The sequence below is a fragment of the Spea bombifrons genome, chromosome 2 (genome assembly GCF_027358695.1).
Source record: "Spea bombifrons isolate aSpeBom1 chromosome 2, aSpeBom1.2.pri, whole genome shotgun sequence".
NCBI lineage: Eukaryota > Metazoa > Chordata > Amphibia > Anura > Pelobatidae > Spea > Spea bombifrons.
Window position 1 is genome coordinate 80,539,111 of NC_071088.1, and position 142,553 is coordinate 80,681,663.

At 38.6% G+C, this 142,553-nt stretch overlaps 3 protein-coding genes and 1 non-coding gene across 5 annotated transcripts; 2 read left to right on the forward strand and 2 right to left on the reverse strand.

Annotated features, from left to right (window-relative positions):
- The first annotated feature begins 3,741 nt into the window (after positions 1-3,741).
- On the forward strand, positions 3,742-88,748 carry CASTOR2 (cytosolic arginine sensor for mTORC1 subunit 2). Its single transcript, XM_053454926.1, has 9 exons — positions 3,742-4,187; positions 42,641-42,711; positions 76,648-76,841; positions 82,903-83,035; positions 84,710-84,833; positions 85,724-85,834; positions 87,341-87,423; positions 87,551-87,645; positions 88,421-88,748. The coding sequence occupies exons 1-9, from the start codon at positions 4,075-4,077 to the stop codon at positions 88,484-88,486; spliced, it is 990 nt and encodes a 329-aa protein (XP_053310901.1). The 5' UTR covers positions 3,742-4,074; the 3' UTR covers positions 88,487-88,748.
- Positions 88,749-109,959: 21,211 nt separating this feature from the next.
- On the reverse strand, positions 109,960-122,141 carry RCC1L (RCC1 like). Of its 2 annotated transcripts, none has more exons than XM_053454924.1 (12): positions 122,066-122,141; positions 121,107-121,395; positions 120,130-120,259; positions 119,554-119,682; positions 118,728-118,794; positions 117,759-117,810; positions 117,339-117,423; positions 115,285-115,466; positions 114,721-114,808; positions 113,820-113,993; positions 111,814-111,899; positions 109,960-110,322 (listed from the first exon to the last, which is right to left on the reverse strand). In XM_053454924.1, exons 2-12 carry the CDS (start codon positions 121,389-121,391, stop codon positions 110,245-110,247), a joined length of 1,356 nt encoding a protein of 451 aa, XP_053310899.1. In that variant the 5' UTR covers positions 121,392-121,395; positions 122,066-122,141; the 3' UTR covers positions 109,960-110,244. The 2 variants fall into 2 exon arrangements, with proteins under 2 accessions (XP_053310899.1, XP_053310898.1); XM_053454923.1 differs by having other exon boundaries at positions 121,994-122,141.
- Positions 122,142-125,464: 3,323 nt separating this feature from the next.
- On the forward strand, positions 125,465-125,679 carry LOC128481138 (small nucleolar RNA U3). The gene has a single exon (XR_008350896.1). It is a non-coding gene; the product is annotated as a small nucleolar RNA U3 (small nucleolar RNA).
- Positions 125,680-126,623: 944 nt separating this feature from the next.
- NCF1 (neutrophil cytosolic factor 1) lies at positions 126,624-139,647 on the reverse strand. Its single transcript, XM_053454925.1, has 11 exons — positions 139,526-139,647; positions 135,168-135,248; positions 134,676-134,751; positions 132,911-133,076; positions 131,840-131,901; positions 130,336-130,458; positions 129,582-129,689; positions 128,947-129,064; positions 128,701-128,808; positions 127,841-127,977; positions 126,624-127,176 (listed from the first exon to the last, which is right to left on the reverse strand). The coding sequence occupies exons 1-11, from the start codon at positions 139,595-139,597 to the stop codon at positions 127,052-127,054; spliced, it is 1,176 nt and encodes a 391-aa protein (XP_053310900.1). The 5' UTR covers positions 139,598-139,647; the 3' UTR covers positions 126,624-127,051.
- Between the last annotated feature and the right edge of the window lie 2,906 nt (positions 139,648-142,553).

The window sequence follows — 142,553 nt, forward strand, 5'->3', positions numbered from 1 at the left end:
CCTAGCCATCGCAGCCCCCTTAAATGGTGGAGCCTGAGGTTATGCCATCATATCCTTGAGTTCAGCACAGAGGATACACGTGAGGTAGAGGAACATATTTTAGGTTGTGACAACGTTCCAAGTTTACACACACCACTGGCCTAACAATGTTACAAGAAAGCATCATCAAAGCAGTAGCGTACCGCATGGGGGGCAGTCCGCCAGCAGCCCTCCAGAGACGGACGAACAGTAATGTCCACCGCTAGAGTAGCAGGCTTGGTTGGGGAGATCAATGATCTCCCTCTAACTGGCATAAAGTCAATCAAGGGAGCGGGAGGTCTGTTAATGCAGACCTCCAAACCTGCTCCCTTGCGATGCACGCAGCAACTGATGCGGATTTGTCATAACCTGGCGCACAACACTAAAGCCGTGCCCACCGCCTTCCACGCTCACTGCACCGGAAGGACACAGTGAATGAATGTTTGGGAAAGAATGTGTGTGTGATAGCATGGATGTGTAAGTGTGTGCGGGGGGGGGATAGCATGGCATAGGGAGGCTGTAATCACACTCCTATCATGCCCAGGTTCCAGCATGTACTGGCTGCCAGGGCAATGTTTGGAGCAAGCAATTGCATAGGGGCACACAGCAACATTTTACCATACAGTTACCATGTGCATTAAAGTGCACACCATCATTCAAGTGTCCTATAAGAGAAAAGAAAAAAAACTTGAACAAGAGGTATAAGAATTAGGTAAGGGATAATCTGTGATAGTTTACCTTTAAATTGCAATTTTAGTTGCATAAGGGACGTAGTGTTGCAGAGCAAAACCCCACCCACCCTTTTGTCACACCATGGATTAAGCTATTGTAGTTCATTATGGTATTCAGGGGAGCTACTGTTGTTATGTATAATACACATGCAGGGAGCTGATGAATAATAATATAAGAACTACTGCAAAACTGGTTGAGTCATAATAATCTAAAAAAAAATCTAAAATCCCATAGCATGATTAGTCATGATAATAGAATTATTAGTATGACCAAACACTGGGTATACAAAAAATGATGTGTGTGTATAAAAACAAAACAAAAAAACAGCCTTTGATCCATATTGCAAAAGTAAATCAGTGATTCTGAAACCAAACCTCAGTGAGACCCAACTAGACAGTGACATCTATTTTTTGAGCTTGTACCTAAAAGACTACAGCGCTCTAAGGACAACTCTACATATGCAGAACACCTCTGTATTAGGACTGGTAAATGCTTAAAGAACCACCTCATACTACCTCATCAAAGCATCATTATCCAGGAAGACCCAGGACTTCCTCAACAAACAAGGACACAAAACTAACCTCGATCAGGCAAAAAATCTCCACCAGGCCTACTACAAGAAAACACACTACAGACTGAAAGTAAGGAACTCGGAATAGGTCAAGATAGCATCTACATATATCACAAAAACTACTAAAATCCATGAAAAAAACCCTCACGACAATCATGTGTCATGTATACACAACCACTTCTCATCATCTGAGACATCTGTACTGGCTAAAAAATATCATTCTGTCCCATATAGAATTTGGATATAAATGAACTTTGTGGTGAACAAGAAAGTTAGTTTAGGAGAAAGTGGGCATCACTCCATGGATGCAACACAAGCCTTGAGACAGAAGTAACACATCCTAGGAAACGTTTAAAGAGAAAACTACCTCACCCCTGGGAAAAGAATGCTATGTCTCAGGTACAATCATAGCATCACAATAAGGCCAGGCAGATGCAAAGGAGTCATGAACACAGATGACTATATTCAGGAAGAATACAGATTAAATAAATGATCTAGCAGAACAGACAGGCATAAACCACAAAAACAAAGCAAGAATTCACTACATAGCATTCAAAAACAACCACCTAAGGCATACATTTTTGGGATCCCGTCAAACTATAAGGCCATATATTGCTTGGGCCACCACTACATCAAAGTACCCCAAAGCTTGTCAAGTCCTAATTTTTCATGGATATATTGCTTACCAAGAAGCTTAACCAGTGGGACTTCACTGTATTTTAACCCAAATGAGACTCTGAACAGGGCCGGCCCTATAATGGAGCAGACTGGGGCAATTGCCCCAGGCGGCACTTTTGAAGGGGCGGCACTTTGCCGCCCCAAGTGCCGCTTTTTTGTCATCCGATGCGGCTACCGCCGCCGTTTAATTATGGAAAAGCTTGCCTGCATGCCGATCGGTTCAGCTCTTCGTTCCACCCCCTTGAAGATGCGCCGTAACGCTCAAGGGGGCGGGCTCACGCAGAGCAGTTGCCCGTCACCGCGTGACAAGGAGAAGATCTCGAGGGAGAAGAGCACGTCAGTGGAAGAAGAAAAAGTAAGTATTTAAAAAAAAATAACAAACTGAGGTGATAGACGGACGGATGGAGTCATGGAGAGACATATTCATGCCCCTGAAGCCGGCGCCGAGACCGAACAGGGAGACTCGCCGCAGGACTGCTGAAAGGTAAGTACAAGGGGGGGGTAAGGGTAGATAATAGGGAGGGAGAGGAAGGGTAGATAATAGGGAGGGAGAGGAAGGGACGGAGGGAGAGGAAGGGTAGATAAGGGGGGGACATCATTTTAAAATTCGCCCCAGGCAGCATTTTGCCATGGGCCGGCCCTGACTCTGAAGCAATTTAAAGCCCACCTAGGACAACATAAATAAGGTACATGTGTGGCAGGTGGGGCTGCACAACCTTAACGTTTGGTCAGAACCTGTAAATATGCACAGCAAAAAAACCAAACTAAAGGAGGTCACAACCTAAAAAGCATTAAAAGGCAAAGAAATTCAGATTCCTTGGTTGCTGCTAGAATAATAATGACCGATAAATACACAAAACAAAACGAGAATTAACCACATACCTCGCAGATGCCATTCAAAAAATACCTGTCTATAGTATAAATATTGGGGAATCCATCACACTATATGGTCATACATTGCTTAGTCCGGCACTACGTCAAAGTACCCCAAATTTGGATCCTCTTGGTCCCACCTGGCAAGAGAAAAAGACCACTTGAAATGGTGTTTGAGAGTGGGGTCCACTGGATCCCCCAACACCGATCTTTGGGGGATCCATTTCCACTGCGGCCATTTTCATTGATTTAAAAATTCAATTTACAGAGCCGGAAATCTGATCAAAATATGTAAATATACTATTTACGGCATTCTCGAACAGAAAAAAAGCCAGTCGTATAGTAATTACTTTTAAAAGATCTTCTGCTTTGAATAAATCCACAATAACAACTTAACAAAAACACAACATAAAATGCTTGTGTTGTGACAAATGAATTAGTTACAGTAACTCCATACCTTATAAGCAAACATTTTTTTTATTGAATTACCAGACTTCCTCTTTAACCATTTAAGTTCCCTTTGGAATGTACGGCCCTTAAAAAAAATGAACATCCTGACAGCAGTCAACGCACCAACGTAAAAGGCACATAGTTCGAGTCTAAATTTAGCCCTGCTCTCTGTGTTTATTATAAGCAATATTCACTGAAAATAAACAAACACGTACGTTTAAACACATACACAAGGAGAGTAAAAAATGTAGTCGGTTTTTTTGGAAATCCTAAAGAAAGCCTAGGATACTGGTCCTATTACAATCATAATGTAAGCCTTTTTTTAAAATATCAATCACGTTTTCAAATGAATGAGATCATTGGAAGTGAATGTGACAAACAAACAGTTTTTTTCCTCTAATCCCCGTTGGACTACATTTCCCAGCATGCCTTGACCTAGTGCGCATGTGCAGTGAGGCGCGGCTTGAGTGGCAAGTTGTTTGTTACTGTGTAGCACCAGCTGCCTTTTTTGCACTCTGGAGCCGCTGCTGTTCGAGTCTTCCTGAACTCATTCAGCTTCCCTTGACTGCTTTTCTTTCAAATCCCCCTCCTCTCTCTCTCTCTTTTTTTTTTCCTCCCCATTTTCTGCTGCTTTCACACCCACCTTTTTACCCATTGCAAAAAAAAAAAAGGGGGAAAAAAAGTCTGCAATCAACATAAAGAACAAAAACATTATTTTCCATAGATGATCTACAAATGAGAAGAAGAAAAAGATGGAACTGCACATTTTAGAACACAGGCTAAAAGTAGCAAGCATAGCCAAGGAAAACATCCAGTTGTTTACCTATGGATTAATCAAACTTGCCTTCTTATCGTCCAAAACCAGGTAAGAGATCGCATACATAATCATGCCATCAGAGGAGCCCTGATGCAATTTAATGGGGTCAGTTGCACTGGTTGATTCCTCTGCTCAGTATGATCACTCCCATCCAAAAAAAAACAACTTCTTCATGTCATTGAATCCTCCAAAGAGTGATCGTGTGTTCTGAATGTGCTTGTCACAGGGTGAAAGGGTTCAGGGACATTGTGCAGACGCTAAATGAATGGAACAGGTGTTTTTGCCTTAAAAAATAAACTGTGCATATGAAATATGAAGTCCTGGATTAGAGTGATGAGCCCTCTACAGTTATTATATGCTGATTTCAAGGTCTGGCATTATTATGAGTTTCCAGGCATCCCTTTTTTTTTTTTGCAGATTGTAGATTTCAATGCATTTTGCTTAGGTGGCTGGCTAGAGGTGATGGGATTGGGAGCAGTGGGGGCTATCGGTGCATTTTTGATGTTTTTAGAGGCCTGAGGTTTTGCATTCTTTGGGTTATGACATGGGGAGAAATGATAGCAGGGTTGAGAGGGGGGGGGTCACTAAATATTTAACCCCCCCAATAAAGTAACTCTTTATTGGTTTTTGTCTCATTTGATGGCTGCTGGTGACAAGGGGCTGCATTGAATTAGAAGTCAAAGCAAACACATGGATAAAGTTTGCATATAGGATAACTGGTCCCATTGAAACAATGGCTTGCTTTTCATAAGGGGGAGTGGCAGCCTATCCTGGGCTGTTGAAATGTGCAGAGATGTTATTTGGATCTTTTGTCTCCCCAGTGGTTCAGCACTGCCATTGTTTGCAAAGTAATTTATTCCAGACCCTTGTTTACTTTATCCCCTGTGCACCGGAGATGCCACAGTGTAAATCCCATGTGTAAAAAAAAAATACCAAACAAACCCAAAAACATAAAAAAACAGCTATCTGATTGCCCGCAGCGCCTCTAAATGACTCTGAGAGTCATGAAATAGTTAATTCAATTATTCAATAATACCTGCTAAACCCATTTCACGGCGGTGCCCTCCAGGGCTCTGAATGAAGCGAGTGCGTCTAAAATGTGTAATTAGTCTGATTTGTTGTTTTAAATAAATGAAGCCACGTAATTCTGCGTGCGTTCGGTGCCCACGAATGCCAAAATGTACCACAACAGATGCAAAGGCTGCACGTTCCTTTTGTTTCATCCAGTCGCTGTGTGTTTAGGTGTTATGCTTTATCGTGTTTTATTTTCTTTAAAAAAAAACAAAAAAACACAAAGGTATGATTTATCCTGAGGCCTAAGGATGTATATCATGTATATATACATATGCAGTTCTCCTTTTTTTATTGCGAAAAGGGCACTTTCTGGACCATCTATAATCAGGGCCTTGCAGTTTGGAGAATGTCAAAGTAGATGAAGATAGTACAAATATAAATGAGATGGGATAGAATTATACCTATATATATAAATATATATATATTTCCCCTAGAAATCATGGTGCTTTTTTTCCCTTGCTTGTGTTTTGCAACTCTGAGAGTTGATAAACAATGCCAGGCGTTGGAACGATCTGCCTGGAGGACAGGTCATTGATCAAGCTCCTTAGCATTTGCTATCACTGTAGTCCTTGGATAAGATTACTTTGTGTGCGTGGTCTCCCATTTGCAGTATATGATATCTGTGTGCATTGCCTTACCTTTCATTTATACATGCATTCAATCCTTGGGGGGGGGTTTGATCCTTGGAACTTGCGCAATTCTCAGGATCTGTATTTGTAAAGAGCTATTCTATTGCAAAATGCTGTCCAGCCAACGTGAATATGTTTCTGATTTTCATGGTGGTCCCTCCGCCGGTATGGCCCAATAGTTCATTTATGAGCAAATCCAGAAGATGATTCAAACGAATGGCAGATACATAATAGCCAGCTTTTAGCTATTTGATAAACAAAAGTGAAGGATACAGTTATCATTAATCGTGATGTTCTGGCAATATTTTCATACATCCTCAGCTTTATTATCAATAGACAGTATTTGCAGTCCAGTATGTGACTTCTAAAAACCATCAAATGGGCCAAGAAAAGTTCATAAGCATCAAGAGTTTTTTTTTTTTTAGAACAATAATGTTGATGACTCTGATGTTTGTCTTCACTGACATTGTTCTCTTCATGAACTCTGAAGAAGGGATCATAGTATCCTGAAAGTGTGCAGTTAGCTCAACAAAGTTTTCACGTTGGCTATTTCTTTATACTACATTGCATTTATTTATGAAGTGCCAGTAGATTCCATAGCACTAACACACAGTGTAAGTACCTACCTGCTCGCTAGGAATTGGCCAAAGTGGGTCAATACTAGCCCTCGGGGGCCACTAACGGGCAAGGAATGCTAGTAGTTTTAATGAATTTTATATAGAGATCCATGTGCTCAAACTGGGATATCCAAAACGTGTTGCCTGCATGCGGCCCCTGGGGGCTGGGCTTGTGCAGTCCTGGTCTATGCTCTTACTGGGTGTTCTTTTGAGCTACATGGCAACCTGTGCAATCAAAACGCAGGTATAAAATACCCCATTGTGCAGTCTCTTCCATTAAACACATGATTCTGTTAATTCTGAGTTTCAAATCACTGGGGCACTGTATGCTACGAGTAGGCTAACACATACTTCTTTTATTAGGCCATAGCTGGAAGCTCATGCCTCCTGTAAGGATCCTGGTGTTCACAAACAAGCGGCAAAAATGTAGCAGTCAGGGCAACTTTCCAAGATTTACCATAATATTACATCAGTGTTTATCCATCTGTATATAAAGGGTAGTTTTTTTATTATATACAAATGGACAAATACTGGCTTATTTTGTATGAAAATTTATTAAAAAAAATTATATATATATGTATATATATATATTTTAGTTAAACTAGTAGAAAAATATGTATAACATTAATATTTATAATAAGTACATATATATATATATATATATATATATATATATATATGTCTTATTGTGTCCAAAGATAACCAAAAGGTTGTTATGGAAACAATAATACTATGATGGTCTCTTAAAGGGGTACTCCAGTGTCCCATACAACCCTGTCAATGAAGAATGTGTATTAATACACTTTGTAAGCAAAAAGCTTTTTAAGCTTTAGGTGAAGCTGCAGATCCAGAACTGCAGCACGACATGGTCCTGTTTTTTTGTGCCAGTAGTTGCCGCCTTACTAATTGGTGGCAGGAAAACACTTCCACTGAAATCAATGGGAATCAACTGGAGCTGATTGGCGATGAGTATATCACGTGGGTGCACCAAGGAAGTGGGGAGAGAGACGATTGCATATGGGGTGGGGGAGTCTGCTGATTTACTCCATGAATTTGCAAAGGGGATTACATAAAAATTTAAAGGGGCCACTCAGCTATCATATGTACAAAATGACAGCTGCAGTGTACCTTTAATATGTGCTTCTGGACCAGATCGCCTTTTAATATTCTGTTTCGGGCCAATTAGACTTTTTAACAATGTAGATGCCAAAAAAATTTGCCCGTAAAATCCAGTCCTTAGTCTCGATATAGGTTGTTTGTTTACATTAAAAAGGTTTTCTAGGTTTTCTTAAACTGATTGAGCTTATTCAAAGACAGGACATACATATCTTCATACATAAGGCATCATAAAAAAATTGTACACAGACATCACGTTTATACTCATTGAGAAATGGCTGAATCTGCTGTAGCAATTATAATGCGTTGTGTTTAGTGATACTAGGAGTGTAATAGATGACACCCATACCCTCTTGTTCAAATTCTGTGGTCTTTTTCTGGGACCTTCTGGATTTCTCTACAAATGCCATAGGCCAGACTTTGAGTAGAACCACTACCGAAATGGAGTAGTTTTGATTGATGCTGCCGAGGCTTGACGAAACCCAAGAGTCAGGGAACTGTGGGTCCTGGATATTTAGATCAGACTCATAACTCTTCTGGCATTTTATATATCTTATTTCTACAGATGTGCCACTTCCAGGTGCCCCAAAATTATCAATCTGGCTCCCAAATTCTACACAAAATTTTCGGCAGAGCACTGTATGTGTTAATTTAAATGACTTTTATATTGTATGTAGCACTTGCTTTCCTACCAGCCTTACGTATGTGTACTCCATCTCTTGGGAGACGCAATCTTTCAATAATTGCTAGTCTATACATCTTCTAAAAGTACTTTATCAACTGCTTGTAATGAGAACTCTTATAGACCACAAAGTGTTTGAGTAAACACTGAGAATGGTCACCTTGGTTCAAGTTTGAAGTGCCTTCAATGAAATTCATAACGGCGTCCCCCAGCTGTAAGGAAAGGACCCTTCAGAGATTTCTGCAAAATGCCAATTTTTAAGACCCCGACTTCGTATATTTGTTTGACTTTCTATACGATTATGATACATATTAAAGCTGAGTAAGTGAAATGGAGAAGAGCCTTAATCTTCAGTTCAGTAAGAATATCCTGTAAACACGGGGGAGGAACTGTTTACATGCTAGATCTTGTCTCTGTTTTCTTATGTAGCTGGACTGATGCATGTTACGAGAGTTCAGATGATTTATTAGGTATACGTTTTGAAGTTTGCAAGGGACTGTCCCATTTTGCTCTGTAGCAAGCATGCATAGGCATAAACAAGCAGTGTCAAAGGGAATCTATCAAGCTATCAAAGCTTCGGTGTTATTAAATATGTTGTAGCAGTGTACATCCACTGTCATTGCACATTTTGGGTGAATTTGGCAAATTTCATTCTCTTGACACTGTAAGTGCTTGTCTGTGCCTATGCCCTTTATTAATTTATATAGTGCTATCATATTCCGCAATGCTGTAAATTGGGTAAACAGGACATAACAAGCAGCGCATAAGCAACAGAAACAAAACAAGCTCAAATGCGCTTACTATTCCTAGCATGGCCCTTAGCCATTTTACATACTTGCTTTAAAAAGTAATAATTTCATCTTTTTGAGTATCTGATTGGTTTCTGATGTACATTCTCATCGCTTCCACAACGGGACCATAAGCAATAGTAGCTTAGCCTTTCAGCAGGCCATATGACATGTGCAAGACCATATAAGATGTAGTTTGATGTTGAGTGTAAAGTGAGATATTGTGTTAGTGTCTGGATCCTTCTAAATATACACGTTACTATAGTTAACGTGTTCAGAAATAGATATTGGTGTTCCAGAATGATCATTCCTAGAAGCCATATCTCTTGGAATACATAGACTTAATTTAGCTCTGCTGTCCACCTGTAACTGTTATACTGTAAACCACTGGGGAGGAGGTTGAGGTTTTTAAATAAGAACTTCATCCAATTCTGGATTTCTGCCGTGTCAGTAACCTGTTTAGTAACTCAGATATGAGTTACGAGAGACCAGCTTTAAGGTATTTTGCTTCCTTGGAAAGACAGGTGATATTTCTGTCTGTGAGAATACAAAAATGCATCTTTTTCCAGATTATCTAGAGAGGTTGACTGAAAGCAGACTTCTGTTTACCTTTGTGTGATTTTATTAGATTCTTAGTCTCTAGATCAGGGGTGGGCAATTAATTTTCCCATGGGGCCACATGAGAAATTGGAATGGTTTTAGAGGGCCAGACCTCTACAAACTACAAACTCCGAAGCCTTGTCCATTTTGTTAACTTATGTGCTGTTTAATAAAGTTATTCAAGCCTACGTCATTGGTAGAGGTGCTTGAATAAGTAAGGCCTGAATAACTATTAGCACAGCACAGAAGTGAACAAAATGAACAAGGCTTCGGAGTGCATACCGTATTTTTCGCTCTATAAGACGCACCTGCTGATAAGACGCACCTAGATTTTAGAGGAGAAAAAAAAGGAAAAAATATTTTGAGCTAAAAAATGGGCTAAAATATTTATTACAATAACTGAATAAGCTATGAACACAGTAAGACACACACAGACACAGTAAGACACACACAGACACAGTGAGACACACACAGACACAGTAAGACACACACAGACACAGTAAGACACACACAGACACAGTGAGACACACACAGACACAGTAAGACACACACAGACACAGTAAGACACACACAGACACAGTGAGACACACACAGACACAGTGAGACACACACAGACACAGTAAGACACACACAGACACAGTAAGACACACACAGACACAGTAAGACACACACAGACACAGTGAGACACACACAGACACAGTAAGACACACACAGACACAGTGAGATACACACACACACAGTAAGACACACACACACAAACACAGTAAGACACACACACACAGTAAGACCTCCCTCCCTAACCCCCCCTTCTCAGTATCTCCCCTCTAACTCCCTAACCCCCCCTTCTCAGTATCTCCCCTCTAACTCCCTAACCCCCCCTTCTCAGGATCTCCCCCCCCGCCCCGGTCACTTACCTTAAACTCCTGTGTTGGAAGCGTGAGGCGTTTGTCTCGGGTGCCGGCGCTTCACTGCTGATCGCCGGCGTCTGACGTCATATGCCGGCGCCCAGCGTAAAGCGCCGGCACCCGAGACAAACGCTTCCAACACAGGAGTTTAAGGTAAGTGACCGGGGCGGGGGGGGGACACCGGACTCATTGGTGAGTCACCAGGACACTCTTTGCGGGCCGGTCCGAGCTATTCAGCGGGCCGGATGTGGCCCGCGGGCCGTGCTTTGCCCAGGTCTGCTCTAGATGAAAAGTACGCCCAGCTGCATTAGTATCTGAACAATATGTTGTAGTGCCTTTGACAGTAACACTGTGGTCCACTAAAGCTAATGTTCCAAACAGTTGCGAGAACTACTTTAAAGGATGTTGGTGCCCTCATCCCTACAAAGTGACCTAGTACAAGAAGAGCAAGGATTACCTGTATGCCCATAGTAGAGTGTTTATGGTGGAGAAACTAAACCTTCAGGAAGAAGGTCAAGACCACAAAAAAGATTGACCTGAAGTCGGCTCAGACTTCAGGTCAAAGGGAATGTTGGCAACCGAGGTGTAAACATTCTGCATTCGGGGGTGATAAAACAAGAAAGGGATTCTAAGGTCCGAAAATTGTTGGCACGCAAAAAAAAAAAAGGCAATGGTCATTTCTGACTTCTTAACAAAGGCTTACCCTGATGGGGATGGATATAGGCTTGCCCTCACATGGCTGAAGATACAAATTCTGATGTTGTAATTGTGACCCACAGCAGCATAGTTCATGGGCCTTATTGTTAGAGTTATTGGAACTTATAAATTATTGATTTTTAAGATAGGAAAACAGGTTAAAGTAAATTGATTTTCTACTTCAGTGGAGGTGGGGCAAATACCTTAAAGTATTAAGACTTGCTCTCTTGATATTCTAAATTGCATCATTTCATAAACCATTCTTTGAGTACACCGGATGTAATGAACAAAGGATAACATTATTAAGGATTAGTACATTTGTGGACCATCTCTTCCCCTTTCATTTTTTTCCATTCTTCATGCAAGTTGTGCATGGCAGAGATGTTGCATGATTTGTATTGGCTCAGCAGCCTCAAGTGATGATAATTTGTACATTCGATGTCCTATTCTTTATGCGAAACACTGTTAAAGTACTTACTCTTGCTAGTCTAGTTAAAGGGCCATGTGTGAATGCACCTGCAATCACAATCATCCTACACAGTGATGGCGTGGGTGAAGCATTAAACTCAAGCCAATGGCTGGAAAGCATGCAAAGTTGGTTTGGTGTTCTCGCTGCTTAAGAGAACACAGCAACGGTGTATATCTTGTTTCATAGAAGTTGGAATTATGCAAGTCAAAGCCTTTGTGTGTATATTTAATGTAATCTCTGTTAAAATGTTATCCAACTGTACTGAAAGCTTGTTGCCAATGAGAATTGCTTTGATTTTAAATATAAAATAATTGGCTCCTGGTGGAAGCAATCATTTTCTCCTTGATCATAAAATACAGTTATGTAGGGGTAACATTGACAAACCCCTATTTTCAGGGTTTTGTTACAATAAATATCTTTGATCTGCAAACCTGAAGGCTACCATTGTTGCCACTATTGATACTTTTGGTGGCATTCTCTGCACAGTCGCCACACAGAGCAATGTTCATAAAGTCCGTTCCATCATTTGAAGTGTCTGAGTGATTAACGCGGAACCATTCTATTGTTTACCACGGCCAATTTGATTGAGTCAGTGGTTTGAAGTAGGATAACACAGCTAAAACACATACACATGGCTAACAATCAGCTGTCTGAAAATATTACGCTATGTTATTACAATATTTTTTAAACATTTTTTTTAATCTGATTTAGTGATGGGGGGGGCAGTATAAAATAATGTAACTGCAGCAAAGGCTTTATGTGGCAGGAGGAAAACATAGATTTATAGATAGGGTAAGTCTCTCCCCGGGCAGAATAGATGATCCATTTAGCATTCATAAGGTTCAAATAAACCTTTTATTATCGTTAGCATTTTTATTTGTATTTATTTAAACTGCTTGTGATTTATAGATTTGGTCTGATTTTATCTTCACAGAGTTATGTTCTCTGGCAACCAGGGCGAAATCTGCATGGCCACTATCTTGTACTAAGTTCACCTGTCCTCTCCTTATCACTCATAACCCTGCCAAAACCGACCCACTGTAACCAAAGGGGAGAAACAATAAGGAGGAATAATCTACCTAATCCTATTAAAGTAATTAAAGTAGCATAGTTGTTCCATGGTCAGGACATTCCCGACACCAGAACTCTTAACTCCTCTTGTTTACAATTCTGATCATTGTTCCATCAATTACTGAATGTGAAATTGGTTTTGGGTGAAACCGAGACTTTCCGGATGTGTAATGTGGGTGGGAAATGGTGTCATGCCATAGCCACGTAAAGTGACCAAAGCGTGCAAAGCTCCAATGTCCAACTTTAGTTCTACAGTTTGTCATGGCACCTAAGCAAGAGTTTGGAAATCAATCTTTGGCGCTCTTGATGGTACACAGATAATGTGGACCTTTAATGAAAATAAAGGTTATAGAGTATGATCGTATCTTACATTTTCGTACACTTAACAGGGATAGATTACTCTTAAACTCCACATTTACTGTTCAATACACAAGCCTGTATACCAGTGTTGACAGGCACATGCCTTATGAGTATACCATGGGAGCAGCCATTTCTTTTTATCCTCAGCATCTGTCTAATTATTCATTCACATTAAACTATCCCACACAGTTAGTTCCTTTGCTCATATCTCAGCTTCCCCTAGATAGCAGGGCATTTTAAACGAAATATTTTAAAAGGAATTACACTGAAAAAAAAGAAAAGGCTCAAATTATTGGTTGATAAATGTACTTCTACTAAAAGCTGATGTAGATGATGGCTTCTGTAGCCACCATTAAGCAGGTTTATTAAGGATACAGACCTGTAGATTTCGCTCGAAAAAGTGACTAATCATTGTGAAATGTCTGGGGCGCCAGGTACCTGGCAGTCTTGGAGTTAAAGTACTATGCTGGTAAGGTCAGCATGTTGTAAAGTTGGTTTATTCATTGGTTACTAGGCAAAGCATGATGAAAATGACTTTGCTTTGCATGCTGTGTATACAAAGCGTTAGGGAATAGGAAGAACTGTTTGCATACACTTTATTTGTTGTGACATTTTGATAATCATAAGGATAACCAAGGACTAGGAAAACAGGGCATGGGAAGTGAAAATAGCTTTGTTTCAGCCCATGGAGTACCAAGTTTTATGATAACAATTAGACCTTTTTCTTGTTTGTTTTGTGTAAATGCTGCATTCACGTTATTGCAGCAATATTGAGGTCTGCACTTGTGTCTAAGGAAAACTCTAGCTGTCACGGCTTCAGAATAAGTACATTAATTAATTCAAATAACCTATAGCTTGGATATTTCAACCTGTTTCCTTAGAAAAGGAAGTAAAAAGGTACATTTGCCATGGGATACACATAAGATAGGATATTTAGAAAGTTATTTGTAAACACAGTTACATTAAATACATGGATATATTCATATTCTGGATTTAGGTCTGAATTCTGATGTATGTGCAGTAGAGAACCTTGGCTAGAACCATATTCATGGCCAGTATATGCTGTGTATGTTGTTTCAGAGCATTCAGATACTTTTGTTGCTAATAAACTCTAGAATAAATGGGCCTGGCAAACTAATATATTAGTTTTCTAAATGGTGACTTGAACTCACAAAGGTACTCTCTTGATCTCAGAAACATTGGGTTGGAGTCAGTGCCAAAATAAGTCTTCTTGAGTAATGAATAGTTTTGTTTTTTTTGGGGTCTGAGAATTGTTACTCAAATGCTTGTGATAGGTTTGCCCCTAGCATTAAATCAAGCCCATTATAAGCCAAATGGTAGCTTACTACCTATAACATCTTGACTATAACCCCCACTCGGTGCTCACATCTCACCCCTTACCTATCCCTTCTTGTATAATTTATATTTTTAGGAGAGAGAGAGAGAGAGAGAGAGAGAGAGAGAGAGAGAGAGAGAGAGAGAGAGAGAGAGAGAGAGAGAGAGAGAGAGAGAGAGAGAGAGAGAGAGAGAGAGAGAGAGAGAGAGAGAGAGAGAGAGAGAGAGAGAGAGAGAGAGAGAGAGAGAGAGAGAGAGAGAGAGAGAGAGAGAGAGAGAGAGAGAGAGAGAGAGAGAGAGAGAGAGAGAATGAATATGATTGCCGGGTGGGAAACTGATGGGGCAGAGTGTGGGTGGGGGCAGGGCAGGATGTGGGTGCAGGGCATTTCATTAAATTATTAAATATTGTTTTTTTTTTATCCGATTAATCGAAAAAATAATCGGCCAACTAATCGATTATTAAAATAATCGTTAGTTGCAGCCCTAATTTTTAGGCTGACTGTTCTGGATATTAGACAAGGTTTCCAGGTATGGCATAAGCTATATGTACATTGATGTCTTAGGCAGAGGCATTGTGCCACCGAGTTCCTTATAAATCACAACAAAATAAAAATGATATTTTACAAGAATACTTGTATTAACAAAGGACCAACTACTTGCTATACATTTTTAATAATAAAGTTACACGGTATGGCAAATGCACAGAGAATTAGAGTGGGTAATTTACATGTTCATGGGTCATGTATCTGTAGAAAAATTAAAGGGACTTGAGTAGACCTGAAACAACGAATCGATAAAATCGATAATAATCGATAACGGTAATCGTTGTCGACGATTTCCGTTATCGATTAATCGAGTCGTCGTTGGAGCGCTCGGCTCCTTTCACTTACCTCCGCCGGCGTTCCCCCGTTTCTGCTGCAGAGCTCTGCAGTGTCCGTCTGCTTGAAGTTACGTAATGACGGATGTGACGCGCGTGTACGATGAAGATTTGAATAAAGTTTTGCGGTTGCACGTTGTAAGTGGAAGGATTCGGTAGCGGAGGTACGTATGGAGAGAGAGAGAGAGAGAGAGAGAGAGAGAGAGAGAGAGAGAGAGAGAGAATATGAATGAATGAATATGATTGCCGGGTGGGAAACTGATGGGGCAGAGTGTGTGTGGGTGCAGGGCATTTTATTAAATATTTTTTTTATCCGATTAATCGATTAATCGAAAAAATAATCGGCCGATTAATCGATTATTAAAATAATCGTTAGTTGCAGCCCTAGACTTGAGCTCAAGTTGGCTGTCTGAATATTTATGCAATATATGCCTCCAAAGACATGTTGAACAAGGAGGGAAGTCCTGCTGAGATGAAATGATACTATAAAGTATAGATGATAGAGTATGTTTATTAAAATATAACATGAACAGCATAACTAGGATGGCAATGACTATTGCTTTATTGGTCCCTGGGAAATCATTTCAAAGAGGTTTGAGATGCATTTTAGTGGACCAATGTTCACACGCTCAGGAGCTTTTTAATTCTGTTTTGTAGCCCAGTGTTCATACTCTAGTATATGGAAAAAAATGTCATTGAAGATCCACGTGGTCCAATGTACTGACTATACAATTATTGTTTTACCTCCTCTTATTCTGGCTAGAACTCAAGGCAAAAAGCAGAGATCTTTGGCAACCCTTCACCTTGAGGGCATAGTATGCCAAAAATTCCTCTCTTCCCCATCCATAAGATCCAGCAGGAGGATCAGTTCTTCAGATTTTTTTTGGGTTGGCCAGAAAGCTAGCACCCCTGCCAAAAGTCTTATTTGGACTTTCATTGTGGTACCCAGACCAACTGCAAATTGGCATTGAATAACATAAAAAAAAAAATCCAAGCATGACAAAAGTGAATATTATGCATGGCTTAATTATCTCAGAGGTACCCTTTTCAGATGATGGAATAAAACGTCTCATAATTATTCATTTAATAGGAACAGATTTTCCCTATTGGCTTTTTCTGTTAACCGTATGACAAAGCGCTTAAAAGAAAACAATATTGTTATGTACACACTAATTTACGGTCAAATCACCTTTTCACTGTTCTTGGATTAAACAAAAAAAAAATGCTTATTTTTATAGTCTGGAGTATTTGCAGCAAAAAACTATTGTTATGTTTCTAATGAACGTAATATAGGGATCTTGGGCATTAGTGATAGGCCAAGTAATTCCTGGGTTTACATTCCAGTACTTTTTAATTAGCTTAAAGATTTCTCGAGCTACATGTCTGGATAAGGATTTCTTTCATTGAGACCAACCACTTTTGAGAGTTGGTTTTTAATTCTAAAAGATTAACGTTATTAAGGTTTTCAGCATCATTTCGTTTCCAGAACATGCATGTACATGCAATATTAGCACAACTAATGGTTGAGTCTGTGTTGGAATCGCCACATGGCGCACTTCGATAGTTACAGAGCTCTTTGTGAAATATACACGTAAAAACCAAATTGGCTGTATCTGCAATTATGTCAATTAAATGATCCGCCACATAAATTTCACGTAACGCTAAATATATAAAAAATTCAACAAAATACTTAGATACTGTAATTAAACTCAACAGTGTAGTGTAGTGCTTAAGGTTATCACTGCATGCAGTTTAATATGTCCACTGGGCATTTACCCATTACAGGCCTCTTTCGCCCCAAAGAGTAAAACCTGAATGGCATCTGCCTCCTTTAAATTGTGTGCTTACGGACACCCAGTGAGTGCCTTGCCGACCGTTGATGCTCTGTACATTGTAAAATTTTACACCATCAATTATAAAATGTGTGTTTTTTATTAACACCTGGATGTTTTATTCCTCCTTTTTTAAAATTGTTATATATCTGTTGTCCCCGGATGTTAATCAGAAACCTTTTAAAATATTGTTAGCAAATATTATATGTAAATTAATACAGATTTAAAAACATTTTAAAAATATACATTAAAAAACAAAACTAAAGTTGTATTTTCTTCAGGTAGAACCGATTTACCCCACTGTACTTTTTTGTTTGGTTACTGGTTTTTTTTTCTCTTCTCTAAGATTAATGCTTGAGTTTTTGTAAAGAAAAACTCAGCAGCTGATAAGTTAATATAAAATGCAAAACATTGTATGGCTGGCTACGTTCTGACAATAGACTGTTCTCTCAGTCTCGTGGAATGAGCTGGTCATGTGTATCAGATAACCCAAATTAGAGCTTCAGTAAGACGCCAAGCAGAGGGTTTAGCCATAGTGCAAAAGAAACAAACAACCGCAGTAAAAATTATTTGCTTTTAATTGGAATGCTCTCATGAGCTCCATTGTTTACATCATGTGAACATGGTACAATGATATACTTGTGATTTGAGGTTGTGCACTTTTCCAGAACACATAAGTAGTCCATTTAACGGACTTAACTTGGGCATACAGGCTGCTTACAGAGATTTGTTAATAAGGAAAGCAATACATCAGACAGGGCAGTAATGGTTAAACACAGCCGTGTACTGGACAATTTTTATAATAATCCTGTAAAAGGTCAAATTTGGTCACCATAATTCATTCACTTTATCCATGAACACCTGGATGGTTCCCCTCTCTTGTTTAGTTAAATGAAGTATGTACTACCCACTATAAAGTTGGTTTATATATCACTAACACGTGATATTAAAAGGGGTGCTGTCATTTTCTGTTTCTACCAAAAGATAGGAATAATTTGATGTGAATGAATGAAAACTAAAGATGAATCCACCCAGTTTGTAATTAAGATAGCTGCAGCTATGCTCTCTCTGTACTCCCTCTGCTCCATGTTCATGGTCTCTGTGGCTCACACACGAATCACCACTTTACGTGACAGAGCCTTGAAATATAAACTTTTCCGCATGAATCAGAATTCATGAGCTGATATATTAAAAAATTTAGTGTCTTCTCTCACGTAAAATTGGTTTGAGGCAAATTGCAGTAAATTAGAAGCATGAAGTCTCATAACTTGTTTACCTCCCCAGTGGAACAGCCTGTGCTAAAGTGTTTTAATAAATAAGGTTTCTGTATACAAATCGTTCTTTGTTGCTAAGGTATTGACATAAAGCTCTGTACCAAATTTGGCAAATATATGACTCGTACTATAATATAGTATAAGACTCTACCATACCACTAATAAACTCTGTACACATACCCACAAACAATATCAAAGCCACTTAAACTTAAGACATACATTGTAATAATCTTATAGGCCATTTCACATTTTGAAACATATGGATTATATGTAATATAAAGTAACAGTATTGGTTAACAGTGATTTTTTTTAAATGCACATTTTATGTAAAAAATGAACAATACAGGTAATCCAAGAGTACTGTTAAATGACTGTATTTGTCAACTTGACTATTAATTGAATGCTTTCAACACAAAGTTCAAGGTTCAGTACAGGTTTCTCTCTTTTCAATACTCTTGGCTTTAAACACAAGATCTTGAGATTGGGAAATAAGCAAGGGTTTAGTGCTATTGACTCATGGAAATGTCTGAAAGTCTGGCTCTTTGTAAGCCAACAAACGTTTTGCCGTTTCCTCTCTAGCGTTTAAAGTAAAAATGTTTGTGGATGCGGTGCATCCTATTCCAGTTTCAGCTGTTTCCTGAGATGCACACTGAATGGGACATCCTGTCAGCGGCATGCTGAGACCAGTCCGTGAGAATTTTAGACGGACAACCTGGGCATTGGGCTCATGGTCATAATGTGCAGAAATGATAGTGCCAACATATTACTAATTCAAAAATAAAGAATGATGTACTTAGCAGGCTACAGCTAATTGTTGTCTATAGTAAAATGTTAATTATGAACATTAAGTATCAGTAAAGCTCTTTGTAAGCCTTCTACAATACACTGCAGCTCTACTCTTGTATAACTCTTCATCATTCTCAGTCACTCTTTATGTGGTGTTCTATCTATGAAACAAGAGAAAGTTGAAGTCATTGCTATAATCCTTTCCTATGATTAACAAGATATCCTAAGGTATGTTGCACCACTGGTACTGCTCTTCATGAGACATTTGGGCAAAGTTTGTGTAGTTCAAGGGTTAAGTTGACCTTCATGGAAGTAGAAACATAAGAGGAAACTCACACATTTCTGTGTGATAGGTGGCTTTACACATAGGGTGATAGAAATCCCTTTCACAAGCCAACCATGACCACATTATGTTCAAGGGCATCTCGAACACTACATTCTTCAAGGACCTGGGAGTGGTCTACCATAACGCTTCACAAAACATCAATTATAAGCTTAGTAGCATTTTATGTCACGTTAGAGGATTGATTAATACAATTCGGCTTATTTTGTTTTCTTAACCTAAATGGACATGGTGTGCAGTAACTGCAACTTTATTATAGCATTAAGCAATTTATATGTTGACGGTTTCTATCCTTGTTAAATTGGCAAAGTCAAGGGCACAAGTAGAATGTATGTATGCAATCGCTAAAGACAAAAACAAGAAAATCTGCAGGGAAATTAAGATTGTTTCTTGTTATAATAACAAACAGTGTAGCTTCTAACCATTAGCATTTTTAGTCTGTTGGATGTGAGCTGTTTTAATTCCACTACAGAGCGCAGGCTCTAGAAAGCATCTATTAGCATCCTGCCAGTGCTCACAGCGGTGCCTCTTAAAGCAAAAAACTAAATATCTAAAACACTTTGATCATATCTGGTCTGTTTTCCCACATGTATTCAAAGCTAGTTGGGAATGTGAATAGGTACAGCTATAAGTATTCAAGTCAATGGATTTGTGGAAGTAACCTATCCACGGTTTACACCCTCATGGACCCTTCTCTTATTTCCAAACGTAAATGGAACAAGCCAGCAAGTAATTGACACTCTGGGCCTTCTATCTTGGGACAAAAGTGGTCAACTTTATTATGTTGACTGATGATTTGGCCAATAAATCGGGTATTTTGCAATACGTGTTGCAAAATGTGTCTGTTTCTTATTTCAGTCTACGGTTAGCTACAAGCTCCTTTTATGTGCTTGAAAACAATGGGTGCCTCTGATCTATTAACAGCCTTTCCAGTACCATGTTAGATTGTTTATATGTTTTAATTCAGTCTGTACACTGCGTGTGATGCAGTGGCGTACTTAGGGGTGGTGTCATAACAAGTATTGTTGTCAATGTTTTTGCCAGTTGAACTCTTGCTGTATCACACGTGTCTTTTGAAATGTTAATGAGGGCACCATCTCCAGTGATTTCACAAGCAATTCCATATGCCTGTTGAATGCAAAATCTTAATTCAGTCATTCCTGGGGCAATCTGTGTTGTGCTGGGTCATGTTGGGCCTTTTGGCTGCAGGTTAGCCTTGGAAAGTTTTGCGTTGTTTGTTGGGCTGTCACTCATTTATTGTATGTTACTGGGTTTTTTGTCTCATTGAATATCTGTTAAAGTAGACAAACCTTTGTGAGATATTTTTATATTTGGTTTAACACCAAAACCTTTGGCGACCACAAATATCAGACTTCTACAACAGATATTTGTGAGGCCAGTGGCATTTATAGTGCACAGCGCAACTGCAGTGCAGCATTATCACAAGACAGGGGTGAAATTACTGACTTGAATATATATTGTGCATTATTTTGTTGTTTAAAGAAATTTTGTAAAAGAGGACACAGCATAGTCTGCTTTAGTACAAATAATACCTGTGTTAGTAATTGTTAAGTCAACACAGGTGGAGGTCCACCCCTGGGCCAGTCCAAAATTGTTCACAAAGAGCTGGTCTGACCCTTAATGACTCCACATGCCCCATATCTCTGCCCTTCAATCCAAAAACACCCCTAACCGCCCTCTTTGTGTGTGTGAGAGTGTGTGAGCATTGGATGTGCATGTATAAGTGTGTGAGCATTGGATGTGCATGAGTTTATTTTGTATGTTTCCACATGCATAAACTACTTGTTCTGTAGGCATCAATTTAATTATTCTGTCATTCTTTGCTTTAGAATGTAAGAAAAGCTTAAAGGGTTGAGCATAAGCTTCCATGTACTCCTTTATTGGTTTATTGTTTGTGGTTCCTTTAACCGTTTGACATGCAAGCCTTGGTTAAAGATATTAAACCACAAGTGATATTACATTCTTTCTACCATAGTTAATTGTTTTTTTTAAGTAGATGCTTGGAGTGCTTGTTTCCAAGAGACCTAATTCTTGTAGACTACTATAATTCACCAAATAAAGATTATTTGTTGAGTGTGTCTTTGTTGTTAGGCTTTTTTTCAGCCGTGAATGTGATCAATGATCATAGAAGCATTTTAAAAGTAAGTGGTATTAAAACTATTTTTCACCTAAGATTTAAGGCACTACAAATGTACATGTTTACTTTATGATCTGCTGTGACAATAAACAATACATGAGAGTAAAAGCTTTCAATTTTTTTTTTTTTTTCGGGGGAGTTTGATAAAAATGTCTGGCTTTATTTTTATTAATAAGCTATACGTTCAAAGTTGCTAATGCCTGCGCTGGTTGTGTCTCAGGAGTAATTGGGTGCATTTAGTCCCACTTTGTCATGCCATGCAGAGGCATTCCTTGCTGAAAGTAATTTTTTCTGTATGAAGCTATTACAGTATATATTACTTGGGGGGCTGTTATACTACATTGAAGTAAGGTGACCAGGTTTTTAAAATGAAATCCGGGGACATTTTTTTAAATTGGCAAATGGTAAAACAAAACATATATATGTAGTGTATTCGGTATGCGTTTATGAAGTGATTGTATAATATATACGCTATTTCTCACATTTTGTCCATGAGATAAAAAAAGCGCTTCTTAGAATCTTTTGGGCATGACCAGACTAAGAGCATCATAGGCCTGGTGCTGAGCATTTTGGTGGCCTTTTTATGAATATAAATAAAATACACAGAATCTTAACTCCTCGGCATCCACGTGTACTGGATAAAGATGACATCAGTGCTCGGAAGATAATATAGGACAGAATGTGATGGGATTGGGAGGACATCAGTACACTAAAAAAAAAAAAACAGTAACCCTACATGGGATGCCTGTAGTCACAATTTAGTGCTATTAATCCTTTATAACAAGATATGGATATTAAAAAAGTGTAAATAACATAAAACATTTACTTTTGCTCTCACTGATTTCTAGGCCAAGAAAATGTTGTCCTCTGAAGTGACTACAAATTCAGGAGGGTGTTTTATCTCTGGATGAGTAAAAATTAAATAGTTACATTTACTCCTACAGTAAGCAAAGTGCCAGGAAACAGATGACCAAACACACACACCAGGACAGGCTCTGCCACACCGACACCCAAAACACAGACACTAGGGATGCACCGAAATGAAAATTCTGGACCAAAACCGAAAAATTCAGGATTCACTTGGCCGAAACCGAAAATCACCCGCGCCTTTAAAAAATAATAATAATAATAATAAAAATAAATAACCACACTTTTATTAAAAGTAACATACCAACATTGGACAAAAAATTCAATAACAATATTAAGATATATATATATATATATATATATATATATATAATTGTTAACAGCAATCACACTCCTGTCATGCACAAGCAGCCAATACATGCTGAAATCTGTCTCGCTGCATCACTTACAGTCTCTCCCCCACTTACAATTCCATGCTATCACACACATATTCATTCATTTACTCATTCATTCACAGATATTCATTCCCTCAATCATGCATACTTGTTCATACAAATTTGCTGCTTTGTCAACTGCTTTGCTGTAGAATAATTTTTAAATTGAGCAATTCAGTACAGAAACTGTTAAGGAATAGAAAGGCTGGCTGTACTGCCTATAAGAAAAACTGGTAATAAATAAGTACAAGCCTGTATTTTGCATTTTTCACCCGTCCAGTTTAAACATTTCTTGCTTGATTCTCTAAAAAGATAGCATTCCATGACTTAAGTTACCAGTGTGCCTCAATACACTAACATAGCTTACACACGACAGGCAAGACATATATATATATATATATATATATATATATATAATATATATATACATACATACACACACACACACACACACACACACACACACACACACACACACACACACACACACTATAAAAATTCCAAGGAAACAACCACAGAATAGAAGTCTTGAAGGCTGAATAGCTTGTTTTGTTCTGTGTCTTGCCCAGAAGTAAGGAAGAAAGTAAAGCAAGCTTCTAGTGTTTAGTCACTTGACATGACCATATTAATTTTGTTATAAACCTTCTAAAGAAACCAGGACTCAATACTACAGTGATTTAGAAAGTTCTAATTTTATCCAGTTTTAAATGATTAGGCTACTGTAAATCTAACTTGGACACATTTGGACCATTTAGGAATCACCTATACATATTTTAGAAACTGTGGTATAATGTATTTATAATCTTACACCCTTCTTTAAAGGACTTGTGGTCTAGTGAACTTTTTAATACCTCCTAAACTTCCCATGTTTTTTGCAGGGTAGTCCTGCCTGAGTCTCTGTACTGTGGGGCTTTTACGGACAGTGGTAATTAATGGGACAGTTGGAGAGTTCAGCGGATCTCTCCAGACAGACCCACCAACTATTCTGGTCTGTGCTATTGTAGCTTGTGTTTTAACAGTTAAGGCAGCTCACAATGAGATGATTATTTTCACTAAAGTGCGGATATTAAAAACGAAGAAAAAAAATCAACAAAAACAGGAATTGCAATTGCACAAAAATATCTTCTACTTTTTTTTTAGAAACTATGGGAAAAAGGAATTGCAGCTATGCTGAAATAGTCAAACAGTCTACTGTTCAGAAATAATGTTAAAATAGGATTTGGCATGTCTTGCTCTTTAGTGTGTCCTTTTTATAATTTAAATTTATCAGAATTAAGTATTCTAAAATTATTAAAGTGAATAAATCTTTAATTTTTCACATATCCCTTGAAGCCCCCAAACTATTGTATTGTATGTCTCCAATCCACCCCATTCCTGGTAAAGAAGGCATAAGATATTTTTAAGTAAAATGCAATAAAACATCCGCAACCTCATATGATGTCTGTACTTGTACAGTTGCTAATTTGCCTAGCTCACACATAAATATATTTTTAAAGGGCATAATTAAGATGGTGGCAAACATATGTTTCTAGTATTCACATTGCATCGTTTTTTCTAGTGTATAAGCACTATGTTTCTTGGGAAAAAATAATTGAACAATGAAACTGATACTTGTCACGCAATGTGACTGGGAGAAAAATAATCAAAACAGCAAAGTATATTTATTTTTAAAAGATTAACTTTCATGGTCTTAGCTCTTTTGGGACAAGATGTCTACTGGGTTTGGCTCAGAAAAGGTGCAGGAAATAAAAATACAAACAGACCAAATATTACTCTTATAAAGAAAACTCTGCAAGGACTCCTCCAATCCCAACAATGTATACAACCAATCTCATGATAATATAGTAATAGAACTTGATGTCTCCTCAGAGACCTGAGTGTTCTCCTCAGAGACCTGAGTGTTCATGAAAGAAAGAAGAAGGTATGTAGTACAACACTGTTTTATATTAAAATAAATAAAAAAATATTTCAATACACGCCAGCTCAAGTGCAAAATGATGTGGGCACCAGTGCACAGCTACTTTTAGAAGGTTTCACAGCAAATTGGCAGAAGATCCAAGATAGCAGCAATGGCAATCGGTGGAAACGTAGATGTAGCATGCAACCTGCGGTCTAGCCACCGGAACACCCATACAAAGTGCCAAATAAATAATCTATCTGAACTTTTAAAAACCCTATGTGTTTCAGCAGATATACCTCAGACTTCCTCAGGCGCTAACAAAAAGAAAAAGGTAAACAACTACTTTTTTTTTGCATAATATATATAGTTCATGTTTTTGGGTTCAAATTAATCCATAAAATCAATAAATTATAAATTACATGTGTGTAAATCAAGTTGCATGCACTAGGTTGTAGATCTTAATTCCCCAGCACAACCATTTCTGCTCCTTAATACTCCCTTCACTATCTGTGTATTACAGATAAACCAGAGAATTAGTGAAAGTTCAGGTGGTTTCTTGACGGCATTCCAAGAATTCTAACATGCTCTTAAGTGTCTGATATGTTAAGTTGGGTGGCAGAGGGAGACTTAACTGATGTCCTGGGCTCGTTCGTAAAGCATGTTTACTCAAAATAAATTCTCTATGTGGTTTTTAAAATTCATCCGTTACACTCAGTCTGGTATTACATTTCTACTAGTGCTTACTGTAATTGGCCAAGAAGGAAAAGGATCAGTAACAGGACTTGGTAACTTCTAGTAATGCTTTCATTGGAGAGCAGTAGATGAACTCTGGGTCGGAATGAATAAAAAGACAAAACTGTAATGTCTCAGATTGCTTTCAGCATAAGCCTGCCAGTATTTCAAGCTATCTGTTGCTGCCTATTAAACATGAGCTGCACTTGGAATGATTTTTTAGCAGGCGTTCTTGAAGACACAAGAAATACAATACTACTACATAATTTGTAGTACAACTTCAACAACGATGTGGGCTTTTTAGAATGTTAGACGTGCATTAAATGTTTGAAAAAATGTCAGAAAAAGGAAGAGGATTGTTGCCTTTTTGTTTTAGCCAGTCCATAAAAAAAAAAAAAAAAAAACACAAAAAAACATAAACTTAATTTCTGTAGTCCATAATAAGCAACTATCAGTTTAGCGAAACAAAACTTGTGACTCATAAAAAGCCGTACCACAAATTTATCCCAAATCAAGAAAGTTTAATAAACTATAGCAAGCTTGGGGGGGGGGAGCTGTAAGCCACTGTTTCTTTCTTAACTGTGTGAGATCTGCCTAAAAAGTATGGTAAATATAATGATAAAAAAAAAAATTAAAAAAACTAAATACTACCATATTGTCCTTATTTTTAAGTTTAGCCCCATCTAGACTTGGAGGTCATGATGTCTGTGCCGTTTGTTTTTTAGTGTCCGAATAGAATATGCAACTGATCATGTGCCTCTGTTTTTTCATTCAACCTTGGTGTACTGAATTCACCAACCTCTGGAGAGATATGTCTGGAATGATAACCCATAAACTACCAGAATATTCTATGATTGTGTCCAACAACTTCAAAGCCACATGAGGTTGAGGCCATGTCAGGGGATATCAGCTTCCATAGGACAATTATTTGTTCATGTTCTGGAGTTGTTTCCCTCTAGTAAAACGTACCCTTTAGCTATAAAAGTCCCTTTCCAGTTGTATATGAATAAGAGTGATTTTTTATTTGGGATCTGCAAATTTAAAACGTATGTCCCAAGTGTCCTTCTTTAAAAGGGACAATCCCTATTGGGCACAATGATGCTGTTTGTACAGAACCCTGTTGACAATTCATTTTATATTGAAGAAATTGGGCCCTGCTCCCTTCTTCATTCACACAATAATTTATTCACTCACTCATTCACACAAATCATTTACACATATTCATTTATGCATTCTTACAAATTCCTTAATTCATACTCTCACTCATTTAGACAATTCATCCACGCATTATTTCATTTTCTTACTCATTCACACAATGCATTTACACATTCATTCATTCTCACTCTTTATTTCAATATTCTTACCACCTTCTTTCTCACTATCTACCCCCTCTGTCCCACGTCTCACTATCTACCCCCTCTGTGCCACGTCTCACTATCTACCCCCTCTGTCCCACGTCTTACTATCTACCCCCTCTGTCCCACTTCTCACTATCTACCCCCTCTGTCCCACTTATCTAAATAACTATATTAAAGGCACGCATTAAAGTGCCAGAGTGTCCATTTAATATACTATTTTCTCCACTTTTTCTCAAATCTGTTAGCTTTCCTTAAAGGTAAAGTTGTCAATCATTTTTAAACCAATATCTCCTGAACAATTGCACTGATTAAACTGAATTAATTCACTTTAAAAAAAAAAAAAAAAAAAAAAAGCTGTGGAGTTGTTGGTTCTCCTTTACATTTTTCTTTATCGATTCATGCATGTTAAATAGACTTTGCATGAGCTGTTACCTGCTACCTTATGTGGAAGCATGAATTGCTTAAAATGGCACTGGGTCACTAATGTTTATTGATGATGTGACGTAAAACAGCACGATGACTTCTAAAGTGTATAGGGCAATATATAATTCAGAAATGTTAGTTGGACGAGGCTTCACTTTACAAATGGCTAATGACCCAAAACATATTGCAAGGTCCGTGAAATAAGGGGACTGTGTATCAAAATGGTTGCAATTCCTAAATGTTTCATACAATGTTTTTGTTCAACCCCTTGAATTAAACCTCAAAGTCTACACTTCAATTGCATCTCAGTTGTTTCATTTAAGATACATTGTGGTGGCGTATAGAGCAAAAATTATGCAAATTGTGTCAGTGTCCATATATTTCCGGACCTAACTGTAATTAAAAGTATTTTCTTTGAAAGACCACATTAAGCCATTTTTTTACTATCAAAATCAAACAGATCCATGATCTCCCCAAGCGGCCCTGCTTCTCCAGCAGCAGGTCAGCAATGCAGTTGTCTCCCGACTGCTTTGGGTTTCCATGCGTTGTGCGCCCCCTCACAACTGCACCTGAGGCGAGTGCCTCACCCTTCCTACGGCTCTGTGAGTGAGTCACTGCACAAATTTGATAGGCACGTTAAAATAGGTCTGGCTTGATGGGGTCATTGGATTCTCAAACAGTGGTTAAAGTATTCATCACTGTGCAGCTGGTATCTACAAAATACCAGTGCCAACGGCGTGCAGCACTCATTAAAATCTTCTGTAGGTATGAGGAAGTGGTCAGGTGGTGACATACATCAGCAGTATTTGCATTGTAAATGCAGCTCCGTAACAATCTAGCTACAGGAACTCTACTCTAAAACATGTGGCTGTTTACATGTTTTGCCATATTTATTTAAATAGCGTTTGTTTTTAGTATCAGGAAATGGAAATATTTCTGTTCGTCATTTAGAAAGATGTTAAGCCATTAATCCATCTGTGCACTTCGTGTGTTCTAACCACAAATATACAGAGGTCATTGGCCTTAATCTGTTTGTTAAAGTGGGCCTTTGCCTTAGAGCTGAACATTTCAACTCCCTGATAGTACTATACATGGTAAAGTAAGAAGCCCCAGTGAGTTTCTTCTACAAGAAGAGCATGTATTATATCTGTGTAATGCTACTTCCTTGTTGTAAACCATAGAATGGCTCAGTCTTAATTACTCAGCCTGACACTCTGACTAATGATAGTCTATGGAGGAAGGGATTTAATAAAATGAGCAGGACTTCATTAGTAATGCCATAAAGAATCAGTGGGGTGTTTCAGCAGAGAAAGTCATTCTTAACAGCATCTTCTGCAGATAAAGGAAGTTTGTTGGAGAAAAATGAAATAGACCCAAGTTTCTTCAGGGCTAAAGTACATTACTGTGCACAGCACTGACATATAATAGCATGTTAGTTTTATTTTACTTTTTTTTAAAGCAAAACAAATGCAGAATCCAGAATAAACACGTCATGGAACTTGTGACATTTCAACATCATAAGAATCAAGCTGAACAGTGTGGTGGTTTGGGTGGATTTCATCCTCTGATGATTTATAATAGATGGATAAACAGTGGCTAGCTAACCCTTCCAATGTATCTGTATTATCCAATAAAATTGATAATAGTAATAATGATTTCTCTGAAAGATTACGATTTCTGTAGGTATGTATTATTAGGATTAGGATTTTACAGGGAGCGAGTATTGGGCAAAACTGATCAAACCCCACAACCACACCCAACAAATGAAGCGTTGCCCAGGAGTTGCATCATTGGTAGCTGGTAGCTTATCACGGTAAAAGTATAGTATGTGGATACCTGCCTTTGATATGTTGGCTGCTGGCCTTTAAGTACCAAGGGCCATTTTACTTTTCTAGAAGGTGAGAGCTAACACCTATAGCCCTCACCCCGCAGTTGCAGCAAATTTGTGGAAATGCAGCATCATGGGGTATTGTAAGCTTGTTTGAGCAGGACGCTCCTCGTCTTTGTTTCTGTTAGTCCACAATTGTTATGTCAAACACCATTTTATTATTTTGTGTTACTGATTTAAATCGCTCCATCAAGTTCTGCAGCACTGTACAACAGGTAAACAGGTCATCATTTTTATGGTGCCAAGTAACAATTTATACTTGTAGAAGGCGATGGGGGGGGGTATATTACACAAGAGGTGTCCACTACTTCTTGTGTCCTGTTTACCCTTTGTACAGCACTGTGTGATGTGGTGGTGTTATTCAAATGAATAATAAACCTATTTGAAGTCTCAGTTTTGAAGAACTGAATGTTGTAATCTTGACCCCATAACCTTTCGTATTTGAAGGGCTAAAAAGAAGGGCTTGGTAAAACAAACAGAACTTTCCAAGGCACTTGCTCACAGCTGGTCTATTAGAGACAGTTGCTTACCCATATCAATGTGATATTAGGCAACACCAGGGTGTGTTGTGTCCACACAATTTAAGGAATTTCTTTTTCTGTTCTTTATGGAAGGTGTGGTCAGTTTGAAATGCGGAGCCTGTATGACTATTAGGCCAGTTCTGTTGTGCTGGGGATTGTATTATTTGTATGTGACATATTTAACATATCAGAGTATTGTGACTGCAATAGCTCACTTCCATGTTCTTCTGAGATTTACTATAATTTTAGACATGGAATGCTAACAGAAATAGCAGGTTGCTTAAATAACAATAGGATTATGTGGAAAATGTGTCCCAAAACATGGGTGTCTTTTATTTTACCATTTTGTTGGAGAAATAGTACTACCGTAATTTAAAGTGTTCTTTTGTGTTCTGGGAAGGAAGCAAATTAATATATTCAAAGACATCTTTACATATGTTGTAAACAAAACTGCTGAAAATGAGTAATTTAAAAAAATAGCCATAAACTCAGCTGAGCCAAGAATTACCAGGTGATCCTCTTCAAAGGGACCACTCTGTGTCTGGAACCCATATCACAGTCTCCCCTCGCCCCCAGCACCACCTCCAATCTCTCTGTTTAAGATCTCAAGAGCTAGTAGACACACATTTACTACAGACTTCTACAGCCCTGAAAGTCACACCAATATAGAAACAGCATTAAATGCATTGATAAATTGTGGAAACAAAATATATTAACTTTCTTTTGAATGCTGTTGTTACATGAACAGTTATAAGGCAGTCACAAAGTTGCAAGGCAAAGCCCAGCTTCTGTCCCAGAAAGAGCTTGGTCGGCCCTGTATGTAGTTAAATCATTGAGTTCGCCTCAAAGGTCTCCTCGCCCATTGAATTATACTCAATCCTGGTCCAGCTCACCTCTTTGGAGAAACTTGCTAGTGTTGTTTCTTCACAGTGAAGTGAAGTAGTTGAAACCAAAACTCTTTCAGTTATGTTTTGCTTTGTTCTCAAATATAGTATTAAAAATTAAAAAATAAGATGTTTATTTCCCCAAGTTATCTCACTTCTACATTTCCATTGTTCTAAAAGGATGTCTATTTTTTTAGTCTACTGTTCAGACTGCTGAGGGACATCATGATGCGATAAAACAACTCCCCACCCTGATATTGTTATCTTTTGTGCTTTTACCTAAAATATCTAACGTCTCCTTCATTCTCTTTATTTGGTCCAGAACAACAAGCGCCTTTATTCACTTGTTCCCTGTCTTGCAAACTGAGCTCAGTGGGTCTGCTAAGCTCAATTATTTAGTCTCTGCTACCCAATGTAAGGGTGTGGTGGTGTGCTATTATGTGGAGGGGGAGTGTGTAGTTAATGCCCCTTAATATTCCAAAATGTTAACATGCACAATGTGTATAAAATTAGTAAAATAGACTGAATGCATAAAAAATATTGACACATTGTAAATTCAAGTTAAATAGACAAATGAGTAATAACATAGCATTTGTGGATGGTTGGAAGAATGGTACTATTTTTTAACTATACATTATAAAGAGACAAATGCTCTACATAACGCAATGTTAAGCCAATCTAAACCCATTTCACATGTAACTTCATTTTGAAAAATATCAATCGGGACAGAGGTAACAACTAAAATTTTAGCTTCCCTTTTGCATGTAATTAGGTATATATTATTTCCATTTGAAAACCTGATCTCAAGTAGAACAAGCTCCAGCTGCCCTGTCATATAACCGATATCTGTACTGATAAGTTTAATGGCATTTGTAATGAGCTGACTTGTAATGAGACAGTAATCTTGTTGAGCTCATGCATAATATTTGCTTTCTTAGTACAAAGGATAATTGAGCAAGAAACTGCAGTAACTAATGCTTCTAGTGTTATTTAGCCCACTCTTTTGAAATGATAGGCTGAAGAGCTAGGCTTGTGTCTTGTGATGCAGTACATTTTGGGAATATGAAATATGTTTACTGTAAGTTTTTTTTCCCCTCTAAATCTCAGGTGCAGGAAGATATGGTTTATTTTCATAAACTCAACCATTTTTTGTAGTCCTGTCCAAGACTCACCTTTTTAGTTGTATGTTCCTATATTATACACTTTATATGTGTGTGTATATTTATAATTTTGTTATATAAATATTTTAGATATATTTTGTTGTTTTTATTGTGACAGATGTTAAATATGGTGTGGTAGCGTAGCTGTTTATCACAAAAGTAAATAAGATGTTTGGTGGTACTTTGAAAGTAGTGAGATAAGGATTAGTATTTTGGTAAAATTACAGATGCAAATAGAACTAGAAATTTTCAGCATCAAAAAAACACCTCCTAAGAAATCTGCAAAGTTGCCTTTCCCTGGAGCCTTATTTTAGCTACTTGCATTTCAGTAATAAAATCCCACTTTTTTTTGTTTTGAACATCGATAAATGTTAATTTCATTATTTAAGTTTCCACAAATAATTTCTTGCAATAGTTTGAGGATTCAATACCATTAGGAATGATGTTTCCAATGCTACATGTTACAAAAGTGTTACATTCAGCAGACTTTAAAATTGAATTCTCAACAAACCAAGTCAACTGCCTAATGTGTTTTGTTAAGGGCGTTTGTGATTTGCTATGAACTGCCTGATCCAGTGGGGAACAGGTCACTGTCCGAGACACAGGCCGATCCTTAGTTTGCTTAAGGACTACTTGACAGTCTTGAGGTGGGAGACAAACCTCCACGATATCTCATCTGATCCATTCAACCAAGTGGACTCCACAATACCACAATTCCATAATGCCACAATGTTTGTGCTCCTGGAACTGTTTACATTTTCTTACTGGTTTGATGACTGTTGCTTCTTATATACCCTACACACTAATGGATATATAATTGTTGGTGCTGGGCTGCAACAGAGTAGAGTACTTATAGCTGGATGAGTGTTTTGATGACTAAGGTATGACATTATTGGCTATATGTGCTTGGTGATGCTTGTGCCCTGCGATATGTTGTAGCCTTGTATATGAAATGTATGTTTTGTCTATGAATAAACTCAATTGAGCCAGTTGGCTAAGCGAAAAGTCAACATATTTCCTGGTAGCATCAGATTTATTTCCAATTATATATAAACTACCAATGAAATCATTGCCTTTCCTACCATATACCATTCATTTCTGAAATTGATCGTGTCCAGCATATTTGTAAATAGGAATCCTGGTGAAAATATCATACTTTTCCTGAAACAAATGAATCTCCGATAAAGCAGACGTGACACATAAGAATCATTTGTCACAATGTAACAATGACTGGCAGCTTTATCAACTGTGCGGGATTTGTGCGTTTACATTTTAACACAGCCCATTCTGGAAAGGTCAAGCTAAATTGCCCTTTCTGATTCACAAAACATGTAGACCTGGAGATTTTCTTGCCTCCTAAAACAACTGGTCTGTTTCGACAAGAATACTAAACAATCCCACGCAAGCAAAAAAGACTGGTTTATTTTTCCAGAAAACTGTGTTTGGCCATTAAGCATGAACTAATCCATTTGACTTGAAACCAAAAATGAAATTATGTATGGATTTGACTAATTTGCATAATGTTGAAGCCAAATGGGGTATATTTGCATGTGAAAGGGGAAGATTTGCATAGCGGTTGGTTTCCTAGGAAACATGACTTTTTTTGTGGCCTCTAATTTTAATTAGGCCCCCCTACTGCCAAGCATTTGAAATTGAAGTAGGAGTGCCGGTTTTTGATAAGAAGTTGCTACACTGGAGTAGTTTGACTTGTGTGAGGTTGAATACTTCAACCAATTGGGATGTTGCCGCTATGAAAATTAGATTTTAGTTCTAAATACGAGAAACAGGTTTATTTAATTGTACTTAGAAGGTGAACTCACCCTCACTCCCTTTAGATGATGCATTTAATGCTGCATGTTTGCTTTTAGATGGGAATTAAAAGTGAATGTAATTGCTACAGTTATCTCAACTGATTTTTTTTTTGGGGGGGGCATCCTGTTTTGGATGAATAATGAACTAAATGAATAAGTGCAGTATCTGTTTGTGATAGTGGGGTAGTTCGGAGGGACACATACTTGGTAAACTTACAGAATGCTGATGTTATTGGCTACTGATAATGGTTTTTCACTTCACTGGCTTCACGTTGGCTGCATTTCACATAACTGTCATTGTGGAAAACGTGTTTTCCAAGTGTGTCGAAAGAAACGGCCCTTGTTAACTATTGTAAACTAAACAAAAAACATAAAGAACAGCTCACACCCACACTGCAAAGGCAAGATTAGATTTAGGTAGAACCAAACAAGAAGGTAAGCATTCACGATTTATTTAACAGGATAAATTGACAACAACAAAAAAAAACAAATAGTTAAATGCTGTGATAGGGTTTTCTATATGCACATGGTGCACATGCACAAATATAACTTGCAATAGTCCTGTTAAATGTATTAAAAAAAGTGATAACTTTATAACTCATATCATTGAATAGTGTGACTTTTGCCAAATTAGATTGCCGTGCTGGACATATTTAGATGTCTTTCAGAATACTTACTCCAGGTGAAAGTAATGCATAAACTTATTTATTTCCAAGCCATATTATTAGTTTAATGGTACTCTCCAGCCATCATATGTACTTTAATGTATAGCTGAGAGGTCTGTTTAAATTTCTGTGGTGCCCCCCTCCTTCCAATCTATTTTCTGCGCAGGTGATGTTTTCTGCAGAACATATCTCCATGCACACTGAACACTGTCACGCTTATCTACCACCCTCTCAGTAGAGTATAATGTCCTTACAATATATCTAGGCCTCTGACCCTTTAGTTTTAGTTGATGACATTTTTCATAAAGTGCTTTAACATGCATTCTTTTTTACTAGGGCTGTTAAACTTTAAGTGATGTTGCTTCCTGTTTCATGTGATCAATGGACTGTGCTACCACTCTCTCTACCCTCAAGATGAGAGTCTTTATGTTGCTTTGAGATAATTATGAAATCTGAACCAGCTTCCAGTTATTAGACCAAAGTTCAAAGACCAAATGTTCTTAGGACCAACCATCATTTTTTTGTAATATTTTCTATATTTTCCTTAACTCATAGCTCATAGGAATCTCTACTAATACAAATCTACTAATATAGTTAGGTCCCCAATTTTTTAGACAATAACCTTGGTTTGTTCTACTTGTTCTACCGTTTGTATGTATAATGTATGGGAAAGGGCGCATGAGAGAAATGAGGAAAGCAGTAAGGAAGGGTAAATGGGGAGAAGAAAACTCGGAAGGAGGCAAAGTGAAAAGAAAAATGAAAGGTGAATTAGCACCGAGCCCCATGGTGCATATAGCACCACCAGACCTTAAGAAAGACAGACATATGAGAAGGTCCACTCTTAAAATCACTTGAACAATAACTCCATTCTAGAGTTTATTTTTCTTTGCCTCCCATTCTAAAGTCTGCTTTAAAAGTGTCACAATATCTATTGTGTCGGCATTTTGGGAATTGTAGAAAATATTAAACATGAAAATGTGAGGCAGTGCCTGTTACTGCATCTTTAAGACTGACATTTTCCTGTAACTCTGTTTTTTAATACGATTTCCTTTTGTTCTCTGAGCCTGAGATGTCTTTTCACGGTAAAGCTCCTTCTGCTTAGTTGGCAGCCTCTCCTGTCTAACTTGCTGATTTCACTGGGCCAAATGCAGTTAATCCACAGGTCATCGGCAGCACAGAAAATAGTGACTAAGCCATTGTGTTGCTGTAGGAACAAAGCCTGCAGACAATATGTAAGAGCTATGTCGCACAAAACTTGTATCGGTTCGATTATAGAATGGAGAATAAAACAAATTGTTACTTGATGTACAGGGGCATGGACACTCAGCGGGTTCTGTCACTGTGATTGTTGTGGAATGTCTAGTTACAAGCCCTTGTTTTCGCTGCATTGAAGTTAATTCACTGCATATCACATCAACAGTAACATACAGAAAAAAGCAGGAACAATATGTTTGTGTTGACTTCAGTAACAATCACCGTGAGATGGCCATGACCTAATTTCTCTCGGAGTGCTGCTGTTATTTTTATTAGGAGTGTGCAAGAGAGGAGCAAGAACGTGAGGGTAATTTTTTTCAAAATTATAGCCCTTTGCATTTGTGTTGTTTTACAACATTGAGTATATTTACATGTTAAGTTAAGCAGGGCTGCCATTTGGGGGTAGAACTAGTACTCGTGTATGGGGCCCGGTCAGGCATGGGGGCCTGACCTCCCTGATTCATCACAGGCCCCTTCATTAGCAGTCATGGCATGCTATCCATGTCTGCGCCTTTTGTGGGCTTTGAGGTCCCGATATCCCCTTTCTGAGGATTGGGGCCTGGTGACCCCTTTCTGTACTTTGGAGCCTGGTGGCCACATTGTGAGCTTTAGGGCCTGGTAGTCCTATCGCAACCATGGGGCTGGGTAGTGAGAGGAGCATGGGACAGTGTGGTCGGAGGAACATGGGGTGGGACAGGGCAGAATCGTCCTGTCTTTAGGTTTGTGCTAAGCTCCAAGAAAATGCATTTCATTTTTTTTAAGCTGGAAAGACATATTTTAACCATACTGTCACCTTCTAATATTTACAGGAGCGTTCCTACAGCCTTTCTTAAATAATACACAAATGAATACACAAGTAAATCCTTAGCCAGTGAAGTTTGTTTTTTTAGGCGTATCGGAGAGAACATTTATTGCTATTGCTTTGCAAACCTTAATATGCTGCACGCATCTGACAAGTTATATATCAGGCAGTGCGGTGGGTGTTTGTGCATGCAACTGATAATAAATAGCACACAGGAAATCCACAAGGGATTTCAATAGGAACATTTTGTGATTTTTAGCTATAGCACCTCTAGTGGTGTACTTCAGTTCACTGTAAGTAGAAAATAATTCATTTTGAAGATGCAAGAATATGTACATTACCTATGCTATAGGCTTCGGTTGTATGTGCCAGCAAATGACTGGTATTTAAATGCTAAAAAAATACTCATAGGATTAGAAGAAGAAGTCTGATAAGTGTGGCAACTTCTTATTTGGGATGACTAAATTGGTTTTAAAACAAAATATCCGAAAAGTGAGACTCGATCAAAGCAAGGGTTAACCCAATGTAAACTAGATGACTCTACAATATTTCGAAAGTGTAACTTTTAATAACTAAACTAAAAAAGACTGATGTATCAATTCTACAAAGATTAATGAATGTATTACACAATTTAATAATATATGTAATTCACATAGTTAATTGATGCTGAAGAAAAATAAAAAAACACTAGTACTAAATTGATAGACAACTAAGAGGGTACCACCTTCAACTTGCGACTTAAATATGGGAAATGTGGGATTTCTACACAATCTATTCTCATCAATAAGGTGGTAACCTTATCACCATCACATATGATACATATAATACATAGATACATCAACAGTGAAAGCTAAAATATATAGAGCGTTAATTCAAAGTAGTTAAGACTGGTTGGCTCTTTTTTTTAAATCCAATTTCTCCTTTTTATATTGTGTTACTCTCCTATTGATCCAAGGAGCAGTGTCGCTAACATTATGAAGCAGAGGCATGACCTCACTCCTTACAGTTAAAATGTGATGTTGCTTAAATTCTCTTGTCGACAATAGGCCATTTTAACTGAAAACTAAAAGGAAGTAAGACTACTGACTGCACTTTGTATCTCAGGCATATGGTTATGCCTAGATATGGATCAGTATACCATGATGAGGTAATAGTAGAAGTAGGTTAACATTTGTTTCCCTTTAAATATATCTTTGAATTTTTCCTACTTTGTAAAACCTTTTGCATACATTAAAATATTGTAAATGGGGTATTTCTGAAACCCTAATGCCTCCTATCTCATAGAAATAAGTGCACCAACTGTGTAAGTCACCTAACATCAGATCAGTGTACAGCAATAGGTCACACTTTGGCTACTATAACATTTTTGGGCTTAGTCTGCGGCACATTTGAGAGCAGTTAAAGTTATTCCAAATTATGCTTTGGCCAATTCATATAACCAAAACCTCTCATTTATATTATGTTTATATATTTGTTGCCAACTTTAGTAGGGTGAGAAGCGCAGAGAGTTTTTGTTTTTTTGTATACAAAGTTATTCCTGATCAAGCTAGTGGAAAGCTTAGGGTCTTAAAAATGTTTCTTTGCTCGATAATGTCTTATAGACTCAACTGTGTTAGTAAATATATGTAGCTGTCCTCTTGTGTTATCGGTACAGCTGTGGCAATCTAACAGGATTGCCTAATGTCCTTCATATGAAAGAGTCATATAAATAACTCTTTGGTAGGCATTCATTTGGCAATCTATTTGCATAAATAAAATTTAAAGTGCTGAATTTTATTGCTTGGATTCCTATTTTAGACAAACTCGATGTTAATAAAAATGCAAACTCTGATGTGGATAGGAATACTACTTCACAGGCGCTTATATTTCATGTTTTTCTGTGAGGTGACAGACAGCAAAATAATTGGTATATATATTTTTGTGATCATTTGAGCTAACACAAAGGTTCCATCCCTGAAATGATCCCTTGAAACCCTCTTACACATTAAATTGAAAGTACACACGCACAAATACATACATATACACATACACACGTACACATATTGCTTTAATATACTTAATCGTATTGACCTTCACCTTCAGTTGCTGCTTGACGTGTTAGTTTAACAGCCTTCAAAAGAAGTGTTATTGCATGGGATAGACATATGAGCTACCATGAATCTAAGACGAGACTAAGAACTGATTAAGGTTTGAGCCTTTACATCAGGAAAAATGGGCAATCCATATGGACCAATTGGTTCTTTGACATCAAAATTCTATGTTCCTATGACATGTCACATCACGTGCTCTTATTTCTAACATCCGTATCCAGGAACACAAGTTCTATAGGTCAACAAAGTCAACAATCCGGCCAGAATTGACCATTACAATAATGTAATATATATATATATATTGTAATATTACCTATGTAATACCCATGTGCTTGGCTGTATTATAAATGGATCATTGCACTGTACAATGTGTAAATGGGAAAGAAAAAGTTGTTTATAGCATAACAATTTGACTTACAGAAACAAGCTTACAATCTAGAAGGAGTTAGAGGTAAAGGTGCCACTCTTAAGAATAGACCCACCACACTAATATTAGTATTGGTCTAGGATAGGTGAGCTAAAGGATGATGGGAGCAAGGGTGTTAAGGGTGAAGCTCCGAAGGCAAGGCAGAAGACTTATAGGCTCAAGTGTGACACCAAGGCAGTGAGCATGAGTGGACGGGGAGACAGGAATGTCTCGGGATCACGTCATGTCACATGACCCTGCGGAACTACTTGCTGCCTTGCCGGCTCTCACCGTGACGTTAAAGGGAGGGCATGGGTGTGAAATAGTTAACGGTAAAAAAACAGCCAGTGGCCTTGCTTGCCGCGCTCCCTGCATGGCCCAGAGCAGCTACACCTTACCCCAAACCTATTCGCCTCCAAAATTCTTACGGAGGTTCAGTAAACCCCATGAACTGCTTTATGAAGATTTATATTTAATCTGACAAAAATGGTCACAGTGCATACAAAAATAAAGGCTAATGAGAACATACAAAAATACATACAAAACACTATTAAAATAGTCAGGGATAAAACACAGAAAACATACGTAAAACAAAAGTAAAATAATCAGTGTGAATCTCCAGATGTTAAGTCTCTTGTCAAAAGATGTGCAATAAAGGAAATTCAAATTGTTTCTTCCAGTTTCTTATTCTTATGAGAATCTTCTTTCTTGGTCTCATAACTCTAAAGATGCTAGGTGCTGAGTCCCCTGTGTGACCCCCGGTGCTTGGTCCCTAGCATCCTTTGAAGATGCCCTGCTTGGATACCCTTTTTGTCCCACTAATTTTATGAAGGGGTCTGGCCTGGTTCATGGCACGATCTGGCCTAATAAAAAAGTTACAATTTCTGATATTCATTCAAAATGCCTTGTTAACCCTTAAGCATAGGCATGTTACATGACGATAATTAAAATAATACAAATTGGTTATTAATTTGAGTATTTTATCTGACGTAAGGAATTTCTGTATATGTCGTCGCTTTGAATATTTTATCTAGTCTATGTAACAAAAGCATTCGGAATTGGTAAATTGTTTTTGGTCTGAACCTATAATGTCTTGCAAATAAGTATAACTTTTGTTCCAGAAAAACTGCATAGAAGCGGAATGGGAACGGGAACCAGGACTTGTTTTGCTTTCTATATAGGGGTTTGTTAACTATTTTGTATGTCATCAAATTTTCATGGTTGTACAAGCGTTGTTAGCATTGTAGTATACCCCTGCCACAGCTTGGAGCACATTTGAGATGTTTCTCCCAAAGTAAACAAAGAAACTCACTGTATATATTTGACAGGAATACCGTTAACAAGCTCGTATGCAATCCGAATGGCAAGTTATTTATAAAACGGTTAGTAGGTTAGGTTCATAATTTAAAGGAACTATACCGCGTAGGGAAGGGAGGGCAGGGTCTCTTCTTATGCCTCTTGCTGACTTAATCGTCAGCTCGCAAACACATTGTATCTTTATTGAGATTCTTGATTAGTCATAGGTTAGCGATTTCTTTTCACATATAGTTAGAGAAATTGTAAAACTATAAAGAGATCTAACCACCAACAATGCATCAAGAAGATGCCCAAAATTAATATATTGTTCAGACACGTGTTTGTATAAAAATATTTATCAATCTCTCTATTAGTGAGCTCTGGAGATCTAATAATCTCATTCCCTCTGGTCTCCTAGGGTTTGTGTATGTCTTGTTTCTCACCGCATATGCTCGCAAAACGTCTCTTTATAAATTACTGACAACGTTCTACACGTGCCTGCGGTCCGAAAATTGTACCACGTGTTTTAGTTCCATAGAGTATAGTTTTAGTTAAAGTAATGTTTTAAATAAAACGTGCAATTTGTCTTTAATGATTATAACTGCACATTGTTGACATTTTCTTGATAAGTTGTCATATTATTATGTTTTAAAGGGTAAAACAAGATATATATATATATATATATATATGTATATATATATGTGTGTGTGTGTCTCTCAGGAGTTTGAACTGTGTATTTTAATGAAGAATAAAATGCACTAATGTAGGACTATGGACAGGATTTTTAGTTTACCTTTCCATACATGCCTCTCAATAGTCAGTGGCACAATGAGCTTTTCTCACCTTTATTATACTGTATTGCCGTGTAAGAAGTACAGTAATCATTATACTTATGGTATATCAGGGTACATGATGTATGATTACATTAGGAAAGGAGGTACCCGTCTTGTAGAGCTTATGTGCCGCTATGTATTTTTAAAAAATCCCAGACCTCATTTTTATTTTAAAAACACCAACCGGACCTTGCTGTTCCTTATTGACTTTAAATAATAAAACAAATATATTCAGATTGAATCTGATGTCTTTCTTGCTCATACTTAAACATATGCTGTCTTTAAAGGTTCAAGCACAGGTATCTTTTTGGAGTTGCTTAATTCAACAAACCAGATTCTACTCCTAAACCTAAGAGCCGAATAACTTTGTACAGTGATTGGCATGGGATATTTTACAACTGGCCCCAGGAATATACGGCAAGGTTTAGAACTATCTGTTGTGAATATGATCAGGGCATTTGAGTAAATGTCTATATATTTTCATAATAATTTCTACAACCTCCTCCTCTTTTTTTCTATATCTTTTTCTTTCATTACTTGTTTTTTTTTTTTTGGTCATATTCTGCCGTTGACAGAGTACGTTTTAGATCGCGCATCTGTATAACATTTTCTCACTTATAAAATTGGTCATGTTGTGGTTTTGTGTTTGCGGCCAATAACGTAAATTGACTAAGAGGGGCTGCTGTTTAAACAGTTTAATTACTGAAAATATAGATTAAATGCTTGTTGAGAAGTGGAAGGCAGTGCCAAACATTGCAGTTATTATTACCACTTTCATTACTGAAATAATTGTGTCTGGGAGGGGAGTGAGAATGAGGAACACTTATATAATTGTATCGTGTTTTGAGTGCTTTTCGCCTCAGCAAGGTTGTGCTGATCTAATAACACATGTGATCAACATTCTGCAAGCTGCCAAAATAAAAGCAAGACATATGCTTTCCAACAGTCAAACACTGCAAGCCTGTCGGGGAGAAAAAGCATGCAAAAAAGAATGAAACCAGAGCAAAAACTTGATCATATACCAACCTAAAGAGCCATTTGCCCAAGCTATTTACATTGCAGAATGTGGATTAAGTTGAACGCATCTCCCATGCTGTAGTGGACATGCGCACATGCTAACTACCAGCCAGTTCCAGTTCTGCTTGCACCACAGTTCCAGGGGGTCTTAACTCATTATGTCAAAGTGACCTAAAAATGATGACCTCATATAAGCAAAGCACTTGATGTATGTCCTGTAGTGCACAAGCAATTGATGGTGTTCGACATGGCGTGTGTACATAATAGCTTGCCTTATCAATTAATATATTGTCATTTTGTAAAAGATGTGTATTTGAAATATGGTGGGTTGGGTGCTAATCCTGTTTTGTAGGTATTTGTCGTTGCCAAAATGAGGACATATATGAAGCAAAACAATAACCGCAAATTTAGGATTTAAAGTTATCTAACTATGCATTAGCGTTCTTTAGGTTAGATTTATACAAGTAAAGGTCCATGTCATCATGTGACCAATCAATGTTCTACTGTACAAACGTAACCAATATTGTGTCTTTTGTTTATTTTTTTAGGTGCAAGTTTTTCAGTCTGACGGAAACACCAGAGGATTATACCATCATTGTCGATGAAGAGGGGTTTTTGGGTAAGGCATTTCTCTCACTATATTGGCACAGTATATGGTTTAAAAAAAAAATATTCAGAAGTATGGAGTACAGATTTGCTAGTAAAAAGTGCTTGTTGTACAGAATGTGAATCATCTCAAAAACTGAATGCAAAAGAGGGGAAAGAAAAATCAAAAGCTTTACTTATTCCTTGTGGGGAGAAAAAGTAAGGTAGAGATCATAGCTTTTGATGTGTATTCTTCATACTGTGCCAAAGGGAAAGATTAACCACAAGGGGGTTTGTGAAAGCAAATTATGATGATGCAGAACGCGTTGGGCATTTCTTTCTATGTGCAGGTACAAGATTTGTTTAGAGACTTGCTTAGTCTAGCCTTTATGCTAGTGACGATGCGTTTGATTTCACAACTGTGCCATTAGGAATAAGACATTGCTATAAAACAGTAGTGAAGTCTGTTGTTCATGTGCAGACTTAACATTTAAAGACTGCTTCCGTTGCCTTTTAAACAGTTTTCCCTTTTTAATCTGTGGAGATGACCAGTCACAATTTTATCCTGATAGCAACCAATGTGATGGTCCAGTCAGAAGAAGTATTCAAGTGGTTGCTATGGGATAAGACTACTTGTTAAAGATTTGCACCAGAATGCCTTTTTGTAATTTTCTAATTCTTTTCCACAAAGAGTGAAAGACTTGAAAGCAGTGGTCGTCGGAAGAACTCTAAAACCCAGTGTTTATTTCAATTATTATTAAAATGTACATATTAATGTAATAAATCCAATTAGTACCCAAAAGCAAGCAAACTGTCAATGTATTGTTCACGGTAAGACACATAATCGGCAAATAAGGAGTACTTAGTGAGAAGGTGAAACTGAAAGGTTGACTACCTCTATCAATGCCAAGCTTTGCAAATATAAATAATCAGAAATAATGATACCGGAAGTAAAAGCAGTCATCAGTACCATCCCAAATGGAACAAGTCTCCCGCGAACCAAAAGGATTGCTACTGAATAACACATGACTGGAAAAGAAATTTAGATAAAAGTAGATCTTAGAAGTATTAGATCTTTAGAAACTGCATACAAAAGAAACAAGCTCAGTTCCTTTTAATTACATTTTATTGGGGTTTTAAAGAGGATAGGGCACTATAAGATTGGGATGTGGGATCATAATGGGGCAGGTGGGAAAAAGAAAGGTAGTGTTGGAGGAGGAATAAAGAGACTAGGAGTGTTGAAAGGCCCACATCTCAGTTCTGATTACAAGTCTCCTAGTATGCCACAAATAGAGAAATTAGAAAGCACTGGCAGTGAGGCCAGTGGTTTAGCTTACTAGAAGCTCAATACTGTAAAATCATCAAGTGAATATGTAGGAAAGCATGTTTTAGCTTGATATTGCTTAAAGGGGAACTCCAACCATATTGTCATGCTTTCTTTGAAAAACAGTTCTACTTTCCGCAGAATAGTATGTTTTCAGGCAGCTGCAAATTAGCAATTTATATGTTCTCTAGTCCAAATCTGCAAGACAGACACTTTTACTCCTTATTATACTGCCTGTGGCAAACAAGAGAATGACTCAGTCTTGATCTCCCCGACTGACTCTCATTAATTAAATCCTAGAGAGGAAAGTATTTCGTTGTGCAGCCAGGTCTTCATTGGCATTCATATAAAGAATCGGCTCCGTGTAGTGATCGTTGAGGGAAAGTTACCCAAAATGTTGCATGACTGATGACAATGGCATATAGGAACAAAATAAAATAAAGCTTCCCTTAACTCTGCATTTCTGTATACAACACTATTTCATGTTCAAAGAAAAATATTTTCCACTGGGCTTCCCCTTTAAACAATGTGGGTTTTTTTTTAATGAGATCTGGGGATTTAGAATAAAACTTGAGAAAGAATGCTATGAAATAGTTTGAGCCAGAACTAATGTCAAACATTGAACCAACTGTGTAAATAATACATTGTATAACAATGTATGTTAACATTTTAACATATTTTTCATGCACTTAAGGATATTCTGGATGCAGGTAATGCAAAGTAAAAACAATATGGCGTATTTAGGATGAATATTTTCACCCAGTTCTATTAAAAACAAGAATTGTGCAGGTATGCTGCACATTATATAAAGATAAGATATTTTTGGTTCTAGTCAATTATGCTTAGACATTGATTATATACAAAACATAAAACAATGCAAGAATTCAGTGTAAACCCAGTGGATACAGCAAAAAAAAATGCAACCTATATATCATAAAGTAATTTTAAGTGTGACGCTGTGTATATATTATTCGAACAGAAACCTAATATCCTGGGTATATGGCGTCATCACACCGCAGTTCGTGGTTGTTGTAAAGTAAAGGGTTTGTCTGTTAACTTGTATTGCTGTTATGTCATTTGTATACCTAAAATGCAGCAAAAGGCTGCTAATAAAAGGTAATTTTTTGAATTATATAATGCAGGTTTTTTCTTAATGGTTTAATGTCCTTTTTGAAATTATGTTCTAACATTTATTTCTATTATTTCCAATTATTAATGATAGTTGCAGCCAGTGCTGATGTTGTTTGTTAACAGTATGCTCTATGTACCATTCTTCTTTTTTTTCGCTCAATAAACTTAATGTGCCAGTCGAGAATGAGATAACATAAAAGGATGGCATGTCCACCAAGTCTTATCATCCTTTGTCACTGACACCACGTTTGATGCTTGTACAAACACTTATTTTAGGTTTTGAATTATAAGTGCAAAGCTGAATATAAAAACAATCTAAGCAGTATAAATCTGTGACTAGAAAACAAAAAAACAAAACGATACTCCCACGCACACACGAATGAAAAACAGTCTGGGCCGCGAGTAAAGTTAAAAATTTGTAACGTTTATTCTATTTCTTGTAAAACACTGATATACAGCACAACACACATGATGCTAAGCAGAGAAAAAAATCTACAGGAGAATTTGTCCTGAAATATTTTCAAGAAGTGTCATAAATTCAGTTATTTTTTTGTGATCATAGTTTCGATGCGGCATCTACACAAGAACATATAACCCAAACATCTGTTGGGAGAACAATACATGTTTACAAAATGTGATGAAGGGAAAAAGGCAACAGTATTACAGTTTCACACTGACATGCACACATACTAACATATGCAGACACTCACACTGCCACAACCAGACAAACTAGCACACGCTTACACTAACACAACTGGACACACACACTCAGACACTTGCATACATGGTAGCATATCCAGACACTCAATCTAACATACAGAGACACCCACATAACGCAAACACACTAGCTTACCCAGACACACACACTAATACCGTATTGGCTCGGATATAGGCCGCCCCCGTATATAGGCCGCACCCTAAAAGTTTGGTGCTTTTTTAAAGAAAAAGTTTTTTTCTTTAAAAAAGCACCAAAAAACTTGCTGCCACTCTGTCCCCCCCCCCGAGATATGCTGCCACTCTGTCCTCTCCCCCCCCCGAGATACGCTGCCACTCTGTCCTCCCCCCCCGAGATATGCTGCCACTCTGTCCTCCCCCCCAACTTACCAGAGTAGATTTTCTTAGAGTATTTGTCACTCACCATGTCCCACAGGTTCCCTTCTCTTACAGAAATAACCTTTCCTTGTACCTGGAAACATATTACCCCTGTGTTGTTTTGCTATTTGTCCCTCGAATATTATTACTATGTTCCAAAAACTACTTGGTGACCCCAATAAGTACTTCTACCACACACCTTGTGTTAGGGATCAGACACGATACCTATATTAAATTTAGGTATCTGTGCACCCACATTTCTGCCAGGAACCACTTTTTGCTCACATAACTCATGTACCTGCTTTGGCCACATGAATCCATTGTACGTTTGCCTTCACATCATTTACAACTACTCTATCCACCAATTATCCCCAGCTTCCAGTGCCCCATCAATTACCCAGACCATGCCCAGGTACCCAGTGCCTATTAATTACTCTGACCACCTCAGGAACGAGTATCCCATCACAAAGGAACATGACTAGTCCCCGAGAATTACCACAACCAAAGTATAAAGTTTGCCGTTTCTGACACAGAGGCTTAAAGGTAGAATAAAAAAAAATTGAATGACTGTATGGTAGATCTCAAAAGTCCATGTTATTTAAAGGTTTGTATAATTTTAAGCAGGAAAGGAGCATTTTATCACTTTAGATAGCTTGTGTGGGTGGCTAATATAATTTCCTGCTCCAAGGTCTCTGCTGCAGAAAAATGCATGCCTGCATACTTACCACCCAACATTGCCATTAATTTATCACACTGCTGAAAGGAGTACTGAATTAGTTTAATGTTTTATCTATTTAGTCAACATGCCTTACTATGTTGTATTTACAGTCAACAGTAGTCAAGCTTTTGGTCTTTTAAAAGGAACTCCCACCATACTTTTATCCTTTTCATTATTGCAAAAAAGTTCTGAATACTCATCTACCCATGTTCCTCTGCTATTTGTGCAGCTAGTTTTCCCGACCAAGAAGCATTATGGTGATTGAAATATGATAATGATACTGTCACACATGATGCAGCGTGTGACATAATCACAAACAATTTCGATACAAATGGTGTCAAATGATTCTTACAGAAGCCATGTACTGTCACGAAAATAACAAAATGTATCTGTATTTGTGACAATACTCTGGTTTCTCATATGTCACCTTTAGATGATTTTTACAGATGAAAAAGCAAAAATTTGTTTTTTTCTTTGTTTTTTTTTTTTAAATAACAGTTACTTATGTTATGTTATGTTACGTTTATGAATCCATTAAAATAATCTCTATATGAATTGCTTCTGTGCTGCCATAGAACGACAAAACAGCCAATGTGTTATTTGATAGAGGTTGATGTTAAGGAAAGGTGACAGTTCTGTGAAAGATTACGTAAATATAAAATGTGGGTACATAGCTAGTGGGCATTGTGGGCAATATATATATATATATATCAAAATCAATAATGAGATAACTGCTACTATACACCATTGTCTCTAGGAATGTATCTAAGCTCCTCCAAGTGGCCTAGCCTGAGCCAAATTCCAGACGGTACAATCCAATGATATACTTTTGTATGTCACCACAACCTTTCTTTGGTCTTCGTTTTCCCTCAGATCCACAGCCTTACCAATGATCCTTCAACAGAGAGATTCTATTGTGAAATATTACCATAAATGTAATGGATTACAGGTGAAGCCCCATGGCAGGGTATTTGGGTCCTTATTAGAGAGGTTTCTTCCTTCTGTCTAAACAGAGTGCTTCCATTGCAACATTTCAGGGTGTTTTCTAAATAAAATCTTACCATATTACAACCAAGGTCATGATTGATTTTGAGTTCCTGTGCTTTAAATTAAAATATCTGAAATTTTGATGTACCCTTTGTGATTCACGGCATCGGCTCCCAGAGACTTCAGGTAAAATTCATTAAGTTCCCTGGAATGGATCCTGATGACAAATTGATCAAACGTCAAACATTTGTGTACCATGTGTGTACAAGGAAACACCTGTGTGTGTATGTATACAAAGTAAATGGTGGCAAATGCATGGATGCATTTAGTGGTCCTAAAATTATACCTTTGAGACCAGTACAGGTGCACATTGAAAATATGTTTTATCTTTACAGGTTTTGTTCTTTATATGCTTTGTTTTATTCTTTTCCTAAACTACATCTGCATGTTTCGAGGAAGCAGACCAACTTCCTTTAAGGGCAGATGCTGTTTTAGAAAATAAATATTTCTCTCTTTTCTGGCTTCCGGCTGTGCCTTCTCTGGGAGGCATGCTGAGCAGGAAGCTTGGAACAGCCTGCCCGCCTGCTGTGAGGAAGCAGGAAGCCAATCTCCTTGTTTACTTACCTATGTTCTTCTTTATATGGACCCGTGAATACATTTAAAAACAATTCTACCCTGCTTCAAAAAAGAAGCAACAATACATGAGGACCTACCATAACCTTTTGAAATTAGGATAGACTTGGCTAAATTGCCAGAGATCTGTACTCCCCATGAAGGTAGCTGCTGACTTTGTTCCATGAACAGATGAAAACAGTAAAAATGTAGACTCCAGCTCAAGTCAGTGGGAACATGCAGTATAAATCTCTAAATTGAGCATGATAATGATGAGAACCTGCTGCAGTATAATTATTTGTTCTAATCCCTTTCTGGTGAGGGATTACATCATCATTAATCATCTTTCTGCATAAAAGTTTCTTTGAAAATCCTTTCGATTGTAGGTAATAGAAATGTAAAGGTTATGCTATCAGGGCCGGACTGGGACTGAAAAGCAGCCCTGGAAAAATTTGGAGACCAGCCCCATATAGTTTATCTCACGGTCGCGCTCTTTAACCACACGCACCCCTTATACACACCCGAGTCACACTATTCACCATTCTTTTTATCTCATTATTTGTATTAAAATGCCAGAAAGCAAAAGTGTTAAAAGGTCCTAATAAATGAAATACATTACACATAATGGGATCAAAACATTTACTACTGCGAACATTTTAGATGAAAAAGTTCAGTGGAACAAAACACTGATCACATTATTCTTCACGATATTCTGGTAAGAAACTTTTGTTTCTTTAATAATTCTTGTAGACTATTTTTTTCATATTTAATATAAGCTATGATTGGGACATGTTTTTTTTTTTCCTTTTATTTTCCAACCTACCCCCGAGTTATGCACATCTGCCCCCAGGCTTGCCACTCTGCCCCCCTGATATGCCTTCTAACCCCCTATATGCCACTCTGCCTCCAGAAATGCCTTATACCCCCTATATGCCACTCTGTCCCATGATATGCCTTTTAACCCCCTGTATGCCACTCTGCCATATAGGGGTCAAAAGGCATATCATGGGACAGAGCGGCATATAGGGGTATAAGGCATTCCTGGAGGCAGAGTGGCATAAAGGGGGTTAAAAGGCATATCATGGGGCACTCTGCCTCCAGAAAAGCCTTATGCCCCCCTATATGCCACTCTGTCCCATGATATGCCTTTTAACCCCCATATGCCACTCTGCCTCCCTGATATGCCTCAACCCTCCTATATGCCCCTCTGCCCCGTGATATGCCTTTAACCCCCTTTTTGCCACTATACCTCCAGATATGCCTTTTGACCTCCTATATGTCACTCTGCATCCAGAAATGCCTTATAACCCTATATGCCACTCTGTCCCATGATATGCCTTCTAACCCCCTATATGGCAGAGTGGCATATAGGGGGTTAGAAGGCATATCAAGGGACAGAGTGGCATATATGGGTATAAGGCATTTCTGGAGGCAGAGTGGCATAAAGGGGGTTAAAAGGCATATCATGGGGCACTCTGCCTCCAAAAAAGCCTTATGTTCCCCTATATGCCACTCTGTCCCATCATATGCCTTTTAATCCCCTATATGTCACTCTGCATCCAGAAATGCCTTATACCCATATATGCCACTCTGGCATATAGGGGGTTAAAAGGCATGTCATGGGACAGAGTGGCATATAGGGGGGTAAAATGCTTTTCTGGAGGCAGAGTGGCATATAGGGGGACACACTTACATACACACACATGCTGATTTTTTTTGTTTTTAACACATTCAAAAAAATATTATACATTTTGTACAAAAAAATACATTACTTTACTCACCATCTACTTCTCTTGACTTCCGTCCTCTGATAGCCGCACACTGTTCTCTTCTCTCTCCTGACAGGATGTCACTGACCTGACATCCGGTGCTGCAGCAGTCTGAGTGCGAGGGGCGGAGCTTCCACCCCTCACGCGGCTCCCATCACTATGCAGCCATCAGACTGCTGGGAATGTAATCTAAACGGCCGGTGCGTGCTGATGCCGCCGGCCGGAGCTACTTTAACACTTTTTTTTTAATTTATATGGTAAGCTGGATCGGCTTGCCATATAAAGTAAAAAAAAAAGTATTAAAGCAGAGGCGGCCGGCGGCATCAGCACGCATTGGCCGTTCAGATTACATTCCCAGCAATCTGATGGCCGCATAGTGATGGGAGCAGCGTGAGGGGTGAAAGGTTAGTGCGAGGGGGCGGAGCTTTCACCCCTCACGCTGCTCCCATCACTAAGCGGCCATCGCACACGGCTGCTGGGTGCCGATGCGGCCGGCCGGCGATACTGTAATACATTTTTAAAATTGAATATGGCAAGCCGGACCAGCTTGCCATATTAAATTAAGAAAAAAGTATTATAGTAGCGCCGGCCGGCCACATCAGAACCCAGCGGCCGCTCAGGTCCCAGCCCGCCCCTGGTCCCAGCCCACGAACCTGCCGGCCCACCGGGAAATTTCCCGGTATCCCGGTGGGCCAGTCCGGCCCTGTATGCTATGTTACCGCACCATTGATGTGAAATCCTGGATTCTAGAGTTTATTGAAGGAAAAAGTCTTGGCCTGATCAGTTAAACTTTAAATATTAATGACCACATACAATAAATGTGTAATTGATTTATAATGTAGTCGCTGTGAGAAGTGACTGCTTTATGTGTATCTTATTGCTGGGCACAAGATCTGCTCGTTATTTGTCCAGATTTTCATAGCAAGAGTAGTCTCTAACAGCAGCTTTGGGTTACAGCCATATTACAATACCTTATGCAAACCATGTCGTTTATGGGTCTACACACAGCAGGGCACTCTTTTCAGCAGTTGTAAAGTGTAAGGACACATTTGTAGTCTTTTATATGAATAATATATTTCAAATAATCCAAGACTAGTCTCATGGCTAGAGTATTGTGTACAGCACTGGAGACCTTGCCTCCAGAAGGATATCTATTCTGGAGTAAGTACAAACCAAATCTACCAAAATGGTACATGGTTTATAGGATAACAATTTTTGGAAAGATCTTCACATAGATGAGAGAATATAGACATAATAAATAATGAATTACACGAAGTATGTTCAATGAGAGTTTCAAGCTGATCTGTCTTTTCTGAAATGAAACATTTTACAGTCCTACGCACTAAACTTGATTGTAAACTCGCAAGAGCAGGGCCCTCTTCTCCTTTGCACCAGTTTATCATTGTATGTGTTTCTAAATTGTTCTACTGACTGTAACTGCGGAATCTGCCAGCGCTTTATAAATAAATGTAATGTAATTAAATAAGTATATGTAGTTTTGTTGATATATTAAAATAAGCTTTATGTACAGATTTAAAAAAACACTTTATATTTATACCATGGGGAAATGTATCTTAATTTCCTTTTCTTAAGGCCTTCATGATTATTCCTCCCATGCAAGTTGCATTGAACACAAGCCGAGGTTTCACAGGGTGTCTAGCGTGTATATGTATGTTTGTGTGACTAGGTGTGTTAGTGTGGTTGCCTGTGTGCATGTACGTTAGTATGAGTGTCTTGCCCTTTTAACAGTTTTTGGCTTATCTGCAGGTAACACATTTTTCAAGGTATTTTGATCGAAATTTAGAGGGCCGGCTTATCCACAATTATATATACGGTGCTGATTGACAAGCAAAAAAGTACAAGCTATAGTTATTTTCAATAAATACTTATGCTAAAAAAGCTATGACAGCAATGCTTTGCTTTATGCAGGTTCATAAGGCTATCCTGAACATAAGACAAGCGGCATGTCCAGAAGTTTGTAATCATCTTCTGTTTATTCTCAAGTGTCCCTCTGTTCTTCTTTGTTTTATTTGACCCTCTTTTTCTACCTCAGGATTTTTGCTGGGTATAAGTGGGAAATTTAAGGGAAATTGTAGTTTTTAAGATGCTACATTTAGCCAAATAACTTGCAATAAGGAAATCACAGACCAAGTTTTACATATATATATATATATATATAGTAGCATCAGCAAATATAAATATATATACCAATATATATATAAACCAATTTTTGCAAGCATTTTCCAGTCGTGTCTAATAAATGCTGACATACTAAAAATGTAGATAAGTGGATTTATGACAAGAACTCATAAACATTTTTATACCTGGCAATGATATTTCTGCCGCTCTGGTCAGGAATTCTATTTTCTGACAGCTGGATAACAGAGATCCTGCTGCTCACAAAGACTCAAGCCAAAATGAGCCTGCGCGAGTATTAGTTGCCAGGTAGAATATCCAGCTGCTCCTCTTTCTGTGTATGCTTGACATACAGGCACATGCAGTATGTCTCCTCCGGGTGAAGGACATATCTCATACATTAGTTAACTAGATCTGGAACAGCAATGATCATATCCACTTCCGAAACGAATAGTGTTAATTATAAATCACAATCGAATAGTAAGTAATCAGAATGCAGGATGTACTATGTTTCTCTAGTAGAGTTGGCTGTGCTTTGAAGAGAGTATAGTAGTAGTATATTACTGCATTGGCACAATCATTGCATTAATCCCATTCTTTTAGGTTTAGAATACCAGGGTTGTGGAGGTATGGCTCCAATTCTCACGTAGTGTAACAATTTAACAATACCTTCCTAGAAAGGTTAGACTGGTTTATAAAGTAATAATTATGTGCATTCAGGGCATCTTATGAGGTGGATCACTGGGCCAAAGGCAAGATTACGAAGTGTACTCAGGTTAAGTTAGCTTTTAATGATCTTATAACAGACTCCCGATGCAGAGCTAGACAGTGATTCACAGCCCATGTGATAACCATTCAATATAATCGTATGCCATTAGCTACTATAGCGGCAAAGTGGTCTTTCATTGATTAGGGGCATGGGGTGAGGTAGGTAAAAGAGACAGAGGAGAAGAATGCTTGATAAAAGGTCAGAGGTCAGCAGTTGTGGTATGGAGGAAGAATAGATAATTTGTCATTCCAGTCAGACCATTTGCCAGACCAGCCTTTTTGTTTCAAATAACATCTACTAATAGAGGTTAACAAATAGCAATGCTTGTTCTGTTATCTTATTGATAAAAGAGCACAGATTAGGTTAAATAACTAACTTATTGCTAAGCACTGGAAACCTGATTATGAACCACATCTACAGTTTTTGTATATAATTGCTTAACCCTTCAACCAATCAACGTTTACGGTAACGTCACATTACATATTAAAGAAAAATCACATTGCCCATCCCTTTGGCCTCAAAGGCTATGTGTTGATGCAATACAAAACGAAGATGCGTAGAAAACGATCCAACGCTGCGGAGAACGAGGCTGTCAAACTGAACACAATCCAAAAACCATCAAAATCTGTACACAAAAGGAGCCCATGATTACAAGCCAAAAAAGCTATATGAGTTAGGCCAGTCTTCTACTCCCTGTTGATTGTCCCCCATCTTTATCACCACCTAATAAAGTCCTTTCGTGTACGGATTTTGGTGGAGTTAGTTGGATTGTGTTCAGTTTGGAGTTCTCCTTCTCCTCAGCGTTGGATCACTTTCTTTGCATCTTCGTTTTGTATTTGTACTTTTAGCTTGATCCAGATCCTAAGTCTGCTGACAGAGTAAGCCTACTCCCCCCTGCATTTGGAGCGGCATATATTGTTTTACACAGCTTACTATAGTTTGGTGCTTTTTGTTTATATATGTTGATTTTCTATGTTGCAATAATAAAGAGCATACATGGTTTACTGAGAGAGCTGGGGAGCTGGGGTTTGATCTCATGAAGCTTTTTGTTGGGACTCTTGCTTCTGCTTTAAAAGGGAATTGTCAATTTCTTAGAACAAATTGACTGCTGGCTTCCAGGAAAAACAAGTGGGGCTTTCTATTCATGATGTATAATTTAGGTGTTTTTACATTTATCTTACTGTGGTTTACCCGGAGCACATGATTTAATGATTAAAGTCCAGAGGCTCCTGATGTAGCCAGAATTGATGAATCTGGAACAGGTGAGACAATCCATTTCTCACTCCTCTTGACTTCAAATGGTAAGTATTTTAATGCAGCAGGACACCTATGTGAAGACAAGAGCACAAGAGCGTTTGCTATGTTCAGAAGGAGAAGACCTTATCATGTTAGTGATGGAGAGGTCTACTGATTCATGGAGAGCTTTCTAGCTCTAGTGGAGTATGGCTGGAGCTTTGACATATTTAGATATGTTTGTCTTTGTTGTGGAGGCCAATGGACTAAACATCTATCTGGAATATAACAGGTTCTGAGGTTTTTACCCACACAGTGTGTGTGTGTGTGTGGGGGGGGTAATCAAGCTGATTACATTGTTATCTAATGTTTTCAAATACTGGGATTCCCCTTTTAAATATTTATAGTTTGTTAAACATTTGTTAAACTCCAAGCTTGCGATCATATTTCTGAACTTTCACCCTGGCTCACGTTGCCATCTGGTTCTTTGTCTAATGCTTGTACGGAGTACTGTTGATTACCGATCACTTGCCACTGCCTATCATGGAATTAGAAATGGATATAATTATTAATAGGAAGGAAACCTACAAATCTAAATTAATAATATAACACATGATACACTATACAAACATTTCTTCTTAAGCCAGTCTACATAACAGTTGAAATTCTTTAATTTCGGCTGGTAGATGTTCTGTGCAATGTGACTGCATTTGTATTTTACTCAGTAAGTGGAGCTGTTGGGTGTCCCTGTCATGAGAGCGTCTGTCTGTGTTTGTGTAAATAGATGTGAGAGGGTTAAAAGTCATAGTCCATACAACAGCTCAGAGTGCTGGACTTAATACACTATCTGCACAATCAGATGAATAAAAGCAAACAGACAGGTCAACAGTTCTTCCAATTCATTTATTCTGTTTGGTGTGTGTACTGGGGTATATGAAGATCACAGACCTTAAAAAGACAATAGCAAAAAAAAAACACTGTTCACAAGCCATGCATTTTAGCTGAGTGAAGATGTATCATTGAGATGGTTGTAAGTTTGATCATAGGTCTTTTCTCCAGTTTTACTGCAGGGATTCCCCAAAACTTCCTATAAGTAACTGTATACTAAGAATAATTCATGTTACCGCATTCCACAGCTCTAAAATGTATAATCGAGTTACAAAGTGCCCCCGCCCAAAACACTGTATGCAATATTTGTGCTTTGAGCTTTATTGGGGTGCAAAACCTGTATAGCTCCTTACTCCACAAAACTCACACTAGATCTATCCATCTGTCAATCTGTCCTATTCCTTTAAGAACAAAGGAGGATTTGGTTATCCTAAACCAGCACGTCTTTGCCATACCACCACATCTACAGTGTAGGTCTGGGGTTTAGTATATGACATGCTTCTACTGCCACAGAACATAATACAGCTCATTAGAAGAAATGAGTGTGTTCTTATCTAAATTCCATATGGAATTGAGTGAACAAATATATGGATAGAAACGTTCCTCAATGAGATTCCTACCGTCCTTCCAAAGCTAAAAAACAAAACAATAAGACCGAAGAAAAAGTCAACAACCTCTTAAATATCTTCTGATGCAATTACCTTGATATATAAATATTTTCCTAACAATTTTTCCTTCCTTAAAAAATAAAGTGGAAACCCACAAAACCCTCCAACTTCCTCATAAGCCCTTTAAGATGTGGAAAGGACACATCAGCTGGATCTCTCAGCCTTCCCATTCTGCTTTAAACTTTAAAAGACAGGGCTGAACAAATTTGTACAGAACTTTAGAAGACATCAAGAGACGATTCCCCAGAGAACAGCATTGGGGGAATTCTGACAAATCTGTCCACTAATTTGCATACAATAAATAAATACCCATAATGGAAGCTGAAAGCTCTCGTATGTATGAACATGCAAGTGATGTCTGGAAGGGCCCTTAAAAGACTTCTGTTCTGATTATTCTGCCCCCATCCCACCATGTATACAATGAGAAAGCTGAAATAACTATAGCTTTGTTAGTGTATACATCCATTGATATTGGATTCAGATTATTTCATAACACACATTAAAAACATATGTGGCTCGCTTGGAATTACAGATGTATTTTTAATGTCCTTCATCATTAATTGACCCAAAGTAATCTAACTCCAAGTAGTAAATCCTTCAAGTGTTAGAAATATTATTCTTTATAACATCATATGTGATAATATAATTTTCTATAAGTGGTCATCACCTGGCTGTCAAGTAGATAAGGTTAACAGTGCTAACATGCAAAAAAAAAAAAAGTTTATTAATTTTTTTTTGTTTTTTTTACCTTTACCGTGAATATAATGTAATTATGTGAGCTTATAGGTCTTTTAACGCCCGATAGAAAAAAGAAAAAAAAATGCACCAGAATAGAAATGACAGGCTATAGGTCTTAGACTGATCTTGTTAGGCATTCACACCTAACTGACGTAGCAAAATCTCAACAGAGAACTGAGTCACAGTGCTATTTTTAGAGAAAGAAGCAAAGCAGAGTGCCTTTTCTTTCTTTCTTTTCCCGTAAGAGAGATTTTTTTCATCATACTGCTCTGAAATTGAAATATATATATATATATATATATATATATATATATATATATATATATATAAAATGTGTGTGTGTGTGTCTGTGTGTAGATATATACATATATATATGATATTGGATGGAAAGGTGAATCTTGCATCTCAGTGCTAGGTTTCCCACTAAGTATCCTTTGTCCAGTTTGCCGCTGCGGTGATACAGGTATTATGTTTCTTGTCATTTAAACCTAGGTAAATCATTTAATAGCATTGGTCTGAACGAAAGGCGCTGAGTAACCAGCCTGTGCTCACTTGAGTAGGTTCTTAAGACAAGCAACGTTGAGAACACACAGCACAAGGTATATGGTCTATGTTCTCGCTTGAGCTGTAGAACTTGGTTTGGGGTTAGTATTGTCCTTGCATTCTCATTGGTTCTTAAATACAGATTTGACACCAAAAATATAGCTACGGTAAGACAAAATACTAACTGTAAACGTGGCAGTCCTCTGCCTTCCTCCATCTACCAAAATGTTCGGTGAAAACCCATCAGTGGGCATATAGAGTGTTACAGATGGGCCAGGTATATAGAGAGTTAAGAACCACATATGTTAGTACAATGTGTGATTTACTGTAATGTCGTGTACCTTTTTTACCTTTTTTCATTTTCGGTATTTTTTTTTTTTTTTGCTTTTATTATACTTCTGAATCACAATCGGATATGCTTAATAATTTACCAAATGGATTATGTCTTTGAAATGCAATAATTATCATTTCAAAATACAAATGGGAAGGTTATTGTTTAATCAGGAAAAGCAGAGCCAGGGGGAATATAAAGTACATTAATAGATATTAATTGTGCTGAAGTGAATAATCATATCAGAAGCCACTTTAGTTCACGCTCATGAAATATGAGAGAAAGACGGGCCTTTTATTATCCGTGATGTAACCACCTGATTAATCCTCTTGCTGGCAGCCACCGACACTGTGTTAAGCTTCTCTCACCTTAACACCCGGCATCTAATGACACTGCAATGTGAAACATAAAGCATCCTACTGCTATTGCAGTGTTGATGATTGTTCATCAGTAGGGTCTGATGATGACCGGTATTAAGTGATCTTGGCAGTTACAGGTCGCCCTCGCTTATTAATTACAGTATATAGCCAAGCTAGGATGATTTATGAAGCTGGATATCCAAAATTGTGGGAGTAGCATGCAGAAAATCTGTGCTTGTTAGTTATAAAGTAATAATATAACCAGCAGAACTGTGATATAAAAAAACATGCTTGGGGCGTAATTTATTATATATTGTATTTTTAAATATCAATGTGCTTCTTTATTACTCTAATAAAGTATAACGATATGTGGTTGTTTAAAACGTGATTTACAAGATATTTTGCTGTTTTATTATTAAGAACAATTCTGGTTTCAAGTAGTGTAATCACTATAATACCCATTGGGATGTTGATGGTGATACGTCCACTTGTTAAGAATTGTTCTTCATATGTCACCCCCGCTGATCCGCAAATCATTTTGTGGTTTGATCCGCAAAAGGCAATGTGAGTTGTTCTGTGTCGTAAATTCACAGCATTAGGATGCTTTGGAGCTGTGTTTGATACCTATCACGTACTTGTTACAATTGGATGTTTTCTGATGTTCTTGTGATTGACCACACATTTTTATATTAACTAATTTATTGACCCATTTCATAATTTGAAATTTTCCAGGCTTAGTTGTACAATTTATTAGTGGTGCTTATTTATAATATAACAATATTTTCCCATGTCATTATTTTTCTTGGTTCCCATCTATAACAAGAACCTTTTTCAGTATATATTTATATATCTATCTGTACACATGAGTATGTGTATATATTCTGTGTGCAACTGTAGATATGACCACTAGAGGCACTGGAATCAGATGTAGGCAAGTCTCTCTGTAGCATTGAATGAGACAAACACTTCTACTTTAGGAATTTATTTCTTAAAAATGCTACTTTTTATTTACATTTATTTTGGTTACAGAGTTTTTTTGTAAGCCAGGATAGAATGCAAACTGAAACAGTTACAGCTGCTGTAAGCTCGAACCCTTATCTGATGACATTTTCCCCAGTATGCCCAAGCTCTCAAAGAATGTCTTCTCTTCCTGTGGATATCATCTTATAATGTCACTGTACTTACATGTTACAACACATCTGTTTTAGAAATACACATTAGCAAAGTTTATTGAATATCTCAAAATGTTTAGTGTGAGTTTAAAAAAATACATGTAATGCCAAAGAGATGATTACATTTGGTAACCTGTGTTTCCTAACGTGGGATTGAAGAGTATTGCTTTGAGTCACAGCCAGATTAGCAGATGGCACCAGTTGTGTTGTTCCACAGATGGCTTCTTGCCCTTATGTTCTAGATTCCTGGATTTTCTGATCACTGCATGCAGCAAAACATGCTACTGTATGTCCAGGAAGGCTCTGCAGTTTGGTAGGGGGGTGTGGGTTGTAGTTTTGGCTCCTGCATTCCCTTGAAGACTTCGGTTGTCTCCCTCTTTTATGGGAGAACCAAAAGGTCCAGCCCTCACTTGGTTTTACTGTAGAGGGAAAGAAGAGGCTACATATCCCCTTAGGCAAGTGTAGCCCCAGAAAAGTAAGAATGGGGACCCAATGCCCTCATTGGAAAGTAGCACAGTCATCGTCATCTTTCTTGACAAGATGAAGTTAAAAGCACAATAGCTCAGTGTTTACTATTAAGTCACATATCTCTTATCCACTGTATATAAAAAAAGTGGTGCAATGAGAGAAACATGCATTCACTGGAGACAAAATTGTTGAACATAGATCCCTGTAAATACACTTCTGAAGGAAACGGTGACATTTATATACATAAAGTCAACCAATTTGTAAAGGAGGCTGACTTTCAACAAGGCAAGGAGATTGTATGTTTACAAACTATTTCTTAAATCTTTTCTCTGTAAATTGTTCAATTGCCAATTATACCATGAAACACAACACCGCACTCCAAGCCAGGATCTTCCAAGCAGCTCCCTAGGGAAATAGCACTCTAACTGACCTTGAAATCCTAGCATGATTTGGCAGCGTGAAAGCTGCCTTCATGTTTTGCAGTGTTGAGTGTTAGTCAGCTGTCATCCATTACCAAATAAATGTCTGACACATGCAGTACATACCTTCAGTGAAAAACATGTTTTCCACATCCATCCCCAACAAATATAAACACTACGCGCCACCGCACCAAGATTTCTCCAAAGCCCCTTTGTAGGGTAACGAACAACACCCACTCTTTCAACTTTGTTTTTTTTAACTGTAAAGGCTAGTTATTGATTTCCTTGTAGAAGTGACTGCACAGAAAATAAGTACTCGGTACTCTTGCCATCTGCGAAGGTAATGCATTGGGTTTATGTGTTTTTCTTGTGCGTCAGTCTTAAATCGCTCATTTTTCCTCAATTGATTTACGTTTTGAAATTGTGTAACAAGGGCCAACTCTGTGCTTCCAGATACCGATGATAAACATTCGTAAATGCAAGTATGACATAGAACGGTGTTCTAAATGAATATTAAAGGGTATTTTATTTGTGTATGCCTCGGTCATCGAGATTTAAAGGCCAGTATTCACCAGATTTTTCTTGTTTTTGTTCATTTTGGGATCAGTTTGTTTAGATTTTTGTTTCTCAGAGACTGCTACCCATTGGCTGTTGGGCAACACCACCTGAAGTAGTGTGTGCGCACAGTGACCGCCCTTGGGAGCGTGCTTTAACATGCTTGCAATGCATTGTAAAGGGTTCATGATCCATCCCAGCTGACAGCTGCACAAGCCAAATGGCCATCACATTAGAATGGGTGAGGCCTAGGCTTTCTTGAAGACGGTTTCATTAAAACTGGCTAAAAATGTTAATATTTCTCTCTCTTCCCTAAAAGCTTTATTTTTTCCATCATTAGATATTCCAGATGGCTCATGGAAATATAAATGGCATTCTGCATACAAACTGTTGCCCTGTTACATCAAGAATACAGTAACAATAATCACCAAATTTTTTTATGATTTTTTTCCTAGCTAGATTGTTTAACCAGTAAAGTTGGCAGTTTTTATTGATGTACCAGGAGAAAATTGCATAAAATGAGTTATGGTTTAAGCAATCAGGGTTTGCATGCAAACTTAACCATATAATGTCCAGATGTCACAAAGTAGAATAATATCTTTCTCCCCTGTGATGTTTTGGGTTGCCCGTTGCTTTTGTTATACATTCTATACATTGTACATGCTACTGGTTATTCAGGAAGATAGGAACTATACTCTTGATGTAAATTAAATATTTGTATACAGTACATAATGTTCTTTAGATATCAGTGTAGCTCACAGGATTTTAGTTTTTCTTAGCTTTCAGTAATAGTGCAAAATGCTACCCAAGAGAGGGGCAAAATGCATACAGCCATGCACCCTATGGCAATTGAAGTGGCGCGTTTAACAAGAATACACATTTTAGCTGATTACCTAAGTAAATAAAACACTAGGCTTCTACAGCAATGTCGAGTTCATTGTCAGTGTAGGTTAAGAATTATAGATACTCTATAGGTTGTGAAAACAGCCGGGTTTTTCCAAGGTTACCCATAGTCTCTAAACTGAAAAAACAGAATAAAATGGATGTTGCTCACGTGTATTTGCTATGGATGATATTATTGCTGTGAGCAAATACACATGGCAGGGCAGTATTTTGTCACAAGTGGTAACTGGTGGGTTTATTTTAGGCAACTATAGGTTTAGAGAGATTGGGTCGTTTTGATAATATTGTTAAAAATGCTAATTTCTCATTTAACAACCTAAAACATGTGATGCGAAGTGTCTTGATGCATATATTCTCCTAATATTTTCTACTTTTTCATGTTATATGTTTCCAATAATGAATACATATATAATATACTGTATATATAGTCAAATGCCTCAGCTACATTTGTATCTGTTATCTGCAGGGAACTCTCAGGGTTTGACCGGGACCACTTAAACGTATTGAAATGGTAACAAACAAATGCAACCAAGATGAACTACAGTAACTTACGTTTTAATGTAATACTAGTAGTTTGTTCTAGTTTCACATATGTTTATTTTTTCTAGTTTATCATACTGCCATGTGGTAAATAATAGCGAGTGGCCCAGTCTTAATCACTTGGATGGATATTCTGGCTAGTGAAAGGCTGTGGAGGAATGGATTTGCTTTGTAATCTGATTACTTTAGGCAGCACTGTATTTTATGCACAGGGAGGATGTCCCCATGGGGACTTCCCCTTTAAGTGTAGGTAAATAATGATTTTCAGAAGAACAGTTATCAAAACCTTTTTGTTACCACATCAAGCAAATTATTACAGTGGAATTTTTGTGATGCAAAGCCTCAGTCAGCTAGTTTAGACAGTGGCAACCTACATGTCTGCAAATAACGGAAGTTTAGATAAAACCAACTTTTCTTTATTACTAAACTACTGCACACAGTACTGTATTTGATGTACAAGGGGTTTTTTACATGGGACTTCCCCTTTAATGCACTGTATTTGTGTATGAGAGACTTGTTTTCTTTTTTTATTAACCTATCAGCTTGTAAATATCTTTCTTTATAAATTTGGCTCCAACCTAATGGCTCACTAGGTATCCTAATAACATACAATGATCTTTGTCCCTTGAATATTGCGGGCCCATTAAGGCCAGAGGTCATTATTGATTTGTGAAACTGTCAGTCCCACAGCTGGATGAAAGTTAGACTTTCTATCCAAGAAGCAATCGTGTTGATAATGGAACATTATATACTTTATTGACACAGTGGTGTTTTATCAGTCGCAATACAGCTCTTGCCAAATTAAACTGCATGTGATATGACAAGTGTCTTAACAGATAACGCCACAGCGTTTAATATTGCTAAAAGTATTAAACCTACCTGCTTTTGTTTTGTCACAGTGTAATTAATTTGGAGATATTAAGTTTGAAAGGTTAATTTACGAAACGGAGATCAATGTCCGTGACATATTTGTGTTGTGCTGTAGCCTAGGCCAGACATCGGGCTTCCTACTCAGTCGCTCAATCTCTTAAGGATGCTGGGTGAATGTATACCCTTCAACAACCCTCCAAATTGGGCATGCGGCTATTGGTGGGGAAGAGTAGAGCCAGCACAAGCAGGGCTTGTCCACCTGCCTATCTAACCTGCGGATCCACCTAGCTGTGCTCAGCTGCAACATCACAAAACTCCATTGATTTTAGAGGTCCGTGGGCCAGCCAGTTCTAAACAGTCAGTTTAGAGCTATGTAAATGGACCCCTGTAACTGCCCCACTCAGAGGCAGAAGAGGAGTAACAACACCCCCAAGGACTGCTATGGAGGCAAGCATACGCCATAATGTTACATCCTGAGGCTACCTTCCTTCTCCTCTAGTAGGGGAGACAGAGACTTGCAGATGCTGAGAACGGGAAGTTAAGATTGCTGTGGCAATGGTATACAAATGAGATGTTTTCTTTGTACCTTTCAACACACGTACTTATTTTAATTGGTAAACACCACTGTATAGGTTTGTTTAGTGTATGGAAATGTAAAACGTGGGATTTGGGGGAAGAGACAGATCCATTGTAAACAGATCCACTGTAAATAGTACAGTGGATGGGCATACGTGCAAAAGTAAAGAACTGTGTGTACTGTGCAGAAGTGCCTGCCATAATAGCTTCTTACAAATTAGAGTTCACTGTGTAGATACTTTGCTGAGTCTAGGATGGTGATACAGATAGGATAGTTTTCCTATGAAAAAGCTGCATTCAACGTTACACAAATAAAACAACCTAGTATTTTCTTTAGTAAAAAAAAAAGGCTTAAAAACAGAAATTTAAGGTGGAGCTGTGACAGAGCTCTCATACTTGTTTCCCTTTAAAGTAAATATTATGCAAGCTAATTACAGCATAAATTAGTATATCATTATTTTAGATCAATGCATGCTCTGTTTTGTACCAAGACGTTAGCAGCAGGTCCTGTAAGTAATGCAAGTTGCAGCCTCCATGGATGCATCCTGGGGCCATGTGTTCTCTAGGTAGCTATCTATGTTATGTAAAAGAAAACAAATTCATCACACCACCTTCTTTCATCGCTCCATGGTCCAGTTCTTATGCTCGCATGGCCATTGTAGGCGCTTTCGACAGCGGACAGGGGTCAGCATGGGCACCTTGACTGGTCTGCGGCTACCTTTGATTCTGACCCCACAAGAGCTAGCCATTACAATTTTGCACTTGTCAAAGTCTCTCAAATCCTTACACTTGCCCATTTTTCCTGCTTCTTACACATCAACTTTGAAGACGAAATGTTCACTTGCTGCATAATATATCCCACCCACTGACAGGTGCCATGATAACAAGCTTATCAGTGTTATTCTCTTCACATGTCAGTGGTCATAATGTTATGGCTGATTCGTGTGTGTATGTGTATATATAACATATATATATATATATATATATATATATGTATATTAGCCTTTTTGTTGTTTACCGCTATGCATCCAGCATTATAATTTAGTTCTGTAATATAACTAAATTATGGCTTTTGTTTCACGTGATCGATTCCATTTAAAAAAAAGCACTTTGGTCAGCAATGACTGTTCAGAGTAATGGAGAATTAGAGTCTGTGTTCTACACATCACAGAGTTTGATAAATCTCTCCATTAATGTTGATCTGCTCTTACTTTAGGAGTTCATTCTGGGTTTCAAAAGCTTAACCAGTGCTGAACAGATTACTTCCATGTAAACTGCTGGAAGGATTATGTGACACCAGTCCTTCCGCAGTAAAAAGCAAACATTTAGTTTTCTAATAAAATAGCCATGTTCTACTAACGTTTATTCAAGCAAATGTATCACCGTGCGCCGTGAATAAAATACTTACATTAGTTGTGCTGTTATGTAACGAGAGTTACAAAAAATGTCAAAAAACACATTCTCTTATCTATTGTTTGCTATAAATATGGAAGCACTTGGTTATTTTTTTTGCATTCCGCTGTAAAACAACAAAAATATAACAAATATTCAAAAAAAAAATCTCCTTTGAACAACTTCCCTAGAAGGCCCGCAGGAACTTACCTAGAATGTAAGTTCCTTCGGGAACAGGGCCCTTCATTCCTCTTGTATCTGTTTGTCAATTGCTTGTCATTTTGTACTTGTCATTATCTGTAAAATGTTTACCTTGTACAGCACTGCTGAATCTGTTGGCGCTTTATAAATAAAGTATAATAATAATAATATACATTGCAGGTAGTGCTAAAGGAAAGAGTGATATTTACCTTCTGCACTGCCCTAGGCCTATCCCTGGGCAGCACCACCAGCCGACTCCTGACCGCCGCTATACTTACTGAGCACTGGGATATAATGTCTTGCACCAAGGCAGAAATGCGGAGGTTGTGTGGGCCCAACACTGTCCTCCGTAGTTTTAGGCCATTTGGGGGATCTACTTTTTAACCAGCCAACTGTGGAGCCTGATCATGCAAAAGAGCGTCTGGTTGCCACCCCAAGGCCTAGTTGTCCTGGGCCCGTATACGCCACTGCTAAAGGAACTATATCGACCATCAAATACTGTCCAATAAAAAGCACTTTAAAATATGTACTTTTTACAATAATCCTTGTCAAAAGCATGCTGACATCACAGTTAGCAAGTATATTAATGTGCAGCAAATCATAATACCTACATGATGCACTGCTGGTAGATTTTTAACTCAAATGATCTCAAATGTCGTAAGCCTCATATAACTTGATTTTTGTATGGGGGGGGAAAAATCAGTGGGACTATTACACAAGTGTTACACAGGAACTCAACCATGCCCATTACCAAAAAAAAAAAAAAGAGAACGTTCTAAATCCTTTACTTTTAATATATATTTGCTAAAATATATATATTTTTGTTTGTTTGGCAACCCTATAGGTTATCCAAATCATTTAACATATTTAAATTCGTTCTATAAATGTTTTTTTTTTTTTAGATTAGTCATGATTTTGAGAGCGTGTCTATATGATGTCAAGGTTTATCACCATGACTACCAAAACAGCAGTGTTGCCAAGCACAATCAGTACAAAAAAAACAAACAAAAAACAGCCAATCTTAGTATTATGGATTATCTATGTAAATAGAAAAAATAGCTGTAGAATTGACCTCTCTATATTGGCAAAGCAGGTGTGATTTTGACACCAGGCTACCGGTAATATTAAATAGTTATCTATTTGAAGTATCTCACCGTATAGACGTGTAACAGGCTTCCTTGGATGTGATTTTTTTTTTTTTTTATATATAAAATATCAAAGAATCATGTTTTGTTGTAATCATCTCTAAATGTTGAAAAGTGTGTTGGAGATCTCGGAGCTCGCAATCATGTATCAATTTTTAAAGCGTTGCATAGATTATTTTGTGTAAATAAAGTTATTGTTAAGTGAAATCATTTATAAGGTTAATAGCTGTTGATACCTCATTAAGTCAACTGGAAAGACAAAGTGTTTTCCCTTTTAGCATCATTTTTACTCAGACCCTAAAACTAAAAAAATTTATTCCTTCAACCATTTAAATGTTAGGAAGTGTGAGCATTTCTAAATGTGTGTACACTTTGCCATTGTCATCGTTAACGGTTCCACGAGGACACCATACCCCGAGTTCAATATTCTTCCAAACTCCTGCTGCCATTGCATCCCTTTTTTTGGTTTCTTCCACTAGAGTATACCCTTATTGTCCCACCTTAATGACAACCCTGAACTCAATTTAACATCAAATCCCTAATACTGTTTCAAATTTTATTCTTAGGGGTATATTTACTTATCCTAGAGTTTGCTATAGCTCTGAACATTTTTATTCCCCGATACCACTATGGATTATGAAGCCTTAGCTGGCCATGCGTAATTTATGTTATCCTGATACCTTTCTTTTAGGTGGTGCGGTTCCAGGTGTTCCTTGGTGGGACATGGTTTTACTAAGACTTTTTATGTTTCTTTGTGACCACCAAATAGATATTTATGTAACAGGCATTTAATATAAGTGTAATATATTTTAATTACACAATTTAATTTGTAAAAACATTTTCTGCCATCTCTATACACATTATTCTAACATTTAGAGCTGGGATATGCTCATACACACCAACCCCAGTAGTGTACCTAAGGTAGGGGCATTCTACCCCGGGTGCCACTTATCAGGGGGGTGCCCGCTGGGCCGGCTGAGCAGATGTCTTTGAAAAAGGCAACAGATTATCTTGTAACAATCTACAGTCATCCAGGTAGATACTATTTTAAAGTGCCAATTCGTGCTAGTAAATTGAATCTTTTTTTCCATGATCAGAACATTCTTTAGGTATTGATTACCTGCCATGTTGTGTGTGTATATATATATATATATATATATATATATATATATATATATATATATAATATAGGATACATTTAATTGGCGGTCACCATTGGCTGATTTATTGAAACAGTGGACTCTATTGTTGTATCTGTCCACCCAGGGAGAGAGAGAGATGTGGAATGTTCAGTATCTAAAACTTTTTTATCAGCAAAATATTTTGTTTGCCCACATTATTCACGTGGTATTTTATCAGATTAGCTTGATTTCAGTGTTAAAGCTCAATTGTTCTGAAAGAATGTTGAACTCATAAGCATAAATGGTCTTTCTTTACTGTGATCTGATGACTGGCAAATTATTGTTTTTCAAAAAAATGTATGGTTTTTACACTGTGACTTGCTGAAATATGTTTTAAATGAAAAATATGCAATGTAAAATGTGAATATTCCCAACAGCCTCCCTGTGTATTAATGTTCCTGTTTCCAGCATCCCAGCCTTTCTAGCATTCTGTTGTGTTCATGACTCAGCCACAATGAGGTATCTTATATTCAGATACGAGACATGACAAGATATGCTTACAATATGCTAGTAGAGATTATGGCATGTCAGAAAGAGTCAAGGGGCAAGTAAAAAGAGACCGGAGCAAAAACATACAATGCAGTCTCTGAAGAAGGACAAACTGATAAATGCTAAGGTGCTGATTCAGAACAACTGAGCATGAAAGATACTTTGGGGTCAAACAACCATGTGCATGCTGTGTACATGAGTATGATATCAGTGAGAGACGTGATACAGGAAATATAGATGTGGTTGTTCTTTGCTTCATGCTGTTGAATTGCGTATTCGCACATAGAGGCAAATAAACCAAAATGGTTGTATCCTATCTCACCATACTACTTGGCATCCAGATTGGATGCAACATCAAAGATCTTCCATGAGATGGCTTATGAAAGGTAGTCGTAGTGTGCAGGGCAGTACATGTGCCAAGTGCCTGAACATTTTATGTATTTAGGTGGGGATAAATGGAGATTTTGGGTGGATCACATTCATAAGCAGCATTACTTTGTTATGCAATTTATTTAGAACATTTGCAGGAGCTTTTTACCCTTCATGCAAGTGACTTTAATTGTAATGCATCTGTTTATTAAAATAACCACAAATGTTTACCTTCATTTAGCTTGGGATTCGGACAGACAATATATATTATCGTCTGTTTTCTATTGTCCAACACAGAGGTTGTTTCTCTGTGATGGTTTATGTCGTCTTTTCTATTTTTGTAAAAAAAATAAATTTAAAAAAAAAAAAAAAAACACTCTTACATAGGTGTTATATTTGAGACTCGGGGTCAAACACTGAGGGTTATCCAGGTATTGCAAAATTAAAATATAAATCCTTAGATAAGCCTGTCTTATTTGTGATTTTATACTCGCATTCATTTGTGCCATTGTTACAAATACCTATGCCAGGGGTGTCCAACCTGCGTCCCTCCAGCTGCTGAAGAACTACATCTCCCATACTCCTCGGCCAGACCCTTAACTGAGATGTAGTCCTGCAGCATCTGGAGGGCCGCAGGTTGGACACCCCTGACCTATGCTATCAGTTTCTTTCCATTACTCTTCTCCTATCACATCTCCTCTCTCACACAATCAACAAACACAGCTAACAGAATCCTCAATTAATACCAGCAGACTAGCTGACACAGCTAGTCTTCCACCTTCACCTGAGAAACTTGTTTTCTCAGCCTTTGTCTCCAAACCTTTTCTACCGTCGTGCCTTGCCTCTAGATTATTTTAGGAATAGAACTCTTTATGGCTATAATGTCTCATTTGTTGTTTTTAATAACTTTTTACTACCGTTATTTAAAGCTGCCAAAGAGATGGTAATGAATACAAACTCTTTTAATATTTAGACTTGATGTAACTTTTGTACGATAAAAGGTGGCCTCTGTTTGTAGAATAATACTCAGAGAGACTGATCTTTACGCAAATCATCTTAATCCACTCTTACACAAATAGCGTAATATGTTTTAATGCAATTAGCAGATTGCTTTAATTAGCAGAGACAATTTCCTACGGGAGAAGCCTGGTTTTATACATTTTGCATATGATTATAGGTCTTCATTTCAACATGATTGCCATGCAACTCAGTCATCTCATGATACACAAAACCTTTCATTTCTCTGCCTTCATCTAATGAGGTTTTTTCTGTTCGCTATAGCATATATTGTGAAATCTATATTTTTTTTTTTTTTTTTTCAAGCCTAAAATAGGGAAAGAGGCAGATTTAGATTTGAACCCCTTATGATACATTTGTAGGTAAATGCCCACAGCTCCACAGATGTCAAAGGGAAATTTATAGTGAGGATTGACATTCGCTATTTGTAATGCATCTGTTCCCCCTTTGGTTTTATTACTATTATGTGCATAATGGATTTTTAAATTGTATTTGCCATGTTCTGGTCCTAAACCCACCAAGAACCACCTAGCATTATCTGAAGTTACTGCTCCACTGGGCCGGCCCGACAATGGAGCCTAGTGGGGCAACCGCTCCAGGCGGCACTTTGCCGCCCCAAGCCCTTTTTTTTTTTTTAAACCGAGAAGAGAGAGAGAGAGGGGCGCCGAGTGGTTTTCACTTACCAAGTTGTCAGTACCCGCTCGGCGCCCCTCTCTCTCCTCCGCGAGCCCTCTAGCTCTGTCTCGGTGCCGGCTTGTAATGTTGAGCGCCGGAAGATGACGTAATTTCCGGCGCTCAGCATTACAAGCCGGCACCGAGACCGAGCAGGGAGACTCACCGCAGGACTGCTGAAAGGTAAGTATGGTGGGAGGGGGGGTAGAGGAAGGGTAGATAATGGGGGGCAGCAGGGAGAGGGAGGGTAGACAATGGGGGGGCGGCATTTTAAACTTTGCCCCAGGCGGCATTTTGTCTTGGGCCGTCCTGTATGAAGTTAACCTTTGAGGTAGTGATTCTTGTTGCTGCTAAGAAGCTTAATTTTAAATACAAGTTCTCTATTAAATCCTGAGGAAATATTAAAAAACAATAAAATGGTATACCCTGAAATATATATGAATGTAAGCTAGCGACCAGGGCCCTCTTTACTAATGTATCTTTCTATTCTTAGGCTGTCAATTCTAGTTTTGTCATAATCTTTGATGTATGTATTGTAAGAAGCGCTGCATAAATTGTTTGCACTATATAAATAAAATTAGTGCTGAAACAACGAATCGATAAAATCGATAATAATCGATAACGGAAATCGTTGTCGACGATTTCCGTTATCGATTAATCGAGTGATCGATTCGTTGTTGGAGCACTCGGCTCCTTTTACTTACCTCCGCGAGCGTTCCCCGCTTCTGCTACACGCTCTGCAGTCTCCGCCTTCTAGCTACGTGACGGATGTGACGCGTTCCGGAGGTAAGTATTCTTCATGTCTATGTGCACAGATCGCACAGAGCCACTCGCACAGAGCGGTTCGCTCTGTGCGAGTGGCTCCATTCGCACAGAGCGGTTCGCTCTGTGCGAGTGGCTCCATTCGCACAGAGCGGTTCGCTCTGTGCGAGTGGCTCCGTTCGCACAGAGCGGTTCGCTCTGTGCGAGTGGCTCCATTCGCACAGAGCGGTTCGCTCTGTGCGAGTGGCTCCATTCGCACAGAGCGGTTCGCTCTGTGCGAGTGGCTCCATTCGCACAGAGCGGTTCGCTCTGTGCGAGTGGCTAGATTCGCACAGAGCGGTTCGCTCTGTGCGAGTGGCTCCATTCGCACAGAGCGGTTCGCGGGGGTGGGGGTCCACGGTGGGGTGGGGGTGGGGTTTCAGGGGATGCAGGGTGTGAGTGTGGGTGCAGGGCAGAGTGGGGGTGGGGGTGCAGGGCAGAGTGGGGGTGGGGGGTGCAGGGCAGGAGACTGGGTGCAGGGCAGAGTGGGGGTGGGGATGCAGGGTGTGAGTGTGGGTGCAGGGCAGAGTGGGAGACTGGGTGCAGGGCAGAGTGGGGGTGGGGATGCAGGGCAGGGTGTGAGTGTGGGTGCAGGGCAGAGTGGGTGCAGGGCAGAGTGGGTGCAGGGCAGAGTTGGAGACTGGGTGCAGGGGCACAGTGCAAAGTGCCAGTGCTGGGTACAAAGTGCCAGGGCTGGCTGCAAAGTGCCAGGGCTGGGTGCAAAGTGCAAAGTGCTGGTGCAAAGTGCTGAGTGCTGTGTACAAAGTGCTTGCTGGGTGCAAAGTGCCAGGGCTGGGGCAAAGTGCTGGGTGCAAAGTGCCAGGGCTGGGGCAAAGTGCTGGGTGCAAAGTGCCAGGGCTGGGGCAAAGTGCTGGGTGCAAAGTGCTGGGTGCAAAGTGCTGAGTGCTGGGTGCAAAGTGCCAGGGCTGGGTGCAAAGTGCCAGGGCTGGGTGCAAAGTGCCAGGGCTGGGGCAAAGTGCTGGGTGCAAAGTGCTGGGTGCAAAGTGCTGGGTGCAAAGTGCTGGGTGCAAATTGCTGGGTGCAAAGTGCTGGGTGCAAAGTGCCAGGGCTGGGGCAAAGTTTCTTGAACAGTAATAGTCCACCTCTTTTCAGAATGTTTGGGGTTATTTTGTTTCATAAATATTGTGTTTGGGTTCTTGTACTTTGAAAATATTGTTTTTTATTACATCATAACAAAATAAGAATGTTAATGTAAATTTTAAGTTGTTTTTTAACATCCAGTTCATTAAATTATTTTAAATAAACGAAAAATTTGCATATTGTTTTTTTTTATCCGATTAATCGATTAATCGAAAAAATAATCGGCCAACTAATCGATTATTAAAATAATCGTTAGTTGCAGCCCTAAATAAAATAATTATATATTTATATATACACACACACACACAGACTTTTCTGATGTGCTTGTAGATTGTGGCACATTTTTCTTGATCACAGCCTGGTGATTAGCAAATAAAATGTCTCATCGGGGAATATTGCTATGCTTGCAAACTGTGTTGTAAAATGACCAACAGACCTGGAACAAGCCCAGTAAAGCCTTCTAGTATTTGCGACACAAATAAAAAAAACTGCAAAAAACTTAAACACAATAGCAGTAACGTTTATATGTATAATGAAAACAATCTATACGTTGTCTCCTTGTGCTCCAGGAATCTCATATGGCTTAATCTGCTCCCCCTTGCCTGACTTTTTACAAATCAGCAGTAGAATGTTTTTGGGTTCAAACAACAGAACCGGGATGATAAATACCTTTTCTATAAAAGATGAAAGGGCGGGCCAGATGAGACAAAGACATAAAGTTCTGCTAGTACCATCCAAATACCTATTATGTATTTCATAAGGAGCCTTGAGGTTTCTCAAAGTATCTGGCCAAATGGGCAAGTTCTTCACACCAAGGGCTATACAAAAAAATCAGTACGAGAGGGCACCTAAAAGGTTTTGTGGTTGTAAAGGACTATGTGAGGATAAAAGTAAAAAACGCACCCGTAGAACGCTAATACTATTGTCGAGAGAATGGGTTCATCCTTTTAATGTAGGTCAATTAAACTTGCAAGTACCTCAGAAAAAGAAACTAACTTGCAATGCGATAACTGTAAATTAAGACGGTGCCTTGTACCTGAGTGGAAATATATAGTATGCTGCAAAATGTAGCAGTTTGTTGACTTAAAAATGATCTGTTGTGGGAAAAATACATCTTGTTTGCACCCTGGGACTTCTCCAAGTTGTGAAACTGAACTTGTGAGTAAGGCTGACCAGAGGAAAAGGCAGCCGTTTCATTTTTGTAAAAAAACTTCAGGACAAGTATTTCATCCAGAAGAAAAAAAATACCCAGAACCGAGTTGAGTTAAAGCAGCCAAAGAGCTCTATATTCGCAAATAAACAGACATGTTTTTCAGCGGTCGGTTTACCTTAAAAGTTGTACTTTGATGTTACAAAAAAGGCTGTACCTTCTATAAATCTGTATGGGTTACACTTCATGCTGTTTATCAGTAGAAATACCTGTCCGGGAGTGAATTCTAACTTTGTAGACAGCGTTTTCCTGCTATGCCAACTGGCAGCGAGACATCATCATCTCCGTGTGCGTGATGTAGTGCAGACAATTGAGGTTGCATTGTTTCCTCTGTATGTAGTCTTGTATCTATTGATCTACAAGAACCTAGGGGTTCACATACTGAAAGTGAAATGATAAACACCATATTAACACCTATGCTTAACACCTTCTAATACAGACTGACATCATCAGGAAATGAATGCACCCCTTTGTTTGTTATTGCTTATGATTATTTAACTATTTTTTTTATTGCATATCGTTGACCTATATGGCCTGTATAATGAAAAATTGGGTTTCGTAAGCAATGGTCTATGATAAGCATGACTTATATAAGTGTATCAGCAGTTTTATATATATATATACATATACAATAACTATAGTGGACTAGCATACTGCAGACCACTGGATTTTAAATCTGTCAATAAATATTTTATGTAGTTTTGCCACACTTTTAAATAGAAATTACCGCCAAAAACATTTCCAGCACTTAGGTTAACTAAGTCTATTTCTCTATGCCTTTTGTTTAGCTATCAAAATAAGCGTTATTTAATCTATTTCCTGCCCTTATCTTTTTCTTTTTGTTGCTACAATTTTGTCAACTACAATCAGCAACCCAACAATGGGATAGAGACTACTTGGTGGGAATGAAGGATCATTATACCTGGAAGCTTCTGGTCTCCGGCTACCCGGAGACGTCCCTTGCGGAACGCGGCCAGGACTGCCCACTTACATCAGCGGTCGGTCCCGCGGCGTTGGTGGGAGTTCCCACTGGCATCAGTGGGAGTTCCCACTGGCATCAGTGGGAGGTCCCCCTGACATCAGTGGGAGGTCCCCCTGACATCAGTGGGAGGTCCCCCTGACATCAGTGGGAGTTCCTGCTGATAGCGGGGGTGTTCCCGCTGACGGCAGCGGGAAACGCCCCCTTTTAAAGGGAAAATGGGTCACCCGGAGGATTCGGGTCTTGGCCCAGAGAAGCAGTGTTCACCTCCTAATCTCCGGGTCAAACCTGGAGAGTTCCCAGGTATGATAATCATGCCAATCCACACAACAAGAAGTTGGATATTATGCTGTTGTGGAATATTTCGTTTTGTTATCAAATTTTCCACATGCTATTACAAACATAGAGGTATCTCATATTGATTCTATAATATACAAAACAAAGCAAGAATTCAGTGCATACCCACCCAATACCATTTGTAAATGCCGGAATCCCCAATAATTACGCCTTTTTACAGGGATTTACAAATGGTATTTGCTGGGTATGCACTGAATTCCTGATTTGTTTTGTGTATTTATTGGTGATTATTGTTGTAGCAGCAACTCAGGAATCTGAATATGTATGCCTTTTTATGCTTTTTAGGTATTTCATATATACATATTGTTTGCGATTCTGTAATATGCCTTATAGGTTAACTTGTAAGATGAATAAAACATTTATCAGATAAATTATGCTTAAGGTTATGTATTCTGTGTAGTAGAAAACACTGGAGGTCTATTTAGTCTAGTTGATCTTGCCTTTTACTGTAACTAAATTGTGTTGGCGGTATATTGTTTCCTAATAGAAGTTGAGATATGTGGCAGGGCTAGCATATTAGTTACTTTACATGCTTCTCCACAAGGCTGTCAAAACCATCAGCTTCCACTAGAGTGAAGCAGTAACAATGTAGAATTTGACAGCAGATTAGAACCATTCGGCCCATCACCATAACTTCTAAGAACAGGAAAGCTTTTAAAACACACACACACACAATCTTATATATTTTGATTGTATGAGTTATGGAGAAATGATGGATCTATTTTTATGTAACCTTTTCTAACAGTAGTAGATAAGTTTAGGTTTCTATTTTAAAGCCAGCATTTCTAGCAGATGAAATTGCCATGTTACTCATCGTGCTTGGATTGTTCCCTGATGTTGGTGCTGACTGCTAGCACTTTACTCAGCCTAGCAACGAGATATTTTCCTTCTATCTGCTCAGGGAAGTGAATTCTAATCTGAACAATCTTCTCCCAGAGACGTACAATGAGGAGGAGGAGGTGGTTGTAACGCAAGGTCAAGATGTCTATTTTTAAAATAAGATGTTTTTGGAAACTATTTGAGCATGTTTTGAATGTTTATGCTCACTAATGATGGATTAGCCAGAGGCTTGTTCTCATCCGTTAATAGTACACCATGTCGCTACAAAATTAGTAAGAGGAAATAAAAACATTGTGATTCACTTTTCTTTTAATTCCGTTTGATATTTTGTAAACATATTGGTATGAAATCAAACAAGGGTGTGCCCATTTGCAGTATGGTTACATGGCCTTAGTCTGTCTTGGTAGTATATTACCCTACTGCAGATGGACAGACTACTTACCTCTAGTGTGTAGTGCTTCTGCCTGTATACAACATACTTCCCATGCTTAATCGTGGACAGCTTTATTGTCTAAGCCTTGTGTCAGGTTTACTAAAGTTAAGGGCGTGTTGACATGTTGTTGGTACTGTTAGAGAAAGTTGACCTCTTTAGGAATGTGGGGAATTTACTCCGTCGGCAATCAAGCATGTTGTCCTAATGGGAAACTCCAAATCTTGGTTAGGAATATATCGCTCTCATTAAAGCAGGTTTGGGATTGCAGAAGTGGGTACCCGCTCCATTACCACTGATATGGTGCGCTGGACTGCACTGTAACCTCTGCCCTCTTTCATTTTCAAATTTATCCCAGTTAAGTCCCTTGTTTTCCCTGTCTTTATGGAAAATGTACTACTTGAAACAAACTTGCTGTTTTAGCTTTCCTTCAATCTCAGTAAAATATTAAGATATGTACAGATGTGAAATAAATGTCTGGCTTGCTTGTTTTTTTCTTTTTTCAAATCCCCTTGTGCTGTATCACTTCCCTCTAAACAGGTTTAATATTACCAGGATGACAAAACAAATAGATACCTGCCCAACCCTGTCTAGTCATTATAATGGAATTTTAGTTTGTTTTTCTCTTGTTTGTTTTCAGCTGGTCTGATCTTTTTCTGTAGGTAATGAGTTCACTGTATCGATGCATGATGGGAACTAACTTGGGATAATACGATTATTACAGACAAACCCTTATACGCAGTTAGTGACCTTCCGTGCCTGTGGCGCATATCTGCTATTTACTACTTACTGGAAGATGTAATATGTAATTATGTAGACATTTGTTAAGCTGTACTGTTTACTCAGGTATAATATAAATGCCTGGCACATTGGGCGCATCCATATTGCATAATATGTCGGTCGCATCTGATGCATTAATTTTTTGTCACCATAGTTGACCTTTAAGTGGAGGTGCTGATATTTTTGCTTTTGTTTTTTATTCCAGAGCTTCCTTCCTCTGAACATTTGAGTGTAGCTGATGCAACATGGCTGGCTCTCAATGTGGTTTCAGGAGGCGGCAGCTCCTCGAGCTCCCAGCCTATTGGAGTAACGAAAATTGCCAAATCAGTGATTGCACCGTTGGCAGACCAGAACATCTCAGTCTTTATGCTGTCTACCTATCAAACTGACTTTATTTTGGTAAGTTTTGTTTTTAAGATATTGTTTTAAATCTACTTTTATGTTTTACCGCGTTTTTGTACCATTTGATATGATAACAGACTTTTCATAATAAAGTGGTTTTTAGGCATTGATTTTAGTGTTTTACATGTGTGGTAAAGTGTATGGGAGTGTGGTTAATGGGATATATATCTCACCTGGTTACCTCAGCCAGGCATGGTAGCAAACCCAGGTGCTCTCAGGTGAGGCTTCCTAAGCTCGTTACTGGGGAGGAAGCCTTAAAAGAGAGGGCTGTTAGGTTTGCAAAAGAAGAGAGAACCTGAATGAAGGAGCAGCTACAGCCAGCGCTGCAGCCCACCAGGTATGAAGCTTTACCCCATACAAAACTGGTTACTTTGCTTTATGCCAGACCTTGGCTTGTAGAGAGGTATCCGGATGTTTAGTTAGAGCCGGACAGGCTTAGAGTTTGTTTTGTTTATAAGGTGCTCTGTGCCTACAGCATCTAAATAAACCCGCTTTACGTTTGAAACCGGTGTGAAGACTGTCATTGCCGCCCCATGCGTGAGCTGTTCCCTACAATTGGTGGAGAATGCGGGCACAGTGGTGCTAGGAGCAACGGCATGACAAAACACTGCATCTGAAATTTGTGGACATTTAAAGGGCCGGAAGCATATGTCCTGAGTGAAAGCTGCAGCACTGTACGGCCCATCCGGCACAATGGAGGAGGTGATAAAACAGCTGATACAGGCTAACCTGAGACATGAGCAGGCTTTTGAATCCCTGCAACATGCGCAACAGCAGACTATGGCCCAACAACAGGAAACAAATCGCCTGTTAATGGAGCAGATTGCTGCGCTCAGAGAGACTGTTGTGGCTCAGCCCCAACGAGTGGAGGCAAGCCCCCTTGAGACTGTTGATGTGAGGAGGGCCGTTCAGCGGGGCTTACAAAAAATGACACCCGACGATGACGTTGAGGCCTACCTCACCGTATTTGAGAGAGTGGCGGAGAGAGAGAGACTGCCAGTTGCAGAGTGGGCAGAAGTGATTGCACCCTTTCTGACTGGTGAACCGCAAAAGGCCTACTATGACCTCGGGGAGCAGGATGTTCGGGACTTTACAAAACTAAAAATGGAGATCCTTGCTCGCCTGGGTGTTACGCCCGCTGTTCGGGCCAAGAGAGTCCACTGTTGGAAATACACCATGGACAAGCCTGCCAGGTCCCAAATGTATGATCTTATTCATCTTGTACGTAAGTGGCTGGAACCAGAATCCACTACACCAGCCCAGATGGTGGAAAAGGTGGTAGTGGACCACTACCTCCGCGCCCTCCCGGCGGAGCTACAACGGTGGGTTGGGCATGGAGACCCCAGAACTGCTGAGCAGCTTGTCAACATGGTGGAAAGGTTCATAGCAACCGAGGACTTCCTCCGTGAGGTCCCTGCAGCACCAACACCTTCCAAGACCGTCAGACCCGCGACATCTTTGGGTAAGAGAGTTCCAGCTGGAGGTGTATGGAAAAATGTGAGCGAGAGCAGGGCTCTAGAGTTTGGGCGAGGGCAAAAGACTGATCCTGAACCCCTGGGGCCCCACAGTCCTAGAAAGGGCTCCCTACTAAAGAGGCCAGGGACCCCCCAGTGCTGGAGGTGCCACGAGTGGGGACACATAGCCGCCTATTGCCCTCTTAACTCAGAACCCATGGTGTGTGACGCTAGTCGGCGTCAGTCCCTATTTGCAGAACCTGTTTGTGCAGCCATTCCAGAGTCAGAGACTGAGCCACATTTTTGTATGGTGACAATAAATGACTGCTCCGTGAAGGCACTTTTGGACTCGGGTAGCCTGGTGACTTTGGTTCGGGCCGGCCTTGTGGCTATGGACTACGTGCCGAACAAGCACATAAGAGTGCTATGCATCCACGGGGATATTGTCGCTTACCCTGTGGCCCTCATTAAGTTGGTGACCCCATCTGGAACTGTGACCTACGAAGTCGGAGTTGTAAAAAGACTTATGCATCCGGTTATATTAGGCCGTGATTTCCCATTGTTCTGGGAGTTGTGGAAAAGGGGGAACGTTTCTGCAGCGGGGGAACAAACTCCGGCAGAGTCTGTACCCTTCCCTGTAAATAATGGGTCATGTGAGATGGCCATTGGAAACAATGATACCAGTAAGGGGCATGATGAAAAGGATCTAGGCCCATCTGAAATGTATAGTGAAGATTCTTTCCCCTTGCAGGTGTTAGCTGGGGAGGAAGAAGAAGAAACTTCCCTACCCGGCCAACAGGTCTTAGATTTAGAAATGTCTCGGGGTAACTTCGGGACCGAGCAAGTGAGAGACCCCACTCTGGGAACTGCACGGGCAAATGTCACCGTAGTAAATGGGGTACCACAGGAACCCGAAGCTGACCAGAAATTTCCACATTTTGCCATGAATGGAGATCTAGTGTACCGGGTCACCAAAGTTAACACAGAAATTGTGGAACAGCTTCTGGTGCCGAAACCATACCGACACCTGGTGCTGGACATAGCTCATAACCATGTGTTTGGGGGGCACTTGGGGACTAATAAAACGCAAGAGAGGGTCCTCCAAAGGTTTTATTGGCCTGGGGTGTATGAAGAAGTAAAAAGGTATTGTGAGTCATGCCCCACATGCCAGAAAAGTGCCCCAACACCACACTTCCGTAGCCCCTTGGTGCCACTTCCCATCATCGAAGTACCATTTGAGAGAGTTGCCATGGATTTGGTAGGGCCCATTGTCAAATCTGCTAGGGGACACCAATACATTTTGGTTGTATTGGATTATGCTACCCGGTACCCAGAGGCGGTACCCTTAAGAAACATGGCCTCCAAAAATATTGCTAGGGAGTTGTTTTACATGTTCTCTCGCACGGGGATCCCTAAAGAAATTCTTACTGACCAGGGTACGCCCTTTATGTCACGGGTCATGAAAGACCTGTGTAAGTTGTTTAAAATCACTCACCTCCGTACCTCAGTGTACCACCCTCAAACAGACGGGTTAGTTGAGAGGTTTAACAAAACCCTCAAGCATATGCTAAAAAAGGTGGTAGAAAGGGATGGTCGGGATTGGGACTGTCTATTACCCTACCTCATGTTCTCTATCCGGGAGGTGCCCCAAGCGTCTACAGGGTTTTCCCCCTTTGAGTTAGTCTATGGCCGACATCCAAGGGGTTTGTTAGATATTGCCAAAGAAACTTGGGAGACCGAGGCCACCCCATATAAAAGTGTTATTGAACATGTGGCTCAGATGCAGGACCGAATAGCGGCAGTGATGCCTATAGTTAAAACGCATCTGCAAAGAGCACAGGAGGCCCAGAGCAGAATTTATAACAGATCTGCCAGGTTGAGGGCCTTTAATCCTGGGGACAGGGTCCTGGTTTTAGTGCCCACCGTTGAAAGTAAGTTTTTAGCCAAGTGGCAGGGTCCCTATGAGGTTGTAGAGAAGATGAGTGAGGTGAACTACAAGGTCCATCAACCAGGCAGGAGAAAACCCTTCCAGGTTTACCACGTAAACCTGATCAAGCCGTGGAAAGATCGGGAGTCTTTGGGGGCAACCCAGGCAGGGGTAAAAGAAGTGGGGCAACCCGTTCCCCCAGTGACAATAGGAGAGGCACTGTCAGTGCCCCAGAAGCAGGAGGTGAGGGAGTTCCTGCAGGAAAACAGACGCAAGTTTTCGGACCTACCTGGCCGTACCCACCTCATAAAACACCATATTAAAACTGAGCCTCACAGTAAAGTGAACCTGAAGCCATACAGGATACCAGAAGCACGTAGGGAGGCGGTATCCTCTGAGGTCAGACGCATGCTTGAATTAGGTGTGATTGAGGAATCCGCTAGTGAATGGTCAAGCCCCATTGTGCTAATCCCAAAGCCCAATGGGACGTGGAGGTTCTGTAATGACTTCAGGAGATTAAATGAGGTCTCAAAGTTTGATGCGTACCCCATGCCCCGAGTGGATGAACTGGTTGAGAGGCTTGGGAAGGCAAGGTACATCACAACACTTGACCTTACAAAGGGCTATTGGCAGATACCGTTGACTGAGGAGGCTAAAGAGAAGACTGCCTTTTCCACTCCAGAGGGCCTGTTCCAGTATGTTGTAATGCCATTTGGGTTACATGGGGCCCCTGCTACCTTCCAGAGGCTGATGGATCTGATTTTGAGACCGCATCGTGATTATGCCGCTGCTTACCTGGACGATGTGGTAATTTTTTCGTCTGACTGGAAAAGTCACCTCTGTAAGGTACAGGGCGTGTTAGACTCCATTAGTGATGCAGGCCTAACCATACACCCTGAAAAATGTGCAGTGGGTCTGGAGGAAGCAAGATACCTGGGTTATATCATTGGTAGGGGGCTGGTTAAACCCCAGATCAATAAGATTGAGGCGATACAGAACTGGCCTAGGCCAGTAACAAAGAAACAAGTGAGGGCTTTCCTTGGCATAACCGGGTACTACCGTCGGTTCGTGCCCAATTTTGCCTCCATGGCCACACCATTGACAGACTTAACAAAGGGTGGTAAGTCAGTGATGGTAAAGTGGAACCCCGAGGCAGAAAGGGCTTTTCAGAGTCTGAAGTCTGCCCTGTGTGACCAGCCAGTGCTCGTTTCCCCTGATTTTAGGAAACCATTTCTGGTTCAGACAGACGCGTCTGCTAGAGGTTTGGGGGCAGTTTTGTCACAAGTGGTTAATGGGGAAGAACACCCAGTGCTGTTCTTGAGTAGGAAACTGACCCCAGCCGAGGAAAATTATGCCATAGTGGAAAGGGAGTGTCTCGCCATCAAGTGGGCGTTGGAGTCTCTGAGATATTATCTCCTGGGCAGGGAATTCGTGTTGGTGACTGACCATGCTCCTCTGGCATGGATGAAACAGAATAAGGAGAGGAATGCAAGAGTGACCAGATGGTTTCTCTCCTTGCAAAATTTTAGATTTACAGTGGAGCATAGACCAGGGAAGTTACATGGGAATGCGGATGCGTTGTCCAGGGTGTACTGTATGGGTGCTGACGCTGTCCAGACCTCTGGTCTGGAGTCGACGGGGGGGATATGTGGTAAAGTGTATGGGAGTGTGGTTAATGGGATATATATCTCACCTGGTTACCTCAGCCAGGCATGGTAGCAAACCCAGGTGCTCTCAGGTGAGGCTTCCTAAGCTCGTTACTGGGGAGGAAGCCTTAAAAGAGAGGGCTGTTAGGTTTGCAAAAGAAGAGAGAACCTGAATGAAGGAGCAGCTACAGCCAGCGCTGCAGCCCACCAGGTATGAAGCTTTACCCCATACAAAACTGGTTACTTTGCTTTGTGCCAGACCTTGGCTTGTAGAGAGGTATCCGGATGTTTAGTTAGAGCCGGACAGGCTTAGAGTTTGTTTTGTTTATAAGGTGCTCTGTGCCTACAGCATCTAAATAAACCCGCTTTACGTTTGAAACCGGTGTGAAGACTGTCATTGCCGCCCCATGCGTGAGCTGTTCCCTACACATGGTAAACCAAGTAGTGATGATGGTTCACCAAGCCAAAGGGACACTTGGCAGTTACAGTCCTGGTCATAGATGTCTTTTTTTCAAGCAGTCAAACTCATACAACACTGCAAATAAAGATAATAAAACACATCTTCTCTACTACCATCCTGCATGCCTTTACATTTCACCATCACCCTCCCCTACACACATACCCTGTAATAGTAAACAAAGTGTTAAGTCTCTAAAAAATGGTCTCAAAAGAAACCCCTATCTGTCCTTTACCCACTTTATTACCCCCACTTCTTCACATTCTTTACTTACATAAATGTGTGTATGAGTGACTGTAAGTGTATGAGTGCATGGCAAAAAAGTGGTTTTGTTTTTTCCCCAATAAGGTTGTCTTATATTCAAGCCTTTTTTTTCTTTCATTAAGATCCAAAGTATGGGGGGGTCGCCTTATAATTGAGTAAATACAGTATTATGATAGCCATTATGATAGCCATGTAATACTATGGTGTAGACTGTATGTGACCAGTTCAGATAATAGTAGCAGGCATAGTATTTGCCTTTGTCTATGGTGACACATTATCCATATTTGTACTTTTCCAACCTGTCTTTCAGGTACGCGAGAGAGATCTGCCTTTTGTGATGCACACTCTAGCAGCAGAATTTACAATCCTTCAGGTGATAAATGGAGAGACTGTGGCAGCTGATAACCTTGGAATAACAAATGGATTTGTGAAACCTAAGCTTGGTAAGAGTCAGGGCGGGAACTGGTCTAGATCCATGATCCCAACTGTGCAACCTAGAGGTACAGGATATCTTTACAGAGTCCCCTTGCCCGCTGTAATTCTAGCACTAAACCGTCTAGAACGACCCTGAGGACTAGCATTCGAGAGCATGCTCGTTTTCTAAATTAATGTTGTATGCTAGCATTACAGAGCCACACTGCTATTAAAACTGCTTATTTAACAAAATAGTTCATGGAACTTTGAGAGGCCGTTTATATTCACACAAAAATGTTGATTTTTACATTGGAAGTTGACATTATTGTCTTTGTATACGCAACTACAAAATTGTGCATTTTAACAAAAGTAGCAAATGGCAAAAATTAAAAGTGACCTAATTATTGTCTGTCCTTCAGCACTGTGTAGGCTTAAGGTTTCCATTTTCTATATGATGTCCCATGTTTGTTAATGTCTGATGCATAGGAATCTAGGATTGACTGGAATCTGTAGCTGGGTATGGGGGGAAACTGGGATGTCCTTTAGCTATGACCCTTTCCAGGCTGTTCCTAAATAGAAAAAATTGTCAGCCATATCCGGCCAGAAGAAAGTTAGCTTACACATTTGCATACTATTACATGAGGCTGAGAGACAAAATTCTAGAGGATAGAATGTGGGGTAATATAGGATTTACTTGTGATCCAAGCCACATGCTGATCTTATGTAAGGATTATTCTTTGGAAAAAAAACTTTACAGATGTGTTTAGTGTCTATTGGAATATAGTATTATAACATTAGTGTGATGTGAAAAAAGAGTACAAATCACTTATCTTTTTTAATAGTTCTTCCAGCTTTATAAAATTAATTTAGTACTTCACATCAGGTTGTAAGTTTGCTTAAGTATCTGGAGAGGTTATAAAAGTTTGGGCTACTTTATTATTGTAAGGACAGACACCCTTCCAGAGACAGGTGACATTAACCCCCTACAACATTTCAGGATTCCAAATCAGAACACCTCTGTTGGAGAGCATGGTTAGAGGTAGGAAGGGTTGTGTGGTCAGACCTGTGGGTTATTGAGCATACCCCCATAGGTCTGACCACACAACCATTCCTACCTCTAACCTGAGCGGTCTGTGCTGCCATAGCATAAGAGGATCTCTCCAAATTGCCCAAGATCCCCCTTGAGTGACAGCTTGTATTGAAGACAGAATGAGGCATCGTATTATATGTATCCCGGTGTGTGTGTGTGTGCCTGCGCGTTAGTATCTGGGTGTGTAGGTGTGTTTTAGTGTGAGTGTCTGGTTGTGTTAGTATGAGTATCCTGGTGTGTGTGTCCAGATATGTTTATGTATGTGTGTATGTGCCCCTCCTTAAGTGAGGCTCTCGTTCCGCCCATGATACTAATACTAAACTAAAAGAGTTTTTAATCCTTCTTTTAATATGCATTGGGCATGGTCTAGGATTATCTAAGTGTTTATCAATATTCCAATAGACATGTGTATGTAATAAAGGGCACTACAGCACTGTATCTGTTTATTTTTAAGCCTGTGGTTGATTTTGTGTGTAGTTTAACCTGTGTCTTACCAATGTCTATTTGAAAATATTTGAGTTGTTAATTTACTTACATTACACTAAGAACAGTAAGAATTTTAATCTGTCCCAAGGTTATCGTTGCTAAATGTTTGTTCATTTTTGTTTTCTAGTCCAGAGGCCTGTTATTCATCCACTTTCCAGCCCCAGCAATATGTTTTGTGTTACTAGCCTGGATCCCTTTACCCTTCCAGCTGTGACTACACTCCTAATGGATGTTATGTTTTACTCCAATGGGTAGGTGGTGAGACTTAAGTGAAGACTGCATCATTGCTATCTTCTCATAAACACTTTTATCAATTAATATTCTTTAGTTTAGATTGGTAAAAAAGCAAATAGTAACATAACTGTGCTGTTCCTCTCATATTCAGTTTATGTTCCAGATAAGAACTATACAAATGTATGGATTAACAGTCCATTAAATGTGCTTTTCCACTTAGACAAACTAATAATTTCCCTATCTAGTACCTTAAGCAAATAAAATGTGGCTTTTCTGTCTTTTTTTTTGTTGTCTTTTCTTTTGTGAAGGTTTAAGCATATACAAGTAGCACATGCGGATGCCAGAGGCAAGTGGTAATATGGGGCATGAGAGAGATAGACATTGTTTGATACAATACCAGTTCAGATAAAAATGATTAATTGGTCTTAGGCCGTAAAAGAGTCTGTTTCTAAAATTCCAGTGGAGCTATAAGTGGACAAATGCGGTAAGGGCCTGTAGAGAGTTGTTCCAATAATATCTACAGAAAAGTTCATTTCAAGGAGTACGTGTTGATCAGTCTAATGATTGACTATAAGATTCAGCAGGGAGACATCACCTTTATATTTAACAGGCAACATATGATTGGTTAGTTTTGGTCTAACAATTTTCGATAAATACATATGTTAAATAGCAGATTAAAGCTTTGAGGAAACAATTGTTTACCAGATTCCATATTCTTCAGGTACTATTTATGAACCTCTTTGGTAATTTCTAAATCCACTGACTTAATATGTATACTTTGCCAAACTAACTAGTTTCACAATGTGTAATGCATATTATTGCCAAGTTATTGTATTTGGACTTGTTTGCAGGTGGTGCTAAACAAACTAGCATTTATTGAGATCCAGATTTCTATATTTATTTTCAGAGTAAAAGATTCAGTAGTTGGCAATGAAGAGTCTGGTCATATCCGCTTTTTCTCCTTCTCTCTCATTGAGGGCTACATCTCTTTGGTTATGGATGTTCAGACACAGAAGAGGTGAGGACCACCTTAAAGCTCAAAGGTGCCCAGTGGATGTGCTCACAAATCAGATAATCTATAAGAAATCTTAACATTTGAATGAAAAAGTCTCCTTAAGCATAACATACAGTGCTGTATGAAGTAATATAGGTTAGCACTGACCAAAACCTTGGGTTATCATTATATATATATATCTGCAGACCAAGTAATGTGATATTTTAGGGTGGCTTTCCCTGCTCCAGGCTGAGTGATTAAAAGGGATGTCCCTTGAAAAAAATATTTTTTCCTTTGGGGGATTACGTTCAATGCTGTATACAGCATTGCAGTTTACCACTGAAGACACTGGTCTTATTTAATTTTCTTTGAATAATTACCTTTTATCTGCACATCTGTCATGTGATATTTGGATATCTGCATATCTGTCATGTGTCATGTGATATTTGGGTTGCTTTCCCTGCTCAAATACCACACTGAGCTGTTTTTTGATCGGATATCAAGGACACTGATGTCAGCCACCACAATGCGTGGTGTCTGCCACACTGCCAGCTCTCTCCAAAGGTGGACTGGACCGCCCGCTGCTGGTGGAGCAGGGCCGTTTTGGGGGGCTCATGGATCTCCCGCTAACTGGCCGAAAATAAAGGACCCACAAGGTCCCGTTTCACTGCTCCCTTGCTATGCGTGCCAGCAATTGATGCTGCATGCCAGGAACTGTGAAAATGTCCACCATGAACCATGTTCGTGATGGCAATGAACTCCCTCCATAGACTTTAACAAGAGTTTCTCTAGGTGAGCCATTCTAGTGTTTACCATAAGACAGTGTAATAAAGAGCGTGTGTGCTTATCTAGTAGATTGAGCTAAGATAAGAGAGCTAGATCGCATACAAAAATAGAAAATATTCCGATATTTCGTAATATAAAATGTTGTTGAGCGTAACCCTTTAAGTTTATGCAATTGTGTTCTTTACCACAAGACATTATGAGGAGTCATGCTGTTTGTCTTGTAGATTTGGCTAAAATACTATAGCTAGAACATATACACATGACTAATATGCAGATATATTATGCAAAACTGGAACAGCCCGATATTTTTGAAAACTTGTTTTTAACCACATGACCCTTTGACTTCCCTATGAATTATAAAAGTCCATCCCCAATTTAAAGGGTTGAAGCAAAGCATCGTGGAAGCTGTTCCTTGGTCCCCACTGCCATATTTATTTTCTCCTTGTGGTAAAAAGGAAATGGTGCACTTTGTTTGCTCTTGATATTTACATTCTTAGATTTCCATCTAAGAAAATTGTACATGACAATATTTACTTGCATAGTGGCATAGGAAATATGTGTACCTTTTAAGTTTTGAGTGTTTACTTTCAGTGTGCCAGTAGTTCAGTGGATTCAGTGGACTCAGACATGACAGATGTATATGTTCAAGATTAAAATTAAATTTAGAAGTATAATAATATCATGTTGCGTGTTTTTTTCATTGAAGGGTACACTTTGTATTTAAAAGTGATGTCTTTTATTTAGGTTCCCTAATAACTTGCTGTTTACAAGTGCGTCTGGAGAGCTCTGGAAGATGGTTCGCATTGGTGGGCAGCCTCTTGGATTTGGTATGTTTTTAGAAAATTCTTGCTATTAAAAAGCTAGCCTCAGTGTTAGTACACCTTTACCTTTCATAGGATAATTGTCTTTTTTTTTTCTTGCAAGTCAGCTATTTAAATATTTGTATTTTTGTAGATGAATGTGGGATTGTTGCCCAGATCTCAGAACCTTTAGCTGCTGCTGACATACCAGCCTATTACATCAGCACCTTCAAGTTTGATCATGCACTGGTAAGTGTCAGTCTGCTTGTGGTGCCTTTCTGGACAACAGGGCTACAAAATATTGACAGATTATATATGAAGGAAAATGCTGGTACACCATCGTAAAAGTGGTACAATCACCATAGCAACCAGTGGAATATCAATGCTGATTGACAAATCTGGGAAGTTCCCAGAGGGAGGCACTTTGGAATGGGTGAGGCTAGTCATGTGTAGTGCCAGTGCTACCCCTAGATAACCTTTGGTGAATGGAGAGTGGCCATGGCCAAGTGCTGCTCTCTTTTGCTCAGAGAAAAGAATAAATTGAACCAGAGGAGCAAAAAAATACTTTTACTTCAGAGGTTGTGGTCATAGATATGACTGGAGGGTGGGCCTTCCTTAGATTTTCATGAGCCCTTTTATTGGTTAGCTATTGATATTTAAGACATTTGGAAGACAAACCATGTATTTTATTTACACTATTTCCAAACACACTTTTTCTATACACGTTATTGTGTAACACATCTATCACCCCATCAAGGATATCTTTTTATTATCCTAGTTTACCTGTCATTTCAGGAGATTGTCTGTGAATCATCACTAAGGCATTTTTCATTCATGCACAAACATTCTCTTTGGGCCAACAGTAAGAGTGGCATTTTCTGGGTTCTCATATAAGGCTAATGAAGTTATTATTTTGTGCTCCCTTATAACATTGCTAATTAGAATCAACAGGTTAGTGCATGTTAATTACCGTGTTAGTATATGAATGATTTGGCAATGATTTCTGTTCTGTTTCATTCTGCAGGTACCTGAGGAAAACATCAATGGTGTAATTAATGCCCTCCAATTCAGCCAAGCAGAAAAGCATTAGAAATATTTCCGTTTGGCTCTCTTTTCATTATCTTTGCAGTATTTCACAAAAATTTTAGTCTCCGGAGGTGCCATGAAGAATGAGAGAGATTGAAATGGAATTGAGTGCAAAAATGTTTTCGAGTTTAACTTTCTTTTATTTACGAGCGGTTTCTCTTATGTTTAGTTTCCAAAGTGATCTGTAACCTTCTTGCTAACTTGGTAAAAAGAAAAAAAAAACATAAAAGAAAAAGCTAAAAAAAAAAAAACAAACAAAACAAAAACTTTTGCACAGTTGCATTAGGTATTACCAAGATCCAGTGAAGCGTGGGTTTATGGATGGCTATTGATTTATGATCTGCATCAATTACATGTGTGAAGGATTCATTCGGAATGCGTTACAGTGGAACTCTTTACCAAGCCAGAATGAATGAACATCACACAGGGGTAAATTATATTGCACTGTATTAACTGTTCAAATGGAATCGGACTTGCTTGAAGATTGTAACGCAACAACTAGTTCTGTGTATTTGAATAGGTCTTTAGCTTCTTAACCCTGTCATGTCTGGAGAAGCAATATTTTGCAGGCTGCTCCAGGTTAAAGATTGAAGGTGTTCATTGAAGCACATAATATCCATTGTGTCCGTTGGTTACTTACAGTTTCCATGTTGAGATAAAAGGGAGGGTGTATTGGCAGCTTTGTATAAATATCTGCACCTTCATTCTGCTTACCCCTTTTCTTTATTTGCGTGGTGAACTGTGCTGTTTACGTGATTAATTTTGTTTAAGCCAAAATAGCCTCTCTCCAAAATCATGCAACTTTTGAGTTGCTTTAAACGTTATCTTTAAGGTAACAAAAACATGCTTGGTGACAACAAAATCTAATCTGAGCATTCAGGGCCTGAAAGAACCTCTGCATGATAATAGTTTATATCCTGTATAGTTAATCTTGAATTTTAAGCTTTTTCAGATTCCTCATCCAAACCCTTCACTGTCCTGCTCACTGTTACACTACAACTTGTAGAATAGTCATTATTATACTGTAAAAGACGCCTTTATAAAATCAGGTGTACATAACCTTATTAAAGCTGCACTACCAATTGGTAATATCAAGTTTGGATGTACCTTATACGGTAAAAGCTAAAGTCTGGTGATCATCAGCACTGAGCTACTAGGTCACAAGTTGACTAAATGTCTGCACTCCCACTCATGTAATATGAGGAATATGCCTTTGTTTTCAAACACTTGTTGATGGCATGATGACATTAATGCTCCTGCCATGGGGTCTGGACACTGCACTGTATACCCAGTTTTTTTGCTACTGAATAATGATAGTGGTCTCCTGATTATGTGTTTACCAGTTAATCTCCCTTGGGCGAAAGCACGGTTTTAATAATGTGGATACTTTGCTGGCTGATACAATGTGGAAATGAAGCACATACCATTGAACTATTTTTGCCTGGTTTAGCCTTGTTTTGAAGAGTGTTAGGAAACAATATGTCAGATTTAAAATTACATTTTGTGTATTAGGGGAAATTCACATCCTGCATTGAAAAACCAAAACGAATAAGCAATGATAAGTAGTCACTGTCTGCCCATTAAACGTATTAATGGAAACATAACTGTAAATTGTAAGAATTATGAAGAGGACATGGTACCTCGTTGAATCTACTGCCAGTGAATGTAATTGATACACATGTTAAAGGTGTGTGTGTCAACACTTTGTGGACACTCTTTTAGGCCGAGGGTCAGCTCCCCCACATGTTGAACTATGAATCCGGCAAGTTAATATGTGTTCATTTATATTGTGAAAACATTATTGCTATTGACAGAGTGCCTGTGACTTCCAATATACATGAGGCCCACATACAGCATTTACATATTTACTTTATTTGAGCACAAAAACCTCCTTTATGGTTTTGGTTATCAAAAATCCCTGTTATTATATACACACAAATAATATTATATCACCAGCACAGATTGCTTGCTCTCTTTGCGCTGGTATTAGGGACAGCCATACATTTATTCTGATTATTCTGCACTCTCAGATCATATAATCCTTACGCTGGCCATGCACGTAATGGTAATTGAACATACTCAAATACATTTTATTTATTTAGTTTTATTTGTCTTAAGTTACGTTCATTATTGGCAAATGCATCACAGAAGCTCTGTTCTTTTTAGTGGTTTCTGTGACAAAGTGAAACTGGACAGTAAAATCTGTTCTTAAGCACACCTACATGGAGGAAATTAAGTATTTTACAGTTTTACAGCAATTATGGATATTTCTGCACAAGCAACAGGTATCAGTTTAAATAACTTTGTAAGTGATTATTCTAAGTGTGCTCAAGTTGGCTTTTTAATATTTAAGTCAAGGTTTGAGAAACCATGGTGCAGTTTTGATTTATAGCTTGTATTATATAGAGATCTCCAGGAAACACATGCCTTTTTCATGTAACATAGACAGACTGCTGTGAAATGTCCTTTAATATGCACGGTTCAGTGACATTTCAGAGTAGAATATTATATCACTCTGCCAAAGACGCTCTCTAAGGAACGTTGCATAGGAGAGTGGGGGGTGAATTGTTGCTGTTATGTTTGTGCACCAGCAAGCAGTATATTCTCCTTGTTTAGTTGCTGCCTTGAAGGAGCATGAGATAAGATTACTTGAATCTGGCAGCAACCTGTCTAGGCCTTAACAGAATGAAACAAAATGATAGCTTTTATTTTTGTAAACATTGCACTCAGGCCATTTGTTGATATAGAATGTGTGCTATGTTTCTTTTAAAGATGAAACCTGTTTTCAGTTCATGGCATTGGTCTTGGTAGGTAGACACTTTGACTCCTTAAAGAGAAGATTCCCATGATATTTAATGCAGGTGTATATCTTGAAGAGGACCTTGACTATGTTTTATTTTGATTAAGGAGAGTATAGTGGGGGGTTTTCCATTTGGTACTTTTGTTTGTTCGGGAAGGTCATAAGCTACCATTGGCCACCACTATCTTGATTATAAATTCATGAAATGGCGAATCTGCCAAATTCCCTGACACAGAGGGACAGAAGAGTTGCCTTGAAGTTTTAATGCCGCTATTGCTCTAATGCTAAGCCTTTTAGCGAGTCTTTTGCCTCTTTCTCCCTGTCAGTTTCTGTCTCTGTGTTTATTTTGCTACTTCTCCTGGAAGCAGGAGTGAGAGAAAGAGATTGACACTTTTGGGCCTATTCACCATTGGGTCTATTCAGAGTTGGCAGTGGAGTTGTGGTTTTTACCACCTGACTTTGTACATTATTAAGGGCCAACCCCAGTGAGCTTCTGCTGCAGGAAGAGCTTGGTAGGCCTTATATAATGCATAGTTAAATTAACCATTCAATTATGCCTTATATAGGGCGAGCTCAGCACTTCTTGCAGGAGAAACCCACCAGTGTTGGCCCTTAATAATGTAAGGGAGTTGGATCAAAAACTATCATGCCAACTCTCCTGAATAGACATCTTTGTGTGTCAGAACGGAAATTTCAGTGGCAACTTTTCAAGAACAAAACATTGTCATGCCATCTAACTGTAGACAAAAAAGATAGCCTTGTTGTATAAAAACTTAAGATGTTCTTCAAAATATGTAATTTGAGATGGAGTGGCCCTCTTAATCACAAATACAGTAACATTTTAACACCAGCATTAATCTAGAGAAAAGGCCAATATTAATCATCTGGGTGGCTGAACAACCAGATTTGTATAAAGATTTCTTAAAAACAGATTTGCCCCTTAAGTAAATAATAACCATTGGAATAAAACTAATTTCTACATTTTAACCCTCATTTACAATTTGTCATCAAACAGTTTATAGAGCGTGAATTATTGATCTTGACATTGTGCTAGCTATTTGCCAAGCAAATGTATAGGCAAAAATGTTTTATTGAAAAAGAACGTAGCTATTATCTGTATGATGTGACATGTAAATGCTTGTTTGTTTCACAGTGCAGATAGAGTTGTGGATGCCCAAGGATGTTGTGGCTATTTTGGCTTCATAGTGTAATGATAAAATTGTATATGCTACCTGAAACACAGCTGCTTTAATTACTGAATGCATCATCCTAATCATTGATTGTGAGCTGGGGGTAACATGCAAAGGTCAAATGTCTATCAATTGCTGTAAAAACATTTGATATTATAGAACATTTTCAACAATGTTCAATGGTCTTGCACCAAAGAAATTATCCATACAGACAGTTCTTTAGGTACATGATATTTAAGTTTAAACAGCCAGTTCCATACTGCCCCTCGATGAGATGCTGTGTCTGTGATGCTGTTGTACTCCATTCCATCATATGCTATAGGTAAAAGTGGTACACAGGCGTATTCTAGTACTGGGTCTCCTGAATTTATTGCTGTCGTCATCACAACAGGTACTGAATAGCACAAAGTGTAACATCATTGTACCTGTAAACATCACTATGTCTGTTTGGGACACGTGAAGTTGTGGTTTTCTCTGTAGCATTGCAATTTTATGTTCTTACAAACCATAGAACAGAGGGCAAACTGTAAGTGTACAAGGTTAGGGGATCCCTTTCATAAGGCTTCCATAAATACCAATTGAGGTAATTCAGTTAGGTAAAATTAAGTCCGTGGGCTGAAACTAGAACTTGTCTGCCTTCATATTTAGTGGTTAAACCCCAGCATCTCGGAATTCTCTATACTTGTCTTACTAGACTCAGCATCTCCTGTCAGCAGACATATATCTTGGTTGGGAGCTGACCTAGGCCTGACCCTGCTGTGTATCATGATGACCTTCAGGATGTGATATCATATACCAGCTAGATGCATGGACGCCGTGGTTTAAGGTCGCTATCGAGCTCCATAGTGTATATGGGTAAATTGCAAGGGAGATCTTTAATCTTGCTAACTGGCCCAAGAAGAAGTGGCACATGGGGGAGCCTGATCGCCCCCTGGAACTGCTGCCTTAGGCCTTGGAGAGAATACTTCGCTGCCTGGCAGGTGGTGGTGGGGTTAGTCTTTATTTCCTATATACTTATGTTTTGGGAAATCCATTACACAGGAGCTCCCAATAAAATAACTTTTGGTCTTTTTGTTTACCTAATTGATCCATTAAATCTTAACCCTTTGGTGGGTAGCTGAACACTGTTTTGGAGACTTTTTTCTGATGTCATTCATTACTGTAAACCCATATATACTAGCAGGTCAACTGAGAATACATGTTGAGATAATATCATGTAGGTAGTTAAGTAACACAGAAAACAGGGACACGGCGTTTCAGAAATTCCAGAAATAATCTCTGCATAATCCTATGGGTTGCCAATGGTGTGGACAAAACATTACGCATTATTATTGGCTGCATGCCTCCAAATCAGATAATGTAATGTTGGTAATGGCCCATTCAACATATCCAGATTAGCCAGGATTTTGTGAAGTATACTTTTGCTAGCCTTCCTGAAAGGGCACAAATTTCCTATACAATTTTGCAACCATTTATGCAAGCTCCCTATAGAAAACATTAATTCTGTTAATTTGCACAAGACACAAGTTATCCAAAGAAAATTAGTATTAGTTTTATAATTATAAAAAGCGTCTTTGGTTCTTCATTTCCTTTGTTCTCTTAGCTTTGGTGCCTTTCGTATATGTCCTTTTGAAAAAGGGTGTTTGTTTTTGTTTTTCTTCGGAACTTGACAACCGATGTGGATGTTTTTTTTTAAGAATATTTGCAAGTGGATTACAACTGGATAATGTAATAACATATACTATATATGAATCAATTCGGTTAGAGCACTATGTAGTCCTCAGGTTCTCTGGCACTCAGGACTTGTTTGTATGACTGTGAATTGTTTACATCTGTGCAGAATAAGTATACATGCAGCAACCAACTTCCGAAACATGCCTAAGCCATTCGCAGGCAGGCAGGACTACTTGATAATCAGTACGTGTTTGAAGTGGCCATGAACTTAGAATTTTATTAAACTTCCATAATGGCTTACTTTAAGGGGATGCTTTTGGAAAATAAATACATCTAGCTAATACTAGGGTCTAGACTTTAAAACAAGAGTGACGTATTACTGAATATACAGGTTTTGGTTTTTTTTTCTTGCTGCTGGTATCTGCAGACTAATACAGTTATTACTGAGTTATTAGCATTTACCCTGTATTTATCGTAGGAGATATTGTTCAAGAAATGGGATTGCAAACTGGATACTTCATTTCGATCCTCCATTGCAAAAATACTTTTAAATAGCCTTAAGATTCTTTTAGTTGTATTTATCACAATACTTTATAGTCCCTATAGAACCAGGCAAAAAAATATTTCCGAAGTATCTACTTAAGTGTCTACTTACGGGCACCTTAAACATAATCAAGACTCATTTATTTCTCAAACATGTCACAGTTTGGACAACCCCCCCCCCCCCCCGTGTTATGGAACATCTTGTGGCTTGACAGGACATTTCGTGAATAGTTTTGGTATTATATGCCATTTTGTGCCAATGTTTGAGGTCTCGTGAGCAAATAATAACAGTTTCTCTACTTATGACTAGTCACACTGAGAAATATCTCTGCACCATCTGTCTTAGTATGGGCACAAGAGGCTACATCAGTAAATTATCAAGTGCTGCTTAACCCTTAAAGCTCACAAAGCTGCTCTGGTGGCCTAGTTTACCAGTGGCATGGCAGAGCTGCTTATGAAAAGCTTATTAGAAAAAGGTTTCTAGTGGTTTTCGAGCTAAGGCAAGGTTATTGGGTCTTGTGCAATTTAAACACTGGCAAGATTTCCCTCCACAAAACCACAATAAACTTTGTAGGTCTTTCTTGTTTTTGTTAAATTGCATTTAACCTCCATAAAAGACAAGTGACACAAGCTTAGTAGATGTTTAATACTGAATATTTGATGATGGTCGGGGCTTAACTAGATATCCAAACATTTTTGTTTTTATTTTACGCTAATATTCTATGCCCTAAATAACATTCATGTTACATGCAAAATATGCCTTGATTACATTAGTAGGTATAAACCAAACGAGGCAATCTTGTTTGTTCTTTATTTAATTTTCCCATTATGAATTACAGCAGTGGGATTTGGTATGGAGTAGAAAGGTCAATAAATATTGAGATTTGTAACGTACCAATATTCAACTTAAGTTAAGCAAGTTTGATTTGACTGTATCTGTGTTTTTGGAGGGTTTTTTTGCCCAGTGTGGGGGGGGGTTCTAATATTGGTAACAGTGATACACAGTAAATAATTTGGTGCCAAGGTTAAACATTTCTAAAGTGAACGAAGACAGCGTTAGGTGATAAATGCATGATGTTTAGACCAGTGTGCAATAGTAGCTACAGGTAATAACACTATTCACTTCCTGTTCTGTCTTACATACTGCATGGCTGTACAACAGTGTTTATGAATATGCTCAGGAACTGAGAAGTGCAACAGGAAATTACTCCCCCCAAACCTACTGCGAAGCACCAAACGCAAATGTTAGAAAATGTCGATGCTTAACTATACTTTGGCTGTAATATGCTATACAGTATTGAGTTTTGTAATGCCAATCTGTTGGTGCCCTAGAACTTTCCTATTGTCTCTTTCAATTTCAAGTAGTAACATTACTTTGGTGAAATACTCAGTTCTGTGTTCTGTATGTATACATTGGTTCCTTATATTGAAGACATGGGTTAGCCACCAGGTTTATATGTGGTATACAGAATTATGCAGTCATATGTGTTCCTCACAGAAAAATACATCTTCTCTTTAGGTGAGGGGTATGTGCCACCCGCTAAAAACTAAGCACTGAGCAATGCGGCTTTTTTTTTAATAAATTTTAAATATTTTTTCTCTTCACAACATCTACAAATACCTGGTATTGTGTAAAATGTCTCGCCTTTCCTTGTTATGGAAAAAATGCATGTGTTTAAGACTAGTCTTTTTTTGTGCCCCATGAGCATACCTGGGAACTTGGCCTGGCACTAGCTGATCATGTAGGCAGGGCTAGTCCTATGTAGCAGGAGGGATAGTTGGCAGGATGTGGGCAAGGCTAAACACTGCTTCACCTGTCCAGAGAAAGAGAGAAGTGACCTGGAGACCCAAGGAAACTACTCTGAGACTAGATCAAACCTAGAGAGATCCCAGATATCCCCATGACCAATCACCAATAGAGAAACCAACTTTACACACCCTTTTCGTGGGCTTAAAATGGTGGTACTGATACGGTTTTCATTGTCTGTGAAATTTCTAGAAACTTATGAGCAGGGGTGCCGTAGGGGTGAGGATGTAAACTGGTTTGTCAATGAAAGCATTGCACTTGTCTAAACCTGGTACGCCTTTCATGTGGGCTTAACCTATCAATCATCTCCCCAAATCATCAGTGATACACTTTCTTTTATTTTTTAGTTATTGATAATTTCATTATCTCAAACCCCACAGTTACAAACCAGATACACACCTGTAGTGTCTGACTCCAATGTACTCTTGTCTTGCTTATTTGGACTGTGTAAGTGTTATTTATGGTGCAGATGTTTAGCTATTGGAGGGTCAGCAGGGTTAAGCGTTCTCATGCAAATGTCTAACTCTATGATTGTCACATTGTACGAAATACACATGTCCTCAAAGGGTTAGGATAATGTCTTGGAATACTTGACTCTTATTAAGCCTTGAAAACGTAGGCTTGTGCATCGCTGATTTAATACGAATATTCTGTTTAGTTATGTATTTTCTTAGTTTGTGACTAGCACAGCAAATGGAGAATCAGTGCAAATTCTTGTATTCGGCCCACTGTGTCAGGTAGTTATTAATTTAACAACAGCTCCTTAATACAGTGGCAAAATACAGTGACTTTAGTGTTTTGGTTCTAAATTATATTTATTTAATATCAATAAGGAGATTGCAATAATCAAAAAGTAATTGTTTTCATTACCTAAATTCTGAAAATTGATGTCAGTGGAGGAGAGGGAAAAAACTCACCCAGATATTTTTAATAAACACTGAAATTGAAATAGTGTGTTAATTGGCCAACTTATGTCCCACAATGTGTTTTTTTTATTGTGTGATAAATAAATTGTAACTTTTTCAACACTTCTGCGCTGAGTCTTTCATTGGTTACATCTGGATATAATATATATATATAGTGTTCTGCATCAGTGTTTCAAGCAGTTGCAAGGTTTAGAGACAATTAATGATATTTGTTTAAACTATATATATATATATATATATATATATATATATATATGTGGGTTTGTTCACGAAACTCTGAGTTTATATGTGGAACCTAGATGAGATCCCAAAATAATAATAAAAAAAAAAAATTAAAAAAAATCTGCTTATGAAATAAGTCTTGGTAAACCATGATGTAGGGCAAATATCTTTAATTTCAAGACAAAGTGAAAAGGTTAACAATAGCCAAGTAAACCATGATGTTTGAAAAGTACTTGGCATTTGTTCAGAAAAAAAGATAATGATAATATTGAACTTTTTCATGCAACGTGATAAAGGTTCATGGATCGGACACCGAGCAATCTGGCAACTGTTCAATCACTCGAGTCAACTGTAAAGTCAGCTGCTTAAGCCTACAGTTGTTGTCTATGCCATGAGGACTATAGCTATGCTTTGAAATCTTTGCCAAATCTGACATGAAAACAGTATGCTGATCTTGAGTATTATGGAATGGTAATGGGACACCTGTCAAAGAATGCAGAGGCAGCCCGTGTATTTGGTGCATGAATGTAGATCCACATATTCCGCATAACTTAAACATAATGTTACACCATAGCAATCAAAGAGCCTACTCAATGAAACATGTATGTGCTAGAGTACCATTCCATATTGTGATTAGTAACCTTTAAAAATGATAAAGCATAATATGTTTCTCCAAGAAGTCACATTGAATAATGGTCTGATACTTTTCTGTACAAATTCTTAGTCTTGTTGGTAATTTCAGACCTCAGCTTCCTTCTAATCACCACCTGATTTCCTCCTCTTATTTTAGATTTTGTTTATGCATTCCACAGCTTTCTGTTCCATATATATAACCTTTGTAAAGCTTTGAAAAAGGATTATTATAAGTGATATTTAAGAAGACCTATAATACATATAGATGAGCTGTGTCTCACAGCCACACTATGTTTGAAACATTTTCCATGATACAGCCACAGATCTGCAGATAGAATGAAACGTAACAATTTTTCTCGCTACTATACATCAACAGTATTTAACATTTTGTTATGTACGCAATCTCCTGTATACTATAGTTTCCATAATCTTGAGTGAGATTATGATTAAACAATGGATGAATTTAAAGGCCAACCACCACTGACCTTGAAACTTTACATTCAGTAGACATTTTTTTAAATAGTCTAAGGTATTATAAATATTAAGTTCCTATAATGGCCTTTTTATAATTTACCATCTTTCACCCCTTCTTGACACTTTCATTATGGGGTCTGTGTTAGAATGAGGCCAGGGAGTTCAAAAATGAAAATTTTGCAATCTATTGAAGCCAAATAGGGGAATATTAAGTCGTATCTTGACAATCTGCTTCGGTAGATCACAAGGTTTTAGCGCGGGAGCTATGATTTGGAACCAAAATCAATTCTACAACTTTAGGGGATTATCTGTTCTGCTCAACTGGTCAATGATCACCACCGCCTGAAAAACGGGGATTGTCCCAAATAGGACTGGTAGGAGGTGTGCTATAGTAACCTGTTTAATAAGAATATGGGGGTTCAAGTATACTTGACATCTACAGGATGATGAGCATGATGGGTGTTGCAGTCCAAATACATCTAAAGGGCAATGCTTACCTAGGCACATATACAGTATACGTACATAACAACAACCAGAAAATAAATATGCTGTAACCTACTTTGAGAACCCAGACCCACTTATTTTTGTGCCATCCATCCCCACCTTCTTATAATTCAGTATTATTTACACAGAAATACTTGTCTGGTTCTTTTTTAGTGCATAGTCATTTTGCCCTGACCCATAAATCAACGTCAAATGCATAACATTATCATTTAGAACTATATCGTCTTGTAAAGAGAATACGTGATGTCTCCTGACTCAGAGCTGATGTAGCTTCAACACAGATTACTGAAGTAGGAAATAGGAGAATATATTTTATTCTGCAGCAATATTCAAGTCTCAATATTAATTAGACTCAGCAGCTGTGACCTAGAAATCTAGCAGTAGCTGCATTAAGCTGTTTTCGTTGTGTAAGGCAATGTCCTTCAGCTTTGAGGAGTTTGCATTTCAGGCCTTTTTTATTGTGTCGGTTATGTATGAGCAGAGATTCCTGTCCTCGGGGTAACATAATGCTGCTGTCACACCGAAGATGGACACTCTTTGGGAACAGAGCCCGGATGGCAGAGAAATTACCCCTTGAATGAAAATGAAGCCTGTTAGCATTAACAATAAGTAGTGCAAAGCTTTGCATTCAATCGGTTCACTACAGAGCATTGAACTGTTGGTTTTATGCCCAGTAACACAATCGTCACATGCATACACATTTATAAGCTAAATGTATTAGGACCTGCATGCCTTTATTCTCAAGATAAAAATAAAAATTCTCAGAATCCAATGCATGCCGGTGATCCATTTTCAGTGAATTCAGTGAAAAACAATACTGATTTTAATTAGTCCTCTAGAATGCATTTGTTCAAACAAAATGCTGTTAGTGATGCCATTAAATTTCTGGGATGTGATTGCCATACTTGGTAATTGACCTAAGTCTCCAGGTTTTTAGAGGGGTGCCCGAGCCATATCTAACCATGTTTGGCTGCATTAACTGGAACCTCTTTCAGAAGAGAGTAACTATTCAATGAAGAAAACGGACATATAATACCTTGAATCAACATATACCTTTTTTTTATTCGCCGCCTTTTAAAGAATCCATATATATTAAAATGTCACATGCATTTTTGATCAATGTTAATGTTATAGATCTCTTAAATAATGCATTAAAAACACATTTTCGTAACCTATGCGATCTTAGGTTAGAAGACACTCTGTCACTTCATATAACATTAGGTGACAGTGGACATTTCCCAGTGTCAGACAACCTGTATCTGGATCACAGCAGAAAAGGTTTTCAATATGTAAGCACGTGTCCAGCCTGGAACAGAGAATCTTAAAAGGTGGTTCATGCACCAAAGGTGGTTCTTCAAACCTTGTGGTCTTCAAACCTTCTCAATATGTGTTCCTTTGTGAATATACAGTATATTGTGTGTATGTGTACTTGCGTGTGTAAGTATGTGTATACGTGTTTATATGTATGTGCAAAAGGTAGACATAAAGCAGAGGGAAAAAGAAGCGGGAAAAAAACAGGTTGCTAAAGCCAGAAAATCCAGAGTATGGGTCTTTCCTGTATAATTGCTCCAAGGCCCAAAATCACATGTATTTTGGCAACAAGCATTCATTGTGGCCCACTTATCCATAGCATTAATATATCTTCTGTACACTGTGGCTAGATGATTAGGAGGGTGGTGTTATTGCCCTCACATATGGACACCCATGTTTCTATAGGTATCGATGAGGCAAACTAAAATGCATTATGAACCAAAACGCATTCCTGCTGTGTAAGTTAATGTTTGTGACTGTTGCTGTTGGGGTGATTTATTGTCTGGATTGGAAATTATTGCAAAGTAAAGGTTTTTATGCTTTAAAGAAGTGCTTATTGCAGGGCATGTGCAGAATTAGGAAAGGAAAAGGTGAATCATGGAGGTTTGAAATATATAGATGTTTTCATGTCACTTGTCATGTTATGTTTATTCTTTCAAAAACACAAAATCAGCCTTGTTACCTGATCCTTTAAACTTAACACCAGCCACCTTCAGTGCAAATTTCAGAGCAGATCTAGCCATGATTTAAGTCGGGTTATCTGTGCAAATGCATTTGACACAAATTGAAGGATATTTAGTTATACAGAATTTTAAATTCTCATTTCTCTGAATGTATAGGACTGGCAACCCTTTTAACCTAAAAATATCCTTAAATATTTGCCAAGTGTCAGAAAACAAAAATGTTAAAACAAATTTAAATCGGTTATAGGGAATTATTCGAATGTCATACATGGTATGACATTTATGACAATGCATAACTAGTGCTGATACAACATTTGAAACACAAATATGACCTTGTGTAATGGTCGATGCATTACTAACTGTGGAAGACTATGTTGTTTTCTAATGTACATGACTGACAAATCAGTCATGTAGTCCGTTGTCGAGATATATACTATGTACCTTTGTTCTATCTCTTAGAATAAAAAGACTTTTTGGGGAAAAAATTTACATTAAATAAGTTGTGTTTAAAAAACACACTCCACAGAGTGCCTTAGCTTGTCCTATTTCAAACAAAGAAATGAGAAGGTCACTTCTCTGGCAAAACTTGAAGATAATGGTGGATGATGTCATTGTACAACTCTGACCTGAGTTGGCAGCAGATCTCAGCAGGCAAGTGTAGACATTTTAAGAATTAGGAACTTAAATGGTTTTCTAGCTTCCAGTTATTATTTCCATATGATATTTAATGTTTCCTTTTCTTTCCTAACAGTTTTACATATTTCTTTCCGCTGGCATATCCGCGGCACCTGGTAAGTACTGCATAAACAGGTCACACTGCAGAACTTGCTGCATTTAGCTTGACCACATGCAGAGCTTCTCTTCAATGACATCATGCGCAAATGGCTTGGCCAGTGTTCTCATACTGCTGAATCCTGCCTGGAAAATCTCATTAGACATTTTGATCTACTGTTTTATCTTGCAGGAAATCAGAAAATAGAACTCCCCTGTAGCTTTCTTGATAACAAAAAATGCATTAAAAATTGTCCATAGGAACATTAGCTTGTTTATTTCCCAAGAGTAATTTTGTATGCTAGAAAAATCATACCTACGGCACTGGGAAAACAGGAAACGTATGGTAAGACTTTCTTAGTTTACTTTCCTCCTAAAAAAAATCAATATTTTGAGACAGGTACTGTACATCATACAAATTATGTCAATTGTACAAGAGCTCAGATATTATAGTTCATCGTTCATATCTAGTTGGAGCTCACACGCTACCTTTAAGTCCCTAGACAACATTAATGTGTCCCCATCTTTCCAGGCAGACAAGACCCAAATTGGACACCTTTCAATACTACATTTAGCAGGTACACACTAAATCATACATTTGCACTAGTGTATAAGATTTTAAGTATAAATACATAAAAGCAGTACTTGACAAAATGACCTGCCACAGACAGAACTCACTGATGTCTAGCATTGAGTTACCATTCTGCAGGGCTGATTTTCAATAGGACAGAGTCAGGCGGAACAGACAACCTTAGGTTCCATATGCCAAGAGGAAACTTAACACTTGGATGCCAAATGAATTGTTAGTTGTTTGGGGACTCTACCAGGTCTGATTAAAATGATATCCCTCTGACTTGTGTGGATTTACAGTAAATGAGAGAGCTGTGCCACCTTCAAAGACCTCATTAGATTAGTTGGGCTACAGCCTCACTCCTGAAGTCTGAGTCTAAGTAATATGTTGACTCTAAAGTGGTATACTCCCTGCCATCAACAATCTGATTCATGCACCATTTTTGTTTAAAAAAAAAAATCAATCCTATTGATCCAGTAGCTCTAACAAACCTAACAAAATTAGTATTACAGTATCAAACAATAGAGTTCTAGTTTGGGTCTGGTTCTCTGCAGAAATACTATAACAAATACACACATAACTAATGTATCATACCAAATATGAGCTCAGGATCATATACTGCATAACCTTAATGATTCATGATGTTAGACTCCGGTATTTAAAGGTGCTTTTCTACATTGACAAGCCAGGTAGGAGATTGTAGATTGTATCTCCTGTTTATTGTTCCCACCTGGTAGAGACATAGCCCGGATGTATTGGGAGTTCCTGGACATTTGGGTTTTGCCCCTAGTGTAATTCCTTGTAACTGGTTTACTCAAGAGGAATCACATTGTGTTGGGAGCCAGCTGTTGTCCTTGGAGATTAATAATTGACTTATATTTATTACAGACTCTTACTATTGAAAGTGGGAATTCAACAGTCCGTATATTTGAATCCCTCATAGGCATGTGATTCATTATTTTTGTAACCATTAGGTTTTTAAAGGTTCAGCATATTTTAAGTTCTTATAGAAACACTTTCACAGTTCAGCTAGTCATCGTTTCCTAAATAGTTTCTTTGGAAAAACTGCATGACTTTGCTGTAGTTGCAGGTTTTGTTGAATTACTATTATTTACTAAGGTATATCATTTAACCCATTAACTGAGAGGGACTGCTACCACATTAGCTCACTGCATACAATCTTAGTGTTAATATGCTTGATATCCCATCCATATGATTTTTTTAATCAGAGTTCCACAATATGAGTCTTGTGCACAGCCCTGGAAATAACTGAATACAGTCCTAAACTTCATGGTGCCATTGTTGGGCATTCTCACCTTATATTGCACCATAATCACCACAATAATTTTCATTCATTCATACAATTGAACATGTTTTTCTACTCACCTTCTTGTTAGGGTGATCGTAATTTTATTTCTGCCATTCACGGACACACTTTGAAGCGGATGAGATGACATACACAGGCGTATATTATATATACAAATATACATACACTGAATCACATATGCACACCATCACATACACATAAAATAAATGTTATATTATATATGTGTATATATATATATATATATATATATATATATACACATACATATATATCTCACATATACACTGATTCACATAAACACACCAACATAACATAGAATACATTTTATACCGTATATTAGGGTGACCACATTTTATTTCTGTCATTCAGGGACACACTATGAAGCGCATGAGATCACACACAGGTGTGTGTGTGTGTGTATATATATATATATATATATATATATATATATATATAGATAAATATATTTATCTATATATATATATATATATTTATCTATACACACCTGGGTGATATATATATATATATATATATATATATATCACCCAGGTGTGTATAGATAAATATATATATATATATATATATATATATATATATATAAATATTAGATCCTGCTGCCGATATATAAATATTAGCCCCTGCTGCCAATATATATATATAAGAGGGTTCTGCACAATAGGTTTTCAGTAGGAGACATCCTTTGTTTCTTTATAATAATAAAAAAAAAAGTTCAGTTGAGGGCTGCCACCTATTGGCCTTGTGTTGTTGTATGTATTTGGTCTTTCAGCCGTACAGTTATATCTGTATTTATATGGTTGTTTATATGGTTGTTATTGTGTCATTTCCTTTTAGTATTTTTTGTTTATATCTTGATGTTCTGAACAAACCACAAAGGTACCTCATTAACAGCATCCAAATTATTAGTGTTTTTATGACGATATTTTCTTGATTCCGAGAGTTACATGGAAAAGTTAACCTATGAAGTAAACATAGCAAGTCTCGCCTTTAAATGTGCTGCATGCATAGATACTTGGTAAGATTAAGTGTTAAAAAAAGACAAAGTTTAGCTGTCACATGGCAAACTCACTACCAATATAGGTTAGTTCCATTTTATAAATTAACTTTGCTTAAGAAATATTGTTTTACTTTTGAAAACAAAATGACATACGTACAAGAAATCAAGAGCAAAAAACAATTATTCCAGGTTTAGGATATATTTGTAATTTCCTTAGCAGGGAGATCTCTGGTATTCCATAGGCCATATGGTTGGACCTCTTTTTGGTCACTTATATGCCCCCTATCCTGCAACAGGTAATTTATGTAAAACAGGTAAACATTCCTTTTTAGGATTGAACACAAATAAAATAGTATAAACACAAAGAAACTATTAAATATGTAAATTCTATGGTAAAATAGATTATTTAATTTGTTCATCCATGATAGAAAAACTGTATCAATTTACCTTATTCTTGATGATACGGTTTAAAATATACATTTCTTTTGTGATTTTACTGGCTTAATGCATTGAGAAATTGGTATCATTATTTGCTAAAAAAACAAAACAAGATTTAGAAATGATTGTTTGATATGCCTGATCGGTGTACAGTTATGATGCATGTAATTGCTTTTTGCAAATTTACTCAATTACCTCAGCTGGCTCCTTAAAAAAGAGTGGTAAGATCACTGTAAAATAATATGTAAAAAAGGTGTCATTGATTAAATAAATTCTAAAACTACCATATCCCATTCCCACTCTACAAAAGGACACCAACAGATACAGTGGCAAGAAAAAGGCATAAACAAAAGGTACATAAACAAAAGCGAATTGGAGTCAGGGGCACTGGCGTAACTACAGGGGTCGCAGCTGCGACGGGGCCCGTGTCTCTAGGGGGCCCAGTGCAACCCCGAGTTCCTGTCTCCTCATGTCAATTCAAAATTGATTAGAAAAGGGTGTGCGAGCATCAATGTGTAATTGTATGTGAGCATGAGCAATTTTTTTGTTTGTTTTTTCCATTACGTGCAATATTGAATATTATTGCTAAAATGTCATTGTCACCTGTGTCTAGTGTGATCCAGTTCCTGATTTAAGGACAGCAGATGACCTGAAGTTAATTCTTATTGTATTAGACAACAGAACGAGCTGTGTAAGATTTCACAGCTGCAATGATAATCTCACATGGAGTTGAAGTGAATTGTGAATTACTAACACTTGTTTCAGATGCCCAGCTGTTCTCCAGCAATGCTTGTGGTCACCAGAAGTTGATGGCACGCAGTGGGAGATTTCATTCCATCCAAATGCTGTTTTTGTCCACGCGAGGTCTTCCATAAGAGCACGGTCCACTGCTGCTTTCCAGAAGCTCATGCCACAGGATATTTATAACATTTCCGTAATTCTTAGAATAGATTTTAAAAAAAATTGTCAGAAACCGTAAATAGTACTTTCCCCCCTAAATACCTCAATATTTCATTAGCTGTTTACACACACTCACACTAGCATCTTTGTCACTGGAGAACACACAGCACGGCTCTATTGCAGTTTCACATCATACACCTGCACCAGCGTATTATACTCAGATGACTAGTAAAAAGTAACTTTTAACTAAAACATAGTTGGGTTGAACATAATAAGGAAGAGGCTACCAGCCCAAAAGAAAATCTTTAGTTAACGTTGATTCCTTTCACTGGGCAAACAGAAGACATAAAGTTACATATGCTTTCTAGGGAGTCTTAAACACACACAGCATGAATTGAAAGAAATGTAGTGTAGGTGATTTACATAAAGTGACAATGCATATGGATGGCGGATTCAAAAAACAGGTGGCGACAGGATTAGTGGAGCGAGAAAAATAAAAATTGTGAACAGGATGTGATTGCAAAAGATCGTAGTTTAACAAAAACTTTTTTTTAATCCATCTACTGGACAGCAAACCACAGCAACAGCCATTGTCTACAAATGGAGAATACACTGCCAGGAGTGGCCGGACTACCAAAATTCTTCCAAGAGCGCATTGATGACTCAGTACAATACTTTAACTTCAATAAATAAAATTATTTACTTCATTTAAAGGCAGCTTTTTGTGTTTACTCATGTTGCCTTCCTCTTATATTAAAATTAGTTGGATGACCTGAAACATTTAAATAGAATAAATTGGGAAGGGGCAAATACACAATCACCAGAGACACTCTACAGTGTATTTTGTACAACTGTTGGTAGGTTTCATCGGTTTTATATTGGGACATTTCTTGCATTGCATTTCATAAAAACATACTACCGTATTTTTGCTCAATTATAAGATGACACCCCAAAATCTGAATATTAGTTTATGAAGAAAAGAAAAAGCCTGAATATAAGACGACCTTATAGGAAAAACGTTCTACCAGTAAATGGTAATTCATGTAAACTATGTGAACAATTTTTTTTTTAAGAAGAGCTATGATTGAGAAAAATATTTTGTTTTTATTTTTTTTTCAACCTGCCCCCCCAGTTATGCATATCTGCCCCCAGGCTTGCCACTCTGCCCCAGAAATGCCTTATACTCCCTATATGCCACTGTGCCCCATGATATACCTTTTAACCCTCTAAATGCCACTGTGCCTCCAGAATTGCCTTATACCCCTATATGCCACTCTGGCATTTAGGGGGTTAATGGGCATATTATGGGTCAGAGTGGCATATAGGGAGCTATAAGGCATTTCAGGAGGCAGAGTGGTGTATAGAGGGTTAAAAGGCATTTCTGGAGACAGAGTGGCATTAAGGGGGTTAAAAGGCATTTCATAGAGCACTCTGCCTCCAGAAATGCCTTATGCCCCCCATTTAACACTCCCTCCCCCTCCCTCCTCAAAACTTACCGGAGCTTCTGAGTCCCCGGTGCGTAGTCCGGGCAGCGTGTAGAGCTCTACGCAATTCATGTAGACAACTTACGCTGCAGCCGGGAGGAGGTGCGGTAAGCGGCGGGGGTTGTCTGCGTCAATCGCACAGACCTTCCCCGGCTGTCAGAGATCATGGGGAACTCTGACCTCTGACAGCCGGGGAAGGTCTGCGCGATGGACGCAGACAACCCCCGCCGCTAACCGCACCTCCTCCCGGCTGCAGCGGAGGTTGTGTACGCGAATCGCGTAGAGCTCTACACGCTGCCCGGACTAAGCACCGGGGACTCAGAAGTACCGGTAAGTGGGGGGGGCAGGAGGATCCAGGCCCCCTGCATCGCTGCGGGGGATCTGGATCTTAGTCTCATAGTCAGACCTAGTTGAGGTCTGATTATAAGACGACCCCGATTATAAGACGAGGGGTCTGTTTCAGAGCATTTGCTCTGGAAAAAAACCTCGTCTTATAATCGAGCAAATACGGTATTTTTATTTTCAAGTGAATGATCCATCCGTTTTAACCATTTTGTGATGTGTGTCGTGGAGAGCGTTTGCGAAAAGATGTGCAGGGTGATGTGCCAGTAAGAGAAGTGATTCTATTACATCGTAGGTAATAGCCAATATAGGCAGAAGGTGAGCACTTGCATTCTCCTGGTAACCTTTAATTCCTGTCAATTTGTCTTAATGAATTAAGGATTCCCATAGACATGGTGGATGTTTGTCTCTGATCTGCTCTTCAAAAGAGATGCTGTGGTATGTATGTATATATACACTCACGGGCCACTTTATTAGGTACACCTGTTCAATTGCTTGTTAACACAAATAGCTAATCAGCCAATCACATGGCAGCAACTCAATGCATTTAAGCATGTAGACGTGGTCAAGACTTGATGAATTTTAAACTTTAAGTGACGGGCTGGTCTGCGTATTTCAGAAACTGATGATCTACTGAGATTTTCATGCACAACCATCTCTAGAGTTTACAGAGAATGGTCCAAAAAAGAGAAAATATCCAGTGAGCAGCAGTTGTGTGGACGAAAACGCCTTGTTGATGTCACAGGCCAGAGGAGAACGGGCAGACTGGTTTGAGATGACAGAAAGACAACAGTAACTCAAATAACCACTCGTTTCAACCAAGGTATGCAGAATACCATCTGTGAATGCACAACACATCGAACCTTGAAGCAGATGAGCCACAGCAGCAGAAGACCACACAGGGTCCCACTCCTGTCAGTTAAGAACAGGAAACCAAAGTTACACAGGCTCACCAAAATTGAACAATGGAAAACTTGAAGAACGTTGCCTAGTCTGATGAGTCTCGATGCCAGCTGTGACATTCAGACGGCAGGGTCAGACTTTGGCGTAAACATGATACAGGCTGGTGGTTGTAGTGTAATGGTGTGGGGGACATTTTCTTGCCACACTTAGGGCCCTTAAGTACCAATTAAGTATCGTTTAAACGCGTCAGCCTACCTGAGTATTGTTGCTAACCATGTCCATCCCTTTGTGACCACAGTGTACCCATCTTCAGATGACTACTTCCAGCTGGATAATGCACCATTGAACATGACAATGAGTTCACTGTACTCCAATGGCCTCCACAGTCACCAGATCTCAATCCAATAGAGCACCTTTGGGATGTAGTGGAACGGGAGATTCGCATCATGGATGTGCAGCCAACACACACACACACACACAATCTCCTATGCGGCGGAAGCTGGATCAGTGAATTTATTTTTTGGCCAGCAGGTTTCCTATATGTAGTTGCAGTTATTGTGCTATTGTCAGTGATGTTAATTGCAGGGACCAGAAAGTGAAAATCCCTCCAGAAGAAGAAAATAGTGTCTATACAGCAGAGACATGATATGTCAGTGGTATTATTTTCCCTTTCTAGGGAACTCTTATCAGATATAAGATACTACTGTTAGGGATTATTCTTTCTGGGATGAACTTTTAATTTACACGCATAACTAGTAAATATAAAATCCATATTTATTCAGTGTAAAATTGCTAATTATTAGTGTATACATTTCAAAACTTTAATACTTCTATTAATAATTTGTTTGACTCCCAATACGTATGTAGTAGAAGTGCCCATGAAAATACACATTAAAACACAAAATATGCCACTACATTAATAAATAACTACATTCTAAATAAGTACTGTCAAGCATGTCTCCTCCTTTGTGACAGGACACATCTCCCGACTCATTCACAATGGGAAGTGAAGCTCAATTTATTTATCCCCACATTTTGCAATAATACTTCTCTGCTGTAGCCTTCATAGTTATTGGACCATTATTTTTACATCGTAGAGAGAGAGATTCAGACATGCAAATTGTATTTTTCGAGCAAAATATGAGACTCTGGTATTCTGCATTCATTTGTTAATGAGTTCACCGAAATGTGGAGGGATAAAAGTATCTTATTAAATATTGCAAGCATTGCATTAATCCTTTTTCTCAGACAAGTGACTTCACGAGGGCCACCATATGGTCTACTCCGCAAGCAATATTAATAACTTCTCCAGGAACAGTGACCTGCAAAAATACAAAAAAGAATCTTAGATTGTCTAATAAGCAACATACAACCCACTTCTTTTAAAGACTACCTTTTTCAGGTGAAACTATATTAAAATGAAAAAAAAAATTAAGTATGCTGTTCGCATACAGTGCCTAGCAAAATGATTCACCCCCCTTTGGCATTTTTCCTATTTTGTTGCATTACAACCTGGAATTAAAATGGATACTTATTAGGATTTCATGTAATGGACATACAGAAAATAGTCCAAATTGTTAAAGTGAAATGAAGATAATAAAAAAAAAAAAAAAAAAAGGAAAAGTGATGTGTGCATATGTAGTCACCCCCTTTGCTATAAAGCCCTTAAAAAAGATCTGGTGCAACCGATTACCTTCAGAAATCACATAATTAGTTAAATTATACATTCTAATATACATTCACATGATCCATCACATGGTCTCAGTATATAGACACCTGTTCTGAAAGGCCCCAGAGTCTGTAAAACTATGGAGCAATGGGCACCACCAAGCGGGACCATAAAGACCAAGGTGCTAAAGCAACACTTGAGTGGTTTAAGGGGAAACATTTGAATGTCTCAAAGACCATACTTTGATCCAATTGACAATCTGTGACTTAAAGGAGGGCGAGTACTTTTGTAAGGCACTGTACGTACTCAACTTTCACACATTTATATTTGGCAGAGCTATCTTACAATTAGAGCTTCAAGATGTATAGCCAAGCTTAACAATTTCCATCCAAAGCTCACCTAGATGTAGCCTCTGAATTAATGTCTTTAGAGGAACTAGTGAGGATAAACTATGTATGTATGAATATTTTGATGCAACTCCCAAATGAATTGCAACAATATTCACATCTCCCACCGATGAATCAAAAAAGCGCAAGGGGAAAGGTAAAGCTAGACAGGATGTTTGTTAGGAAGCTCACAACCGGACTAGAACGTTTCAAAATAATCTCAGCACAAATACTGCACGAACATGGAACACTTTACTTTATACCAAAAAAGTAAAAATGTGTGGAATCAGAAAGAAAAAATAGGGTTTAACCCAGATCGAAGAGATTGCACTATTCGACAAGCTCACAATCAGCTACCTATTTTTCATTGTAGTATTTATTGCCACATCAGAGCCAAAAATATAATCCTGTATCTGTGTTTCTGCTCATGCTACATTCACTTAGCACCACTCATTTACCTTTTTAAATAATGCATTGTACTAAAACTTTTTGGTTGTAACAAACACTTATCTCAGATATGCTAGATCATCATTATAATTATATTACATACATACATACATACATACATGCTTCTTGATCTGTACTGAATGTAGAAATTGTGTTTTTCTATAAAACCTCTTTTTAGTAATGAAAGCACTAACAGCAGCCAGTACTAAACATCCTTGACTCAGCTAAGATTGGTTTCCAACACAAAGGACCCTTTCACTAAAATAGAGGCTAACATTGTTTAGTAAATATTTTGATTAAAGCAATCTTACTCTCCACGGAAAGTACTGATCTTCAAGTCTTCCAGTGCCCAAACAACCTCTCATATTTTTACCCCACACAAACAGCTCTCCTCGATCTGCAACAGAAAGTTACAGTAAATAAACAGTTATTTCATCACAGTTTCAGCAATGTTTCAACCTCTCAAGGTGCAATTCTTGATAAAATTTGATTAGAAAAATGTTAGGGTACTGCATCATCTTACCTATGTTTAATACATAGAGATATTTTTATATGGATCTCAGATCAGGTGTAAATTACTTTCTATAGCCAATTAACAGCTAATATGTTGAATTCTGGATGTTGTACTTACTATAAATGGTATATGAAATATACATAAATTGGATTGTACCAACTACAAGCGGCAGCATACATTTGGGTTTTATTTTGAAACCCTTGGGCAGGATAGGATCTAAAATTAAAGAGATTAACCACACACTTCTCCTACAGGCTATAACTTAAATAAGAGAGGGAATCAAGTGTTGCTGCTTGGAGTCAGGGAAATGAAATATAATAAGAAAATTGCATTTCCCTCCCCATCCTCCAAGTGGCAGAAATTGAACTAGGGTGGGTTAGAATGCTTAACGGCTGCCTGCAAAATTTTACACCCAAAAGCAGCATCCTCAGAGGCCATGATGTTGAACCGGTTATGCTTTGAGAATGTATGGAGAGATGGCCAGGTGGCGGCTTTGCAGATCTGATCCGCAGAAGCCGATGCCTGTTCAGCCCAAGAGGTAGTCATGGCTTTTGTGAAATGGGCTGTAACAAAAAAGGCGGAAGACCTCCCAATACATGACAGTCTCTGATTGTATCTTTAATCCATCTAGAAATAGAAGCCTTAGAAGCTCCAAGTCCTTTTGAGGGCCAATGAAATAGGACGATAAGGCAATTTGATCTACCCCAAATGATAGATCTGTCCAGGAAAATCCAAAGACAACATAAAGTGCTTTGCATGACAAAGCCTGAAGTTCTGCTCGTTTAGCTGAGATGATTAAAAAAATAATTATCTTTTGGGTAATTAGTTCAGGAGAGAAATCTTAACGGTTCAAAATGAGAACATTGTAACTTCTCGGACACCAAAATCAGGTCCCAAAGAGGTGTGCCAGATCTCCAAAACAAATGAAAGTGATAGCAGAACAGTGTAGCTTGGTGGTAGGTGGTTGTTGACAATCTTCAAAAGCTTTCAACAAAAAATCTGAGCAACCAAAGCTTGTACAGGAGAAGCATCACAGTTAGTTTGACGAGCATTTTCTGGTGCTCTATTATAAATGACAGAAGCAGAGGACTTTCTAGAATGAAGTAGAATCCCAATCAAGTCTCTACGTGCCTAAGGACATCCCATGCAGCAGCCATGCCATAAATTGCAGTCTTTTGAGACATCAGAGAGGCTTTCGTATATTTTGGAATGTACACCGACTGAGAAATAAGGAGGTTGGTGAACCAGGCTCTTCTGGGTCAAAAAGGAATCATCACACTGACTTTTGCTTTTTTTTTTCTTCGTATTTACTTTATAATCCTGGGAATTGCAGGAATGGGCTGGAAGACATATGCTAGGCTGTAACTCCCAGGGCCCATAGCGCATCTTATTTCTCTGGAGAGTCTCTTAGGCCAGGTGTACTTTTAGAAGTCTGGGAACCTGGATAAAGTTAGGGCTGCAACTAACGATTATTTATAACACACGCTTGTTTTGTGTAAAAAAGGTTTCGGACTTTAAATTTATAGATGTTGCTTTCTAAAGAACAGAACGTAACTTCCACCACAAATCATATTTTAACAACCACAAGCTACTTATTGCACAAACCAAACCAACAACTAATGTATATGGGAGATTTTATGAGGCACAAACATATAGGAACACTGCCCTCTGCTGGTTATATACGTTTTGGTGTGCAGGAAAGTAACCAATGATAAATGGAATACATTTAGTTTGAGTCGAGTACAGCACCAATGCCTGGTTTTGTTTTGGGAATTATATTCATATTTGTTAGGGGTGACTTACTGTTTACTGCAGCAAAGTGTCCCATTCCTGAGCAGATCTGGGAGACCATGACATCTGGGTTGAATTCTGACATGCCAAAAAGTGTAGGTGGGATCATCTCTGGTATCTGCGCCTCCATTAAGTTTGGTCCTTTTCCAAGGATTCCGTAACCCCAGACAAACACATTCCCTTCTCCTGTGCTCACGGAAAAACAAAAAGGCTTCAGTCGAGGTCAAATAACCAACCATTTAATCTTTGGGATCATCGCCCCTAGCTTTCACCAACATTTTCAATGGGAACATCAACAACCTTGCTACACTACAATTCTGATCATTTTCATGGATATACTTGCTATAGACATATATAGAGAGGCTCTGGAGCAAATCAGAAATACGCAATATTAATACTTCCTGTTTTGTTGGCGATTTATCCAGAAATTCTCCTGATCTCCTTTTTAGATCCTTCACTTCACTATACATTATGAAGAGCTGGTCCTAGTGAGCTTCTGCCGCAGCAACAGCGTGGCTGGTGCTGTATAATGTATAGTTACAAAAGCTTTCTGAACAAACCAACAACGGTCAGCAAATGAACCGTCGGGCAGAACTGACATAATGGGGAGGAAAATTCATGGGAACAGGAAGTTTAGATACCTTTCCACATGTTATACACATAAGGTGGGGTTTTGATACAGGTATTTTGCTCATCTGTAAAAAGGATTTAGCATGCAACACTTAGGAAACATTTAAAAGTCTCACCACCCTACATATTCTACCCAAAAAACACTATGACCCAACATCTAAAACAAATTGATATTTATAGCTAGGGTAATAGAGTCCAAAACAAAAACACGAGAAGATAGAGGGAGGAAAGGAATTTCTAGATGAAGAATACATTATTAAGCTTGTCAATACTTGGCACATACCATTTAAAACCGCACATCCAGTGCCTCCACACACAGCTTGCTTAACTTTACCAAGATGCTTAAATGGTAAGTGTCGGGGGACATTCACCTGGCAAACCAAGAGCGACACAGAGATGATGTAACAAATAAGTATGCACAAACTCTGAAAACCCAATTCATAAACTTCTTACGTCGATGTATTTATCAGAAGTGACCCATTACTTATGTCTGAAACATGACCCCAGTGCATGGCTGGTGCACTATATTGCAGAGTTTAAGCAAGATTTCTTTAAAATCTCATTGAATTGTATAATATATATATAAAATAATTATACAGGGCTAGCTTGTTGCTGGAGAAAAGTGTTGGCCCTACATAATGAATAGTGATGTGAGAGATAAAACCACAAAGTAGCAAGTGTAGCCATGTGACTGATACCCACAAGGCACGTAGGCTTTGGAAATAAAGTCAATATTAATCAAATGACTCCCGGTATAATATATGCTCCTCTATCAACAACTCCAGTTTTTTTATGGTCATTTCCATTGAGGTTATGAATCCAATGTGTATATATATAACCACTTTACCTGTGTGGTGTCAGAGACAGATGCAAGCTGGAGGTACTCCGAGTTTCCCCAACCAAAGAGGTCTCCGTCCTCTGAAACAGCCAGACAGCAATCTCCGTACGTAGCCACCTGAATGATATTCACACCCAACAAATCCCCACCTAGCTTTGTGGGAACACTGCAGATGCCATAATGGCCAAGTCCTGTAAAAATTAATATGATGGCATCATTGTAGGCTACCAATTATTGAAATATAAAATCTAAAAAAAAGTGTCCAAACTTAAAAACAAAAACCCCCAGAGAGGCACATTAAAAGGACAGCCTGGTAAGAGTATGCAGAGTACAATACTTTGGAAGGAGACAAATGCATATGGGGGGATTCTGCAGAACCCCTCCATGGATTTTCAAGAGGGGCCAACTGATAATTGAAAGAGACCACTCATATCATATGCATTTAAGTGTCCCTTCACAAAGCATGATGGAGAGAATTGCATTTAAAGAGAAATAGCTAAAAATACAGTGTATGCTTAAGAGCCTTGAGAGAATTGTCCAATGTACCTTGTCAACCAAAACTAATAAATAAAACAAACTTTTTAATAAAATGGAAATGTATTTTTTAGTCTTTGAATCAAAAAAAAAAATTATATTAACATCCAAATCCTTCTGTCCTCCCTTGATGCCCATCTTTTCTATGAGATCAGACATGCTTGCTGTATATTAGTGTGTGTGTTCTTCAGCCCCGAATGTCACAATAAAATATACGATCGTTAAAACCAGCAACTGTGTTTATACAATCCATTATGCAGTGAAAATACCTTATTATTTTGTATGCATCACCCCCTAGCCACACTTCCCTAAAATAAAAGTGTCCCTCTATGGCTACTTTGAATGTTGCATGGTAATGCCATGCGCTTGGGCCTGGAGGAATAAAATTATTTTTCATGGTTGCAGAATGCAGATAAGGATGGTTTAGAAGGTAAATAGATTACTATTACCGTATTTGCTCGATTATAAGACGACCCCGATTATAAGACGACCCCCCAAAATCAAAATATTAATTTAGGAAAAAAACAAAAAGCCTGAATATAAGACGACCCTATAGGAAAAAAAGTTTTACCAGTAAATATTAATTCATGTAAATATATTTTTTAAATTTCCTTTTATTTGCCAACCTGCCCCCCCCCAGTTATGCCACTCTGCCCCCAGAAATGCTTTATACCCCCCCTATTTGCCACTCTGCCCCATGATATGCCTTATACCCCTATATGCCACTCTGGCATATAGGGGGTTAAAAGGCATATCATGGGGCTGAGTGGCATATAGGGGGTTAAAATGCATTTCTGGAGGTATATATGCATATCATGGGGCTGAGTGGCATATAGGGGGTTAAAATGCATTTCTGGAGGTCCAGAAATGCATTTTAACCCCCTATATGCCACTCAGCCCCATGATATGCCTTTTAACCCAGCATGTACTGGCTGCCTTGGCTTGATAGGAGTGTGATTGCTGCTAACAGCAATCACACTCCTATCAAGCCAAGGCAGCCAGTACATGCTGGAACCTGGGGATGATAGTAGTGGGATTACAGCCTCCCTATGCCATGCTACAACCCCCACCCCCTTACACATCCATGCTATCACACACAAACACACATTCACAAACATTTAAATACTCATTCATTCCATTAATCACACATACTTCACACATTAATCACACATACTTACCCAAAAACCCTCCCCCACCCCCTTACCTGAACTGCAGATCTCTCACTCGAAGACTTCTGCAGGGGACCGGCTGTACCAGCAACTTCTCTGGCCCCGCCCCCAGAGGAGGGAGGGGGAGATAGAGTTCTGTGAGGAAGCTACAAGCTTCCTGTCCTCCTGCTTCTAACGGAAGAGACGCTGCTCGCGACCGGTAAGCAGCATGGCCCCAGCCATTTTTTTGGGGTCTGATTAGAAGACGACCCCGATTATAAGACGAGGGGTATTTTTCAGAGCATTCGCTCTGGAAAAAACCTCGTCTTATAATCGAGCAAATACGGTACATGCAGACATAGACATGTACGTAGAACTAACCCGTCTGTCCGTCAGCGCCCCAGCCACAGGAATAGACATCCCCTATATCAGTTCTGAAGAGACTGTGGTCCTGACCACACACAACCTGTGTAGGCAGAAGATATTAATTACAAAGAGCCCTAAACCTTTCATCAGCACGTTTGCTTTTATTTTGATGTATGCATACGCCTATTCAAATGTTTAATCGCACCATCATGTGTTGCTTTTACTGGCCCTGAAAATGGATATCCATTTATTTATTTCAAATAAAATATCACCCATTGTACAGTTCTAATTCAGCAGAATGAGAGAATTGATAACGGTCTCAGTACTTTTGACCACAGAAAAAACACGGAAATTATTACTTGAGCGGCACTAGCTTATCTGATATAATTGCTTATACATGATACATAGTGCTGTGCTGGCTCACTGTTCTATTACCTGAACCACATTGCTGTCTAGCTGCTTGACCCTGTGTATTAGGTGGCTTTCACTAGAAGAAAAAAAATAAGATATTAGTATGTGAATATTCAGTTTAATGGATCAAGAATATATTTTAATGCAATTAACCTGCAAGAAACAATACTAGAAAAATGACATTACAGACACGCTTCACAGGAGTAGAAGACTACTCATCACTGAGCATCAAGGCAGCTAAAGTTCAACCACCACCACAATTGTTGCAAACCCACAGACTGGGGCAACGAGTAAGATTTGATGAAGCGGGGAGCCGTTGCTCCAGTAGACATACAGGGATCTATTCACTAAGGGGAAAGCTGACAAGGAGAGTTTACAATGTATGGTAAAATCAAGGTCCACCATAACTCTTTTGCATAGGGCCAACCCTAGTGAGCTTCTGCTGCAAGAAGAGCTTGGCTGGCCCTGCAGAATGTATAGTTAAATTAACAAGATTTTTTTTTTCTGTCTCAATCACCCAATAAATTATACATTATGCTGGAAGCACTTGCCAGTGTTGGCCCTTCACAACGAATGGTGATTCATTCAGAAAGTGATGGAGCTGAAACCACAACTATCCTATAAGTTTAGTGAACAAACTCCACATGCTTTTTTATCACACCCCACAAAGACAATACAGACTTCACTTTTCTTAGAATAGCATAAATCAAGATATTTATATGAAAGAAAAAAAAACCACAGCTTCTTCATTTCAGACCTGATAAAAATAAGTATACGGTAATATATTTTCAGTGTGTATTTGGTATATGTTTGTCAACCAGCATACCAAATAATAAACATAAACATTACATGAAATGTAAACATAAAAAAACATCTTGAATTCTAAAACCAAAGGGAAAAAAAATATATAAAAAGCATTATTCTTAAAATAAAATAGAAAGAAATAGAATCAGATGTTACCCCTTAAGTTTCACATATTTAAAATGTTATTACCTGTATATTTCTCCTTCAACAATTTTTCTTGCACATTGCCCATAAGCATTATTTCCCAAGCTGAAAACTGAAAGTGTAATTTATATTAAGTACGGATATATTGATTTGTTATTCCTCAATAACTCAGGTTTATTATTTTTTTTGTTAGACTGGACTTTTGTTAAACATGGCAATTTGTGACAACGTAAAGCGTCCCAATACTTTATCTTAAGGGGTTTTTGAGACATGAGAATAATCAAAAGCTATTTTCTTGGAAGCTGCTACTTTATCCTAAAAGCATTTTTATAGAGCTTTTCCAGAGCTAGTTCTATAATATGTCTTTGGATAACATACCAAATGCTAACAAAACAAGGGAGCGTTTCAACTATGGCCAGAACTTTTTTACAAAGTTGGTAAATAAATTTTATATATGTATAAAATGATATTTAATATACACACATATAATTTCATATCATATGTAGACAAGATTACTAAACTGTATATTAAGGCCCAGAATCAGTGAATATGTTTTAAACTACAGTAGAACCCAGCATTTAACTCCTTTAACTAGAGGTCATTTTTATTTCACAAGGTATGTAGACTTATTCATTAATTTTTCTTGCTTTTTATGTTGAAATGAAGCAAAAATATTTTTGCAAATAGTGTAAATAACTAGGATATCATTCATATCTACAATCAAAGGGAAGGACAAATAACCAATACTCTAAACATACATTTCTTAAATAATCATTTAAAATCCATGGAAAAACAAAAAGTACATTCTCTCTAAAAAGTTTTTCCATTCCTTTTTACAACTAATTTGATCAAGTTAAAGAGCTAGAATCACCTCCTTCTTTGTCAGTCAGAATTAATGAGTGAGCTCTCCCACACGACACTTGTAGTACCCGTGTTTCTTGTGGCTTGTCCAACGGCAGCGGAACTGGTGAAGGCTCCAGCACGTATTCGTACCCTTTAGCTTGTGGAAGAAAATACATGGTTATGAGTATTAAAACAGCTACATAAACATCCATTCATGAGTTGGGAGGTTTGCTCCAGGTGATGACCCGATAAACTTCAATACAAAGTTGTAACATACTATAACAAGTTTGGAGATGCCTTTTTCTTCAGTCTTTATTCTCATCATTAACCTAATGAGTATAACATGTAGAAATGAAATGTAATTCAGTGAGTACAGAACATAAATAAAAAGAAACATTTTCTCTGGAAATAGGTAATGTTTCAGGCTCTAACCTAACTGCATTCCATTTTGATGCAGAACATAGGAATTAATTTAGCTTGGGGTCCAATAATGTTTTTTGTAAAGTTTCCGTTCAACAACCTCTGCTAAATTTGACATTTTGTGGCATCAGATACACAATCTGTTGAAGGGGATGTATGTGGTTCAAACGTGCTCAGTACTTACTTCGATCTCTCCGACTCCTGTGAAACCCAATTTGGGAATCCTTATTCAGTCCCATTCCCCAAACCTTTGTAATATCACTTGTGCTGGAGGACAACAGGGTGAAGCCATAGCCACAGGCTGCTGAAGATATCTGAAAGACGGGGAAGAAAATTAAACTAAAGAGAAAACTTAGTTCCTATAAGAAAAAGAAAACAGTCTCATGTAAAATACCTCATGTTTCCATTGTTAGAAAATGTTCAAAGATATATGCAGTTGCTAATTAAGTCTTAAAGGAACGGGATGTAATCTGCCTGCTGGGATATTTGTAGAATAGAAACGATACAAATGTTGAAGAAAACGTAATTTAAGGTTTTTTTGTATATAACATCTTAAAGCCCAGATTGATAGCAGAATGCGTTGGGGGCACCTGGATCTGCTATGCCCCAGAGAAAAATTGGTGAGCTTGTTCTTCTGCGAGACACAATGAAAGCAGTCTCCTTCATCGAGACTTCAAACAAATCAGAATGTCTGCCAAGATAACTAGATGTTGTCCAACAGAAAACCCAATTTACCATAGTGTAAAAATGTATCTAAAAAAAAATCTGTAGACAGAAATAAGAGTTTGTTAAAAGGTTTCAAGTATTTATGGGGTTTGGTCCAAAAATATAAAAATAAAACATACTAGTCACTAAGACATGTAATCCTGGAATTCTAGCAGCTTTTTTGTATCTGAAACCATAAGACCCCAGAAAATTTCCATTGAGAAAAAATTTTTCATTCTGCACCAGCTTGTAAAACTGCAATCAGGGCCTTCTTTTACCCTCTTACAACAGATTTTCACCTTAGGGCTTAAATTTTTTTTTTTTAAATCAGTTTTTGTTTTTTAATTTCAGTTTTGTCCTAACCGTAAGACGCACCACGTTAATTGTTGGCACTATAAAAAATAAAACAAATAGTAGCAATAACGACAATAATAATATCAGCTTTGTGTAACATACCTTCTCATCCATATCTAGCCTATAGGGAGTTAACTGATATTTTTTGGGTTTCTTTCTTCCTGTATCAGGGGCCACAAAACTGGGAATACCCAATGCACCAGTGTTGGAGAATCCCCATACGAATACACGACCTTTTCTTCTGGAGCTCGCTCCCGCGTACTGAAAAACAGGTAGCGCGTCATCTTTGCTGCTCCTTCCTGCTGCAGAGGCCAAGCTCCGTTGATGCTCAAGGGCGGACTTCAGAACGTGCGAGCAGCGGCGTGTGTGGCGAAAAGCAGCCGCCATGTTTCTGGGGAAATTCATATTAATATGAGTTTTTTGTATAAAAAGGTAATAAAATTGTTCAAAGCATATACTAAAGCATGTTAATGGTTTGTAGGTCTGGAAATGCTAAATAATATTCACAACGCCATTCATTTGACCCTCATTACCGCTTTCCAATCCCGTGTACGACTTCTCTTACTAACACTCTCAGCCAGCAAAGTCTATAGATTATCCGGTCCTCATCCCCATCCAAGACATCCTCTCCTACTGTTTCATGTCCCCTCAACCACCCACTAGATTGTAAGCTCACAGGAGCAGGACCCTCTCTTGTACCAGTGTGTGTGACTATTTTACTGACTCTGTTGGTTTGTTCCTCGCAAGCATACAGGGTAACAAGGCTTCCCTTAACTAGGGGCACATACTGTATAGAAAACATACACCACAGGGTTAATAACAATCACAGAAACCTTCATAAAATAGCAAAAAAAAATATTTGTGTGTATTCATACATATATATATATATATATATATATATATATATATATATATATATATATATACATAGATATAAATATGGATAGACAGATATAAATAGATATATACAGAACTAACAATTAGCTCACTTATTTATTGAAGAGCAATGGTTCATTCACGCAGATATCGCCCGCAGAGACACATGTTCTCAACCCATATACTTTTGTAGCCGGAAGTCTCAACACGTAGCTTGTCGCCGGCATGCACTGTTCCATGCTGTTGACCTCGAAACGCCAGAAAGTGATTCACCGAACTACAACTCCCACAATGCAACGTGCGATTTGCCGCATTAGTCCTACACTCCACCAATCAGAAGGCAGTACAAAAGAGGCGTAATGCATACATGTGTAACGTCTAAGCCTGTTATTTTGAGGTTATTTTCTTCTCACTTTGTAGGGAAAGCCAAGCTTATGATGGTTTTACTGTAAGAAACCATAAAGCAGACGAATGATCTAAGATATCTAATATAATGTACTAAAGGGACAATAACACGTCTAGCCCAACTTCCGCGGTTCTTTTCTTTTTTCAATTTTGTCCATTCGCTGAAGATTCATTTTTAGGGACATATTGATTTGTATGTGCAAACGATCACAATTCATAAATAAATATGTATATATATATACACACAGACTATATTATATATGTATTGTTTATATAAGTATACATAATTATAATAATACATATATTATTGCTTTGAAAGGTCCTTTAAGACTGTAAGCTTTTGGGGTTCCTTATGTTTTCATAGCTGTTGTACCCGAATCGTAATGCCTGTAGCAGTACTGTACTTATTATACAACCACACTTATTGCATCTCCCCTATACACTGTAATGTGTGAATTATGTGTTATTGCTAAAAAGAAGTACTTTGGATCTGAAAGTGTCAGCATGTACTTTGTTTGCGCCGTGTGTACAGAAGTTGAAATTCTTGGGTATGGAATTCATATTTTGTTCATAATAATCAGTGAGGTATGACCATGAGATGCTTACAGTGATTGTAGGGCTGCTGTCTGATTGCTGCTATGGTTCATTTTGAGATTGCTTTACAGTTCATATAATCCTGATACTATAGGGTTAAATGAAACAAGTATATTCTGGTGTTGTTTTCTTTTAACTCTTTAATTGAACCCGGGGTTTGTTGCTTGCGCTGCTTTCACTAAAAGGGATAATTCAGTATAATGGATTTGATCTTCATATAACTTTCATTGTTAGCAATTTATGAAGGGAAATATGTGGCCAATAAAATATACTTATTTTACAATATGCACAGTTTCTAAGTTTAAAATAAAAATACATGTATTACATGTAATAATAAAGTTTAAAACTCCTTTAAACCCCCTCCCACTAATACCCAACTATGTGTCCAACACATCCATGCTCCCACACGTATACATACACATTCATGATGACACACACATACATACTCACACCAAACACTTTTACACCCTCACTCTAATGTACATACAGTCATACGTGCATACTCCCTCCTTTACCCTCTCTCAGCCATCAACCTCAGATTTCCCTCTACCTGTGAGCAGCCTTGTGTTTAACCGTGGGGTCATGTAACCTCGTGTTACATGACCTCACTATGCTTTGAGGCGGTGACGGTCTGCTCCAGGTGGCACTCATCAGCTTGGGCATACCCTCTCCCCCAGTTGGAGAAACATAGGAGTGGCTGTCCCTGTGACCTTTTTTGCAGAAGTGCAACAAGAGGTCACAATAATACAGGTAGAGTCGAGGAAAAAGAGAGCTGCAGAAACGCTTCTCTTTATCCACACATCTATACTGAACGTGTCTTGGGGCAAAATGCCACCCGGGTTCCATTGACTCATTGGATCTATGTAAGGCTCGGCTCTGCTTGTGGACCCTATCACTGTTTGTGCTGTCCCTTGCCCCGTTTATTTTCTGTGCAGGAGATGTGTCGGTGAAGCACTTATTGCTAGTCAGCTCTACCAGCAGTTCTAATGAGACACCCCCCCCCCACGTGCTTATACATGAAATCAGTGTACATACATGAAATCACTTTCCTGATACCGATTGGTTGTTTCAAGCTGCCAATCGGTGGCCAAAATTGTCAGACTGTAGAGGGCTGCTGCATCTCTGTAACTCAGTATGTTTTTGTCTGTCAATCCTCGTCTTGCCATACCCCTTGAATGTATGTATTGTATTAAGCGTTGTGTAAACTGTTGGGGCTATATAAATAAAAGATAATAATAATAGCCCTGCTGTTGCGGATCAGGCAGTCATGTACCAGGGCATTCCCACCTTGCCCCTGGACTCAGCAATGAACCCAGCAGCACCTCTCTGAAGAACCGAAGCCTGTTAGGCGGATTAAGGAACTTATTTTAGCAGTAAAGCATAGTATATATTGCATCAAACGGGTTTCAACCGGAGCTCAGCCTGCATTCTATAACCGCGCTAGGACTTCTTGTTAAAGCTCCGGCGAATTATATGTGCGCATCATTCAGTGAAGTAATGTTTGGACCCTTTCACAATATTAATACTTCCTGTTCCTTGTTGTAACTTGTATTGGCCAATTTAGTACACAGAAGTGAAGAAGTGTCTGTCCCAGAACCGTATCTCAACATAACAATCATCGTATCAACAAGGAAGAGCAATAAACAACAGACGTGTCGCTAAACGACCAAATTCTAATGAAGTGTTGATTTGGTGGCTGTCCTCACAGCATTAAACCTGTTTGTTACCTGTTTATCTGAATAATGAATAAATCTGTATTTCTTGAAGATATTTACACACACACACATATATATTTATATAATTTGTGTGAAAACGTTATATTTTTACATTATATTATTAATTACGGTATATATTGATATTACTATGTTTTATATATATATATATATATATATATATATATGGATATATTATTGTATATTGTTACTATATTGTATATATAATATATATATATATTATATATACAATATAGTAACAATAATATATATACCGGTATATATATATATATATATATATTGTTACTATATGAATTGGAAGAAATAGTGATCAATCCCCATAAAATGAGGCTGGTACAAAAATTGTATGTTATATGACAGTGTCCATTAGAAGACTGTGCTAAAATGTAACTCTTTTAAAAACCGCCATGAGGTCCATCGTTTCATATCATTTTGAAGTAGTAACTTTATTGAAACTCATCTTACACGCAAAATATTTCGTACACTTCGTCCTGAGGCTCACTTGCGTAAAATCCACCTCTCTGTATTCTAGAGGAGAAAAAAAGACAGTAGCGGACAAATGCAAGAGTCTGATTGCGTCTGATTGGCTGGATGGTGTGACACATGAAAGTTCAACTATGATTGGGTAGAAGGCGTTCCTATGCAAATTAATGGACGACTACGCCGAGAAACAATAGTTCTTACTTTAAAATCTTAAAATGATCCGTGTAACATTGTACTAGGATTAGAATATACATGTTCTGCAAAGTTTCTTTTAATGTAGAGGTAGCCTGATAATGGGTTTTAAAAGGTCGCTATAATGTTGAAGAGAGGCATCTGTAGTCCACTCGGTCGTTTTAACAGCAGAATGTTAAGACTATACTTTCAGGGATCATTTCTATAGTGCTTAACTGGAGAAATGTGCTCGAAAGTGGTCAAACTCAGTACCCACGAGGACGAGCTTAAGTGTTCTCTCCTGAGCGTGAAGTGGGCTTGTAGTTCTGTTTACGCAGTTGCTACTTGCCTTTGATGACCGTTCTGCTCTTCGTTAACGAAGAGTTGGAGGGAGAGAGCACAAGCTGAGTGGTTACTCTTAGAATGCAGTTAAAAGATAGATTAGCGTTGGTGAAGTTTGGACGTGAGAGCCAGAAGTTTATTCTCATGTTGGTTTATTAATTATGAGTGGGCCAAATCAGTTTTGTGTAATTATTTTGTTATATTTGTGTGATTAAAGTGTGATTTTGCTGGTGAACCTTTCTGGATGCGAATGTTGCATTTCACAAAACCTTATTCTAATGCTTTTCTGAGAAATTTCTACAGCGGCTGCTAGCAGATCTTAAATACCCCCAAAAGCCATACGACATATTTCTATGTGAAACAATGACCTTAACCAAACAATGGGGAGAAATAGCTGAGGTAAGGCTTGCTGCTCACCACTACAAGAGAATGCATTTCAACACTTATCCATTCTCTTGTAGTGGAATGCATTTCAACACTTATCCATTTCAACACTTATCCACACACTACATAAGGAAATACCCAGGGGTATCAGACAGATGCTAGAGATGCAGAGCTGAAAGGGGAGATTTTCTGCACATCTGATGGGGATGCCGAAAAATCCTGTTCATTAAAATAGTGGACCAGCCCACAATCCCTATGGAACCACTTACTATCCTGATACACAAAACAAGTGTTCACTTGCTATCCACCTGTTGAATGCAGCTAAACTACTCATTCCACCACACTGGAAACAGAGGTGCCCAAATTTGGGGAGCAAATGGCCGCTGTGGTTCCATCCACTCGGCCAAGGACTCGATAGTGTCCTCTCAAGGTAACGTTGCATCTAACCTTGTAAAGCGGATGCCCTGGGCATATTTTTTAAAAAGGGAACAATGCCTTAAATACTTAGGAAGCAGGAGATCTCCTGGTCTCCCGCTCTTTTCTTTTTTCCTTATTTATGTTAAATATATCCTACTCCTTAGTCATGTGTTGTAGCTCAGCAGATGTCCATATACCATTTCCCTTTGGAGCCTTGTATTTCAGTCACGTTTAATAATGAAATTTAAAAAACATACACATATGTATACATACATACAAAAGAGAAAAGAGTTTTTTGAATTCTGAAGAGTTATGGCATCAGGAAGAGTTATGACATCAGGAATGAGTAGTTAAAGCATTTTAAAAAAAAAGGTCACTACATGTTTACTTAAATATCAACAACACCATATGTAGATCATCCAAATTAAGCTCAGGAAAAATTGTGTACACAGTAATGCACAACACTACAGTGTTACTTCTTCACATTCAAATAATAAATGTAATGGAATACTGCTTTTATTTCAGAACACCCATAGCTAGCTGTAGATTTGAGAATGCACTTATTTATTAAAAACAATTTGTTGCTTAATGGGTTACAACGCTGCTTTGGATCCTGGATGTTCCTTGGGATTCCAGGCTTGCTCAGTTCACAGTTTGGACCTTGCACTTTGTCCTATCTGAACAGCGATCCAGGATAAGGTCCCTACTTGGTCTTGGTGGGATGGCAGGCTGAGCTTTAGAAGGACTTTCCAAATCTTTGTCTTCATCTAGATATACAAACATGAATAAACCGCCAAACAAAAGGTAATTATTGTTTCACCTTTCAGAAAAATGATTATCTTTTGTCATCTTTTTGTCTTACAGAGGTTAGCTAACAATGTAAAGGATACAGTCAGATGAAGTGGTATCTGTCAGCCATCAGTGTGGGAAAACCTCTCGGAATTCTTAATAAGCTACTGTGCTCTTTGTGGGATTACCTTACCAATAATTTCCAGGACACACTTGATAATGTATAATTATCAAAAATTCTTTGTTAATACTATAAAGCGAAAATTTCTTTAGGGGAACAGAGTCAAACTGTACTCTTGTTATACAACGTTTTATGTATGTATATATAGGCAAAATGGTGATCATTGTTAACCTAACTTGGACACGGCTATCCACAATCGCTTGCAGTGGTGGCAGCACTACAAGATTTCTGTGGGAACAGCAAGTCTAAGGGCTTTTCTGCTGGTTACAGATTAGTGACACACACACTAAACAAGGAGTAATGCAGCACAGAAGGAGGATCTCTGAACATCACTTCATTAACCATGCACCCTCTTGACTGTGCAAGGCAGAATGTTTGAGCCACATACAGGGTTTTTATTCAATGTGCCCTTTGAATAATATAACGGGTGTCCTGCATTTGCTTCAACTGACTTTGCATACCAATTGTGGCGATGATCATGGATTCAGTTTTGGACTGTCGCTCGTTTAGGTACTTCTTGCTATTCCTCCTGTAGGTTTCTTGGCTAATCTGTTTACGATGTTGTTTGTGGATACTGTTTGCGTTTGAAATCGTGGACCTATGTTAGTAAAACACAGCACGTTAGACACATTTATTTAAACATGGCTATGAATTCAGTGGTGGACGGCAGCCTTTCAAAGAATACTATCAATTTTATAGTGCCCACTGACACTTCGGAGACATCAATTGTCCTCTAGAACACTGCTTTATTGACCCCTGCCCTCTACTGAGCTGAACAAGAGAAATGCCACATGGTTTTCCAGCCCATGACACTGCACAATGAACAAGCTAACGCCAAGCAAACACTAACCCACCAATGGGGGGCACTTTAGCTCGAGCCACTGTGCCATTCTGTATGGACTGCATGTACCGTATTGGCTCGTATATAGACCGCCCCCGTATATAGGCCGCACCCTAAAAGTTTGGTGCTTTTTTAAAGAAAAAAGTTTTTTTCTTTAAAAAAGCACCAAAAAAACATGCTGCCACTCTGCCCCCCCCCCGAGATATGCTGCCACTGTCCTCCCTCCCCGAGATATGCTACCACTGTCCTCCTCTGCCCCCCCCGACTTATCGGAGCAGACTCCCGGGTGTCTTGCGGGGCCGGCGGGGGACATCTATATTCCGGTGCTAGACCCCGAATATAGGCCGCACCCCCACTTTAAAGACTTAAAGTGGGGGGGAAAAGTGCGGCCTATATTCGAGCCAATACGGTATATTAAATTTTGTGCATGAATAATCTAAAGAGATAATACAGTACAGTTATATCTGCCATTTTTCTCACCTTCGTGGGGGCAAACTTTTTTTTGTAGTCTGGTTGCCATCTGCAGGTGGTGCTTGCCCAGATTTCTGCAGATATATTGCAGGGAAATAACCAGTAATGCTACCCTTCCTGTAACAAAGAGGTAGAGTAATTACACTGCATCATGCTATAAATGACATGATAATTATACCATCGCTGTTTAATGAGAGCATAGAAAGCACGGTAACCCTTAGCGTTCCCGTTTCATGGGTTGCATTTTTCCCATACCTGACAACCCACCATCCATCTAGGAGCTTATGGATAACTTCAACAGTTTCACCCTCTTCAACAGTCAGTTCATCTTCCATAATTGCTGAATATGCTTTTGTGGAGATGTGTAAATCACCTATGCAGGTAAAAACAGAGGAATTCATCCAGCAGGTAAACAAATCAACAGCCATCTGGTGCAGTTCATATAAAAAGAAACAGACCTTAAATACTTCTAAACAGGGCTGGACTGGCAATGACAAGGCAGACCTGTCAGCATGGACATCCACAGGATTTTCTCCGGGGGGGTGCAAATATCATTCTCCCCACATATCCCCTCGCCCAGCCCAATACCTCCTTACCTCCATTTGCTGGCTCAAAAGAGGGGTTAGTTACCCATTAATAGTAAAATGATATAACCATGGCTGTAGTGGCTAACAGATCAGCATGTACCTGCACAACATGAGAACAAATATTTGCCACAACTACCCTAGTCTACAATTGCTATGGTGTTCAGCCAGTAATGGCTGACTGTATATCATGGGAGCTGCAGTTAATGTATAATGTAGGCCAACACAACCCCAGGCTATAACTACAATTCCCATTAAGTTCATTTGATACTAGAAGTAGGACGGAAATGGAGATGTCTGCATTACCAGCATAGTTGGGTTCCTGCTCTTCTGATTCATCTGGGCTATCAAGAGGTTCAAGATAGGCAGCTGGAACCCAGCCCCGTTTGTTTTTCAGCTGACAGAACCACCAGCCTGCAAGATAATAAATGTGAAGATGTTTTGTTTCCATCCTGAGGAAGATAGCTTTACAAACTGGGCATAAATAAGTGAGATTTCAACTTGAGCCCTGGTAATTTATTATTTGTTCTTGAATAAGTAAGCGTGGAAATGCCATCTTCAAGAACCATGTTATGTCTGATAGTTGAAACAATTAAAATGATTTTTATTACGCAACTGTATTACTTGTAAATCCTATTATTGCTTTGAGAGGGGGTACAGGCCTGCTGAGCATGTACAACCAAGGTGCTACAATATAAGGAGACTAAGCAGCTGCGTAAGACCACTGTTGGTCTAAGAGTCCCCTCAGGGGCTGTGGGAGGTGTGGTCACTAATAGACTTATGATCATAAAATGATGTTCATTCATGTATGTACAATTATCCATTTTCATCTATTGCACTCAAGATTGGCCCCCAAATATTTTGGCCTTAGGGCTCCTAAAAACCTAGAGTCACTCTTGCGTACAGCTCCCAGCTGACCAGGTTTAATGGCTGCAAGCATGTGTAATGTACCAATGTAACTCACTGAAATGCATGAATACATGAGACTTATGGGACACTAAAGCAAATTTAAGAAGGCCCAAAAAAGGCAGAGAGGAAAATTAGATTTAAAAGAAATTACCATTTTCATTTTTTTCCACCACATCCACCACGTCACCAGCTTTCACCCCTAGTTCGCTCTTGGAATTCTTTTCATAGTCTGCGATCAATCGATATGACTGCAGAACAATAGGACCTGTGATATCTGTGGTTGGAATACAATTTGATTACTGCCCATTCTATATTTCAAATCCACAACTACTAAGAGGTGTCTTCACCAAGGCAGGAACATTTCAACTCAACAACTTCACTATACATTTTGAAGGACCAACCTCAATGAGCCTTGGAGCAAGAAGAGTTAAAGAGGACCTCCATCTTGGTTTTTTTTTGTATATGACATATTAATATTGTCAGTAGGGTATATATATCAATGTGTGGTAAGTAGTTTTTTGTTGTTTGAAGCAGTGCAGGAAAATAAACACAAAATGTAGTTCCTGTTTTCCCAGCGTGTCTTACATGCAGTGAATCCGTTGTTCCCTACAGTTGAGTTTCGCCTTTCCTAACAGGACATTAAAGCGCATTACTAGCCTGAGTTGATATCAGAAGCACTGCATGTGAAGCCAGAGTATTGTGACAAACACAATCTCATTCTGCTGTTTTGGGCACAATACATGGCTTGCGTAAGGATGTTTAATGAGAACTAGCTTCTCACACCTAGTCCTAGATAATGGGTAGGTGTGAACTCATGTGAAACAGAAATGAATGATAACAGTTGTATTGATTGACAAATGTAAAGTTATGCATTATGGGAAATAATAAAAATGCAACATATACTTTAAATGACATCTCCCCTAAAAAAAACTACTAAGGAGAATGATTTAATGGGGTGTTGATTCACGGGAGGAGGATATCATCTTGCCTCTTTACAAGTCAATGGTAAGACCTCACCTTTAATATGTAGTGCAATTCTGGGCACCGGCCATTAAAAAGCACAACACGGAAATAGAAAAGGTGCAAAGAAGGACTACAGAATGAATAAGGGGATTGGAAGATCTTAATTATGAAGAGAGACTAAAACCAGTTGCACCTATAAATACGCTAGAATAATGGCATCTTAGAGGGGATATTATAACAATGTATAAATATGTGCAGGTTCAATTAAATACAATGGATGCCTTAAAAAAGGTCTGGATATTTAAAAAAAAAAAAAAAAGCAGAACATACAGGGCTATAAATGCTAGAATAAATACTAGAATAAAATACTATGACGGGAGTTCCCCTATATGTTGTATTATGTGTAGTTAACATGACACTACTTCTTAAAAATGGAAATGCTGTTACCAAGCTATCTGTCTCAAACTATACCAGGCCTGCTATATACATTTGATGAATTATATTGTGATCATTCAATCCAAAACATGGATTAGGTTTATACTGAATACTATAGTATTATATGAAGCCGAATATTGTTATTCAAAAATGCCTTATGTTACACAAATAATAAATAATTTACATATAAATAATTTTACCGGAATTTAGAGGTATTTTAACAGCTTTTAAAGACCAAGGTTTTGGGGTGTCCTTACCTGACACATTTGTTTGTTTTGTAAGTTCAGTGTTTAATAAAAACGTCTCGGGTTTTCGACCACTACAATAGAAGAGGTTACGGGACAATGTTTTTAAGGCAAAAACTGCAAAGTCACACAGTTTGACGATTATAGGTGTTCATTCAAGAATTATCATGAAAAGATGCAACATCCAGAACTAAACCCATCCTGTCAAAGATGTTCACCATTACACCACAGAGGACAGAGCTTCAATGAACAGTCTAAAATGCTTCTCAACCATCCTATTTTTATGGGACAGTCTCATTTTTGGGGACAGTGAAGACCACGGGCTGGATGAGGAAATCATATGATCTCTCCTGACCAGCCCAGGTCAGGCCTCAGTCACCGCTAACATGTGGCCATTTTGCTGCACATTTCATTTGAGCCCCAACAAAGGTCTTCTGATTTGGACACCAGAATTTTTTTAATGCAAGCTGGAGTTCTATTTGAACGGGCTTCAATGCATGTTACCACATTCATTCTTTAATTATTGGTGTTAGAAAACAAGACTTCTGTCTAATTTAACTCCTCCCCAGCATCACTGATGCATTTTGGCTGGGTGCTGCCCTAGTCCTAACTCAGGGCAGCGCTTCAACCCCCTCCCTGCATACTTCTGCAGCTGCCATCCTCTATGTTAAGCAACAAGATAGAATGTCATATCACAGCACACTATATATATATATATATATATATATATACACACACACATATATATATATATCCTATGCCCAATAGCTTGGTTCTTGAATAAACTCAATCAAACCACATTTTCCGGATGCGCTGTGCAGAATACGTCACGTGGAGGCTGTGCCTGGGGACAGTGCTCCATAGTGTATATGGGGCAGTTAGACTTACAGTGAAAATAGGGTTTGAGTTGGACCTGAGTGTATACAACTCTGCACCTCTAGAGGGCAAAAGCTATGGGCTAAAGGTATTTTTTTATCTTCTAAGACACACACACACACATATATATATATATATATATATATATATATATATATATATATATAAATTAATTATTATTATTTATAACAAGAGCAAAGTACTCACTTGTTATTGGATGCAGGGTTTACATCCTCTGGTCTGACTTTAAAGAAATTGAGAACGTGAGGGCATCGGGAGATCTTGGAAGGAAGATTAAGCAAAGACAAGCAGTAATCCGCCAACGTTACCTGTCTGTTTTCTGTGGATCTAAGGCCATCAAACCACTTTGGAGCTAAAAGAGCCAAAACAGTTACCAAGTTCTTTTGTTAATTAACATTTGTGATTCAATAAAATAACTTTCAGTGTATATTTTTCGGAGTAATATTAGTGAAATTTTATAAAATGTATTATGACCGTGATAGAGTTAAACTTGTTATGGCATCTAGTATGTCAAAGGAGCCCACACTTTACATATGGAATAAATATTCTATAGTGTTTCCAGTCTATGGGTCCTATAAGGGACCCAGCACTCCATGGTAGCCCATACATTTAGCTCTGACTATGGACCACCAGAGCTTCAAATGGCCATGTAGGTTACCCCCTGCAGTATATTGGATGTACAAAAAAAGCAGCATGGCAATACTACTTGGGAACATTTTGCTTTAATTTGCTTATAGAATACGTCATGAGACCATCAGATCGACAACATTTATTCTATCGTTAATCCCCATTTGACAAGACAGACTCAAAAATGATATTAAAAACATATATTATTGACTTTCTATGGAAGTTTGTAATATAGGTCACCTTTTCACACAGACTGAAATCCCTGAAAAACGCATGGCCCTGATAAATTGATTTATGCCATTCTTATCTAATGTAAATGATTAATATATGTACTGACACTATAGCGGGTGTTTGCACAAAAACAGGAAGTTTCACTTCCGTTTTATATCATTTGCAAATAGAGTTTTTACATAATGAGTGATACGAGATTAAAAAAAACAAAACACTAGTGGTGCATGAGCGCACCCAGACTCTTATCAGATTCTCATTCACTAGGACCCAATGATGGCAGGGAAGAAGGGTATAAAAGAGAGAATTACATACTCTTTTCATTGAGTCACTTGGACTCATTCAAAGACATCCATGAGTCTATGTATGTGTGAAAGAGATCCCTTCTTAGGAGTGACTTATTGTCACAAAAGTTATTTTTTGAAAAGAGGAACATGGCCCTAGGTCACTAGACATCCACCTGGGGAACAGAAATACTGCGCGACCACAGAATCAGATCATGAGAAGGGTAACTCTGGAGAAATACGTGTGGGACTTTGTGTTTGACTGTTAATTTAAATGGATGTCAGCACCTGTTTACAAGAGGTAAGACACTTTGCTCTTGCTTACCTACAACACACCAGGCCAGCTCTACCAAAAAGGTGACATGGTCAACTGCTTAATGCAGAGCTGGTGAGACCACCACCACCATATTCTCCTCTGTGCTAACCAGCAAGGGACATCAGAGACATGGTTTACCAAGGGTGCAAGAACTAGGTCTGGGATTATAGAATCTCATTCATTGCTTCACCATTTTGTAACAACAACTACACTAAACATTTGATGATCAATCGCAATTTAAAGGTGCTGTTCCACCTACTATGCTGAATGTAATGCTTATGTTTATTAAATCCTTACTGTGCATTCAGACCCTTACCATTAACTGGGTAATAGTTAAGATCATAATAGATTTTTGCCAAGAATGCTTAATTTCCCCGTGACACAAAATTAGGCACCGATAGGTGGTTGCACTGAAACTTGAAAAAAATTAATCAACATGTGAATCATTACCCCCAAAAAACACAATCACGCTCAAGCCAATTGCCCACAATATTACCTGGTAGATGAGGAATAATCCTGTGTTCCTTATTTATTTCTCCAGATTCGATAGGAAACATTTCTTTCAATGCTTTCTACAATAAAGTAGTGGTTAATAACGTGGGCTGTACGGGAACACACATGTGAAATAAATGGCTCTTATTCCGGTTTATTCTCTATGCAGTTGGGGAATTACTCAATGCATTTACAATTGCATGCATTTTCAACAGTATTTACCAACATTTCCTTGTTCGCTATTACTTAAAAAATTGCTTAACGTTTGTAACCAGTTTAGTGTTCTTTACTAGAAATGTAAGGAACTTAGTTATGATGGAGACAGACTGCGTAGAAATAATATAAATGACTAATCACCGTGAAAACAGAATTTAATGAGCCAATTAGTCATTGTAGCTATTGAGTACTGTTTGGTAACATGGGGATGTTTTCATTTAACTAGTTCTAGACTTATTTTTTGGTTTATCATAGGTTATAAAAAAAGAAAAAAACTCACATGGAACTCATAGATGTCTGTATATTTTCTGTACACAACCTTTTCTTTTAGATCATTCCATTTTATTAAAAACATATATACCTAAAAATAAAAAAATAAAAGATTACTTATTTTTGGAAATCAACATATGCCACATAATGCACATTTAAATACTAGATATTTTTTTTTCTCAAGACATTTTTAAACCATTCTGGAAACATCTGTTTTTGCTAAGCACGCCTTCTTCAACAGAATACTTATGGCACAGTACTTTGTTTAAATATTTGAATGCGTTATCGTGCCAGAGGCTCTACTTTTAGGATGATTGCAGTAGTTGCAGATTCAGCTAATCAGTTTCACGATGCATTATGAAGGGTCAACTCTGGGGAGGTTATCTTCAAAAAGCCACCTCACAAACAGTAATGAAAGAACATAGTTTCAATAGAAAATCACAATTGTCCTATAACTATATATATATATATATATATATATATATATATATATATATATATATTACATATATAATAACCTAAACAATAAAGACATTAAAAAAAAAACTTAGAAAAAAAGTCTGAATACGCTTTGTAAAAAAAATGTTAAAAGATAATGTCATCCTTTACAGGTTAAATCAACAATTCTAACATTTTTTGTTGGGACGCTGCCAGTGGTGCATTATGGAGGAGGCATCACTTCACATGCTCTGGTTGTGCCCATTTGCACACCCACCCCTGTCACCATGGGCGTAGGAACCCCTAAAAATCTGGGGGGGATAGCATTTTTTCTGGTAGGGTATACCTGACCATTTCACCAACAGGGACTTTATGACATCACATTATAAATACATAGACATTAATATGAAGTTGGTCCCCCTTTGCCTCTATAACGGCTTTCACTCATCTGGGAACGATTTCCACAAGATTTTGGAGAGTTTCTGTGGGGAATTTTTGCAGCCATGCCTTTATGGGCCTTGTTTTGTACACTGGGGCAGTCACGATGGAATAGAAAAGGACCTTCCCCAAAACCGTTCCCACAAAGTTAGAAGCATAGTGCTGTCCAAAAAGGTTTATCACCTACAGCTCATAAAACGTTCTACTGGATGAATGGGAGAAAATTCCCACAGAAACAGAAAAATCTTACAACCACAGATGGACCCCACTGGACACGGCCACAGAGACTACTATGATGTATTGAAGGAACCATCTAACACGTCATGCACACAGGAACATATCCACACACTTAAACACTTGAATAACATACACACGCACACAATAATACACCCCAAAACATTCCCACCCTAATATACCTAGACACATGCCCACCATAACACACCTGGAAACATACTATCATACCCATAAAAACAGATGTGCACAATAACAAACCCACAAACATACGCTATCACACCCAGACACGCAAACACATCCTTCACTTACTCTGCCTACCCCTAGATTAACTCGTGGTGCTTTGTATTAGTGATGCCCTAGACCAAGTAGCACCCCGAAATATTCTCTTGTGTCCGAATGCTGTGACATACAGTGACACACATACTCATTTTAACCAGAAATAGGCCTGGATTTAACCCTAGGTGCCCCTGAGTTAAACATGTGTTACAGGGAATCATAATCTTCCCTTTAAGTACGACATGCCTGCTCATACACACATATACACTATCCATACACACATATACACTATCCATACACACATATACACTATCCATACACACATATACACTATCCATACACACATATGCACTGCCCTTACGCATGCCTGCCCACAAAAACACACACATACACTGCAATTGCCTGCACATACACACTTGCCAGTACTCACACATATGCACTACCCTTATACACGCCTGCCCAAACATACATAAACTGCTCACACACACACACGCCTCCCCATAAATATACACTGCCTTTGCACATACTTACACAGACGTATACACTATAAGACAAATACACTCCTTATATACACACATATACACTGCCCATACAGACGTACACATATACACTGCCCATACACACGTACACATATACACTGCCCATACACACGTACACATATACACTGCCCATACACACATACACTGCCCATACACACATACACATATACACTGCCCATACACACGTACACATATACACTGCCCATACACACACATACACATATACACTGCCCATACACACGTACACTGCCCATACACATATACACTGCCCACACACACGTACACATATACACTGCCCATAAACATATACACTGCCCATACACATATACACTGCCCATACACACGTACACATATACACTGCCCATACACATATACACTGTCCACACACACGTACACATATACACTGTCCACACACACGTACACATATACACTGCCCATACACACGTACACATATACACTGCCCATACACATATACACTGCCCATACACACGTGCACATATACACTGCCCATACACATATACACTGTCCACACACATATACACTGCCCATACACACGTACACATATACACTGCCCATACACACGTACACACGTACACATATACACTGCCCATACACACGTACACTGCCCATACACACGTACACATATACACTGCCCGTACACATATACACTGCCCGTACACATATACACTGCCCATACACACGTACACATATACACTGCCCATACACATATACACTGTTTTGCACATCAGACCCCCCTCGTTTTGCACATCAGACCCCCCCCTCGTTTTGCACATCAGACCCCCCCCTCGTTTTGCACATCAGACCCCCCCTCGTTTTGCACATCAGACCCCCCCTCGTTTTGCACATCAGACCCCCCCTCGTTTTGCACATCAGACCCCCCCCCTCGTTTTGCACATCAGACCCCCCCTCGTTTTGCACATCAGACCCCCCCCCTCGTTTTGCACATCAGACCCCCCCCCCTCGTTTTGCACATCAGACCCCCCCCCCTCGTTTTGCACATCAGACCCCCCCCCCTCGTTTTGCACATCAGACCCCCCCCCCTCGTTTTGCACATCAGACCCCCCCCCTCGTTTTGCACATCAGACCCCCCCCCTCGTTTTGCACATCAGACCCCCCCCCCTCGTTTTGCACATCAGACCCCCCCCCCTCGTTTTGCACATCAGACCCCCCCCCCTCGTTTTGCACATCTCTTACCTTTCTCTTCTTCTCTTCTGCTTTCTGCTTGCTCTTCCTCCTCCCCTTCTGGTGGTTTGCCGCTCTAGTGCAGTGCAGCTGCGCAGAGCTGTTTCTGCTGAGCGCCGGGGCTGGGATATAAACGTCATATCCCATCGCCCGGCACTCAGTGACAGACAGCACACCGGTAAGTGTTGGACTGGTTAGGGAAATCCCCAACCAGTCCTGCACGCTGCAGCTGCTGATCGGGCAGCTGTGCACCGAGGGCACTGGGGGGGATTGCTCTATTATCGGTCCCCCCGCATGATTTCCTGGGGGGGATCTGTCCCCCCAGTCCCCCCCGGTTCCTACGCCCGTGCCTGTCACAACGCCACTCCATTTCCCTAGGTCTGTTTCTATTCTGTCTATCACTGTGTCTGGAAAGCTAATTGTATTCCTGAATGTAATTTCAAATCGGAGTTTGTACTCTACAAGAACCGCCCTGCGCTGTGTCGCAGTACTTACTAATGTATGCAAGTATATATCGGGATGATATAATGTTTTCCCCCCAAAAAAAGATTTTGGATTTATAATAAAAAAATTAAAATATGTCCAAGACGCCTAAGTGCTATCTGTCAAATATGACTGGTGGTGTTTAATAAAAATGTAACGTTCCAGATATATGAATTCTGAACGTAATATGATAGGATTTCCCCTTTGCCTGTACAGAATATCTTGCACATAGGGGTCATCGTACAAAATCCTTTGTTCAACCATATCTTTAATTATTCCTCTAGATTTGAGCAGGCCCTCTTTACCTATTGTTTCTGTAAGTCAAGCTGTTATATACTACTTGTTATGTCCTTTCTTCCCATTGTACAGCGCTACGAAATGTGATGGCTCTATATAAAACAAAACAATAATAATAATTGAGGGATAGTATTTTTTAGCCATGTTTATTTACTTTAGATTAACTTTTTTTTTTAATCGGTTCATTATTTTTAAGTAGAATTCCCATATGATAAAAAATAAACTAAGCAGCGGTTCCGAATAAGGCATCAATATCATTGGGGGTTTCTTTAGAAACCAGCTATCCGGGACAAGTAACTTTAAAGTAAAACATATCTGCTTAACATAAAAAAAACAATGCTAGCCCGTCTTTTTATTCTTCATTTACAGCATTGGAGTGTGGAATCTTGAATGGATACGGGTGCCCACGCGTGGGTGCGAGTCCTAAGCCGTATTAGGGTACATGCAGAACAGTACTCACATAGTGCTGGCTGGGAAAGTATCTTTTCTCAAAACCCAGTAGTTGGATGTGTCTGATAAACTGCTCAGACATAGTGCTAGAATCAGCTGCGGTCCAATGGATCCAAGAAATCCGCTGGCTGGAGTGGGCACTGGAACTGACACCGGCACCTTCCACTTATATAGACAGAATAGGTGCGGCTCTAAAGCGAGGATGTGATTGGTCAGTTAGACGCCAGCAGCGGTCCTGATTGTACACGCCCCCCGGGCGCTGAACTCCTTGCTGTGGGAGACGATGATCGTTCTAAGTGAGATCGCTTCAGATCTTAGGAACCGGTCACGTACAACAAGTTCCTTTTTCACGTGAACTACAACCGCAATTTTGTGAAAGCGGACACCCCCTTCTCCCTGCTGAAAGCGGACTGCTGTTTGACCTCATATCCCCATTCAGATGATCTTTTTAAACTCCTTTTAAAATTCCTCTTCTCTGGTAAACGATCTATTCCATCGCTAACCCAGCTCTGGGGAAATGTAACCTTTTGATTTGATTCTGCAAACCGGCATTCGATATATAGATAGAAATAAAAATAGCAAAATTTGTTACATCGTCTGTTTCTGACAACTCCCCTTCAGAGCAAGACATCTCAGTTCATCATTCTGCCTCTGATTGCCCCTTTTTTTTCTGGAAGCTCATGTTTGATTTGAGGAAACATGAAATAATGATAAAATAATAATTATTAATAACATAAACTGGGTAATTCCCTTGCACTGTTTGGGTTTTTTCCACTTTCTTCTTTCTTTTCTTGAAATTGAGGAAGTAAAACTGTTTTATAACTTCAGCTGTGGCAAGGGAATTCCCTATCCATGTTGCCAGATGCTGCTATCTTTCATTTCAGTCTAAGAAAAATAACATGACTACTTAATCATCATCATCATCACGTTTCACTGAAGTGATTAAACACATAGCAGGTACTCATCTTTCTATTAATCTTATTGCTGTTTTATATAGCACCATTATATTGTGTAGACAGAACGTAACAACTAGTATATAACATAATTTGATTTAAAGGCTCAAAAGATTTTACAGGGATTCAGATTGGTAATCCGGGTATATAACCAGGGACCAAGCTAAAAAGTGAGCCCCCTTGTACCAGTGACCATTTTCTGATAATGACAAAAATGCCTGGAAGAGTCTGTGTTTTCCAAATGATAGAGACTCCTAGGGGCACACACCAGCAGTGTGGGGGGATTAATCTAATTTGAAAACTTTAACACTACTTGAAGCTTGTTTGTACTGTTTTACACACAATATTATAATTCATCTGGCTGTCAATTATTTGAAATACCCGATATCGAAGACACAAAGATTAAAATACTTGTCTACTTGATAAAAAAATAACTAACAATAATAAGAATTGTTATAACCGCAGATTCTCAATTGGATCAAGATTTGAGCTTTTATTAGGCCATTCTAAGACATTGAAATGTTTCCCCTTAAACCACTCGAGCGTTGCTTTAGCCGCATGCATAGGGTGATTGTCCTGCTGGAAGGTTAACCTACGCCCCAGACTCAAATCTCCAGAAGACTGAAACCTTTCCCTCAAGAATCTCCCTGTATTTAGCGTCATCCATCATTCCTTCAATCCTGACCAGTTTCCCAGTCCTTGCCGATGAAAAACATCCCCATAGCATGATCTGACCAGAGTACCTTCTTCAATATGCTTTGGGAGTCTCCGACATGCCTTTGAAGAACAGCAAACGTGTTGCGCTTATTTGTTTCCTTAAGCAATGGCTTTTTTTTCTGGCTACTCTTCCGTAAAGCCCAGCTCTGTGGAGTGTACGACTTAAAGTGGTCCTATGGACAGATAATCCAATCTCCGCTGTGGAGCTTTTTAGCTCCTTCCGAGTTATCTTTGGTCCCTCTGTTGCCTCTCTGATTAATGCCCACCTTGCCTGGTCCGTGAGTTTTGGTGGGCCCTTTCTTGGCAGGTTTGTTGTGGTGCCAGTTTCTGTTCATTTCTTAATAATGGATTTGCTGGTGCTCTGTTGGATGTTCAAAGTTATATATATATATATTTATTTATAACCCACCCCTGATCTGTACTTCTCCACAACTTTGTCCCTGCCATAAAAGACAAACACTGCATAATACATCTAAAGAATTCAACATCATTGTACATTGTATACGAGACAAAGTTGTAACTCTTAAGGCCTATGTTAAGACAAAAAAATTGTATTTGTATTATATTATATATATATATATATATATATATATATATATATATATATAATACAATCAGACCAGTAGACGATGCAGGTAACTCCTGTAAAGTAGGTAGCATGAAGCATGTATAGTGCTATTGACAAAATATTAACAAAAAAGATATTTAAAAATACTTCATTTTAATTTCAGTTGAACTTAAGAACACATTCAGCTTGCTAAACAGCTCAAATGAACATATAAAGAAATAAAAAGCATTAATCATGAAACACTTCCTCTTTCTGTATATAAAAAGAAGAAGTGTATACATGTTTTTAGGCACATGCCTTAACTTCCATGAGTTTCATCACTTGCTCTCTTGGTACATACATATGTAGTAACATTGCGCTGCAACGAAGCTTACGAATGTAACAATATTCAGCTTTTTAATTGGTGTATTAAAGGAGCAATGCCAGATATATTTTCATGTTAAATGCTTAATGGGGTACATTGGACCGTGCATTCTTTAGTTGTGAGAGTCAGAAACATGTAGTCTGCCCAATTTCTGAATCCTTTCCATAGTCCCTAGTCATATTACATCTAGGATAGCCTTATGTCTATCCCATGCATGCTTATCCTCTAGCACTTCTGGTGTAAGGCTTTTCCATTTATGTTCTCCGTTTCTTCTGTCTTTCCCCCCCCCCCTCCGGTGGTCTGCTTCTCCCTGGCTCTCAGCAGTGTAATGCCGGCCTGGTGTAGTGACATGGTGAAGAGTCCCCCTTGTGGCATGCACCGAGGATCTGCACTGTTGCAGAAGTACCATACAAGGCCAGTACAAAGCAGATGGATC

Coding starts and splice junctions, on each gene's coding strand:
- CASTOR2 (XM_053454926.1), top strand. CDS start 4,075: ATGGAACTGCACATTTTAGAACACAGGCTAAAAGTAGCAAGCATAGCC. Junction 83,036..84,709: donor ATTTGTGAAACCTAAGCTTG/GTAAGAGTCAGG, acceptor TTTGTTTTCTAG/TCCAGAGGCCTGTTATTCAT. Junction 87,646..88,420: donor TCAAGTTTGATCATGCACTG/GTAAGTGTCAGT, acceptor TTCATTCTGCAG/GTACCTGAGGAAAACATCAA.
- RCC1L (XM_053454923.1), bottom strand. CDS start 122,019: ATGAACCATTGCTCTTCAATAAATAA. Junction 120,260..121,106: donor GGCTAGATATGGATGAGAAG/GTATGTTACACA, acceptor CCCGTCTTTCAG/ATATCTTCAGCAGCCTGTGG. Junction 115,467..117,338: donor GGGCGCTGACGGACAGACGG/GTTAGTTCTACG, acceptor TAATTTTTACAG/GACTTGGCCATTATGGCATC.
- NCF1 (XM_053454925.1), bottom strand. CDS start 139,597: ATGTCTGAGCAGTTTATCAGACACATCCAACTACTGGGTTTTGAGAAA. Junction 135,249..139,525: donor ACTTTCCCAGCCAGCACTAT/GTGAGTACTGTT, acceptor TTTTATTTTTAG/GTATATATGTTTTTAATAAA. Junction 128,809..128,946: donor GATGGATGGTGGGTTGTCAG/GTATGGGAAAAA, acceptor TCTTTGTTACAG/GAAGGGTAGCATTACTGGTT.